This window comes from Styela clava, chromosome 10, assembly GCF_964204865.1.
Source record: "Styela clava chromosome 10, kaStyClav1.hap1.2, whole genome shotgun sequence".
In the NCBI taxonomy this organism is placed as follows: Eukaryota; Metazoa; Chordata; class Ascidiacea; order Stolidobranchia; family Styelidae; genus Styela; species Styela clava.
The window spans coordinates 16,665,996-16,784,320 of record NC_135259.1 but is presented as its reverse complement, the minus strand read 5'-3'; the positions used below and the strand labels follow the sequence as shown (position 1 = coordinate 16,784,320).

At 32.1% G+C, this 118,325-nt stretch overlaps 8 protein-coding genes across 14 annotated transcripts; 3 read left to right on the top strand and 5 right to left on the bottom strand.

Moving 5' to 3' along the window:
• Positions 1-29,921: 29,921 nt before the first annotated feature.
• LOC144428115 (lectin-like) lies at positions 29,922-31,255 on the top strand. The gene is made up of 3 exons (XM_078116828.1): positions 29,922-30,039; positions 30,179-30,369; positions 30,867-31,255. The coding sequence occupies exons 1-3, from the start codon at positions 29,929-29,931 to the stop codon at positions 31,120-31,122; spliced, it is 558 nt and encodes a 185-aa protein (XP_077972954.1). The 5' UTR covers positions 29,922-29,928; the 3' UTR covers positions 31,123-31,255.
• Positions 31,256-44,662: 13,407 nt separating this feature from the next.
• On the top strand, positions 44,663-48,058 carry LOC120333946 (uncharacterized). The gene is made up of 6 exons (XM_039401382.2): positions 44,663-44,865; positions 45,179-45,279; positions 45,440-45,533; positions 45,631-45,701; positions 45,955-46,145; positions 47,714-48,058. Exons 1-6 carry the CDS (start codon positions 44,775-44,777, stop codon positions 47,964-47,966), a joined length of 801 nt encoding a protein of 266 aa, XP_039257316.2. The 5' UTR covers positions 44,663-44,774; the 3' UTR covers positions 47,967-48,058.
• Positions 48,059-51,662: 3,604 nt separating this feature from the next.
• LOC120333984 (uncharacterized) lies at positions 51,663-57,948 on the bottom strand. Of its 6 annotated transcripts, XR_013478166.1 has the most exons (7): positions 57,753-57,947; positions 55,669-55,769; positions 55,441-55,534; positions 54,760-54,848; positions 54,371-54,561; positions 53,325-53,871; positions 51,663-53,227 (listed from the first exon to the last, which is right to left on the bottom strand). XR_013478166.1 is itself a non-coding variant. In XM_078117026.1 (6 exons), the coding sequence occupies exons 1-6, from the start codon at positions 57,835-57,837 to the stop codon at positions 53,631-53,633; spliced, it is 768 nt and encodes a 255-aa protein (XP_077973152.1). In that variant the 5' UTR covers positions 57,838-57,948; the 3' UTR covers positions 51,663-53,630. The 6 variants fall into 6 exon arrangements, 5 of the variants coding, with proteins under 5 accessions (XP_077973152.1, XP_039257357.2, XP_077973153.1 ...); XM_078117026.1 differs by having other exon boundaries at positions 51,663-53,871; positions 55,702-55,769; positions 57,753-57,948; XM_039401423.2 differs by having other exon boundaries at positions 51,663-53,871.
• A 1,420-nt stretch (positions 57,949-59,368) lies between these two features.
• Positions 59,369-62,594, top strand: LOC144428241 (C-type lectin mannose-binding isoform-like). Of its 2 annotated transcripts, XM_078117194.1 has the most exons (6): positions 59,369-59,530; positions 59,802-59,902; positions 60,071-60,164; positions 60,674-60,762; positions 60,944-61,134; positions 61,341-62,594. In XM_078117194.1, exons 1-6 carry the CDS (start codon positions 59,440-59,442, stop codon positions 61,585-61,587), a joined length of 813 nt encoding a protein of 270 aa, XP_077973320.1. In that variant the 5' UTR covers positions 59,369-59,439; the 3' UTR covers positions 61,588-62,594. The 2 variants fall into 2 exon arrangements, with proteins under 2 accessions (XP_077973320.1, XP_077973321.1); XM_078117195.1 differs by lacking the exon at positions 59,802-59,902 and having other exon boundaries at positions 59,399-59,530.
• Positions 62,595-66,466: 3,872 nt separating this feature from the next.
• On the bottom strand, positions 66,467-68,878 carry LOC144428033 (C-type lectin mannose-binding isoform-like). Its single transcript, XM_078116675.1, has 5 exons — positions 68,794-68,878; positions 68,202-68,302; positions 68,019-68,081; positions 66,961-67,151; positions 66,467-66,770 (listed from the first exon to the last, which is right to left on the bottom strand). The coding sequence occupies exons 1-5, from the start codon at positions 68,876-68,878 to the stop codon at positions 66,518-66,520; spliced, it is 693 nt and encodes a 230-aa protein (XP_077972801.1). The 3' UTR covers positions 66,467-66,517.
• A 7,100-nt stretch (positions 68,879-75,978) lies between these two features.
• LOC144428336 (uncharacterized) lies at positions 75,979-81,152 on the bottom strand. Its single transcript, XM_078117432.1, has 7 exons — positions 80,892-81,152; positions 80,528-80,631; positions 79,425-79,518; positions 79,276-79,353; positions 78,615-78,703; positions 78,224-78,414; positions 75,979-77,621 (listed from the first exon to the last, which is right to left on the bottom strand). The coding sequence occupies exons 1-7, from the start codon at positions 80,974-80,976 to the stop codon at positions 77,501-77,503; spliced, it is 762 nt and encodes a 253-aa protein (XP_077973558.1). The 5' UTR covers positions 80,977-81,152; the 3' UTR covers positions 75,979-77,500.
• Positions 81,153-95,683: 14,531 nt separating this feature from the next.
• Positions 95,684-98,303, bottom strand: LOC144428051 (uncharacterized). The gene is made up of 7 exons (XM_078116702.1): positions 98,167-98,303; positions 97,801-97,901; positions 97,601-97,694; positions 97,447-97,524; positions 97,095-97,186; positions 96,623-96,813; positions 95,684-96,383 (listed from the first exon to the last, which is right to left on the bottom strand). Exons 1-7 carry the CDS (start codon positions 98,255-98,257, stop codon positions 96,128-96,130), a joined length of 903 nt encoding a protein of 300 aa, XP_077972828.1. The 5' UTR covers positions 98,258-98,303; the 3' UTR covers positions 95,684-96,127.
• A 4,056-nt stretch (positions 98,304-102,359) lies between these two features.
• Positions 102,360-107,055, bottom strand: LOC144428384 (CD209 antigen-like protein 2). The gene is made up of 6 exons (XM_078117526.1): positions 106,917-107,055; positions 106,544-106,644; positions 106,327-106,402; positions 105,814-105,902; positions 105,430-105,620; positions 102,360-103,633 (listed from the first exon to the last, which is right to left on the bottom strand). The coding sequence occupies exons 1-6, from the start codon at positions 107,005-107,007 to the stop codon at positions 103,393-103,395; spliced, it is 789 nt and encodes a 262-aa protein (XP_077973652.1). The 5' UTR covers positions 107,008-107,055; the 3' UTR covers positions 102,360-103,392.
• Positions 107,056-118,325: the final 11,270 nt, after the last annotated feature.

Genomic DNA, 118,325 nt, shown 5'->3' with positions numbered 1-118,325 from the left:
AGCGTATCTCGTGCTTAATTAACTCGTCGCTACTCTCTCGCCCTGAACTCCCGCGGCGTCGCATCGATTTGATGCGTTAAAAATTCGTTGTTTCCGATATTTCAAGCCGACGTAGCTTTCAAACCATTATACATCAGATGGTCTAAAATATCTCATTTGAAAGCTTATATAGTAGGGCTGGGAATGGTTAACCGGTTAACCGATTTCAGATGGTTAACGGTTACGCTTTATTTTAACTGTTAACTGACATCTCAGATACAAATCATCTTCCTACCGTACAATTTCTTCAAATATGATTACGTCATCGCAAATTTATCTCTTGTGGCATTTAATTCAAAAAAATATTACTAACTGTTTGGGTAAGGACTCAATAAATGTGAAAAATAATGGAAGTACCAAGATTGCTGATTATGGAAATTTGACAATGATGAATTCAGAATCAGTTTTCGGTCGATTTCGAAATATATTGTTCACGACTTCATTGCAAAATCGGATATTCAATGTCATACAAGTGCGCAGTTGATGCTGTTTTCTTTATGATATATATCTCGAAGTAAAATTTGCACATCGAACACTGATAATTTGTCACATAAATGACGTTTAAAAACGGAATCGGGTTTTCTGAAATACTTCAACACGCCCGAACCACGCTGCCGATCTCTTAAAGCAGAGCAATCATGAAACTATCTCGAATCGTGAATAATTTTAATAAGCGATACCGGGATACGAACACGCGAAATTGCTTTATAAGCATTGTGACGTAACAAGCTGAGATTAATAATTATTACGTCAAACGTCATGCGGCGGTTAACCGGTTAACCGGTTAATTTTACCCGGTTAACGGTTAAAGTGTTTTCCCTGAAATTCCCAGCCCTATTATATAGTCGTTTATTCATAACTGACATTATTTTACTCGAGAATGTATGTAGAAAAACGTAAGCTTATTTTTAGTCCTATCTAGAATACTATTTTTCGTATTCGAATAGGAATCTACTCTTTATTTGTTAGTTTTTTATTTGAATTCAATATGTGTGGTATAATTTCAAATAGGGTAATAAATTACCTAGATGCCTTCCCTAGCTCGCGTATAACTGGTTTTATTGCAGAATTCGTGCTATCAATTTTAAAGGCTTGTGAACAAAATCGATCACCGACTTTGACGCCAAGCTCACGTAACGACGTAAATTCCGAATATGACATTTGCGTGATGACGTTTGCGCGACATATCATTTTGCGTAATGCTTTGCGTAAGTTAGATTACGCAATCTTAGAATACGCATTTGGTCGTTCACAGCTTGAGATCAGATTGTGCCATTGATTCATTAGTTGTATCATATTGTTGGTCGCGGATAAAAGCTCTATATTTAGACAATTCTTGACTGAACATAGATAAAATTGATAAAATAATAAATGTCATGATATATATGTATATATATACCTTTATTATCTGAACATGGGACGAAAAAGATTAGCCAAACTAAAAAAAGACCATATACCGTATTGGCGTTGAACAATGCATTTAGCGATTTAGTTACATTTATTTCAACATTCCCTAGACATCTGCTTTTTTGTTCAGATAAATTTTGAGTTTAGGTGTTATATGTAAATTCCCTTTCATATCCTTCACGAGTGATCGCCGAGTCGAGAGCTTGCGGGGATTGGGGGGGTAGGCGTGATTGGGGTCGGGAACATAAGGCAGCACGGAATTCACTACGTGACGACGTAATTGCGTAACGTCACTACGTAACGCGTAATTGCGTAACATCGTTGTTTAGGTCAAATTGAAGCAATAGTTATTTGGCGTCGAGGGTAAATATTGAATGAAAAGCTTATAAAATGTGAATGATGCATCCTAAATTCAATCTAATAGTACCGACAGAAAGGTATCTATAATCTCTACAAACGCTGTTGATGATGTTATAGATTAAATCTATAACAAAACGAATAAATTGATTGAACTTGGAACCATTTTAAAAAAAATTATGTTTTTTAATTTTGTCAATTTTCGTAAGATAATTTTAAAATTATAATTGAGCTTCGGATTATCTTTCACACGATGTAATACTTATCTTAATATAGTTTAGGGTTCGTGAGATACGAGGTTCCAAAGTTGCATTCCTCGTACGTGATGCCGAAGCCGCAAAAGCTGCTGTTAGCGTTCAAAGAGTTAAACGTTTTGATTATCAGGAGCATAATTTTATTTAAACCACAATGTGTTTGCCATATCGGAAATTAGGACCATGAAGTTCTGAATTTGTTGAGAGTCCTTTGCCAGTTTAATCCAATTTTTCTAGGTAACTATTTGTCAATATTGAAATACTTTTTAGAATGTTAAATCATATTAGATACTTCAGAAAAATAGGTCGGAGGTTTATTTTACTCATATTTGCACTGTATTGAACTAAATGATCACACTTTCTATAAATGCTTTCTACATGCAATGAAGAATTTAGATTTTGACTATTGATACTGAAAGTAACAAAGTAAGATACAATGGTTACGAAATCGAAGATAAAAAAATTTGAAAAATAAGTATAAAATAAATAAAAACTAGAAAGAGCATTAGAAAAATGAAACAAAAATTCACATCCAATCTATTGCGTTAAGTTTTCTATATTCTTAAACAGACAATATCTGAATAGCAATATTGAACAATATCTTAAAATTAAATCAAACAATATCTTAGAATAGGAGGGAGAATCATGTAGAGTCACGTTCGCAAATTAATCGATGGGGACCAGTACAGCCACCATCGTAAACACCAAATTTGGAATTAAATAATACCGTACGTGCGCAGTCTTCGTTTAAACCTCCGTTGGGTTCCAGCGGTCCCTATATCTTGCTTGGCGTTACATTTACTCCGTCCGACCAAACCCAAATTCCTTCATTGCTGATGTCGTCCAATCCTATCCATGCATACTCTCAGGTTAGGTAATGTTTCGGGAATATTTCCCTAAAAAGATGCAGAATTATTAATGATCTGTATTGAAGCATGCGCTTTAAACTAGCATTTAAGCGCCAAATGCGCTTTAAAGACTGGCAGACGAACCTGAAATTTCTACAATACTACCAGAATATCAAATAAAGATATATTTGTGATTATTGCTATCAAAATTAATTTTCAAGAATTTTATTCACGGGATATTTAACGATTTACTAGTTTGAAATCTTCGAACAGAGACCAAACAGACTATGATAAATGACATTGAAGATATGTTTACTTCAAAGCCTTGTGCGCAAGATCATATGTTATGAGATCTAACCCCAAGTTAGGTGTTGAAACAAATGTTTAATGTCGTTGATCCACAATTGGCGCGTTTTAATTGGAATTTTATTTGATTGCGTTTTTGAGTGTCATTCTTATTTTTATTTTTCACACGCGATGCATCGTTTGAACAATTATTATTGAAAAAAAATTCAAGGAACTTCGTTGATGTAGTTTTTATGATTTTTGTTCTTAAATCAAAATAAAACGTCAATTGTTGTTAATCTACAATTTATAGATTTTGATTTTGGATGTCGTTTTTATTTTTTTTTGCAAGCGTTGCATGTTTTTACTTTCTTTTTTGTTTCATTTGAAAACTTTGCGATGGGAGAATATAACACAGTTATCAGTTTTTCAATGGTTTTGACGAAAATAAATAAAATAAATAAAATTTGTTTGTATATTATATGACACGATTGATTTTTTTTAATTTTCAGTGTCGTTTATAATGCTGGCAAGAGCTGAATCAATATTTTTTACTTTGTCCCAATTTTATCTTATAAGTTTCATCTCGTTCTGAGGATTAAAATTTTTCTGAATATTGCAAATAAATGAAGAATAACAATAATGGAAAACAAACAGCCCCTTGTAGAATATATGGAGTATATATTTGGCGTACGCCTGTAGTATGCGAAAGAAGTGGCGGAAACCGGAACGTGGTATGTGTGTCAGGTTAGAGTAAGGCCATAATTTTATTCCAATTTACCTTATATTAGTTATATTACGAGTTCGGGGTCTAGGCAAGTGACTCCCGCAGTATTTGTACCTGAAATTTTGGCCCAACCCTAACCTGGTACACATACTACTTCCGGTGTCCGCCATCTACGCATCCTACAGGAGAACCATTTTTTTTTAATTAATATAAATTAGTGCATGAAATTAATTAAATTGCAAAAATAATAAAATGTCCTGCTTTTCAAATGCAAAATCTTGGTGCCGATAATCGTTTTATAGAGAATTAGCAGCTAACATGAATTAATCAGCTAACATTTCACGTCAAATAAAATTTATCAACGTTATTTTGCTATTATTGTTATCAGTAGGTGACAAAACCCTAATGACAGAAAACAATATTTACCCTTGGGTATATGGCCATGCATATGTTACACTATCTATTGTTATTATTATTATATTATTATTTTAATGGTGCTTATAACTGGCTTAGTTTTGTGCACCAGGACTGTGATATTAAACGTTTGGTGCTCAAATGCTTCGACCCGTTACGAGGACGTATTCTATAACAAATGATATAATTCTGGGATTTGTTAGCAAATTGATAATATTCACGGGGCCTATATTCAGTTCTTTGCAATGATTAAGTAAAATTGATCTTGGGAAGTTATAACGGGGACAATTTAATATTAAATGTTCGACGGTTTCGTTTTCCGTGCAGGTGTCGCAAAATCCATTTTCGTGGAGTACAATTTTATGAAGATGAAAGTTCAGACGACAGTGGCCTGTTTGTAGTCTGAACAATAGTATTTCATATCTTCTAGATAATTTGCAGGAATTATGTACTTTAATCGATGGGAAGAATAATTTGAAATGTTGAGCTTTTTCTAGTGTGATATAATAGTTATTCCATTCCATTTCGCACTTCGCATTAATAATTGACTTTGCTTCGTTTTTCGAGAAATTGATGACAGACGTTAAAGTACTTTCGTCCATTGTTGCTTCTTTTGCTAGTTTGTCTGCTCTTTCGTTGCCAGCAATTCCAACATGTCCTGGGATCCACACGAAATCTACGAAAATATTTTGGCTCCTGAGGGAAGATAGAATAGTTTTAATTTTAAAAAACAACATATGATTAACAAAGTAAATTTTACTTAATCCTTGTAAAAGGCTCAGACAATCGGTCAAAATTAAAACACGTGACGGCCGATGCAAAGTTATCCAAAGCAATGCTCTGTACACGGCATAAAGTTCAGTTGTAAACGAACTTAATTTTTTGTCAAGTGTAAAAGATTTGGAGACGTCATACTTTAAAATACAAAAAGATGAACCACATCCTGTATCCGTCTTTGATCCGTCCGTATAAATTAACAAGTATTGACTGTAATTCTCAGTAATATATTCATCACATATTAGTTTACTTATAGGTAACGGATCTGTTTTCGAAATAATATTCGCGAGCGACACATCAATATTTGGAAGTTCCATTTCCCAAGGAGGTGACTGAAGAGGGGGTACACGATTAACCGAAATTTGCTTGAAGACATCCGATGTGGTAAGCATGTTGAAGGTTTGAAACAAGGGTGACTTCGGGTAAAGCTTGTGCCATGTTTGTTCTATTATGTTGGTATTCGGATATTGCGTAATCGATAAAATTTTGCTCTTATATCTCATGCAAGCCTGTCGGTGACGAAATTCAATCGGAATCTCTCTACAGGTAACATTTAGGCAGCAGATCGGGGTGCTGGGCAAAGCGCCGCAGCAAACACGAAGAGATTTATTTTGTAACAGCGATATTTTCCTAATTACATACTTTGGTGCAAAATAATAAGCTTCTATTCCGTATTCAATTATTGACCGTATTAATACCCTGTATAATTTAAGCAGAGTTTCTCGGGAAGCTCCCCATGTTGTGCCTGTCAAAAGTCTCAACAGATTTAATCTTTTATCACATTTGTGTGTTACATGTTCTACATGAGCTTTATACTTCAATTTGTTGTCGAATATAACGCCAAGGTATTTATACTCAGATTTAACCGGCAACTCCTGTCCATCAATGTAGAGATGCAATGGTGGAGGTTTACGTGACCTTGAAAACAATACAGTACACGATTTTGTCATTGAGATGTTAAATCCCCACGCTTGACACCACGAACTGATTTGATTTAATGTCATTTGCATATCCAAAATAAGTTCGTTGATTTTTAAACCAATCTCCCATGCGGCGCAATCATCAGCGAATGTTCTGGATGTCGAGGATATATTTTTTGGAAGATCATTTATCATAATTGTAAAAAGCAAAAAACTTATTACGCTACCTTGAACAATCCCATTTTCCGATTTAAAACTGTTAGAATAAGTAGAACCAACCCGTACCTGGAAAGACCGGTTAGATAAAAATGATTTAATCCACGATAAGATTCGACCCTTTAAACCAATGTTATGAAGCTTATAAATTAGTCCTTCACGCCAAACCATATCGTATGCTTTTTCAATATCAATGAAAACTGCAATAACGTGACGCTTGCTTGAAATGGCCTTGTATATATCATCGTGCAGACTAATAATATTGTCCAATGTTGATCTATTCGACCTGAAACCAGATTGTGTTTCGTGAATCAAATTAAACCTGTCAAGAAACCATTTCAATCTGTTGGCCACCATTCGTTCCATGACTTTGCAAAGATTACTCGTAAGAGATATCGGGCGATAAGATGACGGCGAGTTGTCTTTCTTCCCTGATTTGAGTATCGGTACCACAATCGAATGCTGCCACGCTCTCGGTACACGCCCTTCGGACCGCGATCGGTTAAAAAGCTGTAACAAGGTGGGGAGTATTTCTTGTGGTAAATTGCTTATCATAGGATAACCTATTTGATCCTGGCCGGGCGCTGTATTTTTACGCGATTGTAGCACATTTTTTAATTCGTGCATAGTAAACGGAACATTCAATGAGTGCTTATAGTCGAGGTTCAATTTGATTACTTGATATATACCAATCTCAAATTTTCGTTTCTTATCCAAAAACTGATTTTTATAATTTGCAGTACTGCTCACGGTTTGAAATGTAGACCCCAGTAGATTTGCCTTATTATAATCACTTGTGACAGAAGCACCATTTGGATCCGTAAGCGTAGGAATATTGTAATTTCTTGGCGAGTTCGTAAACGCGTGTACCATTTTCCAAACTTTCGAGAATTGGGTTGGCGAGTTAATCGAGTCGCAGAATTCTTGCCAACAGTTTCGTTTTGCTGCTAGTATTATCTTCCGAGCACTAGCTCTCATCTTTTTGAAGTATATAATATCTATTTCGTGAAATGTCCTCTTCATTTTCATATACGCGGCTTTTCTGAGTCGAATAGCTTTTGCGCAGTCATTTGTCCACCATGGTACTGACCTTTTCATAATTCCAACTTTAGATCTAGGAATTGATTTGTTGGCCACGTGAATGAGCTCAGATGTAAAACTATTGTTGAAGCTATCGATGTCTAATGTATTGGTGATACGAGGCACTAATGATGAAATTAGGTTTGAAAATTTTAACCAGTCAGCTTTTTTAAATCGCCAAGATGCTATAAATTGTTCTGATTTAATATTTCTTACGTTCACTGATGTTGTAACAATACAATGATCGCTTCCCAGAAAATCATTTGTTACATTTGTATGACAATGTTGTGCGATGTCTGGAGAAGCTATAGATAGATCTAGTAATGACCATCGATGATCTGGATGCGAGTTGACAGCTGTATTGAGTCTTGTTGGATGTTGTGTGTTGAGTATCACAAGATCGTGTCTATCGATTATATTTGCCAGATAGTTACCTCGGGTATTGTTAATTCTACTTCCCCATGAATGGTGGTGGCTATTCAAATCTCCCAAAATTAAAGTTTTGTTTCTGGAGAAAGGGATGGCGCGTGCCATTTCAGATTCCGATGTAGAGTTGCTCGGTGAAATATATATATTGACGATGTTATATCCACAGACGTCAATGCACTGCATTTCCATCGCCAATGAATTTAATTGATTTTCCGCGTATGAAAGCTTGTTGCTAATAAATATACAAACACCTCCGCCATATAAAGATCGGTCTTTCCTTATCAAATTGTATCCATTAATTCGAGGGGAATATTTCGCAATTAGATGAGTCTCTTGAAGCAAAATTAAATCAGGCATTTGTTTTATAGACGTTATATATTTCTTTAGTTCGTTTATTTTGCGATAAATACCCCGACAGTTCCACTGCATGATGAGCAACTTGCTATTATTATACATTAGATTCGTGGCATACTAAATCCTTTAAGTTTTCTATTTCGATCGGAAATTTCAATTTATGTTTTGCAGACAATGATATTATCTGAAAAATATCTGCTTGCTCTCCTTTAGATTGTGCAGCAATAGTATTTTGAATAACTTCAGCTATGAAAGCCATAAAGAGCATAGGTTCAAAGTTGATTTGTGAGGTCGTTTGTCGCTGTGTTATAGGCATCGATTTATATGCTGTATGGGAAATACATGCATAATTTTCTTGTGGCTGAGATAAAGGCGTTTGACGAGGAATTGATTTGTTTGCAGCATTTTTGACAAGATTCGGACTCGGTAAATTTGAATCATTATTAGTAGCAGGATTGTTTCTATTTTGAGATGACAACTGTGGAAATTCTTCTGAACTAAGGGCTGGTGGTGATGTAACAATAACTCTTGCTTCAGAATATGCTATTTTTTGTTGTGCCATAATCGCCTGAATTTTTGTTTCCGTTTTATATTTAGCGCAACCCGCATATCCTGCATTGTGATTTTCGCTGCAATTTGGGCATTTGATGCTACTGTCACATGCTTCATATTTATGATGTCCTCCACATCGTGCACAGCGCAGAGCACTTCTGCAGAATTTTGCTAAATGACCGTATCGGTGGCAATTAAAACAACGAGTCGGTGGAGGATTATAAATTCTCGTTCGAAAGTTTAGATATCCTATTTTTACCGTCGAAGGCAAAATGTGGGTGTCAAACTGCAAAAGTACAGATCTACTCTTAACCAATCCATTATTTGTTTTCATCTGCAAGCGCTTGACATAAACAACGTGCTGTCCAGACAGCGATTCAAGAATTTCTTGATCACTCAAATCATCACAGACGTCACTTATTACCCCACGAACCTGGTTGTTTTTCTGAAATAGCTCTGTTTCGACTGGGATTTTTGTTTTGCTGTCTCCTAAGTCTTCACATTCTAGAAGAATTTTCACTTGCTTTTCATTTGCGCATTCAATTTTTAGATTTCCGGTATGCAATACTTTAATTTCTACAAATGGACCGATTTTTCCTAATATATTTCTATGAATGACATTTGGATTAAAAGAACGAAGAGGTTTTTCAATACCTTTTAGAACCACAAATTTATTGATTTCAAGGGAGGCTTTGCCTGGTGTCATATCATTAAGTTTTTTACATGAAATCTCAGAGTCAATTGAATCTTTTGCTTTTCTCTTTGAAGAAATGTCAATCCCTTGCATTGCTTCCAAACTATTGGCTTCGCCGCAATCAATGTTAGGCGGCTGCGATAATGGCATTGTATGCCTATTAGCAATAACAAATTACCTTGGTTCTTTAAGTAAATTCCGAGTTCTGTTTAGATAAATCCAAAAAATGAAAAGTAAACACCTGCTTGCTGTACGTCCCAATCCAAATAAATTCCACTCGAAGAAGCACATCCGCACGCCACGCTGTCTATCGGAACTGTGACTATCTATTGTTAATTTATATCTTCAGATGTATTCTCTCGCGGTTATGTCAATACCAGATAAATAACACAACATCAAAGGTGGGCCTGGAAAGAACAGAACCAGTAACAGTATATCGTCACGTTAATAACCGAATTGCGTAAGTCATTTTTGGCGGTTTTGAGTTTTTCATAAAATAGGTATTTATATAATGCTGCAAAACTGTCTGTTAACTCAGATTTTATTTTAAGAATTCCGAAACCCTTAAAAATAAAGATTTTGTATGATATGCAAATTTGTTCAATTGTTTCGTCATAATGAATTATCATTGTTAATAACTCATGACTATTGTGACGTCAAAGAGGCCAAATAACCTCGGCGAAGGATTTTCGGGTTTTTGCATCTCAGATTCTAGCTTAGCGCTTATAAATTTCAATTTATACTACAGTATAGGAAGGCGTGCACTTGTGATATTCACTGTCTTAGTCCAATTCACCTTGGTTGACTTTTATATAAGGGTACATTGCTGTTTTATTCTTTATATTTAATTTTAGTCTTATTTCGGTGGATGTGCAGAGCGTGTTATATTGATGAAATATATATTTTTAAACATAAAAAGTAATGTAATTGAAACAGATTATCTATTTTGGGGATTAGACATTGTATATACTAAGAATTTCATTCGTTTTTGGATTGTTTGGTTTTCAGGACTGGTACATATAGTCAAGTTGCAAAATTGCGTATGTCACCTAGTCATAGACACATTTCTGCCTAAGTCACATTGCGCCATTATGACGTCACATGACTGCGTCATACAAATTAACTTAAATCCGGCTTCTATCAAAAAATTGAACTATGGCAAATTATTGACTCTCAATGGCATAGCAATATCATTAGGAAGTTTTTTACGTTTTTCTCAAAACTGCTAAAAATGAATTACGCAATTCGGTTATTAGCGAGAGTATATGTGGCACATTACTTCCTCGAAGTTTAAATGAATAGGTGTTTTGAAATAACCAATGCCTTGTGTTTATTGTGATTACAAAATAAATGAATAGCGGTTTAGCATATGTTAGGTTAGCATATACATGTTACCTACGTACTTGATATGAAAACCTCAATTGAATACACGACAATCACATTTCAATCATACTGGTTGGGCAACAGAAAAAAACAAGTATTTTGTATTTCATTCTCTTGCTAGTAAAATCAGTTATTCGAGAATTATTATTCAGTTATTCGAACATTATCGAAATCAAATTTTGCTAGATTGCTCCTTAGTACCACACGACCTCGACTGCCTGTTCCGAATAATGATTGGTTGACAATGCTTGATAAAACTATTCCCGATTTTTTCTGGTGAAGTGACGCTGAATGTCATTTGTGTTGTGACAAACTAATACTTATATTTTAAATATATTACTATCACACTATGAACTTTATGACATAATCATTTTTTAAGTTTTAAGATAACATTTGCTACGGGTATGCAGATTATGAAGGCTACATTGCACTTCGATTTTGATGAATTTTACTTGAAGGAAACGATATAACGAAATTAATAACAAAATGACATTTCTATTTATATCATGGTATTCTTAAAGCAATCATTGGACATCTAAAAACGCGTATTAGTTTATGTAATGAAGTAATGTGTCATATATTATATTTGGTAACTAATTCTTATGGTTTGTTGCAAAATGGTTGTTTCGCCTCGAACCTAATATGGATTTCAAACTCATCAATGCATCTTAAGTAATAGTTCAAAACAAATGAAGTAACCAGTTAGTTTGTTATATCCACGGCTATATACCGTATATATATATGTTCTATGTCATTATTATATATCATTATTTTTGCGTGATGATTTGCTTCAATGTATGCGTGCACAGCTGACTAATTCCAACGATATGTTGCAATGCTCTATAAGCGGTTATCCGAAAGCAAGACTTCGTTCAGATAGGAAGCAGATCATACCATAATGCGTTAATATGAAGATGGAATGTTATGAAAATTTTTGAACGGAAATATATATGAACTTCTTCAGACTTCTTTTGGGCCACCTGTTGTATCTAAGCAAGGTTTGTTTTTTGTAACATTAAACTCAAATTATAATTTTTAATATAACAAGAGAAAATGAAAAATACGATACAAGGGTAAACACTAACTTTTCCGTCTGTTGACAATTCAAATATCATATTTTTCATATGAAATCAGCTTTTTTACAGCTATGCCGTAACAAATCTTAATTGCCTTATATTTACGTGGAATAAGAAAGGAGTAATTTTTTACCTCATGAAATCTCGCTGCCTTTCATCCACGTTTTATTTTCCACAGACAACAATGAGGCTACCAACAAGAAAACTCTGATTGTTCTCGCGCTATCATTAGGAATCTGCTTCTGAGTGTCTGTAGCTGCAGTCATCCTGATTATGCAAGTTAGTTAGTACTGGAAATTATATTGAGCCCAATGTTCTACATCAGTGGTCGGCAACCACCGGGCCGCGGCCCATCGCCGGTCCGCGGAAAGATTACTACCGGTCCGCAGAAAGATTACAAAGTTGAAAAGCGTATTTGCAATATATATCTTGGTAGTCTTTTGGTTGTTACTCTTAGATAAATACTCATACATTGCAAGAGAAGCTTCACAGACAGTGTCACCTTTTTATGTGGGTCGGGTTTTCGATATTTACACCTACAACTACAAAAACGAAATACCGAAATCGGGTGGGCGTGAGAAACCCGTTTCGTGTATCACTGTTGACCATATCTCCAAATTGGGAACAGTTAATGGACGAACAAATACAGATCTCGCATTAATAACCTCACCGGTACACCTGTTTTTGGAGATAATTTCAACATAAATTTTCTATTGCGCATAATTTACTACATAAGCTTATCTCGTTTGTATAAAGGTGGTCCGCCAAAATTTTGGTTAGGTTCACCGGTCCGTCACCTAAAAAAGGTTGCCGACCACTGTTCTACATAATAAAATTAAATGAAAATATGCGTATTGTACACGTTTCCACTTTTGCGATCATCCGTTTTTTAAAATATTCCAATTTTATTTTGAGCTCCAGAACGAGATGAATCGTGTGAGAGAAAAATGGACCGAATGAGTGAGATTGATTCATCTCTGGCCAGCAACATAAACGACACTAAAAAACGTATGATATATTGATCTCAGCCAAAACATGCCAATTGTATATTAAAATACATTACATTCAAGAACAAGTGGAAACTTTTTGAAAATTTGACAACGCAGTTCAATTCGTTTTCGCAAAGATTTCAATTGAAACACAAAAGAGTAAGTTTGTATTATTGATATGTTAATAAATATGCATCAAATTTAAAAAGATTGGAAAAAACACTCAAAAACGTAAGGTATTTTAAATTTTCAATAAAACTTGTCGATTTTATGTCAATAAAGTTTGACATTTGTTTTAGAAAATTATAAATAGTCAAAAATCGGCAACGCATTTCAATTCTTTCATTACGAAAATTTCCAAGAAAACACAAAATATTAGATTTCTATTTTTGATTTTTGAACTTTGCATGGAGTTTTCGCTTTATCAGGCTTCATCAGGTATAACATTGTTTATAGAAGTAAAAACAAAACATAAAATTCAAAAAATATATAAATCATAAAGAAGGTTGGTCACCTGATTTCTCCGAGGCATTAGAAACAAAGTAAATTATAATGAATATCTCTGTAAAAATCTTAATGCGAGAGATGTATAAATATGGTTGTTCACCGAATTACATGTTTTCAAATAAGTTTCAGATTCTTCATATATAAAACATGAATTGGCAAATATAAGGAATAAAGTTAGCCAAGTAACTCCAAAATATTCATTGGAGATAACAAATTGGTGACTTTATGCAAAATGGACCAAATATCTAATAATTCTAAAATCTATAATTTTTTACTATCAATTCTAAAAGTGTATGAATATTGTTTTGGTACAATAATCATAAAAACCAAAATATTGTTGTTTATTTGAATTTAGATATACAATAACATGTAACACTAAATATTTCAGGGATATTTTAAACTTACTTTGCTTTACAGAAAGAAAACCTGACCGAGGCAAATTTTACGATAAACAATATGTTTTCGATATCCGGATGGTTCAGAGCGAGTAAAGATCTCCATCACAAACGCTTTTCTGATTCTGTTAGCTACGCAACTGCAACGGCAAAATGTGAAGAAATGAGAGCTCGTTTGGTTTCAACTGGTATTAGTATCAATCAAGTGATAGAGTATGTTGTCGGATTTTGTGAAATGCCAACATAATGTGAAATAATAACGCGAATTTTTTGGTCATAGATTTTGGCTCGATTGTCACCATCTCTGGATGACGCAGGTTGAAATTATTATTAACTGGTATTTCTAAGCCTGATTGATCTGGAAGGTAAACTAATAGTTTAAAAATAATCGGTATGGTCATTTCACTACAAAAATCTCAAACGGTCCGTAATATTTTCTTTGACATCCAGTGAAATATTTCCGAAACATTACTTAACCGAAGCGAATGCTTGGATAGGATTGGATGACATCAGCAATGAAGGAATTTGGGTTTGGTCGGATGGAGTAAATGAATCGCCTAGTGCAATATGGGCACCGGGGGGAACCAAACGGCGGCAGAATCGAAAACTGTGCAAGTATCCTATATATTGAAGATTGATGCTAATGATGCTGCGTGCACTCGTTTCCGTCGTTTTGTTTTCGAAAAGAAATTTGAATAATGTTTGATTGCTTTTAATGGAGTTTGAAGGGAATTTTGCTTGATTTTTTTTTTCAAGTATTGTTTAATACAGAGATATGATTATAGTCTCTTTGAAGATAACGGAAAGTAAAGGCATGAAAAACACGTCTTCTTTCTTTTATTCGAATGTTTACTTCATTGTATTGACGATTTATAATTGTTACGCAAAACTATTATCTCTATTGACTATGGAATCATTCCTTTGTCATTTTTGTGAGAGGCAGGCAGAATTGTTATTAAATGTTGAAAGCGTTATGTAAATTAACAAAAGATTTTTATTTTCTATAAAAATTTAAATGTTGAATAAACAATCGACAAGAAAAATTTAAGTTGAGTTGAGCTTCGAACTGTCTATCTCGCATTCTGCATTTCAGTCAGTAATACTTTTGACAATAGATGCTTGTGACAAGCGTCATCATGATGTTCAAATATGATTTCGCTTAATATCTCCAAAACCCTATTGTTTTGAATTGAGTTACATGAAAACATTTATTTGTGCACAAGATGCGCTTCGAGCATTGGGCGTCATATATTCTTTTTAATTTTTTGTTTACTGTAATCTGTTTTCAGCTTACAAGCTGTGAAACAAAAAATATTTGGTATTTTCAGTTTTTCAAATTTTTTGTTTAATTTAATTTTTTTTGTAACAAAACAAATAAAAGCCCGAGCTAGATCGTTCCAACTAAGATCAAACTGTTCCCTGCTCTTGAGAATTGAAAGAAAATGATTGAATTTAAAATAATTATATTTCGAGTTTGACGTCCGCGTTGTGAAAAAAAAATAATTAATGTATTACCATGTCATGGTTGTCTTTAATATTTCTTCGTGTTTTTGTATTTAAAAAATAAATTTCTTATACATGAAAATATATTTATATATCAGTGTACCCAATGTTATGGAACATGTTGATCGTTTTCAATGTTTGTGAAGGTAGATGATTTTTACCGAACCTTTGTAGCAGGAGAAAGATATAATTGATTAAAGATTGACTTATATTGAAGCAAATTTAGGTTTTCATATAAGTCCGTTACTTAGTCAATCCAAACAGGTCTCAAATAAAAACATACTATAATGTGGAATTTAATGTAATAAATCTGATCTATTCTTATTTATATCATGATATTCTTAAATCAAGCAATGGCCATTTAAAACATGTAGTAGCATGATTATCAAGGAAGTAATGTGTCACATATTCGATAACCAGTTTTTATTGCTTTTCGCAAAATAGTTGTTTTGTCTCCCACCTTTGACGCATTTGATAATATGGACACACATAATCATTAATGCACCTTAGGCTATAATTCAAAACAATTAAAGTTTTCAGTTACTTTGATATATGCACGGCCGTATAACTAAGATTATATATTATTCGCTGTAAATATTATGGCTTTGTCTCCCACTGATAATAATACGATAAATATTTTTCGCGTGATCCATCATAATATTTGCGTGTTTGCGTGTACAGTTGACTAATTCTAATGAGATGGTGTATCCTCTATAAAATGGTTAACGGTAGCAACACTTTGTTCAGTTAAAAGCAGATCATTCCATAACGCGTTAACATGGAGATGGAATTTCATGTAAATGGTCAAAGTGAATATGCACATGATATCGCTCAGACTGCTTCAGGGCTAAATGCCGTTTCTAAACAAAGTTTGTGTTTTATTTGATTAACTTAAATTCTAATTTGTAATATAACTCGAGAAAATGAAAAATAGGGTACGAGAGTAAACATTCTTGATGAAACTTCTCCGGCTTTTAAAAATTAAAATATCATATTTTTCAATGAAATCACCTACTTTACAGCAATGCCGTAAAAAATTTAATTTCCCTATTTTTACGTAGAATAAAAAAAAAGTGTAATTTTTTCATTTTATAAAATCGATTTTATAAATGCCTTTTATCCACATTTTCATTTCACAGGCAACAATAAAGCTACGAACAAGAAAAATTTGTTTGTTGTCGCGATATCTCTTGGAATATGCTGCTTAGCGTCTGTTGCTGCATTTATCCTGAATATGCAGGTTAGTTGGTACTGAAAATTAAATTAGGCCTAATGTTCTATATAATAAAATCGAATACTGTACAAAAAGTTTTTTGTTTTCTACTTTTGTAATAATGCAATATTTAAAATATTCAAATTTGTTTTAAGCTTCAAAGCGAGGTGAATCGTATAAGAGAAACATTGGACAAAATGAGTGAGATTGATTCATCTCTCGTCAGCAATATAGACGACACTCAAAAACGTATGATATATTGATTTGATTTATGATATATTGATTATGCCGATTGTATATTCAAATAAATTATTTTTCTAAATTTAAGAACAAGTGGAAACTTTTGAAAAATTGACAACGCAGTTCAAATCGTCCCTCGCAAGGATTTCAAATGAAACACAAAAGAGTAAGTTTATATTATTAATAATTTGAATTATGTATCGCCCTATTTCTTTATCAGATTTAGCACAGTTTATCGCAGTGAAAGACAAATAATATTTATTTAAGAACAAGTCAAAGCCATTGAAACACTGACAACGGAATTCAACTCTTCCCTCGCAAAGATTTCAAATGAAACACAAAGAAGTAAGTTTATAATATTAGTAATTCGAATTATGTATCGCCTTATTTCTTTATCAAGTTTAGCACAGTTTATCGCAGTGAAAAAAATAGTATTTAATTAAAGAACAAGTCAAAGCCATTGAAACACTGACAACGGAATTCAACTCTTCCCTCGCAAAAATTTCAAATGAATAACAAAAAAGTAAGTTGATATTATTTAAAATTCAAGTTATGCATCGCCTTATTGCTTTACCAAGTTCAGTTACATAAAATTAAAAAAACAATCACAGATAAAACAATTTGGTCATTTGACACCATCAGAATCAAAGCCTAATATAATTAAATCCAGGGTGAAAACGCTATTACCCGAGATCTAAAAATATGCCCCGTTACCTAATTTTATCTTTTCAAATAAACTTTCAGCTTTTTCAAGTATAAAACACGAGTTAAAAAGTATGAAGAATGAAGTGACTCAACTTGACTCCAAAATATTGATCGGAGATAACAAATTGATGAGTTTAAGCAACAGGGATCCGATATACGTGCGTATCTATAATTTTTTATTATAAACTAAAGTATATGAATATTATTTTTGTACAATAAAATTAAAAACGAAAATTTTGTTGTTTATGTTGCATCTAGTTATACAGTGACATGCAAGCACACAATAATTTAGTTTCATTTTAAACTTTGTTTGATTTACAGAAAGCAAACCTTTCTGAATCGAGTTCGAATATTGACCAAGTATTGTCTATTATCGGATGGTTCAGAGCGAGCACTAATCTCATTTATAAACGTTTCACTGATTCTGTCAACTATGCAACTACAAAGGCTCAATGTGAAGTAATGGGGGCTCGTTTGGTATCAACTGAAATTAGGAACAACCAAGTGAAAAAGTATGTTAACTAAATGCGCTGATGTTTTCTCTATATGTTTGTTTTTCGGACCTATAAATGTGCTATTAAAGCAAAAATAGTTTTTCTCGAATACTGTAAAATGCTCTAGAAAATATGTTAATAGCTCAAAATGTAACTGCTTTCATAAAGCTAATATTTTGTCTTGAACTTTGTTGTTTTAGGTACATTAGTAGTCTTCTTGGCGTGTAGTTTCATTTAATTATCAGTATCTTTAGATTTTTAAAGTTCCGATGGAAAGTATTGTTAGAAGAAAATCAAACACGTACCTGAAGATGATCTTCAATGTTGAAACTATTGTCTTAAAAACCTCTACTTCCTACTTAATTTCCCTACTAAATAACAAATACTTTGAAATTTTTGCTCGTTTATATGGAAATTAACCTACTTTTTCGAACATCATTCAAAAATTAGTTTTTTTTTCAACCTTGTAGGTGGTTTTCGACCACAAATTTCACTAATGTTAAGACAAAACAGCGTGAGTTCCCACTTAATAGTTTTGGCGAGGTGAAGAAAAACGTACGTTGCCTAGTCGAAATTAATCTTTCATGAGAATAAAATGTATCAATATATTTAAAACTATATCGTTTGTACATGTAAACTGTAATACATGAATGGAATTTCGCTACAATTGAAGCTCTAACTGTCAGTACCCAATATTTCTTCATCTTCTTAGTGAAATATTCTCGAAACACTACTTAACCGGGGCGAATGCATGGATAGGATTGGATGACATCAACAATGAAGGAGTTTGGGTTTGGTCGGATGGAATAAATGATTCACCAAGCGCGATATGGGCACCGGGGGAACCAACCGGAGGTTTAAACGAAGACTGTGCGATTATGCTATTGTTTAATTCCGAAGTTGGTGTTTACGATGGTAGCTGTACTGATTCCTATCGATTTGTTTGCGAAAAAGACTTTGCATGATATTCCTAAAATTTCATTTTCCTCAGTTCGAGCTTTTTAATAATATAGTTTAATCAGTTCAAATTATCCGTTTGAAAATTAAGAAATGTTAGCGCATTTAACTTTAACTTTGCTCAATGGTTTCATGAAAATGTTTTGTTCGATTTTATTTCGAAAATATTGTTTCATATTGTAATCTACCTTAATGTATGTTCATGAGCAATTATGAATAAACGTTATAGACCTATTGTTTTAACATTCTAGTGTTTATTATATTCATTTTTCAGTTGATTAAATGCTCTCAAATTCATTATTTCTTATTTGAGACCTCAAAATTATACTCTTGTCATTTATCGCTTGGAAACGCAAAACAAAAATTGAAATTACACATTATAAGTCCAAGTGGGCTTTAAATTTGTATATGTATTTGCCCATCGGTTTGAGTGAAATCGTGATCATTCAATTCACAAACATTATAGGAAATTTATTCCTGAATTATGGTATTTTAACATTTTGACAGTATGAAATTCTTTGTTTAAAATTCAATCATGGAAATTGGCTATGCGTTGCGCTACAAACGGACTATTTTACATGTTACATGTTAATATGCTTTTCGTGATATGTGGTATTTATGTGATAAACGCTATGGTGATATTTATTTGAAATCTCAATCATGAACAAATTGTGTCCATCTACATAAAATACCTTTCACAAAATGATTGTAACAACGTTCATTGAGTATTTAACTTCAAAAAAAAATAATTTTGTACACCAACGTCGATCCAAATTTTTTGTGACATGTCTAAAGTTATGACAATTCTACTGGAATAAACTTATCAATATATTTTAATTATACTTTCGTATTATTGTTTTATGCAAATTTATTTTGAATCACTAAATTTTTATAGAAAATTTTAAGTTTAGTATGTGGTTAGAATTCTGATGGAAATTTAGTAAACGACCGAATGGCCAAAGCTTTTATATGATGAGTTTTCCTGTTTTTTATTTACGTTTATAATATCATCTACTTTCACATCTAATCAATACATGTTCTGGCTTTTTGCATTTATAAATGTAATTTGATCAATAACAATCAAATTTTAATTAGTGTGTTGAGTCTTTTTTAAACACTTTAGTTTCGGATAATGTAAACGTTGAAAAAATTTTGTATTCCGTATTACATATTTAAATTCTTCCATAAATAAAATTTTCAACTCATTCTGTCAAGGCTAGTGCAACTGTTCAGCATGGAGAAGCAATGTACATGTAAAATAAATCGAATGCTACTGTGCGACGAAATGTCATTTCGCCAATACGGGCTAGGATTTACACAAGTAATGTAATGTGGGAATGTAAAGTGTTCGGAATTCATAAATTCAAAAAAAATACTTCATAGGACATACGTAGAAATACAAATTCATTCATAATATACACAGCTCCAACGGAACAATTACATAGAGGAAGGATAAGTAGTCCAGCAGACGCCAAATCAATGACGAAAGTAATAATTCAAAGATGCTGAATTTATAATGTATGAACATATGTATCTAAATTTGTATGACAGTATTACTACAAAGTTAATTCTAACAGTTTGTAATAATTTCTTTTTCCTTTAGTGAAATATTACGAGTACGTTTCCCAACCGGATCTGGTGCATGGATAGAATGAGACATTAGCAATGGGGGTATTTAGATTTGAATTAAATTATTTTTCAAGAAATTTCGCTTGGTGTTTTTAGGTATTGTTTAAACAAATGTGAGTTTTTTTCAATTTAAATATTTACGGTATAATTTATTTTTTTATAGTTGTACTTCAACTAATGACCATAGGATCATAATTTTATTACATCAGAATCGGTCGACAGGCAGTATTGAAACTTGTTATGGCAAAGTGGAAGTGTTTATATAAATTGTTAAAAATGTTCTGACATTTTAATATTTACTTAAATGTTGAACAAACAGTTATCAGGAAAAAATAAAATACATTCCATGCTATGATGTGTTTTACAATTGATGCTTATGACAAATTTCTCGTCGATATTTTCAAAAGGATATGCTTCAGATGGCCAACTCTTATTATTTTGAATCGAGTTATCCTGTTTAAGCACAAAATGCAAAAACTGTTTGTCAAACCCAATAAGGCTTGATAAGGCTACAACAAAAAAGGTATACTGTATTACATAAAATTTTAATGTTCATTTTTATTCTTAAAACATTTTGAAAAATATTCGTTACTTGCTTGCTTTGACCCTAGTAGTAGAAGTGACCCAAACCTAACCGATGTGATTGAACTGTGATTGACGTGTATTGAAGCAATTGAGGTTTGCATAGATAGTACGTCACTTTGTCAACCCACATACTGTCTTAAACAAGAGAGATATGCTCAAATATATGGACACGAAGGACAAAACGGAATATTTCATCATCAATTCACCGAAAATCATAGGGCAACCTGGATGAAGCTGAACGGTGAAACAGTTACATGGCTACGATACGGTGACTCACCAGCACGGCACAGTCTAGCGATTTCAAGAAAAGTCCCCACATTTAAAGATATTAATCATAACATTGATCGAAATCCCCTTTTTTACGAGACAGTTCAGGCAACCATGTCGTCAAACCAACACCACGCAAAAAACAAAAAACAAAAATCGCAATCTAAAAACGTCACCAATGAATTCCCTTGGAAAAATTAATCCGATCTACCGAATGAAAAATTTACTACCATAGCATTCGAAAGTTTCAACGAAAATTCTCAATTTTTAATACGTGACGTGTCCGACGCGGTGACCGTACATTTAAACCCACGTACATTTGAACCCATGTGTATATTCGCGGGTTCAATCTATATGCGGGTGCTAAACCCATGGGTGAGGGTTAGTATGGGTTCAAATATCCGTAAAACAACAAAAATTTCCATAGGTGCAATAGTATGCCGGCGCAATCGTCGTGGGTTCAAATGTAATGGAACCGTCCGACGCTCCTCCTTTGTGAGATAGATAGACCGGTACACGGATTTTCACAGTCCTGTTACGATTCCGTTTCAACGTGAATTGGAACATTAACTGATTTAATTTACTGCGGTATCATAACAGAACAATCTACTCTTATATTGACACCAAGCGAAGAAGTACCCACTGCAGTAGTCTACCACACCTTTAGCATTACCAGCAACCTCAAAAAATTTCCGAGTTTTGAGTAGCAACGATTTGAAGAATGAGCCGTCAAGCTTGGTGGATTAAAAACAGTGTTCCCATAATTAAAAAGTAATACAGCGAAATTTTGGAAAAAATGTTAGATCTCATAGGATTCATAAACAATTTAGAAAGAAATGAAAGCAATAGCCTTCTTTGAGAAAAATGAATCTTCATCCACTGAAAATTCCAAAGCAATTGGTGCAGTATTCGTAGAGGAAAGCGATTTTATAATGATGATGATGATGATGACGGATAACAAGAACAAAAACATAATTTCGAAACGATCGTTATGTCCACTAACGTGTTCGATAATAGTTTTAAAATATATAATGTGAAAAATATATGCATTATGCATATATGTATTAAAACATATTTGTAATTACAAGATTCATAGGGCATTTGGCTATTCTAACACGTATTCATTTGAATATAAAAAAATTAATATGTCACATACTCTGCCACTGATTATGCTGAACCGCTGAGCATTCATATTTGTGATCACAATATACATATCGCATTCGAAAATTCTGAAATAATAAAAAATCAAGAAAGTAATTGCGGCAGATATACTGCCATATTTTATGCTGAACCGCTGAGCATTCAAATTTGTGATCAAATAAAAATATCAATAAAGTAATGCGGCAGATATACTGCCATATTTTATGCTGAACCGCTGAGCATTCATATTTGTGATCACAATATACATATCGCATTCGGAAATTTTGAAATATTAAAATATCATCAAAGTAATGCGGCAGTTATCCTGCCATATTTTATGCTGAACCGCTGAGTATTCATATTTGTGATCACAATATACATATCGCATTCGGAAATTTTGAAATATTAAAATATCATTAACTCTCTGACAGCTGTTGACCCAATTTATTTGACATGGTCTTTTTAAAGTTATTTTTTTTGTCAACCACTAAGCCCTAAAGCTTCTCTTATGGATTTTTAAAAGCGTGTGCTAGAGTTCTATTCAGCAATATATCTTTAAATTACACTCCGAAAAAAAAATTTTTTTGCAAAAATATCTCAAAAATTTCTAAAAATAAATTAGACTTTTAGAAATTCTGTGTACAGTAGAGGGTTAATAATTAATTCCTAATTAATTAATTTTTTTTTCAACGTTTTCGTCAAGTTTTTCCTAACACAACATCACCGAAACGCCTATTATAGCATAAATGGTTATTACTCTGAAATTCACAATTGTATCTACAGGTGTATCAAGTTCAAGGTCAAATTACCGATACTGATGACGTCACAGCTCTTATTATTACTGCACAGACCACCCCCAACGCAAAAAAATTAAATTTTTTCGACGGAAATGCGCGTAGAACGGCGTAAACAATCCCATACGCGCATTTACGCGTTAAAATTACCATTAATTTTACGTTTTTTTTAACTACAAAAAATCTCCATACTTCTGCCAACTATGGAGCAGTCAAAATCATATTTATCAAAACAACACAGCGCCAGGGATGGTCAGGGATAGTATATATGTCTGAAAATACATGCTAAACCAACAATAAGTCATTATAAAGGAGTATTTCCTGTCTGAGCTGAGTCGACATTTTCAGACGTCTGACAGGCGATTTTGAAATCCACGCTATTTATAGAATTCGCACGATGCGTCACGGCTGGAAGGTTCCATCGCTTCTCTCATATCAGGCGATAAAGTCAACAAAGAGCTAAGAGCGATATTAACAGTAGTTTACCGAGCACAAAATTAAGCGTAAATATTCTCTCATATGAGCTGAGCCGCTGGAAAAGGGTTAAAGTAATGCGGCAGACGGTCTGCCATATTTTAAGCTGAACCGCTGAGCATTCATATTTGTGATCACAATATACATAACGCATTCGGAAATTTTGAAACATTTGAATATATATCATTAAAGTAATGCGGCAGATGGTCTGCAATATTTTATGCTAAACCCCTGAGCATTCATATTTGCGATCACAATATACATATCGCATTCGGAAATTTTGAAATATTAAAATATCAAGAAAGTAACTGCGGCAGGTATTCTGCCATATTTTATGCTGAACCGCTAAGTATTCATATTTGTGATCACAATAGACATACCGCATTTGGAAATTTTGAAATATAAATATCAAGAAATTATTAAAGGTGTTTGGCGTATGCTTGGTCATATAAGAAAGGGTATATAAGGTTTTCTGTCATTAGAGTTTTCCACTTACTGATAATGATTTTATCAGGCGTAAAATATTAGCTGATTAATTATTCTTAGCTGCAAATTCTCTTTGAAATGATTATCTGCACGAAAACTTTGCATTTGTGAAGCAGAACATTTTATAAAGCATTAATACGGAGATGGAATCTTATGTAAATTTACTGAGTGAAAATGCCTATGAAACCTCTCGTACTTCTGCTTCTGCACCACCTGCAATTCCTAAGCAAGGTTCGTGTTTTATTTGATTTACGCAAAATTTGATTTGTGAAATTACAATAGGAAATCTAGATATAATATGTAAACACGAATGTTAACGCAGTATATTTTCTCTTTGAATTTAAAAGGAAAACAGTGTGTTAACACTTCTACTCGTGAAAAAATATGAATGGCATTTTGACATAAAAACAGCAATTTTTGATTAATGTCTTAACAAAATTTAATTGCTTCATTCACGTCAAGTGTGACACCGGTGATATTCCATACAATCTCTTTTACGCCATTATTGACGTCTTACATATATCTTCTTTTTATAGCCAACAATAAAGGCACAAATAAGACATCATTGATTATTCTAGCCATATATTTTGGAATCTGCTTCTTGGTGTCGGTTGCTGCATTTATCCTGATCATGCAAGTTAGTTCCAATACCGTATATTTTCGAAATTTATTTGTTTCTACCTCGTGATTTTCTATTTATTGCAATATTCAAATTTATTTTAAGCTTCAGAGCGAGGTGAAACATATGAGTGAAAATCAATGCGACTGATTCATCTCTTGTCGATATTGGAAACGTAAGATATTTTGAATTATAATTGGATAGTGCTTGTGATTTTCTATTTATTGCAATATTCAAATTTATTTTAAGCTTCATAGCGAGGTGAAACATATGAGTGAAAAATTAGAGAAAACCAATGCCACTGATTCATCTCTTGTCGATATTGGAAACGTAAGATATTTTGAATTATAATTGGATAGTGCTTGTGATTTTGTATTTATTGCAATATTCAAATTTATTTTAAGCTTCAGAGCGAGTTGAAACATATGAGTGAGAAATTAGAGAAAATCAATGTGACTGATTCCTCTCTTGTCGATATTGGAAACGTAAGATATTTTGAAGTATAATTGGATAGTGCTGTTAAACTATTGATAAAAAAAATGCAGTCCGATTTGTTCCTCACGAAGATATGAAATGAAAGAAAAAAAATTAAGAGTGTATTAATTTAGAATTTGCATCACATTTTACATAGTATATCACATTAATTATAACCAAACTGAAAATTGTGAAACAAATGAAATGAATTACACAAGGTTTTGACACCGACTGACCCCTCCGACAACAGGAGAACCAATCTTTAGTAAAGTAGATTGTGCTTAAAAATAACTGCAATGCATGAAATCAACTATAAAATATTCCGGCTTTGAGATTATTTACTATATATTCCCTCGTTTGATAAATTACCAGCTTTCATAAAAAAAGCATGAATTGAAGATTATCAAGAATAAAATAAAGCCTGAACAAAGTTATTATCAAAGATTTCCATTGCCCCTATTTTTGTACAAAAAAAAATTTTAAAATTCCATTTACTTTACAGAATGAAAGCCTGGCTGATGCGAATTCGAATATTGACAAATTATTGGCCATGGACGGATGGTTCAGAGCGAGCAATAATCTATTTTACAAACGTTTCACTGATTCCGTCAACTACACAACTGCAAAAGCTCAATGTGAAGGAATGGGAGCTCGCTTGGTCTCAACTGGAATGAGGAACAACCAAGTGAAAAAGTGAGTTGGCTGTTTGTGTGAAATAAGTTTTTAAACTCTTTGAATAATAAACTTTCATTACCTTAAGTTTTGGAAAGATAAATTTTTGTCCTGAATTATTAATATGCTCAAATATCGTGCAATATTTTGTTATAACACATTAAAGGAGTTTCATTTTCTTCGTTCATACAATATTTACAAACACTATAGTATTTTTGTTGAAAGAAAAAACACAAGTACATTAGTGAAATATGATATGTGAAAATTTAGCAAAGAATGAATTCTAAATGTGATTAAAATAATTTTATACATTTAGCGAAATATTTCCGAACTATTACATGAGTGGACGTGTTCCCGTTTGGATAGGGCTGGACGATATCAACAGTGAAGGGCTGTGGGTTTGGTCAGATGGAGGACGTGGTTCACCAATGTGGGAAACCTCAGAACCAAACGGTTGTAAAACCGAAAACTGCGCAGTCATCATATTGTTGCGGGCAAACATTGGTGTTCACGCTATATTCTGCTCCCGTTTCCATAAATTTGTCTGCGAAAGAGAGTATGAGTAAAAATTGGGACCTTGTTTTTCATGCAATGTTGTAATTGTGACCATGTTTATCATGCTTAAGACATGTTGATAAAAACTTGGATTCATTTTTGTTATTATAAATTATTATTTAACTTTCATATTTTCGATTAAATTCTTCTAACTTGGTCCAACACAAATATTTGCTATCCTCGGTATCAAAACACATAAACAAAATATGATATTAGGGACAAATATTCCGAGGATAAGAGGGTAAATTTGTACTTCTGTATTTGTGAAAAATATAAATTTTAGCCACGACGACTGTAAATATCCAATGCACAAGCTGTATTGCATTCAAAAATAATTGCAGGACTTTTATTTGGTAGAAGAATATAAAGCCTACTTTGGAATTGATTCAAATATTCTTTGAAGGTTTTCAATGAAACCCAATGTTTTATGTCAACGCAACTGCTTTCATTTTAATCCGATCTCTTCATTTTTCACAAGCTTTAGAATTAAAAATTGTATAGCATCATATTTCAACATTTAATTTTCTTAGAGTAATGTAATCATAATTTCTTTACGACATTTGTTGAAAACGGAAATTAGCTCTTGAACTTTGAATGATAAACGATAAGCAAATTATGACGTATTGTACAAGTACAATTAGTTAGTAATAGACTCAACTACAAATGATAATAATGACCAATTGTAAACGGATTAGCAAGCAAGAGAGCAAAGTTCGAATATATGAACACGGAAGACAAAACGAAATATTTTATCAACAACTCCTCGAAAATCATACCCTGAACGGAGCTGGAACTGTAGAACAGCTAAGGGAAATTATCAGTTTATGTATCAAGATAATCGGTAACGGTACCCGGACTATCTAAGTTTTTCTAGGTTCTATGACAATGATTCATGCAATATATATATATATATAGCCGTTGGACAAATTTTCTGTATTTCTAGCGAGATTCATGTATATTCAATTTTATTATGTTCTTACTACTGTAATATTAAAATTACAAGTGAATAAAATAAAATGCAAACCTTGTTTAGCAATTGTAGGCGATTTCGAAACAGTTCAAATTGTTTCATATGTATTTGCAACATTTGCATAATTTTCCATCTCCATATTCATGCTCCAGGAATTGTTCTCCACAACAAATGTGGTGGTGTCGGTGGCCTTTTTATGGAAAATTAGCAGCAACTAAGCAGTAAATTAGTCACCAATAACTGAAACAAGTCACGCGTAAAATAAGTTCTATTACACAGAAGCGGGCCACATAATCACATTTGTCATATATATCATTATACTACACAGCAAACACGATAGCTGTTATAACAAAGAAACGTCGTTAAGTACATACGTGGGTTGCCCTTAATATATGTGGTGTGCACGATGAGATATCTTTTATAATGTAAATTGATACTTTAAATTCTCTCTTTAACTTTAAAGTTCATAAGAGATATGCTTGAGATGAGGGAAGCAACTGGTTTACAGTAATAGAAGGCAAGTGACGTAAGAAATGACGTAATCAAAAGCCAATGATTGCCTTAGAAATATCACAATTGTATGCGTAACAATGGAATATTCATTGGATTTTTATATTTTTATATTTTTGAGAAGTGTCAACTTAGTTTATATAATCTAACGGTATTTAGACAGTGTGTAGTTCTAATAAATGTCATAGTAATTTTATTATGCAGTACAGTGCAAAATATTTTGATACAGCACAATTTACACTGTTAGGTACAACATACATTATGCAAATATTTTGATACCAAAGTTTATTCTTCGTGATTGTCTGAAACTACTGAAGGAGACGCATGCAATAGAATAAATTTCAATCGTTCGTAATTTGCCCAGACCTTGTGATTTTTTAAACAGCGATAACTTGCTTAAAAATAATCTCGAGTGCGAAATTAAGTTTGACAAATCCCAAGATCGCAAAAATACAACTCCGTTTTATTTATAGTTGGCAGTTTTTCACGTACTTTATGTTATTTTAGAATAGTATTCTTTCGTTTTAGTAATCCTAATAGTATCTCGGATCAAACGTGAGTAACGATGAGCACAATTAAATTATTAAATTGAGACACTATAAATGCTCGCATCGGTCATGGATTGAATATTTTGCGCAACAGAAATCTCGTTATCCGCACACCACATATATTAAGGGCAACCCACGTATGTACTTAACGACGTTTCTTTGTTATAACAGCTATCGTGTTTGCTGTGTAGTATAATGATATATATGACAAATGTGATTATGTGGCCCGCTTTTGTGTAATAGAACTTATTTTACGCGTGACTTGTTTCAGTTATTGGTGACTAATTTACTGCTTAGTTGCTGCTAATTTTCCATAAAAAGGCCACCGACACCACCACATTTGTTGTGGAGAACAATTCCTGGAGCATGAATATGGAGATGGAAAATTATGCAAATGTTGCAAATACATATGAAACAATTCGAACTGTTTCGAAATCGCCTACAATTGCTAAACAAGGTTTGCATTTTATTTTATTCACTTGTAATTTTAATATTACAGTAGTAAGAACATAATAAAATTGAATATACATGAATCTCGCTAGAAATACAGAAAATTTGTCCAACGGCTATATATATATATATACAAAAGATAACTTTTACAAGGTCTTTTTAAAGCATATGTTTTATTACACTCAAGAATGCTCAGAATGTCGACCGTGCATTTCACAGCAGTGTTATACCTACAACATTATACTACCTATATATATATATATATATAGAAAAGATAACTTTTACGAAGTCTTTTAAATCATATGTTTTATTACACTCAAGAATGCTCAGAATGTCGACCGTGCATTTTACAGCAGTGTTATACCTACAAACCCAAGAGTTTCGATTGTTAATTTATGAGTTATCATTTCACTTAAATATACCTATATACGCATTTTATTCATGATCTAATCTGACCTTCAAACTTTCTGATTTTCTAGCGACAACTATGTATATATTTATAAAATCGTAAATCTTTAATACATGTAAAAAATACAAATAATATTTTAAAAAAGATATTTTTGAGACAGATGGAAAAAAAGAGAATCGCTTTATTCACGTTAATCACAACAGATGAGACACAAGTAAATATTTTAAATTATTCGAGATATTCATTATTATCCGACTCACGTGCATTTTTTTCCCTAGATAACAATCGATATAGGAACAAGAAAAGTATTATTGTTGTCGCGATATTGTTGGGGATCTCCTTCTTAGTGTCTGTCACTGCATTTATCCTTATTCTGCAAGTTAGTATTGATATTTCGTTTTTTGAATTAATTTATTTGGAGAAATGACGAGTCAAGCTCCATGCGACGTATATGATAAGCCAGATAGAACAATTTATTTAATATTTATTCAAATGTCTCAATTTATTTAGCTTCAGAATGAATTGAAACATATGCATGGTGAATTTTTATCTGTTTTGGGCCTAAAACGTGAATTGGAAATTACAATCAAAAAAGAAATAAGTCACCTGGACTCAAAAATATACAACGGGGAAAATAAATTGGTGAGTTTAGCTATTTGATGAATTATAATAAAATAGAATTCCTGATAAACATCCCTGTTTTTATTGTTTTTATTTTATAGTTAGAAAAATGAGACATAACTATTCTAGTGTTTTATTCAAACCTAATTCGATTTTGTAGAACACAAGACTAACTAATGTAAATGCGATGATTAACGAAATGGTATTGATATCCGGATGGTTCAGAGCAAGCAATAATCTCATTTACAAACGTTTCACTGATTCTGTCAACTACGCAACTGCAAAGACTCAATGCAAAGTATTGGGAGCTCGTTTGGTATCAACTGGAATCAGAAACAACCAAGTGAAAAGGTAAGTTAGTGATTTGTGACTTTTACACTCTTCCTGTCATGTATTTTCAGTTAGATCTACGTTTTACAGTACAAATGAGATGTATTTTTAGATGTTGTTGATATTTATGTAAAAGCCACTACTTACTTTACTTTCTACTTATTTACATTCTCTACTGATTTGATAAATGCTTCAAAATATTCTTTGTCAATATGGAAAGTACTTGCCAAAAACGCATTTTGCATTTGTTCACAATCATTTTAGCATTTTGTATCTTGTTGTTTTACCACAAATTTCAGTAATATTTAAACGAAACAGCGTGAGTATTCGCTTATTTGTTTCGGGAAGATGTTTAATTGTGGACGTTGACTCAAGTCAAAATTAGCCTTTCATAACGTTAAAACGTACCCAATGAATTTGGAATTTTTTCCCTTGCACATGTGAACTTTAATGTAAATGTAATTTGGCTATAAATTAAGCTCTAACTGTCGGTGATTAATATTTCTGCATCTTTGTAGTGAAATATTCTCGAAAGACTACTTAACCGGGGCGAATGCATGGATAGGATTGGACGACATCAGCAATGAAGGAACTTGGATTTGGTCGGATGGAGTAAATGAGTCACCAAGCGGATTATGGGAATCGTCACAACCAGACGGTGGCAGAATCGAAAACTGTGTCGTAAATAAGTTGTTTGCCTCTAAACTTGGTCTTCACGATTATTCATGCTCTGACACCCATCGATTTGTCTGCGAAAAAGAATTTGCATGGTGAACAATCATTTCACCAAATTATTTATTTTATTTCGAAATTATTGTATCAATATACGACTTACCTTATCGTCTGTTCACGAATGAAAAATTAACGCAATGTAACTATATTTGATTTATTATTTCAACATTCTATTGTTTGTGATATTATTTTATTCGTTTCTTAATTGCTTTTGAATTTTTTAAATATGGTTTGAATTATCTTCTTGTCATGAAATCACAAAATTGGCATTACATGTTGAAAGTTTAAGGAAAATGCAAGAAAATGCAATTGTTTCCTAGAAGTTCAACAAGTAAAAACTTTTGAAAAATTGATAATGCTATTCAATTCGTCCCTCGAGAAGATTTTGAATGAAACACAGAAAAGTAAGTTTATGTTATTAATAGGTTAATAGCTAAAAAACGACACTCGAAAAGGTAAGTTACCTTGAATTTTTATTGAAACTTGCCAATGTATGTCAATGAAGTTTAATATAAGTTCTAAAATCCATCAATGAGTCGAAACATTTTAAAAAAAACTAGCAATATATTTCCATTACATTAAAGTAAGTTCACATTCCAGATAATTGAACTTTTTCCTTGAATTTTTGTTTTATCAGAGTAACATACTTCACCGAAGCAAAATCAAAATAAACAGAAAATAATATAAATAAAAAGTTAAGTTGGTCAATTGATTTCTCTGACAATAGGCGTATCAAAATCAAAAATTTGTTTTAAATTGTTCATAATTGTTCATTATCGGATGTTCCATAGCGAGCAATAGTCTCTTTTACAAACGATTCAATGATTCTGTCAACTATACTACTGCAAAAGCCCAATATGAAAGAATGAGAGCTCGTTTGGTTTCAAATGGAATTAGGGACAACCAAATGAAAAAGTAAGTTAGTACTATAAAAGTTTTTTTATGTAAGTTTTAGACATATCAATATTTATAAGTTTCACTGTACAAATAAAATGTATTTTCAGATGTTGTTTTTGTTGATGTAAAAGCCGCTGCTTACTTTACTTACAACTCACCTACTTTCTCTACTACTTTACAAATTTTCAAAATATTCCCCGGCAATATGGAAAGTACTTACCAGAAACTCATTTTATATTTGTTAACAATATTTTTGGCCTTTTGTAACTTGTTGTCTCACCACAAATTTTGCACATATTGAAACAAAACACTGTCAGTATTTGCATATTATTTTTGGCGTACATTGACACAAGTCGAAATTAAACTTCCATACCAATGAATAGCGTACCGATAAATTTGTAACTTTCTCTCTTTTACTGTAATATATATACTGCATTTGGCTACAAGAGAAGACCTAACTGGCAGTAATTATTATTTCCGCATCTATTTAGTGAAATATTCGCGAAACATTACCTAACCGGGTCGTATGCATGGATAGGATTGGACGACATCACCAATGAAGGAATTTGGGTTGGGCCGTCAGAACGGTGCGGAGGGAGAAGTAGAAACTGTGCAGTCATATTATTTTATAATTCAAAAATTGGCGTTGCTGATTATACTGCTTGCTGATTGCTGCTTGCACTTTATATACAATTTAAGCAGAAGGAATATATACTAATTTCTGTCATAAAAACATGAAAACAACTCAAGTGCAAAAAAGTAATGCGTTGTGATATATTGGGAAAGCTGGTTAAAGAAATATTTTTTATCAAGGTATTTTCATTCTGTTTTAACTTTTAAATATACACAGCTCTAATTATATCAATAATTTTTAACATTTGAAACAAGGATGACGATCTGATTAAATCATCAATTAGTCCTTGACATTTGAAATTTTGTCAAAATATATTTATTGAATTCTATCTTTTTTGGCATGGTTGTCTTTTGAACAGTTTTGGTGTTTGATATTGATAAAGTTAGGAAAACATTGGATGATATCATAAATTCACATTCAGTTATTATAATGAAATATTTTATGTAATTTCCTATTGTTATTGATAGAAATGAGCGATTGTTGCATTGGGCGCAAGAAATTGGCACATAAATTGCCGCAGTGCGATCAAAATCAATTGTGCTAATTGTGCAATTAATCACGACAACTTAATTTTTATAATAAAAGATTCTCAAGACTTATAAAACTGGAAACACAAAATTTAAAGAATTTGCTCTAGTAGATATGGATTGTACCTGACTACCCGTTAGATATGGTTTATGGTACTAATCCAATAATGCACACACTATCATGCATATGTATACAATGAATGATAAGATAGGATAGAATAATGATAATACTTACAGACGATTTATATAACATATACACAATGCATCTGAGTGTCAATTTTCTCAATAACAAACTATGTTTTTGCAGCGAGAAATTATCATTGATTAATGATAAATAAGTAAATCAAACCTAAACTTGAAAAACACAATTCTTGACGTCTCTTGAGCAGTCATGAACAAGTCAAGTATAATTAAATTGGAGAAGTGAAATTCTCTCTGAAACGCAAATATATTTGGATGTACACTATACACAATTTCAAATGTATGTGGAAATAAAAATGTCTTGAGTGCAAATACCTATTAGATACACTGCTAATGGTAACGTTTGGATGTGTGGATTCAAAAGTGCACAGGTTTAATATGTATGGCGTATTCTGGAATTTATTACTAATCAACAACAATGAAAATTGTAGTAAACAATGAAATATACCCTTTCATCTCTTTTCTGATACCAGTGACTACTAAAGTCTGTTAAAAAGCACGATGAGGCTTCGGTATCAGCCACCTTCACAAATTGTTTGTCGAAGAGTTAGTAATTAATTACCTAACACTCGCTCTAAAACTATTTTCCTATTAGTCCTTTTTTATATTATTAGTCTGCTAACTTATGATTAATTAACTCATGATTTCTTTTTTAATTATTAATAATTTCCTGCCACGGAAACACTGCCTATTAAAAATATACGACACTTCGACGCCGTGTCGCAATGATATTTAAATAAAAACCCGTATTCAATATACATATTTGGTCTACCATGCTACACCCTTGCAATAGTAATAGGACAACACATCAAATAAGTTCATTATTCAACTACCATAGAAGTATTATATAAATTCTAAACATCTTTCAGTATTACTTTACAGTAAACAACGTAAAAAAGAAAAATTGGTAAAAGACGGATCCTTATGCCATGAAAGTTGAAAACAAAATGTAAAAATCTTATAGATGAGTCTTCTAAATAGAGTATCTTTAAAAGATAGAAGCATGACTATGTCAATAGAATTCATTTATTAACTATGATTTCTTCAACGTTTTAAAGTAAAATTAACTAAGCAATTTAAATGAAACACTAAATCAAAAAGAAAAACAAAAATCCCATCATATAAAAGAGTCAGCTCTTTTGAGTTCACAAATATTTATTCAGGATGTTTAAATAGGTTGGTATATGTTGATAACTTTAAAACAGCCTTGTAATCTAATAATGATTTTTTATTTCTAATCAGAATTTACAGTGTTAGAGGTCAAACTCAGAATATATATAATATGAATTTAGTATCTACAGATGTTTTCAATTTCTCAGGCCCGGGCCAGTTTGGCCGTGAGTGAGAAAGCGGTTAAATTTCATTCATTCAGAACGAGAAAAAAACATCTAACAGAAAAATTTGATGAAATTAGTGGGATTCATTGCATATCAACATATTACAACTTTTCCATGGAATTCAATTCGTTTCTCGCCAAAATTTCGAACGAAACACAGAAAAGTAATTTTATATTATTAATCATTTTAAACAATGCATCATGTAGGTCAGGGCTTCCCAAACTTTCGAGCTCGCAGCCCCTTCTAATATATTAAAAAAAAAATTCGCGGCCCTTGTCCACGTTAATAATGCTAAACAGTTTGAAATATGCATTTTTGATGTTTTATTGGCATAGCGCATTCTCAACTATTATTATATCCCTACCGAATAACAAAAACAAGCACATATTTATTCAGATCCAGCCTTGCCTCAATGTATGTTTATGCGGGCCTAAATAATAAATTATGATGTCTGGCCACCGACGACATGGTCCTTATCTCGAATTGTTCAATCTTATGGATGAAACTTAGCATAAGTCAGCGGTTTGTGCGACGCCAAATTATTAAGGAAAAAGTTCATGGCGCACCTACACGAACAATATGCTGCCTTAAAACAAAATACAATTTGGTCATCGTTTATATGTACTTTATGTCTTTTGATGTTTTAAGCATGTAGACCTAAGGAATAAAGACAAAAGGTTAACGTTTCTTTCTTATCTCTGTCAGGTTTTTCTTTAAAATGCCAAAAAAATCACTCATATTTGACAATCTCGGTCCAGCAAATGAATAAATTGCAGCATGTAGGGTTTACCTCTTTTCTTACGTAACACAAAGTAAACAACATAAAATGATAAAAAGAATTTGATTCATATACACATCATTTGCAACAATGAGAAACAACGAGAATATCGGTCATAGACCGAAGACTTATCGATCGAAAGTTAGGGGATCCCCCAAAACAGCGCTTTTACTCCATAGTGACACCTTGTGTCCCATCACTAATATAACTCGCTAAATATAGGACATAATTTGCCCAAAATCGATAGGCTTCTGGTCCGAGATAAGATGAATGCACGTGCAAATTCTGGAGCAGATTTAATCTCGCTTTCGTGAGATATCGCGTTCATCTAACAGACAAACAGACATACTGACAGACAAATACCTATCAACATACTTACCGATTAAAATCGATAAGTAATAAAACATTTAGAATAAATATAATATGTAATTTGTTTTGAGGCGCACTCAGCAAATTGCTTTCGGAAACCGCTAGCCTAACGATTAAGCCGTCATTGTTATGCAAGCACCCGCAAATCGGGTCTTACGATCAGATAATGCATTGTTATGCAAGCGCGATGATTCTACCGTGTTTCCCCGAGAATAAGACCAAGCATGAATTTTAAAAATGATGTTAATATAAGTGCTCGCTTTGAAAAAGACTAAGTCAATAGCGCAACTATTGTTTTTAACTTAATCCCGTGGAAGTGCATCGTTTCAATTTTGCTAGGGCGTCGCAAAATTTTTTTGATTCGTGAACGTTTCAACCAAACTATACTTCTACTTTTATGGAAAATTTCGTTTCGTGTTTATATAAAGCAGTCATTCTATCAAGGCCCATTAAATACAAGCCTATTAATTTTGGATGGATTACGGCTTCTAATTAGCGAGTTATTAATTAATTAGTGATGGTCCCCTAACCTTCGATCGATAAGTCTTCGGTTTCTAACCGATATTCTAGTTTTTATGTTAGTTTTTAATTTCATGTTTTTAAATTCATTTCAAGCTTCTTCCATAATAAAACACAAACTGGAAACTTCTATCAGAAATGAAATATGTCAATTAAATTCCAAAATATACATCGGTGAAAATAATTTGGTGAGTTTATGAATCTTTACCACAAAGCAATATTAATTTGACCAAGTGTTGAATGTGTTGAATTTTATAGTATCTACGACTATGACTGAAGAATTGAGAAATTCATTGCTGTATTAAATAAACGTTCAAATAACTACATTCCAATTAGAACCTAAAAATGATATATTTTGTAGAACTCAAGTCTGACTAAAACAAATTCAATGATTAATAAATTGCTTTCGATATCCGGATGGTTCAGAGCGAGCAATAATCTCATTTACAAACGTTTCACTGATTCTGTCAACTACGCAACTGCAAAGGCTCACTGTGAAGAACTGGAAGCTTGTTTAGTATCGACTGGAATTGAAACCAAGTGAAAATGTGAGTAAGTGGCTTGTGTGAAAAACTTGAGTACATTTCTTTGGGATTTTCCATAACCTTGCTTTTAATGAGAAATAGTGTGAATTTAGGTTTTCTATGAATATCTTATAGGATGTCAAACTACCAATGACGTGCGTGATTTGAAAAAAAAATAAATCACGTAAATTTACTGGATCTATAAAGGTTGTTGTTGTTATTAATATGGGAAATATAGCATTTCCCTACTAGACAAAATGTCTTCAAAAATTGTGAGTAGCTAATGATGGAAGTGCTCCCCAAAGGCCTAATACTCAATATTTTTCTGTATTAATTTTGTACTCATTGTGTATAGTGTTTCAATTTGATTTTGGCAAGATGAAGGGACACGTACATTGAAACAATTTAAAGTTAATATTACAAGAAATATAGTTTTTCTGTGTAATGTCATGGTAATTTTTTGTTAAGTAATCTGTATCCTTTTATTGTTCACTGCAACTGCTGATATCTTTTTTTATATGTTTGAAATTGAATGTGTTTTTAATATACAATGTGTGGCGGGACTGGAATTCGCTCTTTTTCATTATTTTGTTTGTTTTGTTTTATTTCCGGGTCGTGTGCGAAGTCAGGGCCATTTTTCGGTTAGTATATTCACTAATGAGCCATCGTTGACTTTTCTCGGCTGACTCCGAACACCTCCGAGCACCACCTCCCAGATCTAACGTGTGTTCATTGCGATGTATTTTATTCTTTCAGTCGTACATTTTCACGATATAATAAAATTTCATACTTGCATCCTATGCACACTAAATGAAGAATATTGTTAAATTTTGCAATTTTTGTCAGTTTATAAATAAACAAAAGTTAATGTAATATGAAGAATCAATGCGAACTTTTTTATAGTTTATTTGAAGTTTACATTCTATATTTATCATTTTATGATTATTTATCATATTTTTGTCAATTTCACTACTGACAGACAAAATGAAACACGGTTTTACCCGTATTAAAAACTGAGCTACGCCCTTGAAAATATTTTCGATCAAAAAGAAATAATAATTTTTTTTTTTTTTTTCGAGACCATTGTATCATACTTTTGTTATTTTTAGTATCGCCGGCAAAATCGAAATACTTCATCACTTGTTGAAAGCATTTATTGAAATTGCGTTCATTAAATACAAAGCAAAATTGGGTAAAATGTATCTCCGATTTATTTGGAATTCTCTAAGATGTGTATACATTTAAAAAATAATTTCGATGTTAATAATTTGCCGAACTGTCTATTTTGCATTCAGAACCTCAGGTTCCCGCTTTTCAGTGTGACAAACGCATTGTGGTCTAAACTCCAAATTATAAAATTGTTTAGATAATCAAAAACTTTATCTTAACTGAATCATGTACTTTAAACGTGCTTCTAGGCGCAAATTGCTCTTCAGGCGCTGCAAGACAAATCTAAAATTTCGACAATGCTACAAGAAAAAAACCCTTTATATATAAAATATATATAATATATATACACTTTCATACTGCAATCGCTTACAGATTCTTTCATTTTTGACACGTTCCAAAACTAAATATTTTGGTAGCAGTTTTTCAATATTTATAATATCTTTATATATTTTTTTTGCACAAAAAATCAAAATTGAAAAGACGAGATTCAAGATCGTTACAAATTGAACACTGGGAATATATATACTAATCTCTGTCATAGAAACTTGAAATCAACTCAGTGCGAAAAAGTAAAATGGTAATTTTTGAAATGTACTTGTGACGCGTTGTGATATATTGTGAAATCCGATTAATGAAATATTATTTATCAAATTATCTTCATTTTGTTTTAACTTTTAAATGCACACAGCTCTAATTATATCAATAATTTTGCTCAAGTTTTTTTTGGAAACGAGGATGACGTTCTTAATAAATCATCAATTTGTCGTTTACATTTGGAATTTTGTCATTTAGTTAAAATATATATATTGAATTCTGCTATTGTGGCATGGTTGTTGTTTTTTTGACAGCTTTGGTGCTTGATATTGATAAAGTTAGGAAAACATTGGATAATTTTTATATTGAAATATTCGATGTAATTTCTTATTGTTATTGCTAGAAATGGACGATTGTTGTATTTGGCGCAAGAAATGAGCACAAAAATTATCGCGGTACGATCAAAATCAATCGTGCTAACTGTACGATTAATCACGACAACTTTATTTATATAAACAAAGATTCTCGAGACTCATAAAACTGGGAACCAAAATTTAAAGATTTTGGCTAGGTATAGTCTTTTTTCACATTCATGCCACTCTGTATGTGTTTTATCTGACTACCCTCTAGATAGGGTTTAAGCTACTTATCCAATAATGCATATGCATATATATGCAATCAATGGTAATGCTTACACACGATTTAAATTACATATTTTTTTCCTATGCTTCACTCTTGCTATATTAGATATGTGCAATGTAACAATCGATAATTCAACAAATCGGAAGCAAATACAACTATAATTGCACTAAGGCGGAAAAGTGTCGATTTTCTCAATAACAAACATTGTTTTTTGCAGCCAGGAAATTACTATAAACTGGAGGTAAATAAGCCGAATAAACGTAAAGTTCAAACACGCAATCATTGACATATTTTGGGCAGTACACAAAAAATGTTATACCTGCTTAATTTTAGAGCTATTTTTTTTCTATTCGTGTTTTTTTTATTTTCTTTGAAGGCTTCTTTACTTCAAAGGCTATTGAGTAAAATTGTAGTATGTGAACAGATATTCCAAGTCAAGTATGATAAAAATGAAGAAATGAAATTCAGTCTGAAACGCAAATATTTTTGGATCTACACAGCAAATGTATGTGTGGATGAAAATGTTTTGATTGCAATACCAAATAGATAAAAATAATTTTAAAATATACGGCTCAAATCAAAAGAGTGCGAGTTCACATATTCTTGATGCTTTTGATGATGCTTATTGGATTTAGCTAAATACCCATACAACAATATAAATTGTAATAAACACCGAAATATTCGCTATTATTTCTTTCCTGAGACTGAAGACAATGAAGATGGCGCACCACCATAACCCTAATCTGAACCATAACAGGTTGTGCGCCATCTTGGTGTACATACTTCTGGAGCTCCCATATTTGGACGAAAAACCGCGCTTTGTATGCATAATGGGTCCACCATACTACTATCACAATGCCAGACAAGTTGAAAATCTATAAAAATCTTTTAGCTGAATATTCAAGGTAATATCAATAAAGCAATACCACCGGAATTTTAAATTTAAAGAGAAAAACACAAATCCAATAAAAGAGTCAACTATTCTGAGTTTACAAAAATTTGATTAGAATGTTTGAAATAGGTTGGTCTATGTGCATTGATAACTTCTAAACAGCATTGTAAGCTAATAGTGATTTTTGTACTAATCAGATTTTACAATGTTACATGTCAAACTCAAAATATATGTGTTATAAATTTATAGTTTGACAATATGTAACAAAGATCTTAATATCACATTAAATATCGGAGCTTTTACCAAACTTCAATATCTACAGAGACAACTTATAAACGTCTTCAAAATCATAGATTAGACTAAAAGGACACACTGTTTAAAATGTTATACGCATTTAAACCTAAAATCCAATACTTACGCTTTCTAATGATGATGAATTTAATCGTAAAATATGAAAATAAAGATAATAATCTATGATATCAAAAATGATTCTATGTTTTTATCAAACATATTAAGCACGGTAAAGCAAGATCATGAATATCACAAGAACTCTCTTCCGCAGACCAGTTGATGATCTCGGGTGCAGTCCACATCGTGAACACCAATTTTTGAATCCAACAAGATGATGACTGCGCAGTTTTCTCTTGTACCGCCGTTTGGTTCTGACGTTCTCCAAATTGGGGAACCACTCCCTCCGTCTGACCAAACCCACATCCACTCACTGTTGATATCGTCCAGTCCGATCCACACAGGAACACGTCCACTCAGGTAATGGTCCGGAAATATTTCGAAAAAAATATAAAATTATAAATCATTCAGAATTTATTCTTTGGTAAATTTCACAGATTATAGTTGACTAGTATACTTGTGTTTTTTCTTTAAAATACTTTAGTGCATGTATATATTGCATAGATGATGAAAATGAAACACTATTAATGTGATATAATAAAATATTACACGATATTTAAGCATATTAATGACTTAGGCCATAAAACTATCCTTCCAAAACGCAAGGTAATGAAAGTTTATTATTTTAAAAGCTTAGAAACTTATTTCACACAAACAACTCACTCGGTTGTTCCTCATTCCAGTTGAGACCAAACGAGCTCCCATTCCTTCACATTGAGCATTTGTAGTTGCGTAGTTGAGAAAATCAGTGAAATAATTTGTCAATATTCGAATTGGCATCAGTTAGGCTTTCATTCTGTAACGTAATTAAAGTTCGGAGCCTATCGTCTATTTTAAAGTTCTAGAATAATAGAGGCAATAAAAATTTTTGATATGAATTTTATCCAGGCTCCATTGCCTTATTTTAAATGTACATTTATAAAAAAAAATCGAAGTTATGATGCAGGATTGAACTCACCAACATGTTGTTCCCGATGAATATTTTGGATTCAAGTTTCTCCAGTTCATTCTTGATATTCTCCAATTCATGCTTTTTTTTATTCAAGCTGGCATTTCATCAAACGAGGGAATATTTAGTAAATAATCTCGAACAAGAAAATGTTATAGTTGATTTCCTGCATTGGAGTTTTTCTAAGTACAATCTAGTTTAATAAAGATTGGTTATTTTTCTGTTAAAAGGGTCTGTCTGTGTGATACAAAACCTTGTGTAATTCATTTCAGTTTGTAGAATAGTTTGTACTATTCAATTATAATTCAAAATATCTTACGTTTGCGAATGCAGTTTCTAATATCGACAAGAGATGAATCAGTCTCAAAGATTTTCTCCAATTTTTTTCTTATATGTTTCCCCTCTCTCGGAAGCTTAAAATAAATTTGAATATTGCAATAAATGGATAATCACAAAGTAGAAAACTGTAAGCTTGTTTTCTCATATATATACATAGTTTTATAATGTAGTACATTTCATGAAATTAGTTTCCAGAAACAAATGAATTTTGAAAATATACGATATTGAAACTAACTTGCATAAACAGGATAAATGCATCAACAGACACTAAGAAGCATATTCCAAAATATATCCCGAGAACAATTTTTCATGTTCTTGTTTTCTTGTTCGAAGCCTCATTGTGGTATGAGGAAAATAAAACTTGAATGAAAGGCATTTAAAATAGAGATTTCATGAGGTATCAAATTACTCATTTCTTAGTCTACGTAAAAGTAATGCAATTAAAACTTGTTACGGCATTGCTGTAAAGTAACTGATTTTATATGGAAAATATGATATTTTGTGGGCCGGAAAAGTTTCAATATGCATGTTTACCCTTGTATCATATTTTTCATTTTCTCTCGTTATATTACAAATTAGAATTTAAGTCTAATGTAAATAAACACACACTTGTTTAGGAACCGCAGGTGGACGGAAGCCGTCCGCAGGCTTTCATATGCATTTTCACTTTGACCTTTTACATATCATTCCATTTCCATATTAACGCTCTATGGAATGATCTTCTTCCTAACTGAACGAAATCTAGCTGATGATCCTGTAAATCCATATTATCAATGTATCAAAGGTGGGAGACGAAACAACCATTTTGCGATAAATCATAAGAACTAGTTACCGAATATGTTACACATTAGTTTTTAGATGGCCAATTCTTGCGCCCTATAGAACCGACTTTTCTTTGAAAAAAAATCCCCCTCATAAAAAATGTCATAACTTTTTTTTAAACGTGCGAGAGATTTCACGTAGATTTCTTTTGGAAGATTATCTATGCAGCTTCATACAGGCCGTTTCTCGATATACGTGCACGAATGACTCGACCCCGTTGCGTTGAAACGAAAGTTGTAAAGAAAATTGAAAAAAGTTTTGTATTTCAAATCGTAGTGTTATACGCAAGTCAGATGGACTCGACATCTGATATTCCAGACATAGAAAATTGCGTCATTTTCAAAAGAAATAAGAGTGGCTATCTTGAGCGAAACGCAACGTGAAATATTCAAGAAACAAAGAGAGCATGTTTTCGCTAACAGTTTTGAATAGCGCAATCATTGTTTGAATATTATTGTGCGTGTAATGATTAGTACGTTGTTTACGATCCGAAAACAATTGCTCGTTCGCCGAAATTACTTTCTATCAAGTAATAACATATTCCTCTGTATATTTCTTAGTTTTCAAATGCTTACAGATATAAAACTCGTAGAATTGAAAATATGCCAAAAAGGAGTGACGCGCAACCGGGGAACACAAACACTCGGACAAGCCTATATCATGCTTGAACGGCGCGAAAATGTCTTATTGCTTTTGTTTTGAGTTACGCCCACGGACGTATACATAAGGAATGTAAACTCTTACTGACCCATCATATTAAAGCCATATTTATATTAAAAAATAGTGTCATCCCGGCATTATAGGGTTGAATATCACGATATAAATAAGGATAGAGTCGATGTTTCACTTTACAATTCACATTATAATATATTTATATTTAGACGTGTGCGGATTGACTATGTTACGGACTTGATATGAAAACCTTAATTGCCTCAATCGCACGTCGACCATATCTCAATATAACTGGTTAGATCAAAGCAAGGAAATATTTTGAATTTCACTCTCTTGATATTAAAATCATTAAATGTTTTCAAGCTATTCTAGGTTATTCAAATAAATTTTATCAGAGCCGAAATGTAATGTACATAAAATGACAGTATCATATGTTGTCTTACAACTCAACTAATGAATATATCATGAAGATCACAATGTGATAGTGATTTATTTAAATATAAATCTGATTTAGCCTCAACACTGGCATAATTTTTTGGGCTTAAAAATTCGATAGATACCATTTATTATATTTAAATAACAACATGTAAAAGTTTACAGATTCACTAAAATATTTGATGTAAATATCTCTCTCTCTCTCGCTCTCTCTCTCCCTATTGTGGAGTCATGACATTTAAAGCATCAATAAAAATTTGTTTAATTAACCCCGGGATACGGTGAACAAATCGAACTTGCCGACGAGGCTGTTTTAGTTTAAATAGCAATGGATATGAAGATTAATTCAATATGTTTGATAATCCTATATGAACGAGTAAGTCAAAGTGTTCCACGCAGTGTACCAAGCATGGAGAGATTGAAATGAGAATTATTCATTATTTGCTTGCTCTGACTCTAGTAGTAGAATTGACCCAAATCTGACCAATGTGATTGAACTGTGATTGACGTGTATTGAAGCAATTGTGGTTTGCATAACAAGTGTGTCATATAGCTAACCCACACACAGCCTTAAATAATAATCGTATGAAATAATCATAAAAATATGACGTAGAAAATGTATGCTAAACCGCTATGCATTCATATTTGTAATTACATGATTCATAAGGCTTTGGTTATTTTAAAACATGTATTCATTTAAATATCAAGGAAATAATATGTCACTTATACTGTCATTGGCTCTGTTTTTTCCTGGCCCACCTTTGATGTTATGTTCATGAATTTACTGTAAGGTACCATTTAAAACAAATAATGTAATTTGACGTATGCATGGTCACATAACCAAGGGTATATGTCCTTATGTCCTTTTGTGTCCTTACGATTTTGCCACCCACTGTTAATGATAATATCGAAATTGCGTTGATAATGATTTCATTCGATGTGGAATGTTAGCTAATTAATTAAGCTTAGCTGATAACTCTCTATAAAACGGCTTCGGTACCGAGACGTCGCATTTGAAGGGCAGAACACTTTAGAACGCGTTGTTATGGAGATGGAATGTTATGAAAATTTTCAGGGTCAAAAAATATATGAAACCTCTCAGAGTACTTCTGGGCTACCTGCCGATCCTAAACAAGGTTTGTGTTTATTTGATTTATCTAAAATTTAATTTGGTAAATTACGATAGTAAAACTATACATCATATGTAAACACAAATGTTAATACAGTGTGTTTCTCCCTTCGCATTTAAAATGAAATCAATGTAGTAACACTTTCATCCGAGTAAAAATATGAACAGCATTTTAAACATCAAAAACAACTATTATGAAGCAATGGCGTGAAACATTTAAATTGCTTCATTCACTTCAATTATGACACAAGTAATATTTAATATGCGATCTCTCTTTCGACATGTTCATAACTAAAATCTTAGATATATTCGTTTTGTAGACGACAATAAAAGCACGAATAAGAAAACTTTGATTGTTTTTGCACTATTTTTGGGAATCTCCCTCTCAGTGTCTGTTGCTGCATTTATCCTGATTATGCAAGTTAGTATCGACATCGTGTATTTTGGATGTTTTTTGTCACTTAAATCAAATTAAACTCACTACAGCATGATAAAATTAATAAAAACATATAGTATTGAAGAAGCTATTTGTTCTCCACTTTGAATTCTCCATTTATTAGCATTCTGAAATTTATTTTAAGCTTCAAAACGAGAATAAATATACGAAGGAAAAATTAGAGAAAATGGGTGGAACTGATTCATCTCTCGCCATCATTATCAACGACACTCAAAAACGTAAGATCTTTTAAATTTTATTTCAAACGTGTCAATTGTAAATCATCTAATTTGAAATTTCTATTTCAAAACTTGTGAAAACTTAATATAATTTCAGATTTGGAAACTTCAATTAAAAAAGAAGTAAGTGAACTGAACTCCAAAATATACAACGAAGCTAATAAATTGGTGAGTTTATTACTCATAACATGGCATGTTTGGTTATGAAAATAAAATGACTTATTATCACGGGCAACATTAATTGTGCTCAATTTATATGTGTTGCGTTTATTAATATCTACGTTAATAGTAATGATTAAAGATTTATAACCACATTCTAAATAGAACTTTAAAAAAATTGTTGCTTATTGCTTTGGTTTTAGAGTTTGGAAATTTAGGTCAAAATATTCCAGCATTATTCATGTGTAATTTTATTTTATAGAATAAAAGCCTATCTGATACAAATTCGAGAATTACCAAAATGTTTTCGATATCCGGATGGTTCAGAGCAAGCAATAATCTCACTTACAAACGTTTCACTGATTCTGTCAACTACGCCACTGCAAAGGCTCAATGTGAAGGAATGGGAGCTCGTTTGGTATCGACTGGGATGAGAGACAACCAAGTAAAAAAGTAGGTTAGCGGATTATGTGGAACGTTAACATTATACAAAACAATGACGCGAATTTTTTGTCAACGATTTTGGCTCGATGGTCACGCTCTCTGGATGACGCGAGTTGAAGATTCCTATAAACTGTAATTTCTAAGCCTGATTGATCTGAAAGGGAGACTAATCGCTTCCATTATCTTTGAACCCACGTACATTAACAGCCGTAATTTGCACCAAGGGCAATTGCACCCGCATATATTTGCATCCACGGATGTTTGGACCCATGAACAATTGCACTCATACATTTGGACCCGCAAGTTTTTGCACCCACATACAGATTTCACCCATGAACATTTGCACCCATAGACATTTTAACCCATGTACATTTGCACCCACCGATATTCGCATCTATAGACACTTGCACCCATGGAATTTTGCACCAGTAAACATATACACTCATTGATACTTATTTGAAGTAAAAAAAATTCTATTGCCATTTGCGCCGAAATTGCGACATCCTAATGTTACGAATAGTAATGAAGACACTGCAACCCGAATAACACTGCAAACCCGAACGCTATTAATTTGGATTTTCATCCTTTAATTAACACAGATTGAGAAAAATAACCGCATTGGTATATATAAATCATGCTTTCGCCGCGTCGAAGTCGATTCTTGCTCTCTGTTTTTCTTTAATCTATTCGTCTTTCTCGAGGCACTTATCTCTGTTTTGTTCAGTTGATTTAACACTGACTTGATTAATTCATGTACAAGCACTTTTCTTCCCTATCGTCTACAAACCACCGCACATTCGACTACGTTTGTGTTATTTCATCAAAAGAAAATGACCGATAAAAGTTGGAATAGATTATAACTCGAAATGACAATAAAAACACAGCGACCCTCGCCAAGAATAAGGGCTACTTAAAATTTGTATTCCGACTTCAATTCGAATATATATTTATAGTCGATATTTAAAGTTTGTCTGAAACACGTTTATTTGGGAACATGACCATGGGTGCGTTTATGAGGCACATGCATATGCCTGGGTACAAATTTCCGTGGATGCAGATGTGCATGGGTGCAAATGTCCATTAGTGGAAATGTACATGTGAGCAAAGGTACGTGGGTGCAAATGTCCAGGGGTGCAAATGTCCGCGGGTGCAAATGTCCAGGGTACAAATGTCTGTGGGTGCAAATGTTCTTGTTGGCAAATGTACATGGGTACAAATGTTCATGGGTACGAATGTACGTGGGTACAGATGTACATAGAAGCAAACGTATAGGGGTGCAAATGTTCGTGGGGGCAAATATAATTGGGTTCAAATGTCCGCGAGTGCAAATGTATATAGGTTCAAATTTCCGCGGGTGCAATCTATATGCGGATGCCAAATTCTATGGGTGTAAATGTATGGATGCAGATGTCGGTGGGGACAAAAGTATGCAGGTGCAAATGCCTGGGTGCAGTTTACAGGTTCAAATGTATGGGTGCAAATGCACGTGGCTTCAAATATGTTGTTACCAAAATAATCGGTATGTTAATTTCACTTCAAAAACTCTAACGGTCCATAATGTTTTCTTGTCCACTCAGTGAAATATTTCCGAATCATTACTTAACCGGAGATCGTGCATGGATAGGATTGGACGACATCAGCAATGAAGGAATTTGGGTTTGGTCGGATGGAGTAAATGAATCACCAAGTACAATATGGGCATCGGGGGAACCAAACGGCGGTAGATCCGACAACTGCGCAGAAATTCGATTCTATTATTCAAAGATTGTTGCCAATGATGCTTCTTGTTCAAATACTCATCGTTTTGTTTGCGAAAGGGAATTTGAATAATGTTTGATTATTTTAAATGAGAATAAGTTTCAGAACTTTCCTTGATTGTATTTTCAATTATTGTTTGATACTGAGATTTGATTTATTGTCTCTTTAAAGAAAAGGAAAATGGAGGCATTGAAGGAAAAAAAATTTTAAATTGAAATGAAGTGAATTTTTTTTATTTAAATATTTACTTTATTATTTTGTCATTTTGTAATTGTTTTTTGATATTACTATCTCCGATTAGAGATCATAGAATCATACTTTTGTCATTTTCATATTCGACTGGCAAAATTGTAATTGCAGGTTGAATTCGTTTAGTAAATTTGTTAAAACATTTAAATCTTATACGAACAATTACCATGAAAGATTAGAATGAGGATGAGCAACGGATTGTCTATGTCGCATTCTACATTTCATTTAATAAAGCTTTCGACATTTAATGATTGTGGCAAAGGTCATCATGATGTTTAAATAGGATTTTGCGTCAGATATGCAAAACTTTGTTGTTTTTGATTAGGGTATATAAACGTTTATCAAGCGCCAGATGCACGTCGAAGACTGTACGTCAAACTTAAAGTTTTGACTATTCTATCAGAAAAGAAAACTATTCATATATAATTTTCTTTTTTCTTTACTGTAATTACTGATGATTTTTTGAGACGCTTTGAAAATGAATATATTTGGTGTTTTCGGTTTTTTAAATCTTAAATGTCTTTAAATAACTTTTTCAACAGAACAAATAAAAGTTCAAGTTAAATAAATGAGATTTAAAATTGTTTAAGACTAAGATCATACTGGTCACTGCCGTGGAAAATTAAAATCTCTGTGTGGGAAAGTAAAAGATGAAATTTTAAATAAATATATTTCGAGTTTGACCTACGCGTTGATGGGGTTGGGTTTTATCTTCATATTTAGAATTATATTATTAACTGTTTTAATAATTTACTCCACAGAGTTAAAAATTTAATAGTTATCAAATAATTTTTTTGAACATCTCCTTGCTTCTGGCTTTCGACAAGACCTGAAAATACTCAGGTCTTTTTTTACCTTTTTTATTTATTTTCAAAAGGTTTGGTTTTTTATTTTGTTAAAGAAATGTAATTGGTGAATTATGCTACAAATTTATGTATAAACTTCCAATCGAGCCCAATTTTGTATACCCATTTTTATGCATGTCATACGACCCCCAAAAATTACCCAATATACAATAATTATATATAATTGGAAAGGTCTTCTAGAGTACTATACGCTAGATGTCACTGGAGGACCGTAAACTGAAACACCTATTTCACGAGGTCTCTCGTAACGTCAAAAAATAACAAAAATATTTCCACTCTCTCATTCTATCAGCTGTTGGACGTGTACAGCTCTCGTAAAGCTCAAATGTGACTATACAGTTGACTGCGTAGTGGTTTTCTCTTTAATATGATACTAAATGCATGTCGATATCGCGCATCATTCAAGCGTGGTGGAAATTTTCCGTTTTAGAAGTCACCACATCGAATCAGGCCAGGCTAAGCTTAATCGATCGATCCGTTGTTTGTTTGTGCTTTATTGCGTTGAAAGCTTTTGTGAGTCATAATAAAACATTTAATTAATAACATTAATAATAAAACATTTATTATGAATCATAAAAGCTCTTAATCGTGAGACAAGGAGAATTTGCGAGATAAAACGCTTATGTGAACTAACTTTTTTTCGGTGAGGCAACTGCGATCAAACGATTCGATATTTGTATAACTTCCTGACGTTGTGAGATGGCCACTCTCCTATGTTATGTAGCATATGAAATGACCTTCAAAATAAGACCTTATCATACTAGCTTTTGTTATTGGTTAGCGCGCAACGCCAAGGTTTATAGAACTATTTTCTTGTTGTGCGACGTTTTTCTGTCGCTGCGGGAAGTACTCGCGTTAAATTTAAGCGATATTTTATTACTTCCAAATGTCATATAACGTTCATTCTTATATTGCTGGGTAGGAAATGAGCTATTCTTCCAAACAAGACCATAACAAACATTCGAGACCTCATGGTTTACACAAAACGTCTGAAATATCACAAATGTTCCTTTCAGACGAAATCAGGTTGTAGAGGTTGTATAATAAAATTTTCGATGTAATTTTAGGACTATTGCAGTGGTGTAGAAAAAGAGACCAATGTGTATATTACGTGAAATCGGTCGCGGTTTTTCGTCAATCTGCCATTGCACTAAAGCGGAAAATTGTCGTTATTTTTTAATAGGCAGTGTTTCCATGGCATTACTAGTATTTGGAGATTAATCATTGGTTAATCAACCTCAAGCTTAACAAACGCAACCATTGAACTTTCCTTGTGCAGTATATAAACAAAAAAGACAACAATAGAAATTAGTTGAATAGAGAATGTCTACTGATAAATCCTTAACTCGTCGACAAGCATACAACAAACATTCGAAAGTGTGATGTATACTTGGATCTTTCATCTTTAACCAAAACTTAAAACTTTTTTTCAAAAACGGCAACAAAATTCATCTCCTTTGTTTATAAAACAAAAACGATTCGAAACTTCCTACATAGTGGAACCTAGAGTTGTTTTTATTGCCTCTTCTTGTTTTTTCTTAGAAGAAAAACAATACTTTTACATGAAAATGTATTTCTATACCAGTGCACCCAGTGTTATGGTCCTTAGTCAGAGAACCTTTGTGTTCCTCAGTCACAGAAAGGAAATGAAAGAGATTATTTCATTTTTAATTACAATTCATATTGTTTTTATCTTAGTAGTCAAATACGTTGGGAATCTGGGATATTTGAATCTTCACATTTTCAAACCTAGACGTAGGTTTTAACATTGATTTTTTCTAACGGGCAATGTGCATCTTTGGATATTTGCATTCACGGGTATTTTATTCCGACATAGATTTGCACCTATGAGGATTTAAATCCACGGTTAACGTTGGCTACCGTTGTAATATTACGATTTTATGTACCAGTCTTTGAAGTGAATAAGCTTCAATGTCATTTATCATTCAATGTCATCTAGCGTGATGGATCTCTGTTGGAAGATTTCAAACTTAATAAAACCGCGTGATTCAAACTACATGCGATTTACACTGTCTTTGCAAATAAATTGTGACATCAATAATTAAAAAATACGGACATAAGGATTCAAAGACTAACAACGACTAGGTTATAAGAATTACGCTGCAATCCATTCATCTGATAATTCAATAGCTTCAAATCAAAATTGCAAATGTCCAGCCACCATTCCAACCACGTCAGTACCGGTATGGCCGTAGTTGAACTGCAGGCGACGACTTTTTTGAAAAGATGGCGGACTGGTCTTTTAAATGCTGAATATTGAGTCTCACAAGACTATGTAAATAAATTTGCAAACAATAGCGTTCGAGTAGTTTCAACCACATTTATCTTATTTGAAATCGATTGGTCTATTATTAGTTGTGGAAAAAGCTATTTATAAGAATAACAACAACAACAACAACAACAACAACTTAAGATCGATAGGCGCAAAATGTAAATTGAGTATGTGCAATGTAATCTCAAGTAAAGTAAGATTAAAATAAAGATTATGTTTGAAACTAAAATATTTGCGAGGGTAAATAAGACACAGTTGCAAATGTATGTGAAAATCAAAATGTCCTAGATTGCAAATACCCATGGGTGAGGATGCCGATTAGATAATGCTAAAATCTACGACTGGATTCACAAGTGCGCAGGTTGAAATATTCTTGATGACTGGCGTATTTCGGAATTGTTTACTAACCCAAAAACAATATAAATTGTAGTAGACAATGAAATATTCGCTTTCATTTCCCTTCTTAGACTTAAGACAACGAAAAGTCTGTTAAAAAGCACGGTAGGGCTGTTGTATCAGCCACCTTCACAAAATGCTTGTCGAAGAGTTAGTAAGTAATTATTAGTAAACACTCACTATTTAACGATTTTTTATTATTGATTATCATGTTCAAGTACTTCGCAAACGAAGTGGCTGGTCAGTTTGTTCAGCTTTAATAAGATTGATAAACCTATGATTTCCCTTCAATTAATAATCATTTCCTGCCAATAAAACACTGCCTATTAAAAATAAACGACACTTCGCCGTCTTGAGGCAATGATCTTAAGACGAAAAGCCGCGTTCAATATATTTAATTGGTCCTCCATGCTACACCCTTGCAATAACAACAATCAAAAATTTTATTATCCAACCAATAATAGAAATATTACAATAATTTGAAGCATCATCCAATATTTTTACACATTTAACAACACCAAAAATAAAAATTGTTTTAAAAGGGATCTCTATTCAGAAATAGCAGAAAATCTTTTAGCTGAGTATTCTAGTGTCTCTTTAAAAGCTAGGAGCAAGACGATGTCAATAAAATTTATTTAATAACTGTGAAATCTTTAACTTTCTTTCGAAAATTAACAAAACACTAAGATGGAATTGTAAATCCAAAGAGAAAAACACAAATTCCATCAAATAAAAGAATCAACTCTTTTGACTCCACGAAAATTTGATCAGAATGTTTGAAATAGGTTGGTCTAAGTGCAATGATAAATTTGAAACAGCTGTGATCTGATAGTAAAGTTTGTTTTACCAATTAGACTTTACAGTGTTACAGGTCAAACTCAGAATATATTTATCATAAATTCAATCCTTACAGATGTTTTCAATTTTTTAGACCAGAGGCCAGTTTGGCGGTAGTTGGGAAAAATATTGAATCTCATTTATTCAACTTGGGCCATTGTTTTTACACTGCTGAAGAAAATACATTTAGACAATAAATATCCTAAAATTTTAATCAAAGTTTTCAGGTTCAAAACTTGTTAATAAATGAAAAAAAATATCAGCAGTGGCAGTGAACAAAAAAGTAAGAAATATATGTATATATCATATACATATTTATATCATTTGATGTGCATTTTGTGCCTGAATTAGATTAATCAATTAAAAATAGTAAGCCTAATGGACATCTGAGGCATAACCTTTTGTAACTATCCACATGAAGTCATAATTATCAATTTTCGAAAACATCATAGCATGAAATGTAGAATGCAAAATAGACAACTCGTTGCGCAGCTCCATTACATTTTTTTACTGATAACCGTTTGTTCAAGATTGAAATCAATATTGAATTTTGATTCTGTTCTGTCTTTAACAGTTTAAATAAACGCTTGAAACATGCAATAAAAGGCTTTCATTCTGTTTGTCGGTCGATTCTGATATAATAAAGTATGATATCATGGTCATTAGTCGGAGATAGTAATTTTGAGAAACAACTATAAAATAAAACAAATAATAACGTAAATATTTATTATCATACAGATTATTTACATATTTTCATACATGAATATTTAGAAATTTATGAATTATTACTTTTGTTATTGATTTGACTTCTGTAGAACCAACTACTTATCTTTCATCTAAGCTTGTGCGCCGCTTGTCTGTTTGTATTATGAACGAATATGTATTATGACTTATCTCCTGTAAAATATTAGTAAATTTGAAAAGCATTTATAAACCAAAAATAAATATTATAAACAGTAGAATGTTTAAACTATGAGTCAGTCAAATCCAAAGGGTTTATTTTTCTTTACTCATAAACAGACAGGAAATAAATTGCAATATCAGAAATTAATTTAGAATCAAATTTAAAAATATCATTCCATGATACGGAAAACGTCATGCAAATTCCCTTTCGCAAACAAATCGTTGGACTCCAGAGCACGCAATATCAAAAGCACCAGGCAATACGATTACTGCACAGTTTTCTTTTCTGCCTCCGTTTGGTTGTGACGATTGCCATATTGCGCTTGTTGATTCATTTCCTCCATCCGACCAAACCCAAATTCCTTCCTTGCTTATGTCGTCCAATCCTATCCATGCATACGCTCCAGTTAAGTAATGTTTCGGAAATATTTCACTAAGAAGGTGCAGAATTATTTATTACTGAGAGTTAAAGCTTCATTTATAGCCATATTTACATATTACAGCTCACATGTGCAAAAGATAAAGTGACAAATATATTTCGTTTTACGTAGGTTTTATCCTCATGAAAGATTAATTTCGAATTGTGTCAATGTACGCGCTTCTTCATCTCGCCAAAACTAATAAGTGGAAACTCACGCTGTTTTGTTTGGGTATTGGCAACATTTGTGGTAAAAAAAAAACAAGTTACAAAGTGCCGAAAAATATAGTGAACAAATTCGAAAGTGTTTTTGGTAAGTAATTTCCATATTGACAAGAAATATTTGTTAACTAGTAGTAAGTGAGGTAAATAGTGGCTTTTACGTCATTAACAACAACATCTAAAAACACATTTAATTTCTACTGTAAAAACCTATAGATACTGCTAGATCTAACTGAAAGTACTGAAAGTAAAAGAAGAGTGTTAACGTTTCTAACACAAGTGACTAACTTACTTTTTCACTTGGTTGTTCCTAATTCCAGTTGAAACCAAACGAGCTCCCATTTCTTCACATTGAGCCTTTGCAGTTGCGTAGTTGACAAAATCAGTGAAACGCTTGTAAATGAGATTATTGCTTGCTCTGAACCAACCGGATATCGAAAACATTTTGTTCATCCTCAAATTTGCTTCACTCAGGTTTGCTTTCTGTAAAGCAAACTAAGTTTAAAATAATCCTGAGTATTGTGCTTTAACATGTTTCTGTAAAACTTGATGCAACATAAACATAAATATTTTCGTTTTTTACGTTTATTGTGCAAAAATAATATTCATATACTTTTGTATTTCATACTAAAGAAAATTATAGATAGACAAAGTAAATAGGTCCATGTTGATCAAACTCACCAAATTGTTATCTCCAATCAATATTTTGGAGTCAAGTTGGCTCAATCCATTCTTCATATTTTTTAACTCATGTTTTATACTTGAAGAAGCTGAAAATTTATTTGAAAACATAAAATCAGGTGACTAATCACAGGTTTAGATCGCACGCAGTAATATTTTTACGAATGATTCTAATATAATTTATTCTGATTCATAAGCGTCAGAGAAGGCAGGTGACCAGCCTAATTTTACATTTTTATATTTTTTTAATTTCATGTTCTGTTTTTACTCTGATAAACCATGTTAAGCCTTCTAAAGCGAAAACTTGATCCAAAATTCAAATATCTAAAATATTAACTTGCTTTTCTGTGTTTTCTTGGAAATTTTGTGATGAAGTAATTAAAAAGCGTTGCCAATAGTTTAAATGTCTGGACTCTTTATAAGTTTTAAAACAAATGTTAAACTAAATTGTCATGCCATTGGCAAATTCCCATGGGTATTTAAAATACCTTTCGTTTTTTAATGTCGTTTCCAAGCTTTTGAAATGCGATGGCTTGTCAAATATACCTCTACTCTTTTGTGTTTTATTTGAAATATTTGCTTTGTCAATATTGCAAAAGTTTCCATTTTCTTTTAAATTCGATAAAAGAGATCATGCTAATATACAATTGGCATGTTTCGACTAAAATCAATATATCGTACTTTTTTGAGTGTCGTTTATATGGCTGGCGAGAGATGAATCGATCTCACTCATTTTGTCCAATTTATCTTTCATACGATTCATCTCGTTGTGGAGCTTAAAATAAATTTGAATATTTCACAAAAAGAAAATAGAACAGAATTAACAACATTTCGTACCATACGCATATTTTTTATTTGATTTTAATATATAGAACATTAGGCTCAATTTAATTCCCACTACTAACTAACTTGCATAATCAGAATAAATGCAGCAACAGACACAATGATACATATTCCAGAAGATATCGCGAGAACAAACAGAGTTTTCTTGTTCGTAGCCTCCTTGTTGTCTGTGGAAAATAAAAACGTGGATGAAAGGCATTTGAAAAAGTGATTTCATGAGGTAAAAAATTACTCATTTTTTATTCTACGTAAGAATAGTGAAAATAAAATTTGTTACAACATTCCTGTAAAATAGCTGATTTCATATGGAGAAAAGTAATGATATTTGCATGTTTAAAAGCCGAAGAAGGTTTACCATGCATGTTTACTCTTGTATCCTATTTTTTTTTATTTTCCCTTGTTATATTACAAATTAAAATTTATGTTTAATCAAACACAAACCATGTTTAAGAAACGCCAGGCCCTGAAACAGTTTGAGGGGTTTCATATATATTTTGACTATGAAAATTTGCCTAACATTCCATATCCATATTCTAAAACGCGCAGTCTTGGTGCCGATATTCGTTTTATAGAGAATTAGCAGCTAACATTAATTATGCAGTTATCATCTGAAGGCGAATGAAATTATTTTCATTATTATTATCATTGGATGGCAAAACAATAACGACACAAAACAATGTATACCCTTGGTTATGTGGACCGTGTACGTCAAACAACATAATTTGGTTTGAATTAGCCTATGCCTCAAGAAGATTTATTCTCGATTATGTGAATTCCAGATAAAAAATACAACAAAGAAGGTGGGCCAGGAAAGAACAGACATAGTGGCAGAAATGTGACGCATTACTTCCTTGATATTTAAATGAATAGGTGTTTTCAAAAACGAAACTTCGTGAATTTTGTATTTAAAAAATTTGAATGCATAACAGTTAGGCATATATTTTTCATATTATATTTTTATGAATATCATTTTATACAATATAAAGTACTTAGATATAGACTGTGTTCCTGTTGAATAAGTGACGAACTTACGTACGTGTTATGCAAACCTCAATTGCTTCAATACTCATCAAACACAGTTAAGTCACTTCGTTCAGATTTGTATTCAAAGTAATTTAAACATCAAGGAAGTAATACGGCATATAATTCATCACTAGTTCATTCGGCTTACCGCAAAACACTCATTTCGGAGCCAACCTTTTATCATTAATTGTATGAATTTACAAATCGAATAAAGTTATCCGTTAGTTTATCATATTCACTTAACTGATAGTATACTGTATATTGTTTTATATCGTCATGTTGGTTTAGCAACCCACTTTTATTGGAAGATTAGCAACAAAAATTATTATGCGCGTGTTTATTTCAATGTTGGCCTGTTTAGCTAACTAAAATTATTGAGTTTCTGCTGATTCTTTATAAAAATAGTTATCGGCACTGAGACGTGCATTTAGACGGCAAAACATTTCATTAAAGCGATAATATGGAGATGGAATGCTGAGCGAATGTTCAAAGTCAAAATGTATATGAAACCCCTCATTATTAACTCAGTATAGAAATATTGTAAAATTAAAGTGTCATCCAATATTTATATATATTTAACCACACCAAAAACGGAAAAATGTTCAAAAAAGGACTATTCACTATGCCAAAAAATTTATAAAAATCTTTTAGATGAGTATTCTGGATTCCCTTTTAAGCTAGAAGCATGACGATATCAATAAAATTTATTTATTTACTGTGAAGTCTTCTAAATTTTAATCTGAAATTTAAAAAGTACTGAAATGAAATACTAAATATAAAGAGAAAACACAAAACTCATCAAAAAGCGAGACAACTCTTTTGAGTTTAAGAAAATTTGATCAGAATGTTTGAAATAGGTTGGTTTAGGAGCATTGATAACTTTAAAATCGCATTGTAATCTAATAGTGAAATTTCAATAAAACATTACAGTGTTACAGATCAAACTCAGAATATATTTATTATAAAATTAATAATAATAATGATTAGGAAAGGGTTACAACATTGATTTCCCCTTAAATGCAAAGCATGGAACATACTGTGTTACGATTCGTGTTTACATATTATATCTAGTTTTTCTATTGTAGTTTAACAATTTAAATGTTGAGTAAATAAAATAAAACACAAACCTTGTTTAGGAATCGTTTGTGACTCTGAAGCCGTCTGAGCGGTTTCATATATATTTTGACTCTGAAAATTTGCATAACATTCCATCTCAATAGTAACGCGCTTTAAAATGTTCTGCTTTTCAAATGCCGATAACCGTTTTAAAGAAAATTAGCAGCTAAAATTAATTAATCAGCTAACATTTCAAGTCAAATATAATTTTTATCAATATTATCATCAGTGGGTGGCAAAACCGTAATGACACAAAGCAATATATACCCTTGGTTATATGACAGTGCATATGACAAATTTCAATATCTGTTATAAATTATCTCTTAAGGTGTATTTTCGGAGTATGTAAATTCCAGATAACTAATACATCATCAATGGTTGGCCAGGAAAGAACACAACCAGTTACAGTATATGTGACGCATTACTTCCTCGATATTTAAATGAATACTCATCTTAAAATACCCAATGCCTTATGTATATTGTGGCTGCAAATATGAATGCATAACTGTTTATATTTACATATTTAACTGCATATATTTTTCATATTATATTTCATGATTATCATTTTATACAACATAATTAGATATAGACATCTTCAGAATGACATTGTGACGGACCTCTTTCCTTTTTACAAACCTCACATGCTACAATACACGTTACTCACATCACAATCAGTTCAAATCACATCGCAATCAGTTCAATCACATCGATTAGATTAGTAGGATCAGAGCAATCAAATATTGAATATTTTTCATTTCATTCTCCATGCGTGGTATATTGCGTCAAACATTTTAAAATTGCTCGTTTATTTAGGTTTGGATTGTTGAACATATTGAATTAATCTCCAGATCTATTGCTATTTAGGCGAAAACAATCCTGTCGGCAAGTTAGAAAAAGTAAAAAACCAACCGTTGTGTATCGAGGTTAAACAATCTATCGAGAGCTCAAAAAATATTGCTTGTGTTGAAGCTAAATCATACTTTAAATCATATTTTAAACATATAACTATTGAACCATGATCTTTATGATATAACCATCAAATGGCACGTAAGATAACAAACATATGCTATGTGCATTTTAATTTTAATAATCTTTAACTCAGAACCATTCAATAATTTTACTAGCAGGAGAGTGAAATTCAAAATATTTCCTCGCTGTGACCTAATTAGTATGTTTGAAATATGATTGATGTATAGTGAATCAATTGAGATTTTCATATCATGTACGTCACTTAGTCAATCCGCATACGTCTAAATGTAAATATATTAAAATGTGAAATGTGAATTAAAAAATCTTATTTATATCATGATATACTTAATACAAGCATTGGCCATTCAAAAACATGTATTAGCTTGAGTATCAAGGAAGTAATGTGTCAAATATTCTGTAACTAATTCTTATGGCTTACCGCAAAATAGAGGTTTCGTCTCCCACCTTTAATGCATTGATAATATTGATTTACAGAATCATTAATATTAAAACAAATAAAGTTTTCAGTTAGTTTGAAATATGCACGGCCATAAACTGTATATACATATATGTTCTATGTCATTATTATTTCATTATTTCCACACGATTTGCCTAATTGTTTGCGTGTAAAAGTTGACTAATTTTATTGCCATGTTGTAGTCTATAAAAGGGCTATCGATAGCAACACTACGTTCAGTTGAGAAGAAGATCATTTCATAAAGTGGTAACATGGAGATGGGATGTTATGTAAATGGTCAAAGTGAAAATGTATATGAAATCTCCTCGACTGTTTCAAGGCCACCTGCAGATCCTAAACAAGGTTTGTGTTTGATTAAACTCAAATTCTAATTTGTACTATAACAAGAAAAATTAAAAAATATAATACAAGAGTAAACAGGCATGGTGAAACCTCTCAGGCTTTTAAAAATGAAAATAACCTATTTTATCCATATGAAATCAGCTATTTTACATCAATGTCGCAACAATTTGTGTTTGCCTTATTTTGACATAGAATAGAACAGAAAATATTTTTTTTATCTTAGGAAATCTCTGTTTTGAAATTCCTTTTATAGACGTTTTTTTTTCCACAGACAACAATAAAGCTACAAACAAGAAAACTCTGATTGTTCTAGCGATATCATTAGGAATCTGCGTCCTAGTGTCGGTTGCTGCATTTATCCTGTTTATGCAGGTTAATTAGTAAACTTAATGAAGTTAATTAGTAAACTTAGTGAAAATTAAACTTACTCTAGTGTTCTATATAATAAAATCAAATAAAAATATGCGCATTGTACAAAAATATATTTTTTCCTATTTTTGTAATAATTCGTTCATCTGAAATGTTAAAATTTATTATAAGCTCCAGAACGAGATGAATGGAATGAAAGAAAAATTGGACAAATTTAGTGAGATTGATTCATCTCTCGCCATCAAAATAAACGACACTCAAAAAAGTATGATATATTGATTTTAGTCAAAAAATGCCAATTATATATAAGCATGATTTAGTTTTTTCAAATTTAAAAACAAGTGAAAACTTTGGAAAAATTGACAACTCAGTTCAATTCGTCCCTTGCGAAGATTTCGAATGAAACACAAAATGTTAAGTTTATATTATTAAACTTATAACTGAGTCGAATCATTTGAAAAACCGGCAACACATTTCAATACTTTCTTTATAAAAGTTCCCTAGAAACCACAATAAAGTAAGTTCATATTTTATATTTTATTTCAACTTTTCATCGAATCTTTGTTTTATCAAGTTTAACTTAGTTTATCGGAGTAAAAACGAAACATAAAATATAAAAACAAAATTTAATTGATAAGGTAAGTTGGTCACCTGATTTCTCTAACGCTTCAGTATCAAAGTATATTATGTTAAGATTCTGTGTAAAAATATTACTGCGTTAGATCTAAAAAATGTGATTAGTTGCATAATTTTATGTTTTTGATAAATTTTCAGCATCTTCAAGTATAAAAGATGAGTTGAAAAATATGAAGAATGAAGTGAGCCAACTCGACTCCAAAATATTGATTGGAGATACCAAATTGGTGAGTTTAAGAAACAGGGATCAAATAGATTTGCTTTCTATAATTTTTTATATAAATATGAATATTATTTTTGTACAATACGCATAAAAAATCTATTATTGTTTATGTTGCATCTAGTTATAGTTGCATCGGTAACATGAAAACAAATTTAGTTATATTTATAACTCAGTTTGCTTTACAGAACGCAAACCTGACTGAAGCAAATTCGAGGATGAACAAAATGTTTTCGATATCCGGATGGTTCAGAGCAAGCAATAATCTCATTTACAAACGTTTCACTTATTCTGTCAACTACGCTACTGCAAAGGCTCAATGTGAAAGATTGGGAGCTCGTTTGGTATCAACTGGGATGAGGAACAACCAAGTAAAAAAGTAAGTTAGCGTATTTTGTGAGACGTTAACATAATTTGAAACAATTACTGGAATTTTTTGGTCATCAATTTTGACTCCAAGATTAACCTCTCTGGATATCGCCAGTTGAAGATACTCAAGAACTGGTATTTCTAAACGCAATCAATTGATATGGTAATTTCACTACAAACAATAACTCGATGTGTAATATTTTGTTTTCCATCCAGTGAAATATTTCCGAAACATTACTTAACCAGAGGATCATGGATTGGATTGGACGACATCAGCCACGAAGGAATTTGGGTTTGGTCGGATGATGTTAATGGATCGCCAAGTGCAATATGGGCATCGGGGGAACCTAACGGGGGTTCATCCGAAAACTGCGTAATAATATTCTATAATACAAAGATTGTTGGTAATGATGTAGCCTGTTCAGCTGTCAATCGTTTTGTTTGCGAAAGGGAATTTGAATAATATATTTTTTAATCAAAATTTCGTTTCACAAAACTTTTCTTGATTGTATTTTCAAGTATTGTTTATTACTGAGATTTCATTGATTAGCACTATGACGATAGGGAAATGTGAAGGCATTGAAAAAATCTGAAGTTTTTCTAATGAAATTGACAATTCACGTTATTATTTCATTTCATCATTTATAATACCACGTAATGCATAATGTTCATGAACATTCGTTATATGAAAATATTGTTCGATTTTATTCCTAAACCATTGTTTCATATTGTGATCTAAGATGTCTTAACGTTTTAAAAAATATTTCAATATCAAATAATTTGACAAACGAACTGTCTGTTTGGTATTCAGAACCTCTTTCTGAGGAATACTTTTCGATGTGACAAACACATTGTGGTCTAAATAATATTAACATTCAGATAATCAAAAGTTTTATTGATTTTAACTGAATCACTTTAAACTTGCATCAAAGATACAATCGCGTGCTTCAGACCCTACAAGACAAACAGAAAACTTTGACAATTCTTGTAGAAAAATCACTTGTAATATATATATAAATATTTGTATATACTTTTTAATGCAATTGTTTATAATTTTTCTATTTTTGACAAGTTTTAAAACTGAATATTTTGGTAGCAGTTTTTTTTCTTCCAATAAAAATCCAAACTGGAAAAGACGATATTCAAGATCGTTACAATTTATGCAGATGGAATAAATACTGATCTCCTTCATATGAGCATGTTAACACATCAGTGCAAAAAAGGAAACTGATATTTATTTTTTAAATTAACTTGACTTGACGCGTTGTGTTATATTGTGAAGTCTGATTAAAAAAATATTTTTATGAATGTATTTCTATTCTGTTTTAACTTTTAAAGGCACACATCTCTAATGTTATTATTAATTTTGAGCATTTTTTGGAAACGAGGATGACGCTCTCAATAAATCATCGATTTGTCGTTTACATTTGGAATTTTGTCATTTAGTCAAAATGTATTTAATGAATTATACTCTTTTTTGGTATGGTTGGTTTTTTTGGGGCAGTTTTGGTGATTGATATTGATAAAGTTAGAAAGAAAACATTGGATAATGCCTTTGGTTCAAATAAAATTTTATTGAAATATTTGATGTAATTTCCTATTGTTTTTGATGGTAATGGGCGATTGTTGCTTTGGGTACAAGAAATGGGCTCAAAATTGCCGCGGTACAATCAAAATCAATCGTGCTAATTGTACAATTAATTGCGACAAATTAATTTTTATAATAAAAGATTCTCGAGACTTATAAAACTGGAAACACAAAATTTAAATAATTTGGTTAGATATAGTCTTTTTTCACACTCACGCAACTCTAGATGGAAGCATTCATGCACTAAAAAACATGTATTTTACCTGACTACGCGTTGGATATGGTTTATGGTACTAATCCAATAATGCACACTATCATGCATATGCGTATATATGCAATGAATGATAATACTTACAGAATATATTGTTTCCTATGATTCACTCTTTCTATATAAGAAATATGCAATGTAATAATTGAAAATCTTACTAATCGGAAGCAATTTCAACTATCATTGCACCAAGGCGGCAAATTGTCGATTTTCTCAATAACAAACAGTGTTTTTGCAGCCGGAAATTACTTGTAATTGAGGTAAAAAAAGCCAATCAACTTGTAAAACGAAAATATTGACATTTATTGAGCACTCATAAACAATCGTTATCACTAGGTCATTTTAGAGCTATATTTATAATTTATTCGTCTTTGACGGCTTCTTTACTTTATAGGGTATTGCATAAAATTGTAGTATGTGAAAAGTAATCCCAAGTCAAGTATGATTAAAATGAATAAATAAAATTTAGTCTGAAACGCAGATATTTTGTGGATGTACACATAGTACACAGTCGCAAATTTATACAAGAACAAAAATGAGTGCAAATGCGCAAAAGATAAACTTAATGCTAAAATCTAAGGCTGGATTCAAAAATTTGCATGCAAGATTAAATATTATTGATGCCTGGCGTATTTTGGATTTGGTTACTAACATAACAATATAAATAGCAGTAAACATTGAAATATTCAATTCAATTTCTTTTCAGAGACTGAAGATAAAAAAAAAATGCCAGTTAAAGGAAGCATTGGTGTCTAGGAGATATTAATTAAATAGTAAACACTCACTATCCAAATATTTTCAATTGTTGTTTATTTTGTTGATAGGTACTGCGCCAAAAAGTTTAATATCTGCTACTTTTAAGTTTCAGGATTTATTAATTTATGAATTTGATTCAATTAATAATCATTTCCTGCGACGAAAACAATGCCTATTAATTTTTTTTCCCTCCTGGCGCATTGTTATTTGGACGAAAAGTCTCATTTAATATACGTAATCGGTGTACCATAGTATTATCACTATGCACAAAATTTTTACAAATCTTCTAGCTGAGTATTCTAGAGCAGTGCTTCCCAAATTAGGGGCCGCGGCCCTGGAAGGGGCCGCGAAACGAATTTTGGGGGGGCGCAAAGAGAGCACCAGTTTTACACAAAGTACTATATTTATTGTACTTTTCCAGACTCTTGATTCGAAATACAATTACTAAAAATAATGTGAAACAAAAATTTCACGATTCCTAATGAACACATTATCATACTGTGTAAATAAAACAGTGTCTTCAATTTTATTTTGAAAATAACACTAGGGCTTATTTTGGGGGGATGTAGAGAATAACGAGATGTTTTATTATGCCAAATATAAATACCGATTTCCATTACTTATAAATAGCACGTCTTTATTTAAAATAACTGCTACATATAGATTATCAACCATTTAAAAAGTAGAAAGAGTAGAAATTTCTTGCTATCGACTGGGACTCAGTGGTTCTCGAACATTGTATTATGACGCCCTCCAAAAATATGCTCAAGTTACGACTTCCCGTGAAAATACGTATGGGATACCTTTCCATAAGACTTTTTTTGCAATGAGTTTCATATAATAGAACAAACAAAACATAACGACAGTCAGTGAAATCACGTTTAATGGACCTTGGTAGAAAAGATTGGTTTATATAAAAACGAAATCGCAAAAAGGGATAGGAGTTCGCAACGCTTATTGAATCAAGAAAAAAAATCTTTATCTACAAAAAAAACGAATTTTCAGAATTAAACTTTTTTATTGTAACACTATCACAGGTAAGATCGATATAATCTTCCCTTTTTTCTGTAAGAGTAGAAGATATATATGGGTTGTTTGAAAGGTTCACGAATCACGAAATTTTGCGACGTCCTAGCAAAATTGAAACGACGCACTTCCACGGGATTAGGTCAAAAAAATTTTAGGTCAAAAGTCTTTTTTAAAGGAGAGCGTTTTTATTAAAAATAATTTCTAAAATTCAGGCTTAGTTTTCCTTTCGGGGAAACACAGTAGAATCATCGCGCTTGCATAACAATGCATATTCTGATCGTAAGACCCGATTTGCGTGTGCTTGCATAACAATGCCGGCTTTAATAATCGTTAAGCTAGCGGTTCCTGGGGGCGATTTGCTAAGTGCGCCTCGAAATATGCTACATATTTTATTTATTCTAAATGTTTTATTGTTTCTCATTGTTGCAAATGATGTGTATACGAATCAATTTCATTTTACTATTCTATGTTGTGTATGCTCTGTTACGTCGGGTATCCTACATGCTGCAATTCCGTAGGCTGCAGTTTATTCATTTGCTGAACATGAGTGATTTTTTTAGCATTTTGAAGAAAAACCAGGCAGAGATAAGATAAGTACGTATTAACGATGACAAAATTGTGTTTTATTATCAGGCAGCATATTTTTCGTGTAGGTGCGCCATGAGTTTTTTCCACGATAATTTTGCGCCACACAAACCGCTGTCTTATGCTAAGTTTGATCAATAAGGGTGAACAATTCCGAAAAGGGACCATGCCGTCGGTGGCCAGACATCGTAATTCATCATTTAGGCCTGCATAAACAAACATTGAGCCAAGGCTGGACTTGCTATGCAGCAAAAAGTATTCGCACCCATTACACTGAATAATTGAGTAACGTTAATCGGAATAAATATGTGCTTGTTTTTGTAATTGAGTAGGCCTACTAAAATTTGAAAATTAGCTGTGTCAATAAAACATCAAAAATGCATATTTCGAGCTGTTTAGCATTATTAACGCGAACGCGAAATTTTAATATAATAAAAGGGGCCGCGAGCTCAAATTTTTGGGAAGCCCTGGTCTAGAGTATCTATAACAGCAAGAGGCATAACGATGTCAATGACATTTATTTATTATCTGTGCAATCTTCCTCTTTCTGAAGTAAATTCATCAAGTAAAATTAACAAAGCACTGAAACAGGAATCTGAATTTAAAGCGAAAAACATAAAGAAAAGAGATACCTCTTATGTGTTTGACGAAAATTTTGCTCAGAATGTTTGCTCAGCCAGTCTGGCCTTACTTAGTTCGGTAGGATCGTAAATCTCATTCATTCAACTTGGGCTTTTTTTTCGCAAATAGGTATCCGAATATATGTATATACCTATTTTGCGGTGGCTTTATTAAAACTTTAGGATAGACGTTCAGCATTTAAAGTGAATTTTGTGATTAAACAAGATGATTCAATTGTAGAATGCAAAATAGAAAAATCGTTCAGCAACTTAATTTCACTTTTTCTTGATAACTGTTTGATCAAGATTTAAATTAATATCAAATTGTTAAAATGTTTTCAATAACTAAAAATAAACGCTTCCAAAATGAAAGACCTATCTGCAATTTTTTTGGTCGTTCGATTCTGACAAAATAAAAGTATGATATTATGGTCATTAGTCAAAGATAGTAAATTTGAGAAACAACTCTAAAATAAAAAATAATAACGTTATTTTTGAATTCAAATCAAGCAATGTTTTGTGAAAGGGAAATTCATTCAGGAAAACATTAATTGACCTCCCTTTCGCAAACAAAACGACGGAAAAGAGTGCAAGGAGCATCATTGCCAACAAATGTCGAATTATAGAATACTACTTCTACGCAGTTTTCGGTTTTACCGCCGTTTGGTTCTGGCGCATCCCAAAGAGAATTTGGTGATTCATTTACGCCATCCGACCAAACCCAAATTCCTTCATTTCTGATGTCGTCCAATCCTATCCATGCACTAACTCCGGCTAAGTAATGTTTCGGGAATATTTCACTAAATGGAATAATAATAATAATTACGGTCAGTTTCAGATTTTTTGTAGTAAAACTACAATAACTATTATTATCAGGACATAATTCCCTTAAAAATAACAGTTCATATGAATCTTCCACCTGCTACATCGAACTACAATCGATGACTACAAATCCACGTTGTTTCGTAATGTAACCCACCACTAACATACATTTTCACTTTGTTGTTCCTTATTCCAGTCGATACTAAACGAGCTCCCATTCCTTCACATTGAGCCTTTGCAGTTGCGTAGTTGACAGAATCAGTGAAACGTTTATAAATGAGATTATTGCTTGCTCTGAACCATCCGGATAGGGAAAACATTCCGTTCATCCAAAAATTTGCATCAGTCAGGTTTGTGTTCTGTAAAATAAAGTTAAACTAGGATTTTAAAATAGGATTCAAATCTTGAATAGAATTTTAAAATATTTTGATCTAAATTTCCCAACCATAAAAGCAATATCAGCAGCAATATTTTTTCAACTTCTATTTCTAATGAGGTTATTACTTATCGATCTTAAGATATAGGTTGATAGGTATTTGTCTGTTTGTTTGTTTGATGGTCTGTTAGATACATGTGATATCTCACGAAAACAATTAAATTTTCGATGAATTATTTCGTATAATTAGCGAGTTATTAATTAATTAGTGATGGGACACACGGTGTCACTATGGAGTAAGAGCGCTGTTTTGGGGGATCTCCTAACCTCCGATCGATAAGTCTTCGGTCTCCGACTGATATTCTCGGTTAAATGTTTATTGAATACAACAATAAATTTTCTATATTCAGAATTGGCGCGTTTTAATTGAAATTTATAGTAGATTTTATTTAAAAGTATCTTTCTTGTTTTTATTCTTTCTCAAGGGATTCATTCATTATTTGAAATATTGATAATAACAACCTAATTTTTGTTTAAGATCTTTGTACAGGAAGAATTGAATTTCATTGCTAGCTTCTGTACTATTTCGATTTGTTCTGAAAGTAAAATAAAATGTGAAAATTTGTTAATCTAGAATAGATAGATTTTGATTTTAGATGTCGTTTTTACTTCTTTTTTTGAAAGCGTTGCTTACTTTAATTTACTTTTTTGTATTCCATTTCAAATTTTTGCAAGATAAGAATTTAATTCCGTTGTCCTTTTATTCAAAGTTTTAACAGAAAAAAATAAATGATAAAAATTTGTTGGTAATTTAAATGACACAATTCGATTATAAATTGATATATCTTACGTTTTTGAGAGTCGTTTTTAACGTGTCCAGTTTTTCTCTCATAAGTTTCATTTCGTCCTGAAGCTTGAAATAAATTTAAAGCAAATCGTATCATATAAATAATCGGTTTAATAAAGTAGTACATAAAGTTAATTTAAATTCAAAATTGGATAAATATCGAAAATACACGATAACTATACTAACTTGTATAATCAAAATAAATGCAGCAACAGACACTATGGTGCAGATTCCCAGAAATATCGCTAGGACAAACAAAGTTTTCGTATTCGTAGCTTTATTGTTGTCTATGAAAAAAATATATGTGAAACGTCAATAATAGACTTGTCGTATATGAGATCACATAGAATATTACTCTTGTCATACTTATGTATAAATTGATTCAATTTTTTTTTTAAGGATTTCCTCAAATATTACTACAAAAAATAGGAACATTTTGTAGATGAGGCGGGGCAAGCTAAAGAGCCTGAATGCATGGTCGCACTGGCTGGAAATCTTGCTCAAGTAGAACATGTGGTTTTAGCAGGCAAGCCAAAGCAGTTGAGACCTGTTACCGTGTCTGCGGCCGCTAAAGAATACGAGCTTGGAAATTCATACCTTGAACGACTCATGTAAACAACAAACATATTTTACCCGAAATGAAGTGTTACCACATCGATTTCTCCTCAAATGCAAAGCGGGCACATAATGTATTCCCATTTGTGTTTACATATTATATCTAGTTTTTCTATTGAAATTTCACAAATTAAATTTTTTGCAAATCAAATAAAACACAAACCTTGTTTAGGAATCACAGGCGGCCCTGAAGCAGTTTGAGGGGTTTCATATTCATTTTCACTTTGACAATTTACATAATATTCCATCTCCATAAGCTTTATAAAATGTTATGCTTCTCAAATGCGAAGTCTTAGTGCCGATAATCGTTTTATAGAGAATTAGCAGCTAACATTGATTAATCAGCTAACATTTCACGTCAAATGAAATCATTATCAACGTAATTCCGATATTATTATTATCAGTGGGCGGCAAAACCCTTATGGCAAAAAACAACATACACTCGGTTATGTGACAGTGCATACGTCATACCACATTATCTGTTTCAAATTATACCTCTAGATGTATTCTCGATTATGTAAATTCTAGTTAAATAACACAACATCAAAGGTGGTTCTAAAAAGAAAAGAACATGTGACAGTAGATAGGTAGATAGATAAAAAAGTTTATTCATCATCCAGTCATTAGCCAACAAATCAAACACAAACAACAACATTCAATAAGTAAAAGAAGAATAAATCGACTAACAACGAAATTGATAGGAGGTTGGAAGGACCATACGGTCACTAAATCGAAATAACTTTCCTGGCAAAAAAAAAATTGACAGATTACATTTTATATTATACCAATTATAAAACATTTTAACTTGTTGTAACTAACAATCAAGCAACAAGAGTAATGTGACACATATTGAGATGAATTCGAAATAGAAGCGGCAAGAAAAGGCGTTTAATTTTATATCACACAAAATAAAAACGTACAAGTTGAAAAGTTATGAATCAGTACTTATTCAGAAAAGACTGAAAATACTTTTTGAAAAAACATTAAAACTGGAAATTTCTTTTAGGTTTTCGTTAATATCGTTCAAAATTCTCACACCCTTGTACTTTATGAAATTTTAGGCCCGCGAGGATGAAAATCGTGGTACAAATAATCCTCCCTTTCGAGATGAACGAGTACCATATGTATGTGCATTTTTTGTTGTAACAAAATATTGTTGTATTACGCGAGAGGCAGTGCTATTTACCGCTTGATACATGAGCCTTCCCATTTCATAAAAATATAGATCTTTTGTTCTAAGAATACCGAGGATTTTGTAATAACTACTCAAATTTGCCCAGCGTGACACCCCGCATATGGCTCGAATTGCTTTATTTCGGATTAGCTGTAATTTGTTAAGACTGGTTTTGTCACAACAACCCCAAGTAACGATACCATACAGAATACAAGAATGAAATAATGAATAGTAAATGATTTTCAAAGCATGCAATGTCAAACAGTGTCTAAGTTTGAACATAATCCCAGTCACTCTTGATAACTTGCTGTATAGATATTCTGTATGAGCATGCCATTTAAATTTGTTGTCAATTATTATCCCAAAATATTTCATGCATGACACTTCAATTAACATTTTATTACCAAAAGATACATGGAAAGCTTTACTTATATTTTTTCGGTGAGAAAGCATGTAGGTCAATTTAGAATAATTTGCAGTCAATTTATTTGCTCTCATCCAGGCATCCACTTTGTTTATTTCATCATTTATGAGAATTTGAAGAATATGAGGGCAGTGGTGGCTTTTAGCAATACATGTGTCATCAGCAAACATTCTGGTGTTACTAATGGTAGCATTATTTTGATCATTAACATAAATTATAAAAAGTAAAGGCCCCAAAATTGAGCCCTGTGGAACTCCCTAAGATATTGGGAGATATTGTGAAGTTGTGGAATCCAATTTGACATATTGACTTCGCTGACACAAGTAGCTTGTCAGTAATTTACCAGCAACACCACGAATACCATACATGGGCAGTTTTGTTAGCTATATTGAATGATTTACAATTTATTTTTCTCTAAGTCATCCATAGCAGATTTCATGATACCAAGCCCGGCATGGGTGGTACTACACTACTAAATCTTTCACGGAAACCAAATTGATAGTCACTTATAACATTGGGCTTGTCAAAAATAGTTTTAAGCGTGTGTAAATCAAACGTTCAAAAATTTTGGAAATCGAGGACGCGCGGTATGGTAGTGGCCATGTACGCCGACATACGTAATTAAGACAGTTAGTTATTAAGAAATATATTTTGAAATTTAAGCACATCTTCATGGTTACAATTATCTTAAATATGGGAGCAAGTTCAAGAAAGTATTGGCACTGTGGTATGGTTTCCAGAACTGGAGTCATTGAAAAATTGGAGGAAGAAATTGGTATTGGATGAAAATACAATCCAATTCATGTGAACAGAGAAATGGAAAATAACAGGTAAATACATCATTCCATTCTATGTTGTGAACTAAGAAATGCAAAAAGTTGAAAATACCAGACAACACAATCAGAATATAAAATATAGAGACACTAGTTTAGGAACCAAATAACAATTAATATAAATAAATCAATATTAATTCAGAGAGCAGGATCACTAAATCAAAAGGACCATTATCATAGAAACCAGAACAAAATATGACCCACGAATTATTCGATTATATCCTTAAGTAGGCATAATCTCACCCTTTAAGGTTTAGTGAGGTAATCAATTACTGGGTACATTTTTGCATATACAGCGAAGGGCAAAACTGTGGAGATTATGGGAGAGAATTACTAAAATCGAATCCTTCACAACAGCCTTGTTCCAGGTTCTGGGGGATACTTATATAGGCTGTGGATCTGAACAAGTATTGAGCTAACAATGGCAAGGCAAATGTTGATAGCACATCAAATCAAGGTGCTGGCAGGAGACGGGTAAGAAGAAAGTAAGAATTTTTTATACTTTACTTTGAATGTGGCATAGGTGGAGTCACGTAAACCGTTGGGAATACTATTCCAGGTTATAACGCCTTTATATTTCAGGGAGTTCTGAGTTTTGCTCGTTGAGAAGTCGGGTACAAATAAATTGGAGCTTGTCGAAGAGCGCGTATTATGTTCATGTGCGTTACTAAGCTTAACAAAGTAATCGTCAAAAGCTGCAGGCAACTGGTGGTTGTGGAATAGATGCATTACTTTACAGATTTCTAGTTTGTGGATGTCGGATAGTTTTAACACCTTGGTCTTATGGTATAGGGTGTTTATGTTAGAACGAAAAGGCGCCCTAGAGAGAACTATAAAGGCCCTATTCTGGAGAACCTCTAATTTACGCAAATTTGTCTGGGTTGCAGAGCCCCATGCAGCTATGGCATATTGGATGTGTGACTGGAATATGGCAAAATATACGGTTCGCAGGTTTATGTCATGGACGTAAAGCCGAAGCTTGCCCAGAATTCCCACAGATCTTGACAGTTTCTTATGGATTTCAGTGATATGAGTGTTCCATTTTAGATGACTGTCAATATGGAGTCCGAGATATTTATGAGAAGGGACAACTTCAAGCGAAATACCATTAATTTTAATTGTAAATTTAGCAAGTCTAGTGCGAGTTTTGGGACAGAATATCATCACCTTCGATTTATCAACATTCACTGTGAACTATTACAAATCATCCAATCATAAACTTTGTTTATTTCAGTGCTCACTTTGGTTTGGAGCGAAGTTAAGTCTTTGCACTGTCAAGCAGGCACGCATCGTCGGCGAAGAGTTTGGTCAGAAAATTTGAACCGTTAGAGAAGTCATTAATTGCGATCAAGAATCCAAGTGGTCCTAGTACACTACCTTGAGGAATCCCGCAATAGATGGGGAACACTGGAGACCTGTGAGAATCCACCTCCACAAATTTGTAAACTTAACAAATTTTGGTGGAATATTATCAGCCCCATTAGCCTTGTTTATATTAATTTTGGTTAGTTCAGCTAATAGTTCATTTTCACTCACTGGTTCCAGATAAACGGTACTTTTGACTTCCCATTGCACGTAGCGTTTGAAAACATCAGAATTCGGTCGACGAAGCTTGGACGAAAGTTCCAATTGACACAAAATAGTTGTCGAAACAATTGGTTATTTCCAATGGATTTTTAACAATGGAACCATTTCCATTTAGAATTAATTTATTCAGGGAAAGATAAATTCCTTTTGTATGTGTGACATTCTAATTCCTCGACATTTAAATGAATACGTGTTTTAAAATAACCAATGTGTTATGAATCTCGTAATTACAAATATGAACGCATAACGGTTTAGCATATATTATCCACATTATATTTTATGATTATTTTATTCAATCATTCTTCAAGGCTGTGTTTGTGTTGACAATGTGACGCACTCAATTGCTTCAATGCACGTCAATCACAGTTCAATCACACCGGTCAGGTTTGGGTCACTGCAAGCAATTAATGAATATTTCTAAGTTCATATCATGTGGTATCATGTGTTAAACGTTTTGTCTTATTCGGTTATTTATGACTCATTAAATCAAAATTATTAAATTATTCTCCAAACTATTTTCATTTGGAAAAATACAATCTGGTCTGCACCTCTGATTTGTTTAAAATTACTCGAACAAAATTTATTGATACTTTCAATATATATGGTATGAATGAGGGTTGTCTGTTACTGGGAAATTCTTATTTATGGTATTTCCATCAGATTATTATTTGATAGAAGAGACATGATGATAATATATAAATAACAAGAGAGCAAAGCTCATATATATGGACAAGTGGACCAGAGCGAAGCAGTCCTTCCTTACCTTAGCAGTCCAGACGTTACCGGTACCGCACCCTCAAAAACTTCCAAGTTTCCAGTCGCGAGAATTTTCCCAATCAGCCGTCACGCTTGGCGGATTAAAAGCCGTGTTACCATAAATAAAAAGTTATACAGCGCAATTTTAGATGAAATACTAGATCTGATAAGATTCATAGAAAATTTGAGAATAAACAAAAGTAATAGTCTTCTGGCAAAAAAATCAATCTTTAACTAATGAAAAGTTCAAAGCAATTGGTTCAGGATTCGAAGAGAAAGGCGATTTTATAATGATGAAGATGAAAATTAACAAGAACAACAAAATAATATTAAAACGATCCATAGGTCCACTCACGTCTCAGGTGTCCAAAATGACATTTTTCGCCACTTGACCGAAATGGATTTACCAAGTGTTGACAACCAATTATTATTTGAAACTGGCCGTCGAGGTCGTGTAGGAGTAAAGAGCAATCTACCAGAAGATGGTTTCAATATTATTAGTAAACTTGAATAACTCAGTATAGCTTGGCAAAAATTCTTCTTTTTTCCCTGTGTCCTAACCAGTATTATTGAAATGTGATTGGCTCATATTGAAGTCATTTAATTTCTCATATCGAGTACGTCAAGTAGTTAAGCCCCACACGTCTAAATGTAAATATATTCCCGTGTGTAAATATAAAGTGAAAGAAAATCTTTTCTATTCCTATTTATATCATGATATTCTTGAAGCGAGCATTGGCCATATAAAAACATTTCTTAGCTCAAGTATCAAGGAAGTAATGTGTCACATATTCGGTAACTATAGTTATCATTGCTTTTCGTAAAATAGATATTTTGTCTCCCACCTTTGACGCATTGATAATATGGATTTTTTATGGATTTAAAGTCATTATCACAGTAATACACAGTCGCAAATTTACGTGGAAATATAAACGCATTGAGTGCAAATGCCCAATAGATAAAATTATTGCAAAAATATACGGCTGGATTCAAAAATGTGCATGCAGGTTTAAATATTCTTATTAATTTTCTTTCAGAGTTTGAATACAACAAAAAAACTGTTAAAAAGCAGGAAGAGTTAGTAATTCATTAGCAAACACTCACTATCCAAATATTTTCTATTATTGTTCATTTTGTTTTTGTGTACTGCGCCAAAAAGATCACTGCGTTTGTTGGGCTTTAGGATTGATTTAGAGCCTATAAGATCCTATAATGCCCCTTCAATTATTAATCGTTTCCTGTTACGGAAACAATGCCTATTAAAACAAATAAAAACACTTCTACCTCTTGGCGCATTGTTATTTGGTCGAAAAGTCGTATCTCATATACGTAATTGGTCAACCATACTATTATCAATATGCCAAAAATGTTGAAAATATTTAAAAATTATTTAGCTGAGTATTATAGAGACTTTTTGAAAGCTAGAAGCATGACGATGTCAATAAAAGTTATTTATTAACTGTGAAATCTTCATCTTTATGAAGTAAAATCAACAAAATCCTAAAATTAAACTCTAAATCTAAAGAGAAAACCACAAATTTCATCAGATAAAAGAGTCTTTTGAGTTAACAAATATTTGATCAGAATGTTCGAAATAAGCTGGTTTATGTGCATTACAAGTTTGAAACAACATTTTAATCTAGCTATGAATCTATCATTTTTGATATAAATTTACTCTCTACAGATGTTTTCAATTTTCCAGGCCCTGAGCCAGTTTGGCCGTAGTACTTTTGTTTTTGTTTTCTGCTGACGAAAATATGTTTAGACATCAAATATTCGATATTTGGATAAAAGTTTTCAGATTCAAAACATGTTAATAATGAAAAAAATTATCAGCAATTGCAGTGAACAAAAAGTAAGGAATATATGTATATCAAATTTTTTTTGGTAGCTTTGTCAAAACTTTGTTTGACATACAGCATTTAATGTGCCTGAATTAGATTAAATAATTGAAAATAATATGCGTAATGGTCACCTGAATCATAACCTTTTGGAACTATTCACATGCAGTTTGTCACAATCATCAATTTTCAAAAGCATCATAGCATGAAATGTATAATACAAAATAGACAATTCCTTGCGCAACTCTATTACATTTTTTTACTGATGACTTTTTGTTCAAGATCAATATCGAATTTCGATTCTGATATGATAAAGTTTGATTTAATGTTTATAAGTTGGAGATAGTAAATTTGAGAAACGAATATAAAATAAAAAAATAATAAAGTAAGCATTTTAATTGAAAATTTTTTCCGCAGTTTTCTCTTCTGTTGCCGTTCGGTTCTGCTGATCCCCAATGATATCTTGGAAAATCATGCATTCCATCCGACCAAACCTAAATTCTCTCATTGCTAATGTCGTCCAATCATATTCATGCACTTTCTCCGATTAAGAAACGTACCGACAATATTTCACTAAATTAGTAGTAAAAATATCGTACAGATTTATTTACATATTTTCATACATTAATATTTAACAATTTATGAATTAATACTTTCGTTGATGATTTGGCTTCTGTAGGACCAACTATTTATTTTTCATCTAAGCTTGTGCGCCGCTTATCTGTGTGTATTATGATTGAATATGTATTATGACTTATGTCCTGTAAAATAATATTCATGAATTTAGGGAATCCTATTATAAGTAACAGTTCAGATTAATCTTCAAGCAGGGAAGGTCGCACTTGCTGAAACCCCGGTACATCTTGACACAATGCCATTTCGTCGCAAACCGCATTCAATTTATTTCACATGCCCATTGCTACCCCATGCTGCACATTTGCACTAGCCATAACAGAATAAGGTAAAATTTCAAATATGAATGGATTTCACAAATATTGAAATGACTACAAATTTTTTCAACGTTTTCATGATCCAAAATAAAGTGTTCGCAAAAGACTCATCATACTAATTAAAATTTGAATATTATTGATCAAATTTTTTCTTGAATTGTTTTTATATTTCTTAATACAAAAAACCAGAACATGAATTGATTAGATGCGAAAGTAGATAATATTATAAACGTAAATAAAAACAGAAACACGTTTACATAATTTTCATCACAATTCACAACCACATATTAAGCCTAAAAAATTCCATAAAAATTTAGTGTGTCAAAATCAATTTGCAGAAAACACCAATACGAAAGTATACTTTAAATATATTAACAAGTTTATTACAGTAGAATAGTCATAACTTTAAACATGTCACACAGAATTTGGATCGACTTTGTTGCATAAATATAAATTTTTTATAGGTAAATATACAAGGAACGTTGTGAAAATCATTGTGTAGATGGACACGATTTGGTTATCATTTACATTTCAAATAAATATCACCATAGCGTTTATCACATAAAAAGCATAATAATATGTAATAGAGATTACAAAATAACCAGTTTGTAGCGCAACGCGTTTGTAGCACAATCGCAATTTTCATGATTGAATTTGAAACAATGAAGTTCATAAAGTAAGAAAAAATATTAAAATATCTGACCTAATTCAGAAATAAATTTTTTATAATGTCTCTGTATTAATTAAGCACAATTTCAATTGATCCGATGGACAAATACATATACAAATTTAAAGCTTTCTTGGACTTTTAATATGTAATTTCAATTTTTGTTCTGCGTTTTCATGCGTTAAATGGCAAGAATAAAACTTCGAGGTCTTCGAATTGAAAGTAATAAACTCGAAAGCATTTAATAAACGAGAAATTAGTATAACAAATACTACAATATTTTTTTTGCTAATAAACATAAATTAAGGTAGATTACAATATGAAACAATATTTTCAAAATAAAATCGAACAATATATTTTCCTGAAACAACTTAACGACGATGAGAAAGTGAAATGCGCTTACATTTCTTGATTACTATTTCTTATTTGAACTGATTTATTAGATTATCTAAAAACTCGAACTAAAAAAAATAAAATTTTAGGAATATCATGCAAAGTCTTTTTCGCAAACAAATCGATAGGAATCAGTACAGCCACCATCATAAACAACAAGTTTAGAATTCCAAAATAGCATGATTGCGCAGTCTTCGTTAAAACCTCCTGTTGATTCCCCCGGTGCCCATATCGCGCTTGGTGAATCATTTACTCCATCCGACCAAATCCAAACTCCTTGCCAAATCCAAACTCCTTGCATTGCTGATGTCGTCCAATCCTATCCATGCATACGCTCCGGTTAAGTAATGTTTCGTAAATATTTCACTAAGAAGATGCAGGATTATAAATTACCGAGAGTTAAAACTTCATTTATAGCCTCATTCCTATATTACAGTTCACATGTACAAGAGATAAAGTTACAAATTTAGTGGTACGTTTTATTCTTATGAAAGATTAATTTATCAATTAATTAGCAAAATTTGTGTTAAAACAGCGAACTCAAAGTGCCACAAAGATTGTGAAATAATATAAAATGAGGTTGTAGTGGACACTTTTTCTATTTACGCTGAATATTTCAAAGCATTTGTTAAGTGATAGTGAAGTGTCATTATCAACAAAGTACAAGGTACCACGTACATGTTTGGTTTTCACTTAACAATACATTTCATTTGTGCTGTAAAAAATAACCTATAAATACTGATAGATAACTGAAACTACACGCCAAGAAGATGTTTCCAACGCAACAAATTTCAAAGTCAAATACTAGCTTTCTGGAAGTAGTTACAATTTGAGCTATTATAAACTTCAAATCAATTTTTCAGTATTTGAGAAAAAACTTTTTTGCCCTAAGACTACACATAACTCCCCAAAGCAAACAAATCTAGCTTTTTTACAAATTACATATTTTTTGCAATCAACAAACATACTTTTTCACTTGGTTGTTCCTAATTCCAGTTGAAACCAAGCGAGCCCGCATTCCTTCACATATAGCCTTTGCAGTTGTATAGTTGACAGAATCAGTGAAACGTTTATAAATGAGATTATTGCTTGCTCTGAACCACCCGATAATGGACAATAATTTGTCAACATTCGAACTCGCTTCAGTCAGATTTGCTTTCTGTAAAGCAAACTAAATTTACAATAAAACTAAATTATTGTGTGCTTGCATGTCACTGTATAACTAGATGCAACATAAACAACAAAAAGTTCGTTTTTTAATGTTGAATGTACAAAAATAATTATCATATAATTTGTGAAAATTGATAATAAAAAATGATAGATACAAAAATATATTTGGTTGCTTTTACTTAATCTCACCAATTTTTTATCTCCAATCAATATTTTGGAGTCAAGTTGGCTCACTTTAGTCTTCATAATTTCCAACTCATATTTTATACTCGAAGAAGCTGAAAGTTTATTCAAAAACATTGTATTAGGTAACAAATCACATTTTCGGAGCTAAAGCAATAGGATTTTTACAGAGACTTTTAATATAATCCACTTTATTTCTGAAGCGTCAGAGAAGTCAGGTGACCAGCCTACCTTATTATTTATATATGTCTATGAATTTTATGTTTTGTTTTGAATTTTATGTTTTTTCAATAAACTATGTTAAACCTGATAAAGCGAAAACCCAATGGAAATTTCAAATATCTATAATACGATTCTATTCAATTCAAGAGTCTTGCTGCACACGAACACAAATATATTTCTGTAACCTTTTGTCTGACCGAAGTCAGGAATTTAAACTTACTTTTTTGTGTTTTCTTGGAAACTTTTATAAAGAAAGAATGGAAATGTGTTGCCAGTTTTTTAAATGATTTAACTCAGTTATAAGTTTTAAAACAAATGTTAAACTTCATTGACATACCATTGGCAATTTTCATGGAAATGTTAAATAACTTACGTTTTCGAGTGTCGTTCCCAAGCTTTTGAAATGCGATGCCCAGTTATTAACATATTAATAATATAAACTTACTCGTTTGAGTTTCATTCGAAATCTTCGCAAGGGAAAAATTGAGCTGTGTTGTCAATTTTTCAAAGTTTTCCAATTGTTCTTAAATTAAAAAAAATATTTTGATGCTAATTTACAATTTACATGTTCCGACTGGAATCAATATACCTTACGTTTTTGAGTGTCGTTTATATTGCTGGCGAGAGATGAATCAATCTCATTCAATTTGTCCAATTTTTCTCTCATACCATTCATCTCGTTCTGGAGCTTAATATAAATTTGACTATTACAAGTAAAGCGATTATACCAGAAGTTGAAAAACAAAAAACTTTTTTTAAATACGAATATTTTATTTGATGTTATTATATAGAATAGGGGGTCACCAAACGACCCGCGGTCCAGATCCGGCCCGTGGCGACCTTTCATCTGGCCCGCAATAACACGTAAAAATAGCGTATATTTTTCAAAGGATGTTTCCCCGAGCACCGACTTTGTTGTTCATTTAGTAACATTGGCCAATCAGCAAGATGCAAGAAGTGATGTAACAATATACCCCCTTTCGCATCCGCTCAGATACTTTTGTTACTAGGACAGATTTTTAGTCGTGGTTTCAAACAATACCTCGTTTTCGCGATTTTGAATGCTATTCGCTAGTTTTTGGTCGTGATCACAAAATTTAGTATGAATCAAAAAAGTCATTCATAATTTACCCATCTTAGGAATTGTAGTTTAATTGCGGTAATCAATAATTGTCTAGAATTAGCTCATAACTGTAATAAAATATGCTAAAATTCTCTACCGGTATGCAACGGCTTCTGCGAAGGATGCACTCGTGCACTCATGGCGCGTGCTTTCGGCGAACAGTTGCTGTGCACGTTTCTCGTGCTAAAATGAACGTCGAACGTGCATTTTGCGCTAATAGTACAAATCACGTTAACTTTTGTACTGCTAACATGCGGATATGCATGACCGCAACATGCATGACTACTTCAGGATAGTTGTTTAGAAATCGTGTAAATATTTTTTGCTATGCTGTTCTTGATCTATATTCTGCGATATACAATTTAATATTCGAGACTTCAGAAAAGTAGAATTTATATTGTTGAATCAATTGAATGGATTTCCCAACTTTTGGGAATATATGGTATTGCATTGACAAAAATATTTGTCCCGTCCGTTTCAACACAGTTTGAGTCATACCTGGCCCGCGGTTCAAAATGTTTGGTGACCCCTGATGTAGTACATAGGCTTAATTAAATTCCCAGTATTAACTAACTTGCATAATCAGGAAGATAAATGCAGCAACAGATAATAAGAAGCATATTCCGAAAGATATAGCGACAACAAACAAAGTTTTCTTGTTCGTAGCTTCATTGTTATCTGTGAAAAGAAAACGTGGGCGAAGGACATTAAAAAAATTAAATTTCATGTGATAAAAAATTACTCATTTCTTATTATACGTAAAAAAAGGGAAATTAAAATTTGTCACGGCATTTCTGTAAAATAGCTAATTTTATATGAGGAAGGACATTTGAATTTTCAACAGTTTCACCATGCCTGTTCACCCTCGTATCCTATTTTTTCATTTTCTCCTGTTATATTACAAATTAGAATTTAAGTTGATCAAATAAAACACAAACCTTGTTTAGGAATTGAAGGTGGCCTCGAAGCAGCCTGAGCGGTTTCATATACATTTTCAACATTTGCATAACATGCCATCTCCATATTGTAGCTTTATGAAAAGTTCTGCTTTTCAAATACACGACGACATGGTGCCGATAACCATTTTACAGAGAATCAGAAGCAACTCAGACGAATTAGTCAACTCTACACGAAAAAATTTGGGCAAATTCACAATTTTTCACCTATACTTATATCGAAACCACTATAATAAAACAATATAACAGCAGACACAATAAATATTATGATAAAGATTCATAGGTAAGGAAAATATGAAGGTGGCCCATATAAGCTATATGGCGAACTACACCATTCAATTTAAATTACCACTTCAATTCCTCCCTCCAACAAGCCTAATCAGATATACATAAGAAGTGGGAAGCAATATCACTGGTTTATAATAACAGTGTAACATGAGAGAAAGTGACAAATGATATGACGCAATATTCAAAAGTCAACTATTGCACTGGTAATTCCGATGAACCTAGCGTAGCAGTGAAAAATAAATAGTGACTCAATATTCAAAAGTCAACTATTGCACTGGTAATTCCGATGAACCTAGCGTAGCAGTGAAAAATAAATAGTGACTCAATATTCAAAAGTCAACTATTGCACTGGTAATTCCGATGAACCTAGCGTAGCAGTGAAAAATAAATAGTGACTCAATATTTAAAGGAATATCTATTTGGTTTATACAATCTGAGTCTATATTTAGATTCCAAATTTTATTCTTCGTGGATTCATTTCTTCTGTACACTCCACAGCTACGTCGGATCTGTGCCGATCGAACAATTTGTTGAATTCTAGTCGTCGTCGTTGTTTCTGTTGTTATTGTTTGTCTTGTTATGGTGAAGTGAGATTGATGTTTTGAGGAATAAAAATTTTTTTTCCACGATTAATATACTGATCTATTTTACATTTTCAGTACACAAATGCGCTTGATTTCACTCGAAAGCTATTTTATGCAATTTTCCCCAAATTTTCACATAGTCCTACGAAACTCGATATTTAACTAAAATATGTTAGTTCTACCAATATTATGCTACTAGGCGACATTTCATTACACCAGCCGAAAAAGCCAGTGATTCAGTTCAACTATACCGACGTGATAATTAAGTGGTTGGCAATTTGCAATCTTGATTTGAAGCTTGAATGAATAAACAAATATTTTTGATCATTGCTATCAAACTTAACACGCACCCGCAGGGTTGTAAATCAGTTCATTTTAAATAAAATTTGACAATTTATTATTTGAAATCATAGTGATCCAACAGACTACGGTAAATAACATTGAAGATTTGTTTACTTCGGAGAGGTGTGCACAAGATCATAAGAACCAACCCCAAGGTAAAATATAATTAAAATAAAGAAATGGGTTTTTGTCTGAAACGCAAACATTTGTGGGTGATATTGAGTACACATACCCATTAGAGAAAATTGATGCCAAATTCTACGGCTGGCTTTAAATGTCATGGATGCCCAATTTATTTATATTTAGTTTACCTCTCTTGTACTGAAGGCAACCAACATTATATTGCAAAGCAGCACGGTGTGGGCTTTTGTATTATTCACCTTAAAAAAACTAAAAAAGAACAACCTGTTCTGTAACATTGGGTACTCTGACATATAAATATGTTTGCATATATGATGTTAGTTTGCATATATATATGAGAATATGCATGTCGAAGGTCAATTAATTCATCAGTAGACTCTTGATATTCCGCTAGTTTATATTACTGTCTATTTGGTTTGTGTATTGCGCCAAAAAGATCAATCATTGCGTTTGTTTAGTTTTGTGTTGAGTTAAGCTATGATATATCGAATATTAGCTCTGCACATTGTCTATAAAAATGAACAGCCCTTTTCCCCCTTGGCGCAAAGGCATATCGACGAAAAACCGCGATCTATTTACATATTATATACCAGGGTGGTCCAAACCCAGGGCCGCGGTCCACATGTGGCCCGCCACTTCATTATCTGTGGCGTGCGTTACATTTTATCGGGAGGGTGACAAAAAATCGCATTCGGTGTTGTTTCGTCATGAAAATATCCCGAAAAATCCTTCGAAATATTGTTACATCACTAATGTCACTGAATTGAATAGTGTTATGGCTAGCTGAGGCAACAAGCAAAGTTGAATAATGTGCTTGGTTAGTCTAAATTGTTAACTGGCTTTCTATCTTTTTGGTCGGGAATATATGCTAACAAAATAGGCTTTATAGAAAACTAAAAATGGAATGATGAATCTATTAGCCTAAGTTGGCTATGCCTGATAAATAAATATTAATATTATGACCGAAAATATAATGCCTGCCGGATGTTTTTTTTGCAACCAGCCTAAACAGTATTACAACAAATGCTGTCTATATGTCAGACAATTTAGTAATTACTAATTACACTTCTGTATCTCAAATTCTAAAACAGCATTTTCTCTTTATGGCACTTTTTCCGTTTTGAAGAGTTTGAAAGCTTACACTGCATGTAGGATATATATAGTAAGATTTTTGCACGTTTTATTGAGTTTTTTGGTGGTTCTTCCATGTTTTAGCTTGGTAAAAGACAAATAATGATAATGTATTTGAACAATAAAAGAGTTTGTTTTGTATCACAATGTTTGCCTATTCTTGGCACTATTGTGGCCCGCAAAAAATGCAAAAATAATTTTGTGGCCCGCGAGGCCGACAACCTTGGTCCACCCTGTTATATACATTGGTATTTCAAACTTCACCACTGCATTGGTCATTCATGCATCGAAAATTCAATTACAGGATCATTGATGCTTTTAAATATATTTTTTCAACGAGGAAAATAGAAGCCTAAGTTGAATATATGAGATTCAAAATATTTGGCAACTAATACCAAACTGACTCTTGTCCTGCAAAATTGGAAACATCTCTGAGTGGAAAGTAATAATTCAAATAAAACTAAATATATTTTTAGTTTGACCAACGCGGTGTGATAAACTGCGAAGTTCAATTAATAATTTTTATCCTAATATATTACGATGATGTTACGAACGTATTAATGCACACACCTTCCTGTTTAACAAGGATAATAAAAGTCCCGTATAACTTTGGCTCGCTTATTTGATGGGATTGATGAACTTTAGCTTTAGATTTGCATTCTTCTGGAGTTTTGTTTATTTTACTTCATGAAGTTGAAGGTTCAACAGTTGATAAATAAATTTGATTAAAATCGTTTTTCCTCCGGCTCAATGAGACTCTGGAATAAATTTATGCAAATTAATTACATATTCGGATTTCTGCGCAGTTTCCGCTTTTGCGCCGTTCGCTTCCGTCGAATCCCAACGAGAGCTTGGCGGTTTATTTTCTCCATCCGGCTAAACTCAAATTCCTTTGCAGCTAATATCATCCAATCCTATTCTTGCACTTGTTCCGACTAGGGAAGGTACCGGAAATATTTCACTAAATGAAAAAAAATTGTTAGAAACTCTTAAAATTTCTTTCGTAGCAAATTTATCAGGTTATTAAATAGCAATTTATGAAATACTTTTGCTCTTGATTTCGTTTTTGCTTATCTTTCTTCTAAGATTTTGTGTCGGTGGATCTGTGTGTATTATGAATGATATATGTATTCTGAAGTATGTCTAATGAAATGTTATTCATAAATTTAGGAATTCCGATTATAAGTAACAGTTCACATTAATCTTTAAATAGGGAAGGTCGCACTTGTGGAAATCCTGGCCCGTCTTGGCACAATTACATTCCGTGGTAAAACAGTATTAAATTTTTATATCACATGCACATGATTCCTCCATGCTACACGTTTGCCCTTGTCTTGACAGAAAAAGTTTTAATTTTGATTATAAAAGAATTTCACAAATGTAAATTAGACTGCAAAATTTATCCAAAGTTTGAATAATCCAAACCTAAAGTGTTTGAAAAAGACATATCACACTAAATAAAACTTGATGATCGATCAAATTGTTATTATTGATCAAATTATTTTTTGAATCGTCAGTACATTTTTAAATGAAAAAAGAAGAAACATTTCCATGATAATTTATTGAGTACATGTGAACGTAGATGAAATTGTGAACGTAAAACTTATCATCTAAATTCTTTTAGCTTTTGGGGGTTTCCATCACATTTCATAACCACATACAAAGGTTAAAAACTTTTATAAAAATATTCGAGGTATCAATATAAAAATTTCCACATAAATTTGCAGAAAAAAACAATACAAATTTATACATAAATTATAATTATAAGTTGATTTCAGTAGAATTGTCATCATTTCACCCCTGTCACATAGAATTTGAATCGATTTGATTTTCATCGACCTTTTGTGTAATTTTCATCATATCGTCATAAAAAAGCATCATAAAATAAAATGTAGATTGCAAAATAAACCAGTTAGTAGCACAACGTATAGTCAATTACCATATGTGACTGTTTGTGTAAAATTCAATTTGAAGTAAGGAGCTTCACATTGTTAAAATGTTAAAATACCTAACCTAATTCCGAAAAATAATTCTTTGGATTGAATTAACTCAATTTCAACCAATGCTATTGGTAAATTCAAATTTGAAAAGATTCCTTATGCTTTCACTTTCAATTTTTATTGTGCGTTTCAATACTGTTGACGGCAAAAGTATAATTTTGTGGTCTCAAATCATAAACAATAAATTTGAAAAGCATTTATAAAGACAAAAATAAATATTATATTCGGTAGAATGTTTAAAGTATAAGCCAGACAATTCTATAGGGTTTATTTTTCTTTACTCATGAACAGACAGGGAAAAAAAATTGCAATATCAGAAATTAATTTAGAATTAAATTCAAAAATATCATTCAATGATACAAAAAACGTCATTCAAATTCCCTTTCGCAAACAAATCGTGGAACAACAGAGCACGCAATATCAAGGGCACCAGGCAATACGATTACTGCACAGATTTCGCTTCTGCCCCCGTTTGGTTGTGACGATTCCCATATTGCGCTTGGTTATTCATTTACTACATCCTACCAAACCCAACTTCCTTCCTTGCTGATGTCGTCCAATCCTATCCATGCATACGGTCCAGTTAAGTAATGTTTTGGGAATATTTCGCTAAGAAGGTGCAGAATTATCAATTTCTGAGAGTTAAAGTTTCATTTATAGCCATTTTTTTATATCACAGCTCACATGTACAAGAGATAAAGTTAAGAATATATATGTGTACGTTTTATCCTCATGAAAGAATAATTTCGAATTGTGTCAATGTACGCATTTCTTCATCTTGCCAAAATTAATATGCGGAAACTCGCTGTTCCGTTTTGGTATTAGCAAAATTTGTGGCAAAAAACGAACGACAAAGTGCCAAAAAATATTGTGAACAAATTTGAAATGAGTTTGTGATAAGTAATTTTCTTATTGACAAAAACAATTTTTACCTGGTAGTAAGTGAGGTAAATAGTGGCTTTTACGTAGGTCAATAACAGCAACATCTGAAAATATAATCTGAAAATTTAATGTAAAAACATATTGATAAAAATAGATCTAACTGAAACTACATGACAAGAAGAGTGTTGACGTTGTAACTTACCTAACACAACTCACTAACTTACTTTTTCACTTGGTTGTTCCGAATTCCAGTTGAAACCAGTCGAGCTCCCATTTTTTACACTGAGCCTTTGCAGTTACGTAGTTGACAGAATCAGTGAAACGTTTGTAAATAAGATTATTGCTTGCTTTGAACCATCCGGATATCAAAAACATTTTGTTCATCCTCAAATTTGCTTCAGTCAGTTTTGCTTTCTGTAGAGCAAACTGAGTTTAAAAAATGGCCCTGAAATATTGTGTATTTACGTGTTACGGTATAACTAGATGCAACATAAATAACAATATTTTCATTTGTTCTTTTTCATTATACCAAAATAATATTCATATACTTTTAGAATTAGTAAGAAAGAAGATAGTAAAAAAATTATAGTTAGGCACATATATTTGGCCTCTGTTGCTTAACCTCACCAATTTGTTATTGAATTATTATTTTATTTTTTGCATTTATTTTAAAGTTCAGGCAGATCTACATAGGATGTGGGAAGCGAATCAACTAGTTTGCAGTAATTGTATCACGAGAGAAATTGACGTATTATATAACGCAATATTTTCATTTGTTTGAATCAAATGTCAACGATTGCATTGGAAATGTAATAGTCGCTGACACAATTATACGTAACAATGATAAATACATCATGACCTAATGTCAAATTAATTTATATAATCTAATGGCATTCATTTATATAATCTAATGGCATTAACAAAGTCTTCATGCATTTTAGAAGCAGAACATTTCCTAAAGTGGTATATAGCAATTATGGAGATGTAACAATTTTTTCTACAAATATTGCGCCCCCGCGTGTAACACGTATGACAAGGCGCCATCTTTTCCACAAATCCATGTTCGCTGTTGGAATACAGCAATTTTACAATTGAAATTTGGAAACAGGAACTGTGGAGAAAGACAAGTATGAATTGAAAAATTTGTAGAAACCTCAATAGTCAATAGTCTGACTTTTGACTCCAGTTTGACTGATATTATTTAGTTAATTAATATAATATTACAAATACTTTACAATATTCAGACATTAACCACAAGTGCGGTCAGTCACAAATCAATATAAGATCATTATGATGCAAGTATTATCAGGAACATTAAAAAGTTTTAGGCAGTAGGAAACAAAAATAACAAGGTTTTTTCATATTTGCTTGATGTTGTGTACAAGGGTTTGCAGAGGTATAGCTATAGTTTAGACTAATATATATATAATGCCTAATAGTGCAGTCAGCATGTTGTTGGTTGACTCCGAGCAAATCTGTCCACGTGATCTCGTTTTAGCATGTGGTCGGCTCTTCCTCGCCTGACTGCCGCTTGGGTAAGACGCGTTTTCGCTGTTCTTGATTTTTACTATTTTAATCGGCTCTTTTCTGATGGGTAATTAAAGTTCGTTACGTGCGACATCAGTTATCGACCCTATTGTGTGACTTTGCAGAGAGCGAATACATTTGAGGGTTTTGCTGACTCCGCGTCGCTACACATGTCCATCAAACTGTGTATTCAATGTATCAATGTCTGGACTAACTGCCTTAAGCTCACATTGCATAATTGCGTGTTGCTTCATATTACTACATGACAATCATTCTCTGACACCACAAGCAAATTTAGATGTTTCACTTCGTTTTGATTGTTTCTATTGGGTTCGTTGATATTGTTCCCTGGGCTCCGCGCGTGTCGAGACTGCGCTTGCTTTCAGCAGTCAGCCTCTAAGTCTCTAGTAGTTAAAATCATGTAAAATCTTAGTTATGTAATATATTTTTTATTATATATATTTATATTTTTTATATAGTGGCAGAATATGTGACACATTACTTCCTTAATATTTAATAAATGAATACGCGTAATTACAAATACGAATGCATATTATATTTTTATGATTATTTTATACAAATTATTATATTATTTCGAACTGTCATCGATACACGTCAATCACAGTTTAATCACATTGGTCAGGTTTGGGTCAGAGAAAGCAAATAATTAATATTTTTCTCTTGTTCACGTGGTATCCTGCGTTAAACATTTTGACCTATTCGGTTATTTATGATTATCAAACTTGTTAATTATTCTCCAGATCTACTGATATTTAGACGAATAGAATCTCGTCGGCAAGTTAAAAAGTGTTGAAAACTACCCGCCGTGTCCCGAGGCCCTTTTGATAATTAACTTGATAATTATGATAACTCTGATCAAATCGGCTTCATATGGCCAGATTTTTTTTTTTTTGTGTTTCACAAGGTTCTTTTCAAGTTCATATAAAATCTATTTTTCTTGTTCTATATCGCCCACTTGCGACTTATTGGAAAGCATAGCGATTGTAGCGTTTAATAGACGGGGTTTTGATCGTTTTGGGGTTCGTCATTATACATATTAGTAATATTACTAATACACATTAGTAATATTAGTCAAAATGTACTATTTTTGGCTATAAAAACAAAAAGTTCATATATAGCGGGATAAAAGAAAACCATCTCACATGCATGAACCTAAATCATACTTTTGTAGACGGCCTTGTACTAGTTTAAACGTATAAATAAATAAACAGACGACCAAGAAACCAGGAAATATTTCAAAAATGTTGATTTTAGAAAAGCTGAAAATCACCCCCAAAATACACTGAGTTTACTTTTATATAACCTAAATGAAAGACGCGATATTACGCAAAACGAAAGCCGTCTTTGAGTGCCCTGAATATTTACCATACAGAAGCCAGACAAAACATTTCAAGACACGTGATCAAACAGCTGTTCAGCCACAAACGTTGGGTACTCCACCCAATGGACGCATAGGGTAGAAAATATGCTAGAGTATTCTACCTATAGGTGGTATAGGTAAACAAATTTTATTTGATGCTTTTCATGTTTTGAAAATTGTCTATTGTTTTGAGCCCAAGCATTCATGCTTGTGTTGTAGCAAAATCATACTCAAAATATAGTTTTCGTCTATCAAACTATGAGCTCTATGATATGGGCTAATCATCAATTGAGTTCTAAGATAACATTTGCTACGGGCATGCAGATTATGTACATTGCACTTCGATTTAGATAAAAATTTACTAGGAGGAAAATACATATATAATGATAATAATAAAAAACTGACATTCTTTGTCACTTCGCCGAATAACGTCGGAAATGGATTTACCAAGAATTGACAACCGATTATCATTTGGAACTGACATTCTATGTCGTGTAGGACTGAAGAGCAATCTATCAGAAGATGATTTCAATCATTTCAGTAATCTTGAATAACTTAGTAGATTGGAAACATTAAAAGAGTTTACTAGCAAGAGAGTGAAATTCAAAATATTTCCTTGTTTTGACCTAACCAGTATGGTTGAAATGTGAATTGCGGGTGTATTGAATCCATTGAGGTTTGCTTAAGAAGTACATAAGCACGTGACGTATCTGAATGTAATCCTATTATAATGTGAAATATATTGCATTGTATATGCTATTGTTGGCAAGCTTTTAAATGGCCATTTAAAAAAATTTCTTAGCTCGAATATCAAGGGAGTAATGTGCCACATATTCGGCAACTAGTTCTTATGGCTTAACGCAAAATAGTTGTTTCGTCTCCCACCTTTGACGAATTGGTAATATGGATTAACAGAATCATTATTGCAAGAGTATATATTGTTCAATGTCATTATTATGGTTTCGTCTCCCACTGATAATAATACCAAAAATATTTCTCGCGGTATTTGTCCTAATGTTTGCGTGTACAGTTGACTAATTCTAATGAGATGTTGTATCCTCTATAAAATGGCTATCCGAAGCAACCATTTGTTCAGTTAAATACACGTCATTCCATAGAGCGTTAATATGGAGATGGAATGTTATGAAAATGGTCAAAGGGAAAATGCATATGAAATTCCTCAGACTCTTTCAGTGCCACCTGCGGTTCCTAAACAAGGTTTGTGTTTTGTTCTATTAACTTAAATCCTAATTTATACCTAAATTTATGGAAAATGAAAAATAGTATACAAGAGCTAATAGGCATGGTGAAACTTTACCGTCTGGTAAAATAAAATAAGTATCATATTTTCCATATGAAATCAACTATTTCAAAGCACCAAATTTTAATTGCCTAATTTTTACGTATAATAAGAAAGGGGTAATTTTTTTACCTCAAGAAATCTCTTTTTTTAAATTCGTTTCATCCACGTTTTGTTTTCCACAGACAACAATGAAGCTATGAACAAGAAAAATTTGTTTGTTCTCGCGATATCTTTTGGAATATGCTTCATTGTGTCTGTTGCTGCATTTATTCTGATTATGCAAGTTAGTACGATAAAATAAAATATATTTATTGATATATACAAAAAGCAGTTTGTTTTAGTTCTTTTGCAACTATCAATATAGTTTTAGTTTTTAAATTTATTTTAAGCTTCAAAACGATATGAAATATACGAAGGAAAAATTAGAGAAAATGATTGAGACTGATTCATCTCTCGCCAATTGTAAATCATCTAATTCAAACGTACATTCAAAAATTTAAGAACAAGTCAAAAACTTCGAAAGGCAGGAAACGGATTTCAAGTCGTCCCTCAGAAAGATTTCAAATGAAACACAACAAAGTGAGTTGATATTATGAATATTTTGAACTGCGCATCATTTATTTGCTTCAATCGATTGAATAAAGTTTTTATATGTTGAGCAAAGGGTATACTTTAATGAGCAAAACGATTCAGCAGGATAAAGTATTTCAAGAATTCCACAGACGCGCATTGAAACAAACTCAAAATATTGACATAATTATTAAGATTATAATCTATGTAAAAAAATTTATGCTTATTCTATCGGGAGCCTAATTTTAGATCTTTAAATAAAATTTTAGCTTTTTAAAAACAAAAAGTGAATTGGAAATTTCAATTAAAAAAGAATTGAGTGAACTGAACTCCAAAATACACAACGGAGATAATAAATTGGTGAGTTTATGTCTAATAACATGGCTTGTTTTATTGTAAGAGTGACTTATTTCCACGAAGCAAAAATAATTGTTCTCAATTAATATTATTACGTTTTATTAAGATATATGTTTATTACTAAAGAGTTATGAATTTCATTGCTGTACTGAAGAAAGGTTTAAAAAAACACATTCCAAATAAAACTTAAAATTTTTTTTTGCTTGTTATTGTTTTTATTTTATAGTGGGAAAATTGAGGTAAAGATATCCCAGTAATATTCATGCGTAATTTCATTTTATAGAATAAAAGCCTATCTGATACAAATTCGAGAATTACTGAAATGTTTTCGATATCGGGATGGTTCAGAGCGAGCAATAATCTTATTTACAAGCGCTTCACTGATCCTGTCAACTACGCAACTGCAAAGGCTCAATGTGAAGGAATGGGAGCTCGTTTGGTATCGACCGGAATTAGGAACAACCAAGTCAAAAAGTGAGTAGGTGGCTTGTGTGAAAAACTTAGACACTTTTTTTTACATTTGTGTTTCAATTTAATTTTGGCCAGAACAATAGACGCGTACATTGAAACAACTTAAAAATAATATTCGATGAAATACAGCTTGTCTGTGTTTTCGTATGATGTTCTTTTGTTTAATGGTGCTCTACTGTAAATCATAACAGATGCTGTATTATGAAATTAAATTATGTTCCTAAGAATATTTTTCATTTAGCGAAATATTCCCGAAATATTACCTAACCGGAGCGTTTGCATGGATAGGATTGAACAACATCAGCAATGAAGGAATTTGGGTTTGGTCGGATAGAGTAAATGAATCACCAAGTGCAATATGGGAATCGTCAGAACCAAATGGCGGCAGGAGAGAAAACTGCGCAGTAATTAGACTGTCTGGTGTTGTTGATACTGCGTGTTCTGAAGTATATAAATTTGTTTGCGAAAAAAATGACGTCATGAAATGATGAATTCAATCTTGAACAAACCATCACACATGGAAATTGGCAATGTGTTGTGCTACGAACTGGATATTTTGCATTCTTCATTTTTTTTTCATGATTTTTGATTAGGTGAAAGACGCTGATGTTTCATGTGATGGTGATGTTTCATTGGGCATGAAAACCTCTTCAAAGTCTGCACTTCAAATATGATTGTTACAATTTTTCCAGAATAACCTTATAAATATATAAATTTATTTTATAGACTTTTTTGTCATCGTTTTCTGCAAATTCTTATACTTCCCAATTTGAAACTGAATATTGTTTGTAGCAATTAATACATGAAAGTTTTTAAATAAGTTAAATGGCTTACAATTTCATAACTTCTCCTTTAAAAATAAAACAAAACATTTGTTTGAGTATGACGCTATGAATTATGATAAAATACTCTGTTTTTATTTGCATTCAATATCTGAATTTCACAGCATACTGTTATGTTGCTTTAACTTATAACGTTAAACCTTTCACATTTTAATCAATAAATTTTCATGAAAATATTCTTGCTTTTAGCATTTAGAGATTACCGGAAGATTCAAAAAGTATTTTTATCAATATTAATTAAGTTTTTGTGTTGGTGTGGAGTAAATTTATAACCCTATAGTCTTTTTGATATCTTCTAAGTCAGTGATCCGCAACCTTTTTTTAACTCGCGGCACACTTATAAAACTTGCCAAATTTGACGGAACACCACAACAAACGAAAAATACGAGGTGTAACTTTGTTTTATGTTCATATAACAATGAGAGATTTGTGGTTGTTTTAATGAGCACAATCGCTCTATATTAGGATCATTACGTGACGCGCAATCAATTTTGCAACACGATAACTATTTCGGAGACTGTAAAAGACGACTTCACGGAGCACTCTTGCTTCTTATTTTGACTTAACAACCGCTGGAAATAATTTATATTCTTGGGTGCATGAACGGCAAGTTTCGTATTGAAGTGGCGCATAAGTTTACTCGGAAACATTGCTTCATTTGAAAGTTGCCCCCCCCCCCCAAATAACCCAAACTGGTTTTGGAGCATATTCGTTACCACAGCAAGAAAATCCATATTTGACATAATCATCCCTGTATTTCCTTTTGACAATTTTTTTTTTCTTTCTACGTGGCTTGTGCTAGGTACAATATGTTGCTCAGTAACGGCTGTTCTTTTTAAAAATTTATCCATTTTGCTGAACTTTAACGTTTCTTGACTTTAATCAAAGACCACTGGGCACTGATTCTGCAAACTCACACTTTATTTATATTTGATTACTACGCGTGCTATGTTTCAGCCTCGACAATAGGCTTTACAATATACATGCTTATCATATAGGCATACTCCTTGTTACGTCACAGGAAGGTGGGTGTCAGGAATTTGAATTGGTGTCGCTCAAGCTAATGTAAAAGCAGATTAACTTTACATTAGTAGAGTGGAGTGGTAGACTAACGCAAAATTAACAAAAGATAAAAAATAATTTGTAAAAAGAAGAGAAAAGTTGCAATTCCTGTGCGGCATAACTAGCATCGTCTCGCGGCACACTGGTGCACCGGTTGCGGAGCACTGTTTTAAGTTATGAAAACGTTGAATAAATCTGAAGACGTATAACATTTGGAGAATTATTACGCAATAAAATTTTTAGTCTGTTGACATGACTGGTAGAGGATTGCATCACGGAAAGCATTAAATATAAATGATATCAACTGAACGCGAAATTGCGACGGAATCTCATTGCACAAGTACAATTATTGTTGGTGAACAGTGATATTTACTTGGGTGTAGTGTAACAGAAATATACTGCAATAAATCGTAATAGTAGAATGACCAGTCTTAAAGCTTAGCAAATGTCATCATCGGAATCATTCGGCAGTGCATAAAAATGGACATTGATAAAAAAGTCGTGAACTCGGAAGCTGTCTCAAATGTGATTTATACTTTGTGCCTACTTAGATACCTAATCTCGCACTTTTTCCTCTAACCCCGCCAAAACTCATCACTGGTAAATGTTCTGACCATATCAAAAACTTGTGTCTTGTGCGCTGAACAAACAAAAGTTAAGTATCCGGGTTACCGGAGCTATATTAAGGTTTCTAATGAGGGCGGAGGCAGGTACATTATTGTCATGGTTCATTGGTATACTTTATCGGTATCCTGGGTGGCGCAATGCGTACATTCAGTTGCAGACTCTTAGACTAGATAGAAACTTTATTCATGAAAAATAGATATTATGTTATTTGCAAACCCATCACTATATGCCTAAAATGCGATTGAGAAATAAGTTCTTATACTAACAAACAATAAATTGTGTCAAGCGTTAACGTTTAAAATTGGCATTCGAGATTGCGTAGAACTAAATAGAAATCTATCAGAGATGATTTTGATAATTTCAATAATCTTGCATAGCTGAGAGCGTCACAATGATTTAATGATTTTACTAGCAGTATACGACACACGGAGAAAGTCAATCTTCCATATGTTTACAACGTGGTGCTGTGTGGGGAACGGCAGAACCGAACGTCTGTAGGAACGAAAAAAACTGAGCTTCATTTTCATTTCTTCGAATAATTTCACACAGAAAAGCAAAAGCTGAAGTAATTAAACATTATTCCAACTTAACCAGAGGCAATAAAAACTTAACCCCTCTCATGGAAAATTGAAACATATCTTATAAAAGAGTGAAATCCTCATGATAAATGTGAATCATTTTTAAATTTGAAATGATACCTTTTGTAAAACTGCCTAGAGTTTATTCATTAAAACTGACTATTTATTATTTTCATTAATATCGGACAATGTTGTTTTGAAATTATAAATGCACACAGGCCTACTTATGTCATTCAGATAAAATTCTATTCAACGATAAATGGTGTTTTACTGTTAGTAAATAAATGTTAATGACATTGTCTTTATTCTAGCATTCGGGGTTACTTTGAAATACTCCTGAATTCAGATTCTTTGGAACTTTTTGATATTACAGTATTTTAGGAAAGATTAATAGTTATGCAAATAATATCTTGTACTTAATCTAACGTACTACTTCTGAAGAAAAGTACCTCTGTGGTTACATGTGTGATTGTTTGAGATCATAGTGTAAATAAGAAAACACAGAAAATAATTAGGAAATATTAGAAGTTTAATATATTAAATTCATAGCAAACGATGACAAAAAAGTCTATAAAATAAATTTATATATTTATAAGGTTATTCTGGAAAAATTGTAACAATCATATTTGAAGTGCAGACTTTGAAGAGGTTTTCATGCCCAATGAAACATCACCATCACATGAAACATCAGCGTCTTTCACCTAATCAAGAATCATAAAAAAATGAAGAATGCAAAATATCCACTTCGTAGCACAACACATTGCCAATTTCCATATGTGAATGTTTGTTCAAGATTGAATTCGAATTAGTAAAAGATATCAATGTTAAAATGTCAAAACACCTACACACCAATTCAATTGCTAAATTTACTTTTAAATTTAAAGCATACTAGGACTTTCAATGTGTAATTTCAATTTTCGTTTAACGTTTTCGTACAGTAAATGGAAATAGTTTAATTAGTTGGTCTCAAATCAGAAATAATAAATTGGAAAAGCATTTATGAATCGAAAAATGAATATTAAAAAACTAGAATATTGAAACTATAGGTCAGTCAAATCTATAGGGTTAATTTTTCCTATTCATAAACAGACCTGAAATAAACTGCAATATCACAAATTATTTGAAAAAAAAGTCATTTCGTGATACGAAAAACGTCATTTTTTTCGCAAACAAATTTATATACTTCAGAACACGCAGTATCAACAACACCAGAGAGTCTAATTACTGCGCAGTTTTCTCTCCTGCCGCCGTTTGGTTCTGACGATTCCCATATTGCACTTGGTGATTCATTTACTCTATCCGACCAAACCCAAATTCCTTCATTGCTGATGTCGTCCAATCCTATCCATGCAAACGCTCCGGTTAGGTAATATTTCGGGAATATTTCGCTAAATGAAAAATATTCTTAGAAACATAATTTAATTTCATAATACAGCATCTGTTATGATTTACAGTAGAGCACCATAAAAACAAAAGAGCATCATACGAAAACACAGACAAGCTGTATTTCATCGAATATTATTTTTAAGTTGTTTCAATGTACGCGTCTATTGTTCTGGCCAAAATTAAATTGAAACACAAATGTAAAAAAAAGTGCCAAAGTTTTTCACAAAAGCCACCTACTCACTTTTTGACTTGGTTGTTCCTAATTCCGGTCGATACCAAACGAGCTCCCATTCCTTCACATTGAGCCTTTGCAGTTGCGTAGTTGACAGGATCAGTGAAGCGCTTGTAAATAAGATTATTGCTCGCTCTGAACCATCCCGATATCGAAAACATTTCAGTAATTCTCGAATTTGTATCAGATAGGCTTTTATTCTATAAAATGAAATTACGCATGAATATTACTGGGATATTTTTATCTCAATTTTCCCACTATAAAATAAAAACAATAACAAGCAAAAAAAAATTTTAAGTAATATTTGGAATGTGTTTTTTTAAACCTTTCTTCAGTACAGCAATTAAATTCATAACTCTTTAGTAATAAACATATATCTTAATAAAACGTAATACATATTAATTGAGAACAATTATTTTTGCTTCGTGGAAATAAGTCACTCTTACAATAAAACAAGCCATGTTATTAGACATAAACTCACCAATTTATTATCTCCGTTGTGTATTTTGGAGTTCAGTTCACTCAATTCTTTTTTAATTGAAATTTCCAATTCACTTTTTGTTTTTAAAAAAGCTAAAATTTTATTCAAAGATCTAAAATTAGGCTCCCGATAGAATAAGCATAAAATTTTTTACATAGATTATAATCTTAATAATTATGGCAATATTTTGAGTTTGTTTCAATGCGCGCCTGTGGAATTCTTGAAACACTTTATCCTGCTGAATCGCTTTGCTCATTAAAGTATACCCTTTGCTCAACATATAAAAACTTTGTTCAATCGATTGAAGCAAATAAATGATGCGCAGTTCAAAATATTCATAATATCAACTCACTTTGTTGTGTTTCATTTGAAATCTTTCTGAGGGACGACTTGAAATCCGTTTCCTGCTTTTCGAAGTTTTTGACTTGTTCTTAAGTTTTTGAATGGACGTTTGAATTAGATGATTTACAATTGGCAAGTTTCAAATGAAATTTAAAAGATCTTACGTTTCTGAGTGTCGTTGAAAACGTTGGCGAGAGATGAATCAGTCTCAATCATTTCCTCTAATTTTTCCTTTGTATATTTCATATCGTTTTGAAGCTTAAAATAAATTTAAAAACTAAAACTATATTGATAGTTGCAAAAGAACTAAAACAAACTGCTTTTTGTATATATCAATAAATATATTTTATTTTATCGTACTAACTTGCATAATCAGAATAAATGCAGCAACAGACACAATGAAACATATTCCAAAAGATATCGCGAGAACAAACAAAGTTTTCTTGTTCATAGCTTCATTGTTGTCTGTGGAAAACAAAACGTGGATGAAACGAATTTAAAAAAAGAGATTTCTTGAGGTAAAAAAATTACTCCTTTCTTATTATACGTAAAAATAAGGCAATTAAAATTTGGTTCTTTGAAATAGTTGATTTCATATGGAAAATATGATACTTATTTTTTTAACAGACGGTGAAGTTTCATCATGCCTATTAGCTCTTGTATAATAATTTTCATTTTCCCTAAATTTAGTCATAAATTAGAATTTAAGTTAATAGCATAAAACACAAACCTTGTTTAGGAACCGCAGGTGGCACTGAAGGAGTCTGAGGAATTTCATATGCATTTTCCCTTTGACCATATTCATAACATTCCATCTCCATATTAACGCTCTATGGAATGACGTGTATTTAACTGAACAAATGGTTACTTCGGATGGCCATTTTATAGAGGATACAACATCTCATTAGAATTAGTCAACTGTACACGCAAACATTAGGACAAATACCGCGAGAAATATTTTTGGTATTATTATCAGTGGGAGACGAAACCATAATAATGACATTGAACAATATATACTCTTGCAATAATGATTCTGTAAATCCATATTACCAATTCGTCAAAGGTGGGAGACGAAACAACTATTTTGCGTTAAGCCATAAGAACTAGTTACCGAATATGTGACACATTACTTCCTTGATATTCGAGCTAAGAAATGTTTTTAAATGGCCATTTAAAGTCTTGCCAAGAATAGCATATACAATGCAATATATTTCACATTATAATAGGATTACATTCAGATACGTCACGTGCTCATGTACTTCTTAAGCAAACCTCAATGGATTCAATACACCCACAATTCACATTTCAACCATACTGGTTAGGTCAAAACAAGGAAATATTTTGAATTTCACTCTCCTGTTAGTAAAATCTTTTAATGTTTCCAATCTACTAAGTTATTCAAGATTACTGAAATTATTGAAATCATCTTCTGATAGATTGCTCTTCAGTCCTACACGACATAGAATGTCAGTTCCAAATGATAATCGGTTGTCAATTCTTGGTAAATCCATTTCCGACGTTATTCGGCGAAGTGACAAAGAATGTCAGTTTTTTATTATTAGCATTATATATGTCTTTTCCTCCTGGTAAATTTTTATCTAAATCGAAGTGCAATGTACATAATCTGCATGCCCGTAGCAAATGTTATCTTAGAACTCAATTGATGATTAGCCCATATCATAGAGCTCATAGTTTGATAGACGAAAACTATATTTTGAGTATGATTTTGCCACAACACAAGCATGAATGCTTGGGCTCAAAACAACAGACAACTTTCAAAACATGGAAAGCATCAAATAATTTTTTTTCACCTATACCACCTATAGGTAGAATACTCTAGCATATTTCCTACCCTATGCGTCCATTGGGTGGAGTACCCAACGTTTGTGGCTGAACAGCTGTTTGATCACGTGTCTTGAAATGTTTTGTCTGGCTTCTGTATGGTAAATATTCAGGGCACTCAAAGACGGCTTTCGTTTTGCGTAATATCGCGTCTTTCATTTAGGTTATATAAAAGTAAAAACTCAGTGTATTTTGGGGGTGATTTTCAGCTTTTCTAAAATCAACATTTTTGAAATATTTCCTGGTTACTTGGTCGTCTGTTTATTTATTTATACGTTTAAACTAGTACAAGGCCGTCTAAAAAAGTATGTTTTATGTTCATGCATGTGAGATGGTTTTCTTTTATCCCGCTATATATGAACTTTGTGTTTTTATAGCCAAAAATAGTACATTTTGACTAATATTACTGATGTGTATTAGTAATATTACTAATATGTATAATGACGAACCCCAAAACGATCAAAACCCCGTCTATTAAACGCTACAATCGCTATGCTTTCCAATAAGTCGCAAGTGGGCGATATAGAACAAGAAAAATGGATTTTATATGAACTTGAAAAGAACCTTGTGAAACACAAAAAAAAAACAATCTAGCCATATGAAGCCGATTTGATCAGAGTTATCATAATTATCAAGTTAATTATCAAAAGGGCTTCGGGACACGGCGGGTAGTTTTCAACACTTTTTAACTTGTCGACGAGATTCTATTCGTCTAAATATCAGTAGATCTGGAGAATAATTAACAAGTTTGAAAATCATAAGAACCGAATAGGTCAAAATGTTTAACGCAGGATACCACGTGTGAAAAACAAAAAGAAAAATATTAATTATTTGCTTTCTCTGACCCAAACCTGAAACTTCTGGGGCTGTTGAAATATTATATTTTCTATAGATAACTAGCTATTTTACAGCAATGTCGTGTCAAATTTCAACTGTCCTATTTTCATTTAAAAATATAAATGCGTAATTTTTTTAATTCACATAATCTCTTTTTTTAAATGCCTTTTATCCACATTTTTTTCACTGAAAACAATGAAGCAACAAACAAGAAAACTTTGTTCGTTCGTGAGCCATATTATTTTTTATTTCAAAAATTGGCGCTGCTGATATGTCATGTTCCCTCAACAACCGATTCGTTTGCGAGAAGGAATTCGAATGATGTTTATGAACATGATGTTTTAGTATAAAATAAAGTAAAAGCAATAGAATGAATGTTTATTTTTGTTTAATTTTTCTGATGCTTTTTCAGTTATTTCATTATTGTTCATAATTGTTATAATTATGAATTTCGCAGTTTATCTATATTTAAAATAAATTTATAAATTTCTTTTGCCTGAAAAAAAAAAAAATTGAGAAGACGAGATTCAAGATCGTTACGAAATAAGCAGAGGGAATAGATACTGATCTGTATCACAGAAACATGAAAACAACAGAAACATGCGAAAAAGTAAATATTAATTTTTTGAAATGTAACTTGTGTCGCGTTGTAATATAATGTGAAATCTGATGAATGAAATATTTTTTATTGAGGTAATTCCATTCTGTTTTTATATTTAAATTCACACAGCTCTATTTATATCAATAATTTTGATCATTTATTTGGAAACGCAGATGACGCTTTTAATAAATCATCAATTTGTCGTTCAGTTAAAATATATTTATTGAACTCTATCCTACGCTCGTGTCGAACAAAATAGGAATTGCTCCAAAACAAAGCCAAGTTTGTAACAAGCGAGATGAAGTCAGTACCATTTTGTTTATTCAATAAACAAAGAATTTACAATTGATTATGGAAATTTATTGCTAATTCGTTGCAGTGAAAACACGATAATTTTTCCAAGCGTAGTTTGGCTGAGATATCATGTTGATCAACTATAATATGCATTTACATAGAAAGTATGTCCATTAAATAGTAGGCACGGGGAAGCTCCAGAAGTATGTGCACTAGGGTGGCGCCCAACATGAACATAGTATTTGTGTTCCGGTTAATTCTAAATGAAATATTATGTTAAATATTATGATTAATAAAAGTACGTAGGTGGCCCAGGTAGGTCATATGGCAAAATAAACTCTTCTATTTAAAATATTGATTTAATGCCTCTTTTCAACAAGCTCAATCAGATATAAACAAAAAGATGGGACACAAAATCACTGGTTCCCAATAACAGAATATTAAGAGAGAAAGTAACAAATGATATGAAGCGATAGTTTCATTTGTTGAAATTAAAAATCCACGATTGCATTAATAAATTACGGTTGACCTAAGTACTATGCATAACGATGAAAAATACATAGTTACTCAATATTTAGTTTATACAATCTAAACAACATTTTGAATATGTGGTTTAAATATTTCTCATAGTCGTAATATTATGCGTTACATTGTCATACATTTCAATACAGAGCAATTTACATGATCCAGGCTGGTTTTTCACCCTGAGGCTTTTTATATTGGCGATTTATTTTCTTCATCTGACCAAAATTAATTTCCTACCATGCTAATGTTGTCCGATCCTATCCATGTATTACCTCCGATTAGCAAACTTACCGAAAATATTTCACTGAATGAGTAGTAAACTTCTTATATATATCTATTCACAGATTTTCATATATCATTGACTAGCAATTTATGAATTATTATTTTTGTTACTGATTTGGAGGACCAACTTCGTAGTTCTGCTCTTCTGTACTTCTGTAGGACCAACTACTTACCATTCTTTTAACCTTGTGTGTCGCTAAATATGTGTGTATTATGAATGGTATATGTATTATGTCGTATGCCTTATGAAATGGTATTCATAAATTTAGATATTCCGATTATAAGATACAGTTTGAATTAGTTTTCAAGCAGAGAGAAGTCACACTTTCGGAAATCCGGGTTTGGTGCAATGACTTTCCGTCCCAGAGCAGCATTAAATTTTTTATCATATGACCATTATTTCTCCATGCTACATATTTGCCCAAGTCATGACAGAAAAAGTAGAGAACTTCAGTTATGAAAGATTTTAACAATGACTATGATATTTATTCAACGTTTGCATACAAAAAAACTAAATTGTTTGACTCATCATAATAATTAAAAGGTGCTCCCGAAGTATGCGAACCAAGATGGCGGACATCGGAACGTAACATGGGTAACAGGTTAGGGTTAGGCGATAATTTTTTTCCAATTTTCCTTATTTTAGTCCTATTATCAGTTCGAAGACTAGCCAAGAGCCTCTCGTAGTATTTATACCTAAAATTATGGCCTAACCCTAACCTAGTACACCTATTACATTCCGATGTCCGCCATCTTGGTTTGCATATTTCGGGAGCCCCAATTAAAATTTGATTATTATTTTGATCAAATTATCTTTTGAATTGTTTTTAGGTGTTTAAGTGCAAATAATATAAACGTAAATAAAAAAGAAAAACATATAATATAAAAGTATTTTGTTTCAGGCTTTTACAATATTTCATCACTATTTTTATCTAAATACTAAGCCTAAAAACTTCTTTGAAAATATTCAATATGTCAAAATGGAAAATCTAGAAGAATTAGCAGAAAACTATAACACGAAGATATACTTAAAATATATAAATTTATTTTTGTAGATTTGTCAGAACTTTAGATTTGTCACACAGAATTTGAGTCGACTTGGGTGCATAAATATAGGTTACCTAAAGTTCAATACTTACGATACAATACATCAATATGACAATCATTTTGTGAAAGGTATTTCCTGCAGGTGGAATACAGTTTGGTTTTCAGTGACATCTTAAATAAATATCATCATAACGTTTATCAAATGAAAGCATCCAATAACATAAAATGTAGATTGCAAAATAAACCAGTTTATAGCGCAGAATATTGCTAAAATCCGTCTGTGACTCTTTTTGTAAAATTGAATTTGGAATAATGAAGTTCATATTGTAAAATGTTGAAATAACACTCCAAAAAATATTTTTTAACATTTTTTTAATTGGATTTATTCAATTTCAACCAATTCGATTGGTAAATCGAATCTAGAGGGTGTATTTTTGTTTACTCATAAACAGAATAGAAATAAAATTGCAATATTCGAAATTAATTTGGAATTAAATATAAAAATGTCATTCCGTGATATGAAAAACGTCAGACAAATTCCCTTTCGCAAACAAATCGATTGCCTGAAGAGCACGCAATATCAAAAGCACCAGACAACAAGACTACTGCACAGTTTTCGCTTCTGCCGCCGTTTGGTTGTGACGATCCCCATATTGCACTTGGTGAACCATTTACTCCATCCGACCAAACCCAAATTCCTTCATTGTCGATGTCGTTCAATCCTATCCATGCATACGCTCCGGTTAAGTAATGTTCCGGGAATATTTCACTACGAAGAGGCAGAATTAATAAATAATTACTGAGAGCTATTTAAAGTTTTATTTATGGTAACATTTCTATATTACAATTCACATGTACAAGAGATAAAGTTCAGGTTCAGGTATTCGCGGCCTTTTTATATTTCTCTTGTTGCGATGGGGGAATAAAAAACATTTTATTCACCATTTACTTAACTATCAAGTTATTTACAATGTAGGGTTTACATATTAAGATAGATATTAGGAAAATTATGTTAAGACCGACTAACGCCACCACGCTTGGTTTCAACTTCTTCCAAGAAATCCCTCTGACAGCCCCAGCCCTATGCCATTTTGCATGGATATTTTTTAGTCATTAAATTATTTTTCTTTGTCCACTATTAAGCCCTGAAACTTCATGGCTTTTTAAAAGCGTGTGCTAGAGCTCTATTCAGCAATATATCTTTAAAACAAAACCCTCCAAAAAAAAAAAAATTTATGCAAAAATTTTTCAAAAATTAAAAAAAAATGGGACCTTGAGATATTCTGTGTACAGTAGAGGGTTAATAATTAATTCGAAATATTTAATTTAAACATTTTCGTCAAGTTTTTCCCAGCATAACAATACCGAAACGACTATTATAGCATAAATGGATACTCTGAAATTCACAATTGTATTTACAGAATTATCATGTTCAACGCTTCAATTAACGATTTTGATGACGTCACAGCTCCCCCCCCCCTCCCAATGCAAAAAAGTAAAAAAAATTGACGGAATTGCGCGTAGAACGACGTAAACAATCCTACACGCGCAGTTACGCGTAAAATTACCATTAATTTTACGTTTTTTTCACATGCAAAAAATCTCAATACCTCTGCCAATTATGGTGCAGTCAAAATCACATTTATCAAAACAATACAGCGCCAGGGATGATCAGAGATGGTATGTATGACTGAAAATACATGCTAAACCAATAATAAGTGATTATAAAGAAGTATTTCCTGTCTGAGCCGAGTCGACATTTTCAGACATCTGACCGGCGATTTCGAAATCCACGACATTTACACGATTCGCACTTTGCGTCACGGCTGGAAGGTTTTATCGCTTTTCGCTTATCAGGGCATTACGTCAATAAAAAGCTAAGAGCGATAGTAACATTAGTTAAAAGATGTGAAAAATCAACTTATGATGGAACTTGACGTGTCTAAATTGTAAATGCACCAAAAACCGCAATAAGTAGACAAATGGAATACACATGCTGTGTCACAACCGGCAGACAATAATTAGATAATTTGCGTATCGGCAAAATTTAGGCTGAACGTTTTCCGTTTATTTTTCAATATGTATTTGTATGTAGTGTATGGGTCATTTGGCGGTGTAGTGCAATGAAGATGCATTTTTTACTACGTCCTTTATATATTACTATTGTTATGAATATCAAGTTTGGTTTTAAAAGTCACGGTTGAAGGTCGAAATCTGCTAAACGCTATTGCCAAAAAAATGGGTATTTTCGCCGGTGTTAATTAAACACTTATATTCAACTGATGACTTGGTTTGCATTAGTTAATTAACTTGGTTTTCATTATTTAATTGGCCCACGCTCGATGGCTGTATCTAAATGACCAAAAACTAACGACATCGCTAGGTACACACCTTCTCTTATCAAATGAAAAAAGGAAATAAAGGAGATTATAGATAGGATTTAAGCTCTCTAGTTTTCACCGTGGCATCAAATGGTAAAAATTAAAAACTTGACTATGGCACGGACACTACATGAATACCACTTTTTTGAAAATTTTATATTTTTCTTGCAACCAACAAACATACTTTTTCAGTCGATTGTTCCTAATTCCAGTTGAAACCAAACGTGCTCCCATTCCTTCACATTGAGCTTTTGCAGTTGCGTAGTCAACATTATCAGTGAAACGTTTGTAAATTAGATAATTGCTTGCTCTGAACCATCCAGATATCGAAAACATTTTGTTTATCCTTGAATTGGCTTCAGTCAGATTTTCTTTCTGTAAATTTAACTAAGTTTAAAATAAAACTAATCAATTGTGGGTTTACATGTTACGGTATAACTAGATGCAACATAAACAACGATTTTTTATGTTGATTGTACAAAAATAATATTCATATACTTTCAGAAATGGGAATGAAAAATTCTAGATAGACAGACAAATCCATTTGGTTCCTGTTGCTTAAACTCACCAATTCGGTATTCCCAATGAGTATTTTGGAGTCGAGTTGGCTCACTTCATTTTTCATATTTTTTAAATCATGTTTTATACTTGAAGAAGCTGGAAGTTTTTTTAAAAAAATTTAAATTAGGAAACTAATCTCATTTTCGGATCTCACACAGTAACTTACTTTGATTCTGGAACGTCAGGCTAACCTAACATTATTATTTATATTGTTTTAAATTTCATGTATGGTTTTTACTTCGATACACTATGTTAAGCCCTCTAAAGCGAAAACTCGATGAAAAGTTCAAATATCTAAAAAATAAACTTAATTTTCTTTGTTTTCTTGGAGATTTTTGTGAGGAGGAATTGAAATGCGTTGCCAATTATTTAAATGTCTCGACTATTCATAAGTTTTAAAACATTGGCAAATTTCCATGGGTATTTTAAATAACTTGTTAAATAACTCGTTTTTGAAGGTCGTTTCCAAGCTTCTGAAATGCGATGTCCAGTTACTAGCAAATTAATAATATAAACTTACTCTTTTGTGTTTCATTCGAAATCTTTGCAAGGGACAAATTGAACTGCGTTGTCATATGCTTCATCTCGTTCTGGAGCTTAAAATAAATTTGAATATTTCAAATAAACGGATAATTACAAGAATAGAAAACAAACAACTTTTTGTACAATACGAGTATTTTCATTTGATTTTATCCTATAGAACATTAGGCTAAATTTCATTTCCAGTACTAACTAACTTGCATAATCAGGAGAAATGCAGCAACAGACACAATGAAGCATATTCCAAAAGATATTGCGACAAAAAACACCGTTTTCTTTTTCGTAGCTTTATTATCGTCTGCGAAAAGAATAAACGCGGATAAAGGGCATTTCAAATAAGAGATTTCACGAGGAAAAAAAATATTCATATTTATTGTACATAAAAAAATGGCAATTAAAATGTTTACGGCATTTTTGTAAAATACCTGATTTCATAGTAGAAAAAAATGATATTTGCATTTTTAACAGCCGGAGAAGTTTTACCAAGTCTGTTTTTGTATGAAATTCTTCATTTTTTTGCCGCATTACAAATTAGAATTAGAATTCAAGTTAATCAAATAAAACACAAACCTTGTTTGGGAACCGCAGATGGCCCTGAAGCAGGCTGAGGAATTTCATATGCATTTTCACTTTGACCATTTGTATAACATTCCGTGTCCATATTAACGCTCTATGGCGTGATCTGCTTCCTAAATGAACGGTGTCTCGATTCCGATAACCATTTTATGAACTACAATATCTATTCAGAATTAGTCAGCTGTACACGCAAACATTAACGTAACATGAAAATTATATTTGGTAATATTATCAGTGGGAGACGAAACCATAATAATGACTTTGAACAATATATAATCTTAGTTATACGGCCGTGCATGTGTCAAACTAACTGAAGACTTCAATTGTTTTGAATTATAGCTCAAGGTAAATCCATATTATCAAATGCGTCAAATGTTGGTAGACGAAACAACTATTTTGCGAAAAGCCATAAAAACTAGTAACCGACACATTACTTCCTTGATGTGATATTGAGCAATGTATAATCTTAGACATATTGTCATGCATATGTCAAACTATTTGTTTTGGTTTATAGCTTTAAGGTACAATGATTCTGTAAATCTATATTAATAATGAATCAAAGGTGGGAGACGAGACATCTATTTCACGGTAAGCTATAAGAACTAGTTACCGAATATGTGACCCATTCCTTCCAAGAAATGTTTTTATATTGCCAATGCTTGCCTTAGGAACATTTAGACCTGTGCGGATTGACTACTTGATATGAAAATCCTAATTGTTTCAATATACCGGTAAAGACGTAAATCATATTTCAATCATACTGGTTAGGTCACCGCAATTAAATTATATTTCCTAAATAATTATAAATTTCATTCTTCTGCTATATTACTAACATCAATTCTTCTTGAGCTAGACTGAGGTATTCACGATTACAAACTTCTGCTAGATTGCTCTTTAGTCATACACGACTGTCAGTTGAAATTGATAATTGGTTGGCAATGTGCGATAAAACCATTCCCGATGTTCTCCAGCAAAATGACAAAGAATGCCATTTTTATTTATTTGTTATCATTATGTATTTTCTTCAAATAAATTTAATCAAAGCCGAAGTGCAATTTAAATGAAAAGACCCGGAACATAGTATATATGCTAATATATGCTAAACCGCTATGCATTCATATTCGTGATTACAAGATTCACAACGCATTGCTTATTTTAAAACACGTATTCATTTAAATATTAATGAAATAAGTATAATGTCACTGGTTCTGTTGTTTCCTGGCCAAACTTCAATGTTGTATTATTATCTGAGATTTACATAATCGAGAGAGAATACACCGCAAAGTATAATTCTAAACAGATATTGTAATTTGACAAAACAAATATTGTTTTATGTCATCAAGTCTTTGCCACTCACTGATAATAATATTAATAATGATTTTATTTGACGTAAAATATTAGCTGAATAATTAATCTTAGCTCCATATTCTCTATAACACGGTTATCGGCATCAAGATGTCGCATTTGAGAAGCATAACTTTTTATAAAGCGTTACCATGGAGATGGCAACTTTGCAAAAGAAAATATATATATGTAACCCCTCATCATAGAAACTTTATAAAAATGTTTCATAATTTCTAAACAGCATCTAATAATTCTCTATATAACGGTTGTCGGCACCAAGACTTTCAGAATGAAAAGATATATGAAACACCACAGTCTGCTTCAGAGCCACATACGATTCCTAAACAAGGGTGCGTTTAATTTGATTTACCCAACATTCGATCTAAATTAGAGTTGAATTACAATACAAAAACCAGATATAATATTTGAACACTAATGGTAAGACAGTATGTTCCCCGTCTTGAATTTAAAGGGGAAACAATCTGGTAACACTTCTATTCGTGTGAAAACATGGGCGTTCCAGAAATTCATGTCCCAACTTGGAAGTAACTAATTTTATTTGCTAAACCATCACTAAACGAGGAAATCAAAATAAAATTATGGCCTAAAACTAACCTGGTTCATATACTACGGTAGTACCGAAATATGAATGGTATTTTTAAAAAGAAAAACATTAATTTTTGAGGCCCAAAACAATTAATTGCCTCATTCACGTTAAGTATGACACACGTAATGTTCTATGTTATCTTTATTTCGACTTGTCCATTAATGATCTTGCATATGTTTTTCTTTTCTATGGACAACAATAAAGGCACGAATAGGAAACCTTTAATTGTTCTCGCCGTATCTTCCAGAATCCCCCCTCTAGTATCTGTGTATCTGTTGCTGCATTTTTCCTGATTAACCAAGTTGGTCTCAATATTGTGTATTTTCGATATTTATTCGTTTTCGCAATTGAATTACCTTCATGCACTACTTTATTAAATCAATTATATACATATTTCGAAGGACTGATTTTTCCCCATTTTTGTAATGTTACATTTAATCGCAATATTTAAATTTTATTTAAGCTCCAGAACGAGATGAAACTTTATGTGAGAAAAACTGGACAAAGTGAAAAATATTGATTCAGTTTTTGCCGACACAGAAATATATATATAATTTTCTAATCTAATCTTTTCATAAAAATTATCAACAAATTAAAACGTCTTTAACACGTTCATTTTCAGACGTTTTTCGAAGAGACAATAAACCAAAATCTCAGTATTAATTAAACAATACCAAACCTAAAAAATAAAATCAAGCGAGCAATGTTCCGCTTAACAAAATTCCATTAAAAAATCCAACATTATTTAAATTCTCTTTTGAAAACATAACAACGGACAAGAATACACCATTGGCACTAGTTCTTAAAATGTATAACCGGATTTCAGTGCAGTTTTTGCTTTTGTGGCGGTTCGGTTCTGCCGATTCTTAAAGAGAGCTTGGTGAATATTTTATTCCATCCGACCAAATCTAAAATTTTTCATTACAATTACATCCAGACGTGTGCGTGCGTGGATGTAAATGTATTATAATGTGGAATATAACAATAAGCAATGCTATCTTTATTTATATCATGATATTCTTAACGCCAACATTGGTCATTTTAAAACAAGTATTAGTATGAGTACCAAAAAAGTAATGTTTCGCATATGGCTTATTGCATAATATATGTTTCGTCCACCCACCTTTGTTACATTGATAACATGGGTTTACAAAATCATCAATGCATTTCAAGTTATAATTCAAAATAAATAAAGTTTTCAGTTAGTTTGTCATATGCACGGCCATATATATGTTCTATGTCATTATTTTCGCGTGATGGTTTGCTTTAATGTATGCGTGTACAGCTGACTAATTCTAACGAGCTGTTGCAATGCTCTGTAAACGGCCACGGAAACTGGATTTCGTTCTGTTAGGAAGCAGATCCTTTCATAATGCGATAATATGGAGATGGAATGTCATGTAAAGGGTCAAAGTGAAAATACATATAAAATCTTTCAGACTGCTCCAGGGCTACCTGCGGTTCCTAAACAAGGTTTGTGTTTTATTTGATAAACTCAAATTCCAATTTGTGATTTAACGAAAAATAGCAAATAGGCATGGTGGAACTTCTCCGACTCTTAAAAATGCAATTATCATTTTTTTCACACGAAATCAGCTCTTTTACAGAAATGCCGCAAAAATTTGAATTGCCCTTTTTTACGTACAATAAAATTGAATACTTTTTTTTACCCTATTGAATCTTTTTTTTTTTAAAATGCCTTTCATCCACGTTTTCTTTTCACAGACAACAATAAATCTACGAACAAGAAAATTTGTTGTTTGTTCTTGCGATATATTTTGGAATTTCTTTCTTATTGTCTGTTGCTGCATTTATCCTGATAATGCATGTTAGTTAGTACTGGGAATTACATTTATCCTAATGTTCTGTATAATATAATCCAATAAAAAGATATAAGTGTATTTACAAAAAAATTCATTTTCTATTTTCGTAATAATTCTTTCATTTGAAATATTCAAATTTATTTTAAGATCCAGAACGAAATAAAAATAATGAGATTGATTCATTTCTTGTCAGCAATACGAGCGACACTAAAAATTACTATTTTGAATTTAAGAACAAGATGAAATTTTTGAAAAATTGACAACGCAGTTCAATTCGTCCCTTTGAAAGATTTTGAATAAAACACAAAATATTAAGTTTATATTATTAATATGTTATTAACTAGGCATTGCATTTGAAAAGAAAAAAAAAAAAAAAAGCGTCGATGGAGAGGAATGTTGTGCAAATGTTGCTAATACATATGAAACCGCCCGAGCCAATCATACTTTACCTACAACTGCTGAACAAGGTTTGCGTTTCATTTGGTTAACTTCAATTGTAATTTGTAATATTAAAATACTAGGTAAACGATATAACGAGGAAAAGCGAATACTAACACTTTTATACGAGCAAAATTTTGAACATCTTTCAGTAGTGAACAACAATTTAAAAGCAATGCAAAATGCTTCAAATATCAGTAACCAATAATTCTGCATCTTATTAGTGGAATATTCCCGGGACATTACCTAACTGGAGCGTATGCATGGATAGGATTGGATGACATCAGCAAGGAAGGAATTTGGGTTTGGTTGGATGGAGTGAATGATTCACCAAGCGTAATATGGGGAACGGGAGAACCGACCGGTGGTAGTAATGAAAACTGTGCCATATTATTTTCTCTATTCAAACATTTGTGTTGCTGATGTTTCCTGTTCCCACAACCACCGATTTGTTTGCAAGAAGGAATTTGAATGATGTTCATAAACAATTGTTTCACTAAAATTTTACGTTTGATTTTATTTTTAACGATTGTTCTATGTTGTGATCTATCTTATTTTATAATGAGGAATACGTTGCAGTAAACGTAATAGAAATAAATTTGCAGTTTTGTTTCATTTTTCTGATGCTTTTTTATGTATTTTATAATTCTTTATAATTGTTATAATTGTGCAATTTGCTCTTATTTTCAATACCTTTGTATTATACTTTTGTTCTTTTCAGTATCGACAATCCAAACCAGAATACCTTATCACTTGTTAAAAACCTTTATGGAAATTGTGTGAAATTGTGTTCAATGAGTACAAATCAAAATCAAGTGAAATATATCTTCAATTTATTCTGAATTCGCCAGGATTTGTATACATTTAAAAAATAATTACGATATTGAATAATTTGACGAACTGTCTATTTCGCATTCAGAACCTTATGATTCTGCTTTTCAATATGACAAACGCATTGTGGTCTAAATAATAATAATTTTCATATAATCGAAAACTTTATTAATCTTAATTGAATCATGCACGTTAAACTTGTATTTAGGTACCAGTTGACAATTGCGATTCAGACGATGCGAGACTAACCTAAAATTTCGACAATGCTACTAGAAAAAACTCATATTTTTTTAAATATGTCATATGTACTTTTTTACCACAACTGCTTATGGTCTTCTTTTATTTTTCTTTCAAGTTTTAAAACTAAATATTTTGGAAGCATTTTTTTTATTATTTAAAATATCTTCATATATTTCTTTTGCACAAAAAATCAAAATTGAAAAAAAGGAAATTCAAGTTTGTTACGAATTAAGCAGAGGGAATAGATACTAATCCCTGTCATAGAAATATGAAAACAACCGCTGAACATAAAGCGTGAAAAAGTAAAATATCATTTTTTTGAAATGTAACTTGTGTCGCGTTGTGATATATTGTGAAACCTGATTAATGTGATATTTTTTATCAAGGTATTTCCATTCTGTTTCAACTTTTAAATGCACACAGCTCTAATTATATTCATAATTTTGATCATTTAGTCAAAACATATTTATTGAAGTTTACATTTTTTTTGCGTGGTTGTTTTTTGGGACAGTTTTGGTGTTTGATATTGATAAAGTTAGGAAGAAAACATTTGATGATGCTTTGAATTCACAAAAATTTTTATAATGAAAGATTTGATGTAATTTCCTATTGTTATTGCTAGAAATGGGCACAAAAATGACCGCGGTATGATTTAAATCAATCGCGCTAATTCTACGATTAATAACGACAACTTAATTTTTATAATAAAAGATTCTCGAGACCTATAAAACTGGGAACACAAAATTCAAAGATTTTGGCTAGGTATAGTCTTTTTTCAATTTCATGCCACTCTGTATGAAAGCATTCATGCACTACTAGATATGTATTTTATCTGACTACACAATAGATATGATTTATGGTACTAATCGAATATGATTTATGGTACTAATCGAATAATGCACACTATCATGCATATGCATATATGTAATGTAACAATCGATAATCTTACTAATCGGCAATTTCAACTATTATTGCGCTAAGACGGCACGACAAAGTGTTGATTCTCTCAATAACGAACAGTATTTTTGCAGTCGAGAATTACTTATAATTGGAGGTAAATAAAGCAATCGAACTTGAGGGCTGAAAAACGCAATTATTGACATTTTTTGAGCAGTACATAAAGAATGTTTCACCTGGGTCATTTTAGAGCAATTTTTTTTATCTATTCATGTTTGTTTTTAATTTCTTCTTTACCTCGAAGACTATTGAATAAAATTGTAGTTTGTGAACAGATATCCCAAGTCAAGTATGATAAAAAAGAAGAAATGAAATTCAGTCTGAAACGCAAATATTTTTGTATCTACACAGTTGCAAATGTATGTGTGGATGAAAATGTCTTGAATGCAATACCGAATAGATAAAATTAATGCTGAAATACACGACTTGAATCAGTAGTTTATTTTCTTACTATACTAAAAGCACAGTTGATATACAAATTGCAATAAATAATTAAAAAGCATTTCCGATTGAGGGGAGCCGCGAGACACCAAATTTGGTTATCGAGCAGCGACATCCACAAGCAATTCTAACAAGAAACTAATAACAAAAAGTCGAACTGTATATATACAGTATCATATCATTAATTTGAATAAAACAATAAATACGTCAAGTCATGCCAACCTGGTATGCCCAGTAATCTCGCATTTCTACAACAACAACAATCTGAGTAGCCATGACGACAGCTGCGTTGAAACAAAGTCACAATGGTACCAGGGCGCAGGGCTACAAATATTTTAACTTTTATGGTAAGAAGAAAATTGTACTTCAGTGTGTTACTGGATTCAAAGTTCAGCACACTGATGATATCCTCTCATTCACACAGTGGGTTAATCAGAGATGAATCAATCAAACATGTAAAAAAAATTCATAGTAGTTAATCAGTAGTAAAAATGACATAGTGAGAAAAGACAATATAATCTTTGCACTGTAAGCATGACTGCTTGTAATGGCAGATATCAGGACAATTGCCACTTAGTGAGAGAATGCAGCCTGAAATTTTTGATTTAATCAAATGTGTGTGAGTTCAAATATTCCTCATGCTTGGCTATTTGGATTTGGTTTCTAACACAACAACAATATACAGTGTAGTAAACATTGAACTATTCGTTTTCATATCCTTTCTGAAACTGAAGAAAACGAAATGTCTGTTTAAAAGCACAGTAGGAATATTAAACTATTTCCTATTATTGTTTATTTATATTAAATACCGCGCGAAGAAGGTCTGCGATTGCGTTTTTTGGGATTTAAGATTGAATAACCTATGATTTCTTTTCATTTATCAATCCTATTCTGACACGGAAACAACGTCTATTAAAAATGTGAAACATCGTCTTGATGCAACGATATTTGAACGAAAAGCCGCGATAAGTATACGTAACTGCTCCAACATACTACTATCACTATGCCAAACATGTTGTAAATCTTTTAGCTGAATATTCTTGAGTATCTATAACTGCTAGAAGCTAAACAATGCTAATTAAATTTTTTTATTTTATCGACTGTGAAATCTTCAACTTTTTGAAGTAAAATCAATAAAGCACTAAAAACGGAATTCCAAATCTCAAGAGAAAAAAACAAATCTCATCAAATAAATGAGTCGATCAACTTCTTTGAGTTCACAAAAATTTGATCAGAATGTTGGAATAGGTTTGTCTATGTGCATTGATTTATTCAACTCGAGCTTTCATTTTTTTTTCTGTTGAAGAAGCTTTTTTTAGACATATTCGAAAATTTCTAGGAAAGTATTTAGATTCAATTCTGATCAAGTCGATCAATTCCGAAGTGTGATTCTATGGTCATCAGTCAGAGATAGTAAATATGAGTAACAACTAAAAAATTAGAAAAAAAATATTTAACATAGGTTCAATTTTTGTCATCTTTAAACCAACAATAAAATGAATCGCAATATCGATAAAAAGTTATGAATTAAAATCATGCAATGTTTTGTATAAAAAATGTTAAGTTGGAAAATCGCACAATAATCCAATTTTTTCTTTGACGGAAAAGAAGAACCGAGTTGTTCCTATTCAACACCCAGAAACAGCGAAAAAATAGGAATTTTTTGGATGTAGGTTCGATATTTTCATATTTTATAAATTTCAACTCTTTTGAACTCTTTTGAAAATCTGTTGGGGCTTTTCACATTAGACAAGTTATCTTTCGTTCTATATTTTAATTTTCATTTGATAACAAATACGTTAGACTGATCGTCTATCAAAATAAATACATTTGTACATCATATTCTTTTTTCATTGTGTCCTGTTTCAAAACTGATACGTTGCTAGCAGTTTTTTTGATATTGGATGTCCTTGAATAAATGAAAACAAGGTCAACAAATTACTCTTTGACAGTGCTATATCGTTCTGACTAATATCACAATAAATATATGAGATCTTACCAAACTTCAATATCTACAGAGACAATTTATAAACATCTTCTAAAATGTTTAAAAAGTTACAAAATTTGTCGATAAATGGGAAAATTAAAACAATAATTTCTAATAACCAAAATAATTCTTTGGTTTTATCAATCGTGTAAAAGCGAAGTGTAGCAATATCACGAGTATATATCAAAATAACCCTCCTTTCGCAGACAAATTGAAAAACTGAAGAGCAGCCTACTTTCAAAACGAAAGTTATGTAAGTTTGGTATAAAGTTTAGTAACTTATTTCACACAAACAGCAAACTCACTTTTTCACTTGGTTGTTCCTCATCCAAGTTGAGAGGAGCTCTCACTCCTCCACAATAGGCCTTTGCTTTTGCGGGGTTCACAAAACCCGTAATACGTTTGCAAATGAGAATACTGCCTGCTATGAACCATCCGGATATCGAAAACATTTTGTTCATTCTAGTATTTGCATTATTAAGCTTCCATTCTGTAAAACAAATTAGTTTTGAAATAATATTGACTGATCAGTAATAAGGTCATACACAACGAATGAGTACTGAATATGCAAATAACTGAACACAAGCATACAAAAAATTTCACTGCTGCCAATGTTTGATTTAAGATTCTACCCGGAGTATATGTTTCATCATTTATTTAAGATTTTCAGATATAAGGCTTGCCTATTTTTTTGGTCCTAAGTGATGAAAATTTGTTAAGAAATCTTGTCAAGTATTCATATATAATCTAAACAGCGTAAAAAAAATATTCTCAAAGCACGAATTTTACATGACTGATCAAACTTCAGTATCTAATTTACAATTTCTTCCAAGTGCGCTTCTTTTCTTGCTTGGGATTGAAAAAAATTGAGTATTTCGATGCCACTGCTAACATTGCGAATAAAATTCATTACACTACTCTTGGAGTGAGACAATAACTTTCGCATACTGCTGTAGTTATTGTGGGATCGTTTGTCAGTCAAGACACGCTAAATACGGCACTTCGTTTGTAAACCTTGGCAACTGCAAAACTTGCATTTGTTACGTAATGAAATGCTTCACGGGCTTGCCCAGACTCAAATACCTTAAAAAATTAATATTTATATACTTTTCAGATTGATATTAATGAAATTATAGACACGTAGGCTTATATTTGACTTCACCAATTTGTTATCCCCAATTAATATTTTGGATTGAAGTTCATTCTTCATGCCTTTCAAGTCATGTTTTATACTTGCGGAAGCTGAAAATTTATTTGAAAACATAAAATAACAAATCGATAACAACAGTTTTCTTGTTTTTGGATTTATTGTTGCCTACGAAAATCAATTAATCTGATAACGTGGGTAATGGAAATCTCAAAAAATAGAGATCGTCTATTTAAATATTGTATAATATAGATTACAATTGAGGTTAACCAAATAAAATACAAACCTTGTTTAGAAATTACAGGTGAGTTCGAAACAGTTCAGGGGTTTCATGTGTATTTGCAACATTTGCATAAAATTCCATCTATATATTTTTTTATTTAAATAACACTTCAGAAAATGTTCTGCTTTTCAAATGCTCGAAGTGTTGGTGTCAGTGGCATTTTTATAGAGGATGAGCAGAAACCCCTTGGTGGATTAGTAACATAAAACTGTAACCAGTCACAAGCAGAGGAAATGTGAGATTTTAGAAGTAGGCGACGAAATCAAATTCATCATACTTATATACCATTTATTATAATACACCAATCACGAAAAAACTTATGATATGTATGTAAAATATGTAGGTGGCTTTATTTTATGATGGTGTATGTGGCGACATACTTTCTTTAATTTAAATTCTTATTTTATTGTTCCCATTCAACTGTGAAATCAGACAGATATACATAAGATGTGGGAAGTGAAACTGTTGGTCTATATCAGTGGTTCCTAACCTGGAAGTCGCGACCACCAGGGAGGTCGCAAAGGTCTTGCAAAACAGTAGAAAATACTAAAAAAAAAAAAAACTTTAGTTTAAATGTTGTCAATATAACATGAAATAGTCTGGAATGATATCTTGTCTGCCTCTGAGAGATGTAAAACTGCCGTGAGACCCCGGAATGTCGTTTCTTGCTTGAAAACCAAGCAAACGTCGCGAATTTTTTATGGCATGTTTAACCATTGTGACGTCACACTAATTCGTCTGCATTTTTTCGCGGCGCAATGCGGAAAACACGCGAGCTTCCATGGAACGTCAGTATTTGGATACCATGAAGTTTACTGCAGGGTAGGCTTGTAGTCTATGTTGTTTCATCGTGAAGATCATTATACATCCTGCAGTAACGTTATAATTCCGTTATTTTCTTCACCATGGCGAAGACCCGACAAGCGAAAATAAAGTTAAGAAATATGAAAGCGGCTTTTCAGCTCTTTTTCATATAACAACAAAGACACAAAATCGAATGAAAGTCGAGGATGATATTAGATTAGCTTTGTCAAAATCTAAACCACGAATTACGCAGTTGGCTACGCAGTTTCAATGCAAGTCGTCACATTCAGTAAAACTGCAGATTGATGGAAAACCAAATATCACAATATTCACTTTGCTAAGTATTTTAAGATATTGCGATTTATTCAATTTTTGGTTTAATGATGACAAAACGTAAACCCATTCAATATACGTGTTTTTTGTTTTATTTAAATATTTACGTTATAATTTTTTCATCTTGTAGTTGTTTCTCAAATTTACTATCTCCGACTAATAACCATA

Bases quoted from the DNA above. Each gene is read 5' to 3' on its own strand.
- LOC144428051 (XM_078116702.1), bottom strand. From the start codon at position 98,257: ATGGAGATGGAATGTTATGAATATGGTCAAAGGGAAAATGCATATGAA. The intron at 97,525-97,600 runs GTAAGATCTTTT...CAAAAACTTAAG, and splicing joins TTTCAACGACACTCAGAAAC to AACAAGTCAAAAACTTCGAA. The intron at 96,384-96,622 runs GTGAGTAGGTGG...TTTTTCATTTAG, and splicing joins AGGAACAACCAAGTCAAAAA to CGAAATATTCCCGAAATATT.
- LOC144428336 (XM_078117432.1), bottom strand. From the start codon at position 80,976: ATGGAGATGGCATGTTATGCAAATGTTGAAAATGTATATGAAACCGCT. The intron at 80,632-80,891 runs GTTTGTGTTTTA...TTCTTTTCACAG, and splicing joins ACCTTCAATTCCTAAACAAG to ATAACAATGAAGCTACGAAC. The intron at 78,704-79,275 runs GTAAGTTTATAT...ATAAACTTTCAG, and splicing joins TTCGAATGAAACTCAAACGA to CTTCTTCGAGTATAAAATAT.
- LOC144428384 (XM_078117526.1), bottom strand. From the start codon at position 107,007: ATGGACACGGAATGTTATACAAATGGTCAAAGTGAAAATGCATATGAA. The intron at 106,403-106,543 runs GTTAGTTAGTAC...ATTTATTTTAAG, and splicing joins CATTTCTCCTGATTATGCAA to CTCCAGAACGAGATGAAGCA. The intron at 103,634-105,429 runs GTATGTTTGTTG...GCCTCTTCGTAG, and splicing joins AGGAACAATCGACTGAAAAA to TGAAATATTCCCGGAACATT.
- LOC144428033 (XM_078116675.1), bottom strand. From the start codon at position 68,878: ATGGAATATTATGTAAATTGTCAAAGTGAAAATGAATATGAAACCCCT. The intron at 68,082-68,201 runs GTTAGTATAGTT...ATTTATTTCAAG, and splicing joins CATTTATTTTGATTATACAA to CTTCAGGACGAAATGAAACT. The intron at 66,771-66,960 runs GTATGTTAGTGG...TATTCCATTTAG, and splicing joins AGGAACAACAAAGTGAAAAT to TGAAATATTCCCGAAACATT.
- LOC120333984 (XM_039401423.2), bottom strand. From the start codon at position 57,837: ATGGAATGTTATGCAAATTTTCAGAGTCAAAATATATATGAAACCGCT. The intron at 54,849-55,440 runs GTACGATATATT...ATAAATTTTCAG, and splicing joins TATAAACGACACTCAAAAAA to CTTCTTCAAGTATAAAACAT. The intron at 53,872-54,370 runs GTAAGTTAGTCA...GCACCTTCTTAG, and splicing joins AGGAACAACCAAGTGAAAAA to TGAAATATTTCCGAAACATT.
- LOC144428115 (XM_078116828.1), top strand. From the start codon at position 29,929: ATGCATGGTGAATTTTTATCTGTTTTGGGCCTAAAACGTGAATTGGAA. The intron at 30,040-30,178 runs GTGAGTTTAGCT...TCGATTTTGTAG, and splicing joins ACAACGGGGAAAATAAATTG to AACACAAGACTAACTAATGT. The intron at 30,370-30,866 runs GTAAGTTAGTGA...GCATCTTTGTAG, and splicing joins AGAAACAACCAAGTGAAAAG to TGAAATATTCTCGAAAGACT.
- LOC144428241 (XM_078117194.1), top strand. From the start codon at position 59,440: ATGGAGATGGGATGTTATGTAAATGGTCAAAGTGAAAATGTATATGAA. The intron at 59,903-60,070 runs GTTAATTAGTAA...ATTTATTATAAG, and splicing joins CATTTATCCTGTTTATGCAG to CTCCAGAACGAGATGAATGG. The intron at 60,763-60,943 runs GTGAGTTTAAGA...TTTGCTTTACAG, and splicing joins TGATTGGAGATACCAAATTG to AACGCAAACCTGACTGAAGC.
- LOC120333946 (XM_039401382.2), top strand. From the start codon at position 44,775: ATGGAGATGGAATGTTATGAAAATTTTCAGGGTCAAAAAATATATGAA. The intron at 45,702-45,954 runs GTGAGTTTATTA...TTTATTTTATAG, and splicing joins ACAACGAAGCTAATAAATTG to AATAAAAGCCTATCTGATAC. The intron at 46,146-47,713 runs GTAGGTTAGCGG...TTGTCCACTCAG, and splicing joins AGAGACAACCAAGTAAAAAA to TGAAATATTTCCGAATCATT.